Raw genomic sequence first — 121,896 nt, forward strand, 5'->3', positions numbered from 1 at the left:
TCCAGCAGAAACCTAGTTTTCCCAGGAGGTCTCCCATTCAAGTACAGACCAGGCTCAACCCTGCTTAGCTTCAGTGAGAAATCATTCTTGGGCTACAGGGTGATATCGTGCGACCATAGTCGGCTAACAATGCTTTTGGTAAACACACCCCTGGTTGGCTGGTCATAACTGATGTTCAGCATGGTTTCCCAGCCTGACCAGCTAAGACTCTCTGAACCAACTAAAGAAATTGCCAAAACCCCTCTAAAACCAGCCTGCTAAACCAGGTATAACCAGGAGACAAGCTCACCAGCTTAGGCTGGTTTTAGTTTTTTAGTTTTTTTGTTGTTGTTTTATTTATCCCTTTGAAGAAGGCTGGACTGAAAGTGGAATTTTAAAACTTGCATTTTATCACATAGGTTGTTAAAAATTAAGAAAATGTCATTGTTATTCTGCAGACAGTCTCTTTAAACGCACAGTATATAAGTTTCACTGCTAGAGGTCGCAAATTTAAAACAATGGATAGACTTAGCTTGATGACGCAGTGATGGAGTGTGGAATCATAGGAGTTGTTGTGTTCACACCCATGGAAGTTCTTTGGCGACAGAAACTTTAGCAAGCGATAATGAATAATTTTGGTCCATCACGAATACAAAAACAACCAAAAACAAACAACTGTTGCTTGACCCTACCAGAGATCGTCAAGTTTGACGCTACGACTACTACTTTCGCATTTTTTCAGGAAGCGGACTGTGTTTCCATGGTTTCTACCATATGACCATACAACATAATGACACAGGACATGTCACTGGTTAAAATTGTGGATTTCTCTGGATTTAAACATTGTTGAAAACATTTGGGATAGTGTAAGTATAGAAGTCAACAAAATATATAACAATGTTCTTGTGGTTTTTGGATATTTTTGATAGCACTTTATTTTACAGTCCTGTTCCCCATGTACATGCTATGTACATATTGTAGTTATTGCAATAACTGGGAAATAAGAAGGTACTAACCCTGAACCTAAACCTACCCTTAACCCATGTAGTCACCTTATATTAATCAGTACTTTCTTAAGTACACTACAAGTAAACGTAAGTGCACGTACTGTAAAATAAATAGCAACTGGATATTTTAATGCAAAAATATCACACATATTGTACCTTTAACCCAAGGGCACAGTGATCGAATCCAACCGACTAGCAAATCTCTGAGATGATATCTCTATATCACACTTCTAAACATTTACGACTAGGCCTCAGCATTTTGAAAAAGTGCTCATCATAAATGTCCTCGTTGTATATAACCGATGCCTGGTGTCTCCCGTGTGTTTGTGCACCCTGCCCCATATGTCATTTTGATCAAAGGGAAAGTGTGTGTCAGAGAGGGTAGCTGGATCAATCTGAGTGTTTCACTCAGAGCTTTCTTCAACCCTGACCTCTGTAATCACCTGCTTTAATGATGCCCGAGAGTCGCCATCATGCAGCCTTGACTCCGTCCTGGCACTTGGCAAGTCAGCAGCTGTGTCCTTACTGCTCCATGAGCAATCATGTCCATGAAACTCTCACCTTGTGTTGCTCGTTCCTGCATAGGGAATTGAAGTGTTCTATATGCAAGAATACACAATTAAAGGTATGCTTAAATGGATAGTTCACACAAAAATGAAAATTCTGTCATTAATTATACTCACCTTCATGTTGTCCCAAACCTGTCAGACTTTCGTTCATTTTTGAAACACAAATGAAGATCTTTTTGATGAAATCTGAGAGATTTCTGTCCCTACATTGACAGCTTCGCAACTAACACTTTGACATTTCAAAACATTCATTAAAGCTGCAGTAGGGAGTTTTGAGAAAATGTTGACTTAGCCTGAAAATTTGAACAAGCACAACTTCCAGGTCCAACCCCCTTGCTCTCTGCTACGCTACATCCCTCCCTCCACAGCTCCTCCCCCACAGCGGAGCCTGCCGTGAACGCGCAGACTAGTAAGCAGGACCACCGATGACGGCGGATTATAAACAGTAATGGAACATTCACTAATAGGGACAAAACATCAACAATATGCTTTACATTGACTATGGCCTGCCCATACTTTGACTACAAACTTGGTCCTCAAATCATTATGTATTTTGCAATACATGTAACTTTATAAGGTTGCACTCTTTCTATAAGTTATAGCTAAGATAACGTTAAAGGATTAGTTCACTTTAAAAAAAAACTTTTGCTGATAATTTACTCACACCCATGTCATCCAAGATGTCCATGTCTTTCTGTCTTCAGTCGAAAAGAAATTAAGGTTTTTGATGAAAACATTCCAGGCTTTTTCTCCATATAATGGACTTCAATAGGACACAAACGTTTCGAGGACCAAATGACAGTTTCAGCGCAGCTTCAAAGGGTTTTAAACGATACCAGACGATGAATAAGGGTCTTATCTAGCGAAACGATCGGTCATTTCAAAAATAAATAAAAAACTTTAAGTTTTATAAGCACAAATGCACGCCTTGCTCTGTTCTGTGATGCACGTTCGTGATCCTGTTCGAACTCGTTCATCCGAACGAACAAATCTTTTTTCGAGTCATTAGTTCGTTAAATGAACGAAATGACTCCGAAAAAGACTCGTTCAAAATGAACAAATCTTTTTTTGAGTCATTTCGTTCGTTGAATGAAGTTCGAACAGGAGAGTCACGAACGACGGTACGCGCTCGCGCTGTGCAAGAGAGGTGTGATCAGCGCGTACACGAGCGTGATTGACACTGCTAAGACATTCCTCCTGGCTCTGATTGGTTGTTTCTGACCGGGAGCGGTGTATTTCTGCAAATGGCAGTAGGACCACAGGGAGGAGCCAGAGGAGCTTGATTTTTTAAAAAAGCTACCTACTGGAGCTTTAAGAGATATGAATTGAGCAGTTTAGTTTAAATATTCCGAAGAGACTCGATCTCTTTATATAATGAACAGATTGAATTTAGGCTTTTATTCACATATAAACATTGATCTGCGAACATAACAGAAGCTCAACCTAACCTGCTTGATGGTTGAGAACGAACCTCATTGGTTCTTGCTGAAGCTCAAACGTGCTGCGTAACACAAGAACGAACCTCATTGGTTCTTGCATAAGCTCAAACGTGCTGCGTAACACAAGAATGAACCTCATTGGTTCTTGAGGAAGCTCAAATGTGCTGCGTAACACAAGAACGAACCTCATTGGTTGTTGCAAAAGCTCAAAAGTGCTGCGTAACACAAGAATGAACCTCATTGGTTCTTGAAGAAGCTCAAAAGTGCTGCATAACACAAGAATGAACCTCATTGGTTCTTGCACGTCAAGCGAACATGCTTGAGCTTCTGTTTATCATAACTGAGTTGATGAAAGTTATATAAAAGCCTACATTAAACCTGTTCATCATGAACTATGCCTTTAAGTAAACTTTTAAAAGTGCACTGTAAAAATGTCAAATTAAATGTTTTACTATAAAGTATTTTAAATCAAATTAAGTTGTTTTAATAATATTTTGTTGTGATTTAACTGTGTGTGTTATTTGAGAAATGACATCAAAGTATAATATAAGTATAGAACAGTAGAAGTAGGCTAATTATGAAATTACATATAAAGATGTAATTCTATAATAACTAATGGCGCTTTTCCACTGCATGGTACGGTATGGTTCGGTTCGGTACGGCACGCTTTGGCGCTTTTCCACTGCATGGTACGGTACAGCTCGGCTCGGTACGGCTCACTTTAAATGGTACCGCCTCTGTTGAGGTTCCAAGCGTACCGTACCGATACTAAAATGTGACGTGGAAGCATTGTAGATCACTGATTGGTCAGACAGACAGAATCGTCACTACCAGCGTCATTGTATTTGCGAGACATCAAACCCGCTAGATTTAAATAGCCAACCACCGCTGTAGCACCTGTTTTAAAACTACTTGACTTGCTTGAAGAAAAAAAACTTCCAAAAAAGAAATGGCTGAATCGTGGTCAGTGGACGAGAAGCGCAGATGTTCCTCTTGTTGGTTGCCGAGGAGCGGATAAACTATAACGATCAGTCATAATCCCACCCACTTTGAAGCGGTACTAACTGCAGTGGAAAAGCAACCGAGCTAAAGCGAACCGAGCCGCGCCGAGCCGAGCCGAGTCGTAACATGCAGTGGAAAAGCGAAGCGGGCCGAACCGTGCTGCGCCGAGCCGAACCGTACTGAGCCGTACCGAGCCGTATCATGCAGTGGAAAAGCGCCATTAGTCCTACTTAAACTTCAAAAGTTCAACTTGCATCTTAATTGCATTTCATGTAAATTTAAACTAGAATAAATATCCGTTTAACCCATTTGTGCCCAAATCTTTCAGAATGGTTTCATGCTTATAGTTGTGTTAATAGTGTCCTCTGTGAACATGTTCTGCATTTATTTTCCCCAGGTGTTTTTTTTTCTTTTCTTTTAAATCGTATTTGAATGTGCAGCAACTATAGTTGCCGGTAGGCAAATACGTTGTATGCACCCCTTCAATGTCAAATTTGAATAGGAGGAGAACATTTGGCATCTAACTCAAAATAACTGCTTTCAACAGATCAATCTTTATTCATAAACACATTTATTATGTATAACAGTCAAAGAACATTCGATGCGAACCCAAAAAATGCTGCATCTATCTTATAATCTCTTGTGTGTGATAAACAAAACAAACAACAAATACATTTGTTTTAAAGTGGTGGAAAATAGTTCAGAACAAAGTGCAGCCATTAAGTTGCCCCAACAGGGCATCGTGTATCAAAAATAAAAAATAAAAAAGTCAATGAAAAAAACATGAAAATAAATCAATAAAAATAATTAGAATGAAGAAAAAATTACTTCTATACGTATAACAAAAAACAAATAACAAAATACCAAACAACAAAAATATTTTTTTTTCAAATTCTACTGAACAGTAGAGATGTTAGTTAAAGGGTTTTAGGTAGGATATTATGAAAGCAAAAAGCACTTAACAAGACTAATAACCTTGATTTATTAACCTATTAACACACACAGTATACCCCATTTCCCCATGACAAGGCATTTGCCCACTGGCAACTATAGTTACCACTTGGACATTTGCCTAAGTATACAAAAAACTATAGATCTCTTGTAAGATTTGTTTTGTTTGGATGGACCTTCATGATTATATATATGTCAACCAAAAATACTTATTAGTAAAATGAAAATTATCTTTCTATGGGAGGGTTTTCTCGCCATGTTTCTTGAAAGAAGAGGTAAGACAGACTCATGTGACAGGAAGGAAATAAATACCTTTTTTATCCTTTATTTGGTTGTTTGATTGCATGTCATTGAAGAAATAAAACATGGATAACATCTAAAAAAAATCTTAAAAAAGGAAAATGACAACTATACACTGCAAGTTGCCGATGGGCTTTTAATCGTGAAAAAAACATCTGAAAACATTAGGCTACATTCAGTTTGTACTTAGTTAGCATGAAACGGAAGTTGCAATAGTCTTTTCGTCCCTATTGTGACGTATATCCAAGTGAAACAGCTTCCCGAACAAGAAAAAACAGAGGCCCGGGACTTGATTTTGAATGGTGTACTATTGCTGCGATGAACGATGCACACTCTAAAAAATGCTGGGTTGTTTCAACCCAAGTTTGGGTCAAATATGGACAAACCCAGCCGTGGGGGTTACATTTTTTTGTTACATTTTAATCCAATGTTTGGGTTTGTTCATGTTTGACCCACAATTGGGTTAAAACAGCCCAGCATTTTTTAGCGTGTAAGGGATTAAATACACAGCGATTGATTAACAGAACTAAGAACAGGTGTGTGTATCATAATCAGTGATCGTGGAAACTAACTAGCAAACAGAACTCAGACAAACCAGAACATGGCAAAGAATAAAAAAACAAAACAGAAATAAAAAAGTAAGAGCAATATTCCATAAAAAAATAGGATTATCAATTTTGATTTCTTGTTGAACTTTAATTATTTAAGTATTGTTTGAGTAGCCTATATTATTCCCATAAGAATTACTCTTTTTAAAAGTATGCTAAAGTGTACTTCTTTTTCACAAGGGTACAGCAGTCAGTGTAAAGTCTGTTCCAAAAGACAGGCACATTATGTTACCTTCTAAAATATCTTATTTTGGTCGAATCTCATATATTCTCCTTGGAGAGTGCAATCCCATAATGGATTGTGCACAGTGAAAAAATGTGTTCAAGATGGCAGCCAGGCGAGAGACATGTTGATTTTACATTTATTTCATTTAATATTCAAAAGAAAAGTGTCAATTAAAACAAATCCATGTATTCATTTGCTTGCAGTATAGCATTGCTAGCTTAGCAACATGTTAACTTCAAACTCTTCAAAAACTTAATTGAAATCAATTGTGAGTTGAGTCTCCCATGCAAGTGTTACTTGTGTGGCAGACAAATTAGGGCCTATTCATAGGTGTCTACTCAGTAATGAACACCTTAGAATACTAATAAGATTTGAAAGTGGTGGTCTAGATAACAAGGCAGCTCGCTTGGTTTTGGAACCGAGAAATAATGTAATGTAATTTAAAGACAAGAAAATGAGAATCTGAATGAGAATAGAATTTTATTGGCAAGTAAAATTGGTCTTATAATCTGACTTGTCAGTCACTGACATGGGACATGGCATTTAATAAGAAATGGTCTGCAGTCTTCATATTTAAATACAAGTGAAATAAAATTCCATTAGAATCTTCTCAGAACCTGATAACTAAAAACAAATTCTCTGGAAGTTATATTGATTAACATTCATACCATATAGCGTACCAAGTGTTGCTCAGTTTTAAGACCGTTTAAAAAAAACATAACTTAAAAAAAAGAAGAGGAGGAGAAGAAAAAAGCAATAAATTAATTTATCCTATTGGGCCTAAGAGCAAATAGCATCAGTTCCTTATGATCCCATTGCCACCTCTCAAAGTTGTGAGAAATTTTCAAAGCGATTATGATTTTAGTCATTGTGAAGGAACACCTGCAGAGAGCAACTCCCTTGGGACAGTGGGAAATGTCAGCACTGAAATTAATTAAGTAAAAGCTTTTTTCCAATTATTCATGAACAGACTGCAGTGAATCCGTGTGCTTAAGTGATGATGGTATCGTCGCATTAGGGTGAGAATTTTAAGGCTCTCGAGACAGCACTCTCAAATTACTCAAGGCCATCATCTTTTGTTTTTGCCATCAGTTTTTTCACTGTTCTTGTAAAACTAAGCCTGTGTTGATTTAAAGAAAACCTTGAAGATTCAAACCCCACACTGTAAAAAATGATTTTTTGGTAAGGTAAATACTACTGAAAAAAAAAACAATGTAATTTACGAGAAAAAGTTAGCTCAGGCAAGAAATTAAAAAAACTAAGTAAATTCCATATTAGTACCTAATTCAAGCTAGTAGAAATGAATGCGTAAATATCAACTCAATAAAATTAAGTAAAAATTACTCAACTTTTCTGATACTGGGGTTCCCATCATGCACTGGACCTTGCATAATTAATGAGGTTCATTTTTCACTGGTTTCTAGCTGTATTTACACTGTTTTATCATTGCTTTTGTTGTCAGGATTAGTAACTTGCCATTTTGTGACATTTCGAGTAAATTTTCTGCTCAAAATGACACATTCAAACACAAAAACGATCCATCAAATGTTACCGTCATTGTGTATTGTCTACCAAGTATTGAGCTCTTTGCATTCACATCATGTTTGACATCTGACATGATGAAGTATAAATTACTTAGATACTCTAAGTAAAATGCATACTATAAATGACTAGTATAATTCAATAAAATTGTGTGAGTGAAATGTAATGCAAAGGAAATTTCAATTAAATCGATATTAATCAACCTTTTATTAGCCAAGTTAAAATTACTTATTTTCTTTGTTACTTTCACTTAACTAGGTTAAGTAAAGTTTACTTAATTCAATATTCCAAGTAAATATTAACTTAAAGATTTCTAATTAACGCTACTGATAGATATGTTTAGGTTTTTACTTGGCAAATCTTTGTAAATTTACTAGCATTTTCTGAGTGGAAAAAGTTGCCTAGCTTTTTTCAAGTAAATCCTACTCCAAATTTTTTTCAGTGCTCAAGAAGTTCAATTAAATAGTGAATTGCTTAAAAGTATCTGTGGACAAAACTGTCTTAACTAATATGCGTGTAGTGCGTTATATGACAATATTGTATATGATTTGCATATTAAACATTCCTAACATATGTTGTAATCTACCAGAAAACATATATAAAAACAGTTTTTGTAATATAAAATAATTAAAAATAATTTCATGTTCAGTAGTTAACATTTAAGGTGGATCAAAACCTTTCATCAAACTTATACATGAATTTTGAACAATACCCATTCTTGTCTTAGAACAACTTTGATCCACTTCGAATGTTGACTACTGTATTTTATGCTTATTGCAATTATGCATTGTTAGGTTAGCAACATGTTAATGTAAAACTATTCAATGAACATATCTGCTAACTGTATATATGTAAACATAGCTTTACATTTTGCATATTAAACTTAAATTCGAACTCTAACATAACATCATCTAAAACTTTTAAAGTGTCACTTAAGCTAAAACATCAAACTTACATTATCAATAATGAATCTTTTGAATTGCCTTCTTGTGTTCTGCAAATAGCTTGAGGTTTTGCTAATTATTGTACAATAGCCCTAAAATACCTCCAGCCCGAGGAACATTATCACTCACAGAAGAACGCAATAGAGGATCAAAATGGCTCCCGGCTAAAGCACTAACCGCTTTAAAAACGTCCATGGCTTACAATACATTCTCAAATCAATATTTCATTAACTGGATAGAGTCGAAATGTTAATATTAAAAGAACTTTTGCAGCACTTACACTGAAAGTTTAGCTGAAATGAAACATTGAGGGTGATGAAATGTTCATACTTTGTTTCAATACTGCAACACACAGGACAGTAAGACGCACTGAGGTAACAGTTACATTATCAAATAAGCCTTTTGTTAAAAATGTTTTATATGGAAGAAATTGGAAAATTTCAGCCATTCCACATAGAGGTAATGCTAAAACTGTAATGTCCTAAGCAGTAAAAACATGGTCTTTAAAAAGTAATGAAATGGGGCTCCGAGTAAAAAAAAAAAAAGTCAATTGATTTAAGACAAGTGAGTGACAAGATAAATATATTGGTTAATGAAACAAAATCAACCTTATTCAAAACCTAAAAATCTGAAACTGATAGCATATTTTACCAACTAAATAGCCAGTCTTCTATTCACCTTTTTCAACGTGACATTGCAGTGACATTTATTGAAACATATATGCTATTAGTGTTATTAGTGTACTAAATTACGGAATAGAAAAGATTTTCTTATTTGCTAATGGATGTTGTTGAGAGAATTTTATCGAATTCCAACAGCGCCACCTAGAGACTGGTATGAGGAGGAAGTGTGTCACAGTCAGACCGTTGCTCTGCATGTTTTATTCCTCTAATTAGAGTCTGAGAGAGAGAACGGAGTTTTAAAATTTAACAAATGAAAACCGCGAATAGAATCAAGAACCCTGAAATGCAATAATAGCACCTTGTTCACACTGGTTATTATCTGAATAAATTGCTTTTCTTCTCATACACATTTTTAAGCTCGTAGTGACTAAACTGATTGCAATTTTATCTTTGGGTTTGATGCAAATTCTTATTCCTTTTCATAATTGGAATGAAACAAAAACAAAAGCTAACAGAAACTATAACAAGAGATAGTTCAACTCGAATTTCTGTCATCATTTACTCACCCCTTTGTTGTTCCAACCTTGTATGACTTTCGTTCTCCTTTCAAAAAGAAGATATAAATAGATATTTAGACATCTATGGGCACCAAAACCGTTTGGTTACCAACAGTATTCAAAATATCTTATTTTGTCTTCTCAGAAGAAAGACAGTAGCCTATAATATGGTACATGTTTGGAACAACATGAGAAGAGTAAATTATGAATTTATTTTTATTTTTGAGTTAACTATTTCTTTAAAGTATATGGTTAAAATGTTTGATGGTTTAAACTTCTACATCTCAAAGTAATGTTGGAACAAGAAGATAAATAAAGGTAAAAAAAAAACTGAAAGATGTTAGTTGCGATTTACTAGAAAGTTTGGTGGACGGTCAAAGCACGAAGACTTAGGTGGAAAAAAGTGAAACAGTGGTGTGGCTTTTACTTTGGGCCTCAAGGGCAAAATATCCCATAGTGCCTTGTGGTTTGGGCCAAGTGGTTTCTGCCACAGATTTTATTAGTAAGCCGAAATCATTTGTTACCCCCACAGGCTGATAAATGAACTTCTCTAGGCACTCCCTGCAAACAGTGGACAGCTCAAAAGTGTTTTTCTTAGCAAAGTGTTTCTATTTTCCAGCGTCAACCTTAAATCTGTACATTACAAAGAATTTTAAAAAAAATTCAAAGAAGTTATGGCGGGTTATTTTTTTTTTTAATACCCAGTAGGCTTTAGTTTACACCAAAGCCATAATTTTACTTGCTGTTGCTAGTCAGGCAGTTGGCCTGAAGCAACAGGGGGCATGCTAGTTCTAGAGAGGTTTTCATTGGACAAAATATCTGTATATGTAAGGTAAGTCATCAATATTTTTGCTGCAAGACAAATATATGTTTTGATTTTTTAGTTTATAGATGACCTGAAAGCTAACATAAATGGACTGAAAGCCACTGAAATGCCTCAGATGCACATTTCACATTGAACCACATGCTATATGAAATGTGCTTAGGTGAAATGCTATGCACATGGCAACTAAATTGCTTAAATATTGGTTTTGGGTCTAACAAAATGTCTCAGCTGAGTGCCATTTGCTCATCTTTTCGCATGTCTTATTTATCATAATTTCTCATGCAGAAAAAAGTTTAGAGATGGATCAGGCTCTTGCCCTGTCTTGACATTCAAATTTCATGTTTTGTGATGGCTTAGGCAAGTCTCTAGCACCAATGACGAAATCCCTGCGAACCAACTGTATTTTTTTAGTTTCAACAAGCAGAAACACTGAGTCCATGATATTTAGTTTTCCAAGAAAGCTGTTTACAGATTAACAATTTTTTATAGACTTTTAGAAATTAACTCTAGGTCAACACAACATTAATCTATGTTTTCTACATTTTCCCCTCTTTCATTTGTGATTATGTATAGGTTAAGTGAGTGTTTATGTATATGCTAAGTGATTGCTTATGCTAAACCTGTAGCTATGATGCTACGGTACTCTGAGTGGCGGTCAGCGCACAAAATGCATTTGCTAGTTGGTTACTTAAACAGATATTTTATGGTATGGACTTGTGTCTATCCTGTAGTGTAAGGTTTTTAGATTTATTTATGTTTATCATCCGCCATAAAAATTGTGTTTCAGGAACACTTAGAAAGTAATAGCACACCTCTCCTCGTAAATAGCCACATAACACAGTGCAGCAGTCAGCTTCCAGAAGTAAAAACCTCATTGATTTTCTACAAAGCGGAAAAGAGTGCTACAGGGATAGACCACACCAATATAGACCGATTAGTGATGCTAACATACTAGTCAATTATTATTTGAAACAACACGCATCAAAGTTGCATACTCAGGTTAAATACAGGATACAAAAAGCAATATGTATTTTGAAAGGGTTTCCAATACTCAGAGAAATGTGAAGATATATAACCAGTAATGAAGTGAAATGAAGGTGTAGACCAGGGCTCCAACCTGAAATTGAGGGCACTTGTCCGCTGAAATTGGGGCCAGGAGATAGCATTTCATTTGAGACCACACCGCAGGCCTCAGGAGCAGAGCTATCTAACAAGAGCCACATGGAACTATGGAGACATTAGCGACAACACTGAGCGCCTCAGCACTGAAAACCTGCTCTTACACTGATGCAGGTTTGGGTTCCTCTAGTGATGGCTGGGGCTTTAATGGATTAATATCAAGCCTGATACCAGACCAGTGTAAATGGGCATGGTATGCCTGCAGCCTCAAACCCCAAAGTTCCAGTGGTGGAAATTGAACAACATTTGCAGTAAACAGTTTACAGCCCGGATACAGCGCGACTAGTCTCAGCCTTAGACGTCACACCCACAGACCGTTGGCTGAATGTCTCATGCATAAGGCAATGGTTCCCAACTCTGGTCCTAGAGTACTCGCAGCAATGCACAGGGTGCTTCTCAATATCCCTCCTCGTCTCCTCACTCCTCTGTCCTCCATCCTATGACCCGGAAAAAAATCAAGCACAGCCATCTTGAAGGACATCTCAATTCTCTAATTGCACCGCGAGGAGTCGAGGATCGAGGAGTGAGGAGGCTTCCAGAGGAGTTATGAGCGAGGATACAGAGGTTTATCCTATGCGGAAGTGTTTTATTGACTAAAAACGTGACGCACGTATACATTCTCCTCCCCCTTTACATCGGTCACAATAATTTGAATTTACACTTTACCCTTGCAGTTTATATTTAACCACACATCTCACATATTTCAACAGGGTATCTTGCTTTATTATTATTCATTATGAATTTGTTAAATAAACAAACTTCAACAACATAAGGGCAGATGCTTTGAGCGCTGCTGATGACGCTGTGAAGCGACGCTCGAGTGATCAAGTATTCCAATGTATAAAAAAGCTTTCATTCGATTCCTCCATCCTCACTTTCTTTCCTTGCGTCCTTCCCTCACATCCTACAGGGGGAGGAGCTGAGGCGCTAGGAAAGGAAGCGAGGAAAGGAAACGAGGATGCACAACTAAGAAATGAGAAGCACCCCCGTTTAGATGTCTACCTAATCAAACACACCTGATTCAACTCGTCAGCTCATTAGTAAAGACTCCAAGATGTGTGAGTCAGATAAGAGAGACATAAAAAAAATGCAGTCTTGGAGGTCCTCCAGGACCAGGATTGGAATGGGAAATGCTTCTGGAGTTTCGGAGTCGTTGTCTGATTGGTTGAATTCTATGTGATTTCCCTGGAGACGTGTGTGTCGCATTATATAACAATCAGCCTGGAAACAAAGCCAAACCCCCTCATGGAAGAAGAAAACTTAGGGGTGGTTTAAACAAAAAACTTTTTATGCAGTTTGGTCATTCATTTACACAACAACAATGTTTTGGGGGCCTGGAAATGCATAAGTTTTGGAAAACAATATCGTTATTGTCTCTGTGTAAATTACAAAAACACAAATTTGTGAATCTTTTCTTTTCCTTTAATCCTCCCTTGTCAGGCTTATGCTACTCTAACCAATGCCTAAACTTTGTATTCTGAGTACTTGTTATTTTTACCTCTTCATGCTGACTCGCTTGCTGTATTCCTCATGTGTAAGTTGCTTTGGACAAAAGTGTCTGCTAAATGACTAAATGTAAATGTATAACAAACAGTGAACTTTAAAGACGAAGCAGAGTAGGATCCAATTGCCTTACACAAGGCAACAACGAAACAAACTATAAACAAAAGAATATACTTAAAGGAGCTGTATGTAAGAAATTTATTTCAATTAATCATAAAATGGCCCTGATATGTCACTAGACATTAAGAAATCATGTTCATTTGAAATACTTATATCCCTGACAACAGTAGTCCGGCCAGGATATTGTCATTTAAAAAGTGAAGTTGCAGCCCTCAACGGATGTTGATATTGTCATGTTGTGTTTTGGTCCGATGCGCCACCCTCCACCTATCTACCAATCACAAAGTCAGTAGTGTTGCGGCATTCGGGTTGCCAGCTCTGCTCTAGTTACCACAGCTGCAGCTACAATCGTGTCGGAATCAGATAAAACGTTGCAAAACCAAAATAACCTCATTATGAATCCGAAATACTTCGTGACAAAGTCCGAAATAAAACAAGGCTCTGTATAGGAGATGCCTTTGAAAGATGGAGACGGCTGAAAACGGAGAAGAATTTGATGCCAACGTTGCTAATTTTCTCCTGGACAGGTAAGATTCATTATGTTTGGCTAACTTGTACTTGATGTAAATGGACATTTCAAATATTCATGACAGTCGAACAAAGTTATGCATGTTCGTGCAAAGTAACGTTACGTTAGCTCATATTGAGGAGGTGGGTCATCGAATTGAGAAGGTAAGGAATTGTTTGGGTAATAAAAACGGCGAGTCGTCATTGCTAACATTAGCAATGCATTATCAGAGCCCGTTTCTCTGTCATTATGCTGAGACGCTGAGGAAAACAACATTAGCACGCCCATTATTGTTTATCATGCAAGTTCCACAGCCAAAAATAATAGTATGACATGTAACGTTAATCTTTCACATCACATATTTTAGCGTTATGGACGTGTTCTGCTGGTAGGGTTGCCACCCGTCCTAGTTTTTCAGGGATTGTCCCTTTTTTTAACAACCTGTCCTGGGACACTGAATGTCCCGCGGTTTTCAATGTGAATATATCCAGGTTTTCTGAAGACTACGATGAATATGTCCCGGTTTTCGCAAGTCTACGTGAATATGTATGTTCAAACAGCGCGAGCATGACAGAGAGGTAGAGAGCGAGAGACCTTGCGTGTGTGTGCTAGTCTGCGTGTGTGCCTCATGAAGCGCATGTAAGCTAAATGAATAGCTGTATCTTTGATATCGGTTACACAGTGACAGAGGCAATTGTACTTACGTTAATGACAGATACCTACCGTTACAAGTTAGACTAACAGCTACTGTTCTAACAATGTACTGTCATTTGAAAGTGATTGCAGAACCAGTTTTGGCCACAATCTTACATACGGCTCCTTTAAGTGTGAAATGAATGTAGTTTCCAAACACTTACATGTTACTTACAATTAAATGAAAAAGTATACAAGTTTAAACTTATATTAACTGCAATTGAATTTAATTGTGCTGCTGCTGTACAATGTAGCATACATGAATTACCCGTAGCAGAACTATACAGGTGGAGCTGGGGAAGGTGGGGAGTTTCTGAAAGCGTGCTGCAATTGCTGACCAGTATTTGAAGGTTGAGCACCGAGCTCATTGGCTACTGACACAGCAGGAACCAATCAGCTGTGCACTATAGAGAATGATGTGATTGCAAGCAGATTAAGTTAAAGTTCTATAAGTCTGCGCTACCTAGAGTTTCACGACAGTTTCTATTGAAACTTGCATGTCATGTATTAAAATATATTTGTAATTGCAATTTAGTATAAGTAAAATATATTAACTTTAAATGTAATATCAAAAGCACTGCCGTTAAAATTATAATCAAGTACTTTAGACAACACATCGAAAGCCTGACAAAAGATGATTAAAACATGATTTCAAATTTATTTCAAAGTAAAACTTTTAATTTGTGTAACTTAAGTGTGTTAAGAAACATTATGAATATTACCTGCTAGTATAGTTTTTTAACATTTACATTTAAGCATTTGGCAGACGCTTTCATCCAAAGCGACTAACATTGCAAGGTAAACATTTGATCAGTTCTTTCAGTGGGAAGCAACCCCATGACTTGGCATTGCTAGTGCCATGGTTTACTCTGTTTGTGATACACTGGAAATTACTGTATTTTAACAGTATATTTTAAATACTTTTATTATTTGAAGTATACACTATGTGCATATTCAATCCAAGGCACATTTCTTTTTCACAAGGGATACTTTTCAAACTGTTCATATGTTATTAGTTAATACATTGTCTGTCAAACATTGCCTTGCTGGTTTTGGAGGGCTTTTACGATCAGATTCAAGGTTTGCAAGGTCTCAGTTGATAGATGAGGGAAATGCACAAAGCAACACTATTCCCTCAAATTATATGCCATTAAGAAGCTGCTTCAATTTCACCCTCCTAATTTAATGAGGGGGACTAATGACACTACATAATAGGATAGAGGACCGTGCCTGTTTCAGATAGAACAACCAGAGCTGGAAGGGTTTCAGGTAATTTGGCATTGAAAATTTTTGGGTGAATTAAATCCACTTTCTACAAATAAAAAATTCATTGCATTCCTCCCTGTGCACATGAAACAGTTTTATATATTCAAATAATTTATAGGCCTACCTGATATGCAGCAGAACCCAAGCATCTGGGACCACTAGTGAAAAGGCTTTCTTTTTTTTTACATTCTTTTCTGGTTTAGTAAAACAGTTTCTTTACAATCTGAGTTGAATTGAAAAATCTGAATTACAAAATGTCTTAGTATTTGGTTTATTGTTTTAGCTGAAATGATAGCAGCACTTGAGCTGCTCTTGAAGCTTGTGTAAAACATGATAATCATGTTCACCAGCATGATTTGATCTGTGTATGGTCTACATTGTGGCTAATTGATTTTTATTTGATAAAATTGAAACACCATTCATTTGAATGGAAATCTTCAAGTACAGGTGTGCGTGTGTGTGTGTGTGTGTTTATTTATTTGTGTGTTTCTGAGGATGTTATATACTATAGTCTCATGCCTTCATTTGTGTGTGTGTGTGTGCTCTGGACTGTGCCAGGTTTTGTTTTATTAATGAAAGAAAAAAAAAACCATTGCGCCATTTCCCATTCATTTCAATGACGGGTCAAATTGACCCGCGGGGACAAGGGATTAGGGAGTTTTTTTTCTTCAACCACAAAAACACCTTGACTTTAATTTGTTTGAGCATGTTCCCCAATTTCAAGTGGATGAAAATTAAGCAAGGTCTTGTCCCATCCGATTGAGCACTCATTTTTTGAGAAAGAAGAAATCTATTTAAAGCCATTTTGGGTCAAAATGACCCAGATATTTTTTTTCTTGAGAAAATCTGCCATGTTCTGTACCTGATTTATTTGCAAATTAATCGATATTGAATTGAATCACAAGCTTGTGAATCACAATCGAATCGTTAAATTCGACCCCAACATATGCATACTGTATATATATATATATATATATTCATACACATTGAACCACAAGCTTAAACAAAAGCTGTGCTTGGCATGATTTCTTTATTCTTCAATTATTATTTACATGAACACAATAACAAAAAAAAATCAATGTTAATTTTACACTACAGTGAGTGAATAATTGTTCGGTTCCTCAGTTGCTCCACATACTCCTTGGCCTGGTCGAATCCGGTCTTCTGCTCGACGCTGGGCGGCACCCCCTCTACAAGCTTTACGAAGTAGTGGCAGTGCACTTTATCCATGATGCCGAACATGCCACGTCCATGATAACGAATGCGCTTCAAGTATTTCCCTTTGCCAGAGAACGACTCAGCTGTAGAAGTCAGACCGAAGAAAATAAAATTCAACAGTTAGAATGACTGGTTTACTTTGAAATCCTACAGCCATGTTTACAGATATATTACTCAAAATCGATTACAAAAGTCCAAAGCATATATAACAGATAAAACATAAAATATTGGAATTAAACTGAACTAATAATGTTATTTATTTTGTCTTTATCCAACAAAACATTGGTAACACTTTAATTGGTAATTGCATAAGTTAACATGAACTAATAATGAATATTACTTGTACAGCATTTAATAACCTTAGTTAACGTAAATCTCAAAATTTACTAAAACATATTGAAGGTGTACAAAGATCGAAAGCTGTATCTGTTATCATTAGTTAATGCACTGAGAACTGACATGAACATAAACAACGATTAATAATTGCTTTCAAATATTTAGCATTTAGTTCATGTTAGTTAATGCATTAACTAATGTTAACAAAGGTGACCTTATTGTAAAGTGTTACCAAAACATTTTGCAAGAAAAAACATCTATTATTTTTCCTCAAAACGATTTTCACCAATATTTTTTTCTTTTTGGTTGAGACACATATTTATTCTTAAAACTATGAGTATCACATAAAACTGATTAGCTCGAAACCATTTTTTTGCTAGCGTGCCAAGACATCTGCTTGCGAATTATTTTTTGCTTTAATGAAAAGTTTACGATCTATGGATTGGATCGCTGATTGATGACAAATGCTTATGAAAGCAGAGTAATGTTTACAGAATATTTAAGATAAACTTGTACTTGTGTACATTTAAAAGTATACAAAAAATTTAAAATGGATGCAAAAAAATAACTCCATAGTAAAAAAAAAAAAGTGCTAATAACTTTGATGTTAATGTTTGCGACTTACCAATATATAGATTTGATTTGTATTCCACATTGTGATTCTTGACCGCCATGTCCTGAGCTTCCAAAAGAACCTTTAACACAAACATTTAAAACATTGTAGCTTCTGAAACGGATTTCGAAGTGTGACATTGTATGATCACATTCTTTACATAGCAAAAACACATTTTAATCAATATTATTTGAGCAGTTCAATAGATATTTTCAAGTCATACCACTGTATTTTTACCTCTTTGATTATTTTAGCTCCCTTCTTGTCGTTGAACTCGAGCTGAGATAAAGCCTGATCAATGGTCATACCTCTGAGCTGTAAAACACATTCATCTCTAAAATATTGTAACAAACTTCATACCATTATCATTACTCTATATGCCGTACTATATAATTATCAACATTAGGAGTATAACAGTTCTCGGTAAAAAAAAAGAAAAAAAAAAGAGTAATCGTACCGTTCTCCACCCACGGTTCGGCACGCACTTGCATCGCGGTTCATCTAAAATCTGATGACGCATCTATATATGGTTTGTTGAAAAAAACAACGTAAAACAGACAGATTAGGCTAACGCATGTTTCTGTCGATGGCTTCTGACATTCTGGCTTCCCCTAAACTTTGTCGATTGTGTGTGACGTATGCTTGAACACGACCAGTCATTTACGCCCTCATCACCCGGGTCTTAAACATTTAAGCGCAAGACGACACGAAAGATAACTCGCTCGCGCTGCAAGAAGACTTGTGTGTGCACTCAGCCGAAGCGCGCACATGGAAAGTCGTCTCAGGCAACGTGCAAATATTGAGTTCCCTTTCAAGTCTTGCGCTTGAATGGACAAATTCACAAAAAAATTGTAAAGTATATCACAAAGTTTTGGATCAGTGCATTATGTCTTAAAGTGACAGAAGCCTAAATATTCCTGTTAATCAAACAACAAAAGACGAGGAAATCACTTACTGCTCTTGACTGATTAGCTTTTGTATCTCTATAAATTATTGATTAATCTTTATTTAATATATACAGTGAAGATTATATGCTGCTATTTTACATTTGATAACTGTTGAAAACTGTTAGATGCTTCAAAAACCTGAAAAGCAGTGCTTATTTTATTTGTATCTTTGCTCTATTGTATTTATTTGTGCTGTTACTTGTAATTTGATTATTTGTTACTATTTTCTTAAATTTTTTGACAGTAGTCCTATTTTCCGTGAACATAGCACATACCGATCCTTAAACCGTGAGCCTAAAACCTGGATAAAAACCGAACTGTGAGCTATTTGAACCGTTACACCCCTAATCAACATATATCACTCACTCACCAATTTAGCCAAGTACCACATCTTGTCTTTGCTGTATTTAATCTGACGTCTGCAGTGATGGATCTCCTGTTTCACAGACACACACACACACACACACACACACACACACACACACACACACACACACACACACACACACACACAGCATAATTTAATGAACTTCATTCATTCACATATTGTAAAAGTGAATTAAATGTATTACTAACAGCTGGTCTGCGTGGTTCATCTTTCTGTTGTGGTGGATACACAGTCAGATTTCTCCTTTCCCAGTGTTTGCTGTTTAACTCTGGGCTTGTGTGAAGACATGACACTTGTGATAATGTAGAGGAAGATCCAAGCAACCTGATGAAAAGAGCAAGACAGAACGAAAAATATGAGAGAATACATAGCGATGTCTCAAAACCTAGCGATCTATTTTGATGGCCAGAAATACTATTTATCTAGATAGCTATAGAACACAATCTGTGTCCTGTTCTTAGCACAGCAACTGCATGGGATTTTCTTACCTAGAGCGAATATGTCCACAAGCACGACCAATGGAGGCTAAACCTGTCGATAATATTCATATAATCCCCAGTTAAACCAAAAGCTACTGAAATGTTTATATAAATATAAATACGACTTAAGAATATTTGATTTGACTTACCAGCCGATGTCACTGTGGAGGCCGCCATATTGATTGTTAGAGATGTCCGATTCGTGAGGGAATCGTCCTTTTGATTCGGATCTTTTAGATGAGTCGGTTGAATACAGTCAGTCAAAAAATAATATTTTAAAAATAATTTTTGTATTTTTTGAGTTATCAAGGTCACGTAGTTACTTTTTACTTACGTAAATAAGTAATGAGTAATATTAATTAAGCGCTTGGGGTTAGTTACTTATTAGGGTTTGGCTTAGGGTTAGTTACTTGCATAATTTAGTCAAGTCAAGTCAAGTCAAGTTTTATTTAAAGAGCACAAGTTTAACACAACCGTAATTGATCCAAAGTGATTTACAGTACAATAAAATAAATAAATAAAATTAAATAAATAAGATAAAATAAAATAAACATTCACTGTTATTATGTAGTAACGTGTAACTACGTCACCTTAAAATAAAGTGTTACAAGTAATATTAAATTACAGCATACTCCAAATGTAATAGAAAAAAAAACGCCAGTAAATACCTACATGCTAGCTTTACTGTGCCGTTTTAGAGTAGGTTACTATTATGTCACGGACCGACTCGTGTAACAGAATCACGAGAGTCTGTTTCGAACCGATTCTTTGAAACGAACTATCCGAAATAACCGATTCTCGGATAATATGTTACGACGCTGCGCTTTGCGGCAAGTGTCACTGCAAATTAGTTTAAAGTTATACTTTTTTTTTAATTAATGGAAGGATTGTTTCCTACTAACATATTAAAATGACAAAGAAGGCCCACTAAAATATTTTCCGGCCAACATGTTTATTGAATGTTTGTCTTAAAAAAGATTTGACTTCTCTCTGTGGTCCCTTCTGGTCCCTTCTCGCGTTCCGTATAATCTTTTACAACACATGGTGTCGTTATTCGGCAGCTGGTGTGTTTTCGGCAGCATGAGTACATGTGAAAAGTGGAATTCACTGTCTGTCACCATCCGTAGAGTTGTTTTCTGATCTTAATGCAGCGATCACTTGCTCTTTATAATGCACCAACGACATCTGCCAGCCTCTCCAAACTGGTACTGTTCACGTTGCAGTGACATAAATGGAAACGGAGTGCTGGGTTTTGGAGCAAAGAATACAATCTATCTGGTAAATGTGACCGCAGCATCTCCAGCAGTCACAGGTAAGAGCCCAGTGCTTTCATTCAGTGCTTTGCGTTTGCCAAATCACATCGATCTGATCTGATCAGTCCTTCTTTCTGCAGGTGAACTCAGTGGGCACACGGAACGAGTTTCTGGTTTTGCATTTTGCTCCTACGATGGACAAGAACACATTTGTGCCAGCACTTCAGACGATAAGACCGTCAAAATCTGGGATTCTGAGCAGAAAATTCTGCTGAAAGAGCATAATGTCCACCAAGTGAGTGAATATTTTACCTTCCGTGATTTATAGAGTTGTGACTGGCTCACAAGTTGTTCTAGATTTGTACTACATTGCAGCTTTCTATCTGCACTTTTTCACTTTTACAATAACTTTTGCAAAAGTATAACGATTTTTAATTGCCTTACCTAACGTTACATTTATATGCCTCCACATCTAACTAAATAAATACGTTATTTTTATGAGTATATTTTAAATGTGTAAATATAAATAATTATTATATATATACAATATAGAGTAACTATAACAGTTACTCTTTAAATATTTATTTATATTTTTCATTAAACAATTTTTATTTACAAAAGTTTGCAATTTTAGTTTTTTTTAATAGATTTAGATTTTTATTTTGCAGTAACATCAAGTAATTGTACATCTATAATTTAATTAATATAATTTTGCCCATAGGGAATTGATTGGATCATTGTCTTTTGTTAATTGTTAATAGTTACTCCATAACTATTAAATAGTATAAAACTAGTTATTGTTTAAATATTTAGGCTACTTATATTTATCATTAAACATTGTTTATAAAGTTATTTTTAGTTTGCAGTAAGCTTACAGTAGCTTTTGCTTTAAATTTTACATCTATAATGTAAAAAGTACGCCATGACAACCACAATATCATAACTACTTTTAATGAAAAATGTTCTACCCATTTTAAGACTGTAACAAATACAAAGTTCTGGCATGAAGGATGGCGCAGGCTACAAACAATTACCATGCCAATCACTCCGAGAGTTGTCATGACAGAAGTACTTTTGCGACCATATCTGTCAGTCAGCTGGAAGATTTCGACATGAAGCGCAATTGCAGGAGCTTTAGGGCTTTATTTTTGTTTAAATTTATATTTTTAATTTGCAGTAACACTAATACATCTATACTCCATGACAACCATAAAATCATAACTACCGTTGCTACATATTTAAATAAGCAAAATATGTGTGAAGTTACATTTCTTTGACGTATATCCAGGTGAAACGATTTCTCGAACGAGAAGTCGAGAAAGTAATTTAGGTATCTTTGCATTCTAGGTACTTTATGATCAAATACTTTTGATTACATATTATGAGGACACATGGATTAAAAAAATAATGTGCGTTGAATAATGTTTCTAAATAAACACTGCAATATTTTATAAAAATACGAATTATCAATTCAGATTCATGGTGACAAAATACCAACTTTTTAAGTTTGCACTGCATAAAACACATGTACACAGGTCCTAGAATTAACACTTGCTAAGCGCCAAATGCAAGTAAAAATCGGCGTTGGCGAGTATATGTAATGGTGTCAATCGCCAGTTGGCCGGTAATATTTTTATGAATTCTAGCAATGCAATGTTGTGAGAACATGAACAAACGCGAACGACGCTCGGTACAGTTGGCGGGCCACTACTGCATCATCACGAAAGTTTAAGTCTTGCCAATTGAAATATTCAACCGCAAACAGACGCGAAAGGGAGCTCAATTAGTTACTCGCTGTGTGGGAAATTTGTGGGAAACATCGGCACGCACAGAGATCCACATCTCATACAGCACGCGAATACCGAATTGAACTCTTTCACGTCGTCTTGCGCTTAAATGCCCGTATTGGCGAATATCCTCATAAACATAGTCAGATATGTCTTAAGTGAACATAAACAGTTGAGAAAGAAAATGCATGTGTATCAGTACATGCATCCATGCATTAGCTCTTAAAGTGACAGCAGCCAAATATACAAACTACCTGCTGCTGTCTGTGTCCTTAAATGTTAATCAAACAAGAAAAGACAAAGACAAATCACTCACTGCCCTTGACTAAATAACTTTTGTAACTTTAATAATAAGGATTGAATCTATGTTTAATTTATACAGTGAAAACTGTTATTTTACATTTGATTACTTTATTAATTTCTACACCTGCAAATATGGTGAACTTTCACTGGTATCTCTAACATTTTGGTGTCATAACTGCCCGTTTTTGCAAAAAAATTCATGGCTGCTAAAAAGTAGTTATGGACGGTAAATTTTGAAATTTCGACAATTCGGAGTCACCGGTCATTGGCAGGTGTGGCAACAAGTTGGTTTTAGGCCCTGCATGTACATGATCAACAAATGTAAACGGTGGTGACTGTGTTCGTGTTTGTGTTTGAACAGAATACCATCACTGCGGTCCACTGGTCTCCAGTGCAGAAACTTCTGCTGGTCACAGGAGATGAGAAGGGCATCGTGGTCTGCTATTGGTTCAGCAGTAATGACACCCAGAGCTTCTTCCCTGAACCTCGAACAATCTTCTGCGTGTCCTGCTCTCCACATGAAGAAAACTACATCGCAGTGGGGTAGAGGCTTGTTATATTATTATTTAACGTGCGTTCACAGGGATCTTAGAGAGACCCTGACTCATAAGCGATGCTTGCTAATTGTATATGCTTCTTCCTAAAGGTACAAGGATGGAATGATAGTAGTAATAGACATCAGTAAGAAAGGGGAGGTGATTCATCGACTGAGGGGCCATGATGATGAGATTCATGCGTTGGCATGGTGCCCTCGTCCCACAGAAGAACCTCTATACGGACGATCAGAAGAAAACGCAGGTAAGCAACTTTAAGATCCGTCTTTCCTCAGTCAGTAAGTTAAGTTATTACTATTAAAGGTAGGGTCGGCTATTTCAGAGTGGCTAGCAATAGCAACCGAATGCAGTGATTGGACGAACATTTTCCTGAGACTTCCACAGAAGTTATATGTAAATATAATACATAATAAAAGTTAAAATTAAAAATTTTAACGTCTTTTTAAATAAATGAATAAAGGTTTTCTCAAATGGAGGGAACTGCAGGGGGTTTGTGATTTGAATGAAAAGCTAGTTAATCAAATCTAATGTAACATTAAAATGAACAAATGGGGCTGCACAATTAATCCAAAAAAAACATTAGTGATAAAATCGTAATGACAAAAACAGACAACAAAATTGCTAAAACATCAAAACAGAAAATATGAAAATAAAAATGTTCAAAATATTAAAAACTAAAATAGTATCTCAATGAAACTAAAATATCACCTCGTTCATTTACGTGCGAGCAGCTTATAATGGCGTGTTTCAGAGCTACTCTGTTCACAGTAAATGCTGCTAATTTCTACTTTGCGGTGCGAGTTTAATGTGCATTTGGGAACAAAATGTGCACTAGGTTCACATAATTTCCAACATTTTTGTGGAAATACAGTAAGGTAGGGTTGGGCGATATGGCCTAAAAAAAAATCCCAGATTTTTTCACAAAAAATCCGATTTACTATTTAAATCGATTTTTTTCTCTCCCTACTAGAGCTCGACCGATATATCGGCGGGCCGATATTATCGGCCGATTTTAGGCATTTTCCTAACTATCGGTATCGGCATTTATAATGGCCGATAAATGAATATTTTAAAAAATGCGGGTACGGTGATTCATGTAAGGGTGGCGCTGCCCTAAAAAGCACCTAAAAGCTGTCACAAGAACTGGCAAAAATAATGATTATGAATACAAAAAATATAGCAAGGAGACATTTTAATTGTTTATTAATAAACAAGTGTTTTCAGTCAGTGTCAGCCAAAGATGAAGTTGACGATGCTGACTCGCGATCTTCAGTGAGCGCGCACCAGAGAGAAATGCACATTTCATACGATTACATGAGTCTGTCTTTCGTTTTGAATTGTTCTGTTTAAAAGTAGACATTTCAATATAGATATATTTCAATTCTCAGGTCTATACGCTGAGTTTCGGTTCATGAGACGAGCTCCAGTTCACCCGCAGGCGCCTCTGTGTCGAGATTATCTATCGTCTGCTAAATTTACTTCTTATAAATTAAATCCAGGCAAATGGCTGATGAAACATTGATTAAAATTAAGATACAATTAATACAAAACGAAATTCACTTTGAAACGAAAGGTTTTGTGCTTTCTGTTTGATGTCTATGTGACAGTTTCAAAGCATTAGTGCCGATTTCAGAGCGCTCACGTCCGTAGTGCTGAACTGTCGCGTCTGTAACATTGTTTTTCCTCATAAATGCAAACACGAAAAATAAAATAAAATAAAATAAAATGAATATTTTATGTAGCCTGTGGAGACTGAGAGCCAACCCTTCTTCATCCGGTGGGTAGTAGCCTACTTGTGATTTGCGCAGTGTAATTCACAGAATTGATTTCTCTGCTACAAGCCTCTGTCACGTATTGTGTGAGCTTGTGACTATTGCAAGCGCGCAGCTGAGAAGTCCTGATTATATTGTCTGCTATATTTAGGTCTTCTTCTTATTTATTAAGGCAATTGGTTGATGAAACATTGATTAAAATGCGTGGCGCGAGCGATCTCCTACAGTAAACTGATTCTGCTTTGTCTAGGGTAAACAGCTGTTGCGACGCGAGCAGTAACGGCCGCGTCCGGTGTAGACACAGTGTTAAAGCTCATTCTGCCTGATAACGCTACGTTACAACATCAAGCAATATTCCAAAAATGTATATAATTATAACACTTTATATAGGGCCATTTTGCATTAAGAGTAGCCTAGTTTCACGTTTAGTACATTTTGCTTACTAATTATTTAAAATAGTATAAAAGTACTGTACATATGTAATTAAAAACGTTTTAATTATGATATTATTCATTTTACTTTAGTAAAAAGATCTGAGTTCTTCCTCCACTGGTAGAGATTAGAGGAATTAAGAGTAAAAATAGAAGATAATAAGGTTTTGTCAGTGACACTTTTTATATATTTATTGATACAAGTTATGACTAAATTAAAAGACAAAGTCGTCGTTAGTGAAGATTATGCAACAGTATTTAGAATATAATATAATATAATATAACATGCAATGCAAACTAGTTTGGTTACAGCTCAGCTGTATAATTCTCATTCTATCATTCCCCCTGCCTCCATTACATATCTGTGTCACACAAGTGTTTGATTACCACATTTGAGTGATCATTGCAAAACGTGCTTATAAAATATATTTATTCTGTTTATAGCTACTGTGTAAAGTACCCATCAAAAGTTTGTACACACCAATAGGAAAGTGTCAAAACTTTTGACTGGTATACTGTACTATAGTACACATAAATAATATTGCTACTGTATTATAATATACACATAAATAATATCGGCCGATATATCGGTATCGGGCTTTTTTTACTCCCTAATATCGGTATCGGCCCCCAAAAATCCATATCGGTCGGGCTCTACTCCCTACTTAAAATCAATCTGCAGATGACAAAGAAATTGTTTAAAACAAGTTTTAACTTTTTGTTTTAATATTCCCTTCTGGGATTTGATCTCGATTAAAGCCGAGAAACAACAAGCCAAAAACAACAAGCCAAAAAGACAAGAGGACAGGCCCTGTCTGTGAAAACAATGAAAATGTAACATAAAATAAAATGGGTGGATTGGGATTGGGGGGATGTGTAAAAAAACAAAAAACTTGGTGATGGTGATTGTCAAATTATTTGGTAACTAAACCTAATTTTATTAAGTTTACTGGTATGCTACTGTTTTTATTATTGCTTAACACAAATTTCACAATTTCAATTCTTGTGATTTGATTCTGATCTTGATTCAATATAAATTCCTTTGGATAAATAGGTATAGTAGATACGTTAATGTGTTAATTGTTCTACCAAAAAAAGTAATAAAAAAATCACTTAATGCTGTAAACATACAGAAAGCCCTGTCAGCTGGTATTATTAAAAGGTTAAAACTAACTCAAATTAAATATAATAAGTTTTTTATTTTATAATGCGTCTAACTAACATGCGTGCTATGGGTCATTAAAAGCCATCCTGAGGTAAATGTAGCGTTACGTGACATATGTTGTTCTCCAGCTTTTTTATGGACATCTTTCCGCGGTTGAAAAACACTGATCGATCGATTTTATTACATCTCGCTAAGTTGGTAGTAAAGATTAACAGATGTTCGGTTCACGTGCCGCTTGAACTGAGATCTGCCAGCGTTCTCTCACGTCACATTTACAAGCGCCAAAACTGTGTTTATTGTTTGAATTTTGTAATAAAATTGACAGAATCTGAGAGCTGAGAATCTGTTTCATATCGATAGTAACCTGCTCTGTCTTGTCTGTCGGTGTCAGTGTCCTCGTTGCTTCGCGAATGTTTGTCTGCGTGAGAAAATGGATATGGCGTGTAAAAAGTGTGTCTCACACAGTGAACTCGTGAGAGTTGGCGGCCCTGCAGATTCAGCTTGTAAATGTTTTCGGTGGCTGAGCTTCTGCTGCCGCGGTCTTGTTCATTTGCCATGTTGTTTGTGTATCTCTATCATGGCAAGCGCTGAGCCCGGTCGGAACTACGGGAGCCCAGATGGGAGCGTCGGCAGTTGTTAAAGGGTCACTCCACCCATTTGCATTAAGAGGTCCATTGTTAGACAACCAGTCATACTATTGAATGGTCGTGCAACATTCTTTCATTTTCCCCTGAGACGAGAGAAATCTACTATTTACCTTTTTCACTTCCTCCTACAATGACGCAAAAATCGTCATTTGACGTCATTGTAGGAGGAAGTGTAAAAAGGGGGGATTTCTGTATAGACTACAAGCACAAATTCCCACCCTTTCAAACCCGCCCATAGGGGGTTGTGCCTAATGCGCTAACAGAGCTATCACAGATCAGTGGGTGGGACTTCACTTGCAGATACTGAAAGCAATATCAGCCATATTGTTTATAAGCTAAGCTAACAAGCGCTGTGGATATAGGAAGTTACGACAATGACGGAAGAAACTAAACATGATATGGAATAGAGGATTTTGAAATTCTGCTGCTCGAATCCGCTGTTCGTGGCTATCTTTACGAGCCGCAATATAGTGAAGAGCAGCTGAGGCTGATGGAGGATCAGGAGGCGGCTGCCTGTCGCGGACGAGGAGCCCGGACTGGGTCGAGCTGAGGCGGGCTGCTGGTGCGTGTGCTCTCGCTGTGCGCTACGGACACAGATAGAGTCCGTCTGCTGCAGAGAATTTCAACGATCGCAATTTCTCCTGGACGAAATCTCTGAATCAGACGACCACACGGACGTTTGTGTTGTGATGTGAACCATCCTAGTTTCGCCTGACTGAACATCCAGGTATCATGCAATAATTCACCATATAGAAAGAAATACAAACGAGTAATTCACTAATGAGTTTGCCAATGTAACGGGGTTTGTTGTTGTGGGAAGAAGGAGGCTGGAACCGGCGAACATTTGAACGTTTTAATAGTAAAATAAACAAATACAAAACAAAAGTATAAGCCAGCTGGCCACACACAACAGAAACAAAACATAAAATCAGGCCTGTTCCTTTTGTGCTTCCGCTCCTCCGTGAGAGATGAGACCGCTGCACAGGTGTCATTCATTATCACTCGCGTCGTCCTCTCACGTCCCTCGCCCTCGTCCTGCTCGCCACAGCCAACTAACTAGACATTTTTTTGTGAAATGAATTTCAAGCTCATTTGGCAGCTAGCCGCCTTGTAGACGGAAGAGTGATTTCTCTGATGTTTGCGCTGTTCTGGATTAGTGGGAGTGGCTTGCGGAGCTGTGGCTTGCGGAGCTGCATTGTGGGAGTTGTTGTCTTACATACAAATGCGCCCCAAAGTTATTTTCTGTCTTTTCTCGGTCAAGAGGGCACCAAATTCAAAATTTCTTTTACATTTCGACTACATATATAACCCACTTTCAATAAAGATTAATGTTGAAATGGGTGGAGTGACCCTTTAAAGAGAAAACCGATTTTCATTCAAAAAAATCGGCGTAAACTACACATTCGAGTTAATCGATAAAATCGATTTATCGCCCAGCCCTACGGTAAGGGTGTGTTCACACTTGGCAGATTTGGTTAAAATTAAAATGAACTCTGCCATCCGAGCCCTGGTGCGCACCAAACAGTTCATATTTTATTGGAACCGCACTTTAGTTCCTTTGGAAGCGGACCGAGTCCCATCTTTTCAGCGGTCTCATTCCGCTTCCTAATTAACTCTGGTACGGTTCGAATGAAATCTGAACGCAACACTGACAAAAAAATGTAAACAAACCAAAAATGGGACAAGATGCCACCCTAAAAAGGACAGAATGCTCAAGTATACCTGTTTTTTTTTATCGTCAAAGACGCGCTTGTTGCCCATCACAGTTCGATTCAGGCATCAGAAACGCCATCTTCTTGCAGTAGATCTTTGTTTGTGTGTGATGGAGGGATTCATGACACTCTTTTGACTCCTTTACACATTTTATAAGCTCTTCACGCGTTCTCAGCTGCTCAAAATACCATCATATTGAGCTACGCACATACAACGAGCGCATTTATCCCAGCACACAGCAGTGTTTTAGATGTTCGGCGGCGAAATATGCGTAATAAAATCCGACAAATAAGGTTGTGAACATATAGCTATGCCTTTAGGTTTGGTATCTTTAGGTTTGGTGTTAAAATGCCAATGTGAACGCTAAACAAACCAGGGCTAAATGTTTGTTTTGGTCCGGATCAAACGAACCAAGCAAAACGAATTACAAGTGATATCGTCCATCGGCCCAACCCTAGTAACTAGTGTCAGTTGGTTCTTGTAAATAGTGAACCCAAGTATGAACTGTGACCATTACCTGACATCGGAGAACCATGAACATGCGAATGTGTCGTTGACCTATTGAAAAATGTACTTAAAATCTCAGAGGGTACTTATGTTTGGCTGTCAAAAAAGTTTTGGACAAAATAATAAATGACATGTCCTTGACTCTTTCTGTAGATGGAAGCAATTTGGCGACAGAAGGAGCAGAAGTGGGGTGTTACCTGGCGTCGGGCAGTCGAGATCAGACTGTGCGGTTATGGAGCACAGCCAGAGGCAAAGGTGACAAAGAGAGATTCATTACCCAAAGATTGCACAGACATAACTGGTTTATAGTAGCTTTCAGGTGCAGTGTCATTGAGGTCACCGTGTGTCTCTTCTCAGGTGTAATGACTCTGAAACTTCCCTTCCTGAAAAGACGAGGAGTGGGAGTTGATCCAGCGTTGAAGGAAAGACTTTGGCTGACAGTCCACTGGCCTAAAGGGAGACCTTCACAGATTGTGTCCAGCTGTTTTGGGTATGTTGTGTTTGGTTATCGTGTGTTGGAGGATGTTTTGTAGTAAACGAACGCGAGTCAACTCACTGTGAATGTTGTCGTGCAGCGGTGAGATCGTAATGTGGGATCTCATGAAGTCAGGCAAGCAGAAGTGGAGTCTGTTGGGCAGTTCCCCAGATGGAGAGAATCACAGCCGTATCGTCTTCAACATGAGCTCGTTTCGCTCAGGGGACAGAGAACTTCTGCTCAGCACCTCAATGGACCGAGAGGTGAGATCTTCCTCCATTCGTATGTGCTTGGAAACCATTTTCAGCAAACTCTGCTTGCACAATACAGAATAAATAACCTTTATTTCTCAATTTTCTAAAACTGAGTTATGATATTACCATGGAATTGAAATGTGATAATCTTTCGATATCATGGTTTACGAGTATCATCATCAGGGTATTGTGATGCCACCACAATACTTTTTGTAAGTAACATTCTCCACAAATGTGTGAGAAGTAAATATATAATGCATAATTATTTGGGTTGCACTTTATTTTACAGTACATTCAATTATGTTTACTTACAGTGTACTTGCCTAAGAAAGTACTGGTTAATGTAAGGTAACTACATGAGGTTTAGGAGAAGGTTCAGGGTTAGTATCTAGTTATAACCTAGCTATTGTAATTACTATAATAAGTACATAATATGTACAAGGGGAACAGAACTATAAAATAAAGTGCTAACATTATTTGTCTATTTGTTAAAAAAAAATTGCTATTACAATAATAAGGTGAAATAAGTTGTGGGTGAATTTACGGTATTTTCACCCCAAATTCAGAAATAAATACTGAATTACTATATTAAATAAAAATATGAAATTATATTTTGCATGAAGAAAATGTATTCGTTGTACAATTGATACATTTACCATAAAAGAAAGTTTATATACATATTTCAGTCATGAAACACTTCAGATCAACTGATTGGTTCTCCTAAAGCCGTCTGCATGGCCAATCGTTCTAACGTAAAATATTTATTTCCAACAACGAGCTGGCTCAACACCATGAGAATTTTCCTAGCCCTCCACCTTCCCCAGCACCACCTGCCTAGTTCTGCCAAGGGGTTCTCCCTACTTTATAGCAGCTTCTATCCTATTCCCTATATGTGCATGTGGCAGTAGTCTCAGCGGTGTAGCAGATCTAGTTTGCCAAGGCAAAGCCTGTGTACATTCCATTCTTATCAATGCTAAAAATTATGTTTAATTCTATTCCGAGATTTTTGATGATTTTTATTTATATATTTATTGTGCATGGATGTGTCACTTCAGATTAAGTGTTGGGACCTGGCGTCTCTGGAGTGCTGTTGGACTCTGCCCACTCTGGGTGGGTTTGTGTACTGCCTCAGCTTCTCTCCGGTGGGCACCGGCTGTCTGGCTCTAGGGGTCGGAGACAGCATGATTCGGGTCTGGAACACCATGTCTATTCAGAACCAATATGACATCAAGACATTCTGGCAAGGGATCAAATCTAAAGTCACAGCTGTGAGTCAGATGGTTTAATTCACAGTTATATTTCCCACAGTGTCATTCAGTTAGTTTAGTTTAAAATCAAGCCCACCTTTCCCCCCCCCACTTCTTTTACAGTTGGCATGGCATCCACTAAAAGAGGGCTCTCTGGCGTTTGGTACCGATGATGGTAAAGTGGGCATATATGAAGTTTACTCTAACAAGTAAGAGCAACAGTCGTGCGTCATGATTTTTGAACTGTATTTATGCATATGAAATATTAATTATATGATTCCTTAGGTTTGTTTGGATGCTAGATTCAATCATAGAAAAAAAATACTTTAAGAGTTATGGCAGCATAATTCAATCAAACTTTCAAATACATTCAATAAAATGGAAAATTACACTTCATTATTTTTCTCGCACAGACCTCCTCAAATCTCAAGCACTTACCACCGCAGAACCATCTACTCTCTTTCATGGGGTCCTCCTGTGCCGCCCATGTCATTCGGTAAGTCGATTCATTAAACACACCCGCATGACCCAGTAAACATTGAACTTGAAGTGGCGCCAAGAACAATCCATCAGCAATAAGTGATGCCCAGCTCCTCTTTAAAGCGCTCTGTAATTGAGCGAGCGTGAACAAAATGCTTGCTTTCCCTCCGTAGAGTTTGTTGGGTAATCAAGGAATGAAAACATGATTTCACCCTGCTGCTGACAAATGACACGTTCATCACCGTATCAATCTCTGATGCTCGAGGGGCTGGAGATAATTGCTTTTGTTTGTTCAGAAGGGTTTGTCGAAGGGATGAGCATTAGTAATAGTGATGTTCCCGCTAATAATTGTGTACGTGTGTGGCTCAGGGGGATCAGGAGACAAGCCGTCCTACAGCTTATACAGCTGTGCTGGAGAGGGGGTCATCTTCCAGCACGACCCCTGGAAACTCTCAGGGGAGGCCAGTAACATTGACAAACTCATCCGAGACACTAACAGCATCAAAGTAAGATGAGAAATCGCTCGTTCATATTTGTTCCTTATTAAATTTGTTCATATTGATAAAGTTATTCTGTTCTTCAGCACAAGATCCCCCCACACACAGACCTCAGCTGGAAGCCGGATGGCAGCGCTTTAGCCATTGGAAATGAAGATGGGTAATAATGTTAATGAGGTTACCTTAATTGGTAACCCTTTATAAGTTTTAATTTGTTAACATTATTAATAAATTCATATTAATGGTATTATTCTATTAATCATTTTTTTTTATTAATATACTATTTGTTCTTTATGTATTTTTGTTTTATTTATAATACATTGATGTTAATTTATAAAACATGAAATCTTTCAAATATAGTACTATATACTACCATTTAAAAATATGAGGTCATATTTCTTTTTGACAGAAATGAATACAATTAAGCAGGAATGTGTTAAATTGGTATGTAAATTAGTTTCAGTAAATACATTTATACAAAAGATTTATATTTCAAATAAATGTTGTTCTTTTGAGCTTGCTATTCATCAAAGAATCCTGAAAGAAATCATCACTTTTCACAAAAATACAAAGTATCACAACGGACATTCAAAATTGATCATGATAAAAAATGTTTCTTGAGCAGCAAATTAGCATGTTAGAATGATTTCTGAAGGATCATGTGACACTGAAGACTGGAGTAATGATGCTGAAAATTTAGCTTTGCATCACACGAATAAATTACATTTTAAAATATATTAAAATTAAAAAGCTATTTTAAATTGTGATAATATTTCACAATGTTACTGTTTTACTGTATTTTTATTTATTAATTTTGCAGACGCTTTTATTCAAAGCAATTTACAAATGAGGAATACAGCAAGCGATTCATCGTGAAGAGGCAAACGAATGCAAGAAGTGCTCCAAATACAAAGTTTCAGACATTGCTTAGAGTTGCATAAGCAAGAATAGGGAGGAAAGTAAAATTATAGAATTATTTGTAATACATTTTTTATTTAAATTTTTTTAAATACAGCCTTGTTGAGCATAAGATACTAAACAAAAAAACAAAAAAATCTTACCAACCCCAAACTTTTGAACGGTAGTGCTGTTTTTACGAATTGTATTTACTTTTAAGCTAGAATAATCAATGCTGTAAATGTATTGTTTATTTTTTAGGTCATGCAATCTTACACATTAACTAATATTAACAAATTGAACCTACTTATAAAGTGTTGTTTTGGTTCATTTTCGAATAAGGAGACTAGGAAATGATGTAGGACGGGGCTTGAGTGTATCCATCTGGATTTAATTGGGTCATGAGGCTGAGATCTTTCTTGTTAAGATCCTTTTTCTCATTAGACACAAGGATTTAGTTACAACATCAGAAAACATCAGAGGCGGAGAAATTTAAGCTTAAAAATAATACATGAATTGTGCACAACAAGACCAGACTCTATTTTGATTTCATTTAGTCTTTAAATATGAAATGTATCAAATGCAACAATATTTTAGAGTATTATGCATCAAAATAAAGCTCATTATCGGAGGTTATATTGTCTCACTCCATAAGGGTTTTTGTTGTAGGTCTATAGAGGTGTTGAAGGCTCCCATGCTGAAGCTCTTGTGCACAGTGCAGCAGCATCATAAGATCATAAATTCACTGCGCTGGCACCATGAACACTCATCTCAGAAGGAGCTGCAGTATCTGCTGGCGTCCGGCTCCAGTAATGCCACAGTCTACGTCCATGACCTCAGGAGCGCCATAGGTGAGAATCGGCTCTTAATTGTTGGATTTTTTTTGTATATATTCTTGTTAGCTGTTCTATGCATACCAAAAAAAAAAAACATACTGTGCACAGTATACATACATATGTACTACTGGCTGTGTTGGGCAAAGTTACTTTTAAAAGTAATACGCATTATGTACTATATTGCCTTGCTCCCTAAAAAGTGACTAGTTGTATTACTTAGTTACTTTTTATGGAAGGTAATGTAAATTAAGTTTTTTATTCTATTTTTGGCAAATGTGAAGGTCCTTTCACACCAAGAGTGAAATGAAAAAGCCTCAGGTTTTCAAAGCCACGCCTCAGGCGTTCAACACTTAAAAAATTAAATAAATAAAAAAGAAACACAGATGTAAAGTCATTTTTGTTAATTAGTATGGTTAAATTACCAACATTAGGGTAGCAATGTACAAGTGCCGTGACCTGAGTCCTAGTTATTCCAGCAAAGTACACATAGCAAGGTTTTTTTGTTATTTTTTATAATAGATATAGAATAGTAAGTGTTGGTATTAATGGGTCAAGTGTTGACAAAAATGATCTTTAAAAAGTCTTTAGCAGTTTCTTGGAAATGGCATTTCCAATAAAATTGCAACCAGTGCAATTTTACGAGGAGAGGTGTGACGTGTGCTCTCTTTGGCTTGTTAAAGACACTCTAGCTGCAGCATCCTGGATCAGTTGCAGAGGTTTGACAGTTGATGCTGGATGGCCTGCCAAGAGAGCATTACAATAGTCCAGTCTGGATAGAAGAAGAGCTTGGACAAGGATTTGTGTAGCATGCTCCGATAGGCTCCTAATGTTGTATAAGGCAAATCTGCAGGACCGGGCAGTTCTAGCAATGTGGTCTGTGAAGTTTAACTGATCTTCAATCACAACCCCAAGGTTCCTGGCTAACCTGGATGGCGTTTGGTTGACAAACTTGAGTTGAAGGGTGGTGGTCCTTAATCCAGCAAGAACTGTCTGTCAGCTGTGAGCTGCTACTGTCGGACTCTCTGATTGGAATGAGAGAGTGTTTTGTGTCATCAGAACAGCAGTTATAGGAAAAACCATGTTGCTGAATGACAGATCCTAGTGATGACATGTAGATGAAGAGAAGAGAAGTGGTCCAAGCACTGAGCCCTGAGGCACTCCAGTAGCTAGATGTTGCGACTTAGACACCTCACCCCTCCACGACATCCTGAAGGACCTACTTGAGGTTAAGACTTAAACCATTGGAGTGAATGGGGAGTGAGACAAATCAAATTTGCCAGTTTACTGCTTGCTATATATTACTAAATATGCTATATATTCTGGTTACAGATGCAGCTGTAACCTAAATATTTTATTTGGTATTTAACCTTTTTAAATGGCCAATGTTAGCTTAACTGATGCTTTTTTTTAATTCTCACAACAATTTTACAATTCGTTTAGAGCTTTTGGGGTTTAAACCACTTTATTTCCCTATTTTTTTTTAGATAAAGTTATATTACATATTAATAAATAGTAATCAATATTAACAATTGACATGTTTGTGAGTTTTATTTATAATGTAGCCTAGGAAAGCTGCTTACCATGAAATCAAACTTGTGATTTTATGACACATTAATTAGTGATTTATTCATTTATATACAGAAGTAACATTAATACTAACACTTTATCTTCTATTCAATATTTATTATCTGAAAGGGAAAAAAAGTGCATGTACTGCATTAGATTAAACTGGGAAGGGTCATAGCACTTATTGTTGCATATTGTTAAGTTTCACTGCCTCTATTGTTCTCATTTGTAAGTCGCTTTGGATAAAGGTAAATGTAACTTGTTACTTGTGTATTTTACTTTTTGGATTGGAACTGCCTTAATTTAACGAGCTGGAGAGATTTTCAAGATGCTATATTTTCCTCATCCCAAAACTGTATTATACATTGTTAAACTATATACAAAAACTTTATTAAAAAGTGTCATGGGTTTCTTTGTACTTCAATATAAAAAAATATAATGTAATATAAAAAAAAGTAATATAAACCTCTATTTGATTAATTTTATTGGCCTGTTAGATTGTAGATTGAAAAGAATGCTTGGTAATAGGACTTTTATTTTTTTAAATGGGAGGAACAATTACCTATTTTTAATTTATTCAATATAAAAAATTATTGATGATAAATGACATTGATAAATGGCATTACTATCAGCTATATCGGTAACCATTTTAAAGCGTTAAACCTTTTTTCGAAGAAACCTGGATAGTGTTGCTTTCAATTAGAATTACAAATTCAATTTCTATTGTAAAGTAGCTCTCCAGTGTGTTCACATTTACTCGCGTCTGACCTCGATGGACTGAACAGAATAAATGAACCGAAGAAGGCAGAGCCTTAGAGGCACACCCATCCATTACGTAATCGCCATAGACCAATTGTAGTTTGAGATGTTTCTGGAAAGTTCGCTTTGAGAAGCTGTTTCGAACTCTATAACAAACTCCAAGCACATTTCGTTTTGGCCTGATTTTGTTCAAAGTGACATCACAATAGTTCGTTCTTCAATTTTGCTTGAAGTATATCAGGGATTTGGATGTGCTTGTTTTTCTTACGTTTTTTTTTTGTTACAGAAACTCCGTCAGAGAGTCCAGTGATGGTGACTGAACCTTTCAGAACTCTCTCTGGTCACACCAACAAAATCACCGGCCTAGCCTGGAGTCCCCATCACGATGGGCGTCTGGTGACAGCATGTTATGACGGAACCTCTCAGGCAAGTTACACTTTTATTTATTATGTCATTTTTTTCTTCTAACAAATAAAGGTTTAAAAACATTTTATCTTGCATTTAAAGGAACAGACACAAAAACTGTGTGTTTTTGTTCACCCTCAAAAAGTGACAATTTTAACATGATATATAAAAATATATATGTGGTGTATTTTGAGTAATACTTCACATTCACACTCTGGAGACATCAGGAACTTATTTTACATGTGAACAGGACATTATACCACCCCTTAAGGATAAGCACACTTTACAAGATACCTAGTTTAATGTGAGTTAATTCCGTTTTTCCATGTTAAAATTTTTCTGGATTCTGTTTTTTTTTCTTTTCTTTTTTTTCTTTTTTTCTGGATTCTATTAACTAAAAAGCATGTGTAATTAATTTAAATCATCAAACTTGTTCAATTTAACAGCAATTTATTAACAGTTTAACAAAAATTACATTCTTAATGTTTTTTTTATTCCATTTTATTTTCACCCAGTTTTGTGCTTTCCGTTTTATTTTGTCTATAATTCCATTTTAATGGTGCAATCAAAAACATATCTAATTATGGTAATTGAATTCATAAAACAACTTAATTTATTAATTTGTATACAATAATAGGGCCCTATATTTTTTTTTTGTGTGTGTTGTGCTGTGTATTTAATTTATTTATTTTTCTGGTAATCAAATTAAGCCATAAAACAATTTTTTATTACAATGAAATTAAACAAGCCTTATATTTTTTTGGCAAACAAGTGCTACACAACTTAGGTTTACTGTTAAAATTATAACATGGACAATTTTTTTTTAATAATTATTGAATTTGTAGTAGTAGTGGCAGTATTACATTAAGATGAACATTATACTGATTCAAGATTAATATATTTCTATCGCAGTTTCTTTAAGTTAAAGCAAACGTTTATTTTGACGGGTTGCCGAGTATACCTCCTTCTGTGATGTGATGATAGTTTCTCTTAAATTAAATGTTGTCAAAGTGAGAATATTTAAACGCAAAGGGACTATTTAAATATGATTCCAGCATGTTCTGCGCTATGGTTCTGCCACAATGAATGGCGCAGACGCGCAGTTTCTTTTACTTCACAGCACGCGCGATGCACGCAGTACTTGCCTGGGTTATTCATTACATCGCGCGCTGTTGCCTTCAAGCTGACGTAAACTACTGTTTTTCCTTGTGCCTCGTCACAGCCAATCACCAGCCCTTGATTTAGGCACATTATACATGCTGCATGCTTAGTGTTTCACTGACATTGACCAGGTCTAGAATTTATTCACACCTCTACTATTGAATCCAACATATCATCAGCGCTCAGATTCTCTTCCATGGTGCTGTCAAGTACGACTTGCACTCTTAAAGGTAAACTAAACGCTATTGGCTATTTGAAAAGGGGGAGGACCCATTCAATATGTCCCGCTTTAGCTTCCTGTTTCAGTGGAAATTACATCAACGCATGATACAAAGCTGCGCGTTCCAAGGCACTTCAGTGGGCCTTTAAGCGACTAAATACCAGTGGACGGGTGATGATGTATAACTATTTGTTGATGTCTTGCTCTGGCATATGCAGTCATATTTGCCCGTGTGACGTCACAGGTCCCGCAATATCAAAACGAGCCGATTTTTGGAGCTTAATTAAATAAGTGGTTTGTTTGTAATGATGATGTTTAAAGCTATGAAACTTGCAGAATGTACAAAGACCACTTATATGTAAAAAGGCAAATTTGGTTTGTCAAATTTCTTTAAATAGTCATGCGTTTTTGATAATCCATCGTCCAGAACAATACGAATGAAATTGTATTAGTGTGTAATAGCTCATTGTTGACAGGTGTGGGATGTGCTGAAAGAGCAGCCGGTGTGTAACTACAGGGGTCACTCAGGCCGGCTGATGTGCGTCCAGTGGTCTGCTGTTCACCCAGATCTGATCTGGACCGGTGGAGATGACTTCACCCTCCAAGAATGGGCCATATCCAAGCAGGAACACGTCACACCTCCCAAGAGTATGTATATCGTTGTATTCAAACATATTCAACTGAAACAAATTTTTGGTTTTGTCCGAAACCAGCCAAAATCAATGACTGAAACGTTGGTTTAAAATAACACTTCTCTAATGGCACATTGTGACTGTGTCAGTGTCTATTTTGTGCTCAAAACATGGATAAGCTACAACAGGTAAACATGTCCGCTATGTCCGAGTTGACAATATCGATTTCTCATTTAAATCTTTATTTTGATGAACCAATATCTTTTAGTCCATGCTGTTTTCAGTTGATCCAGGTAAAAAAAACTTCACTAAACTTTATTTATAGCACGTATACCATACAATAAATATGGAAGCTTGTTTACGCCACAGAATAAAGCATTTTAAAAGATAATTGTGACTTTCTCACTCAGAATTGCGTGATATAAAGTCACAATTGCATGTTATAAAGTCAAAATTGCGAGATATAAACTCGCAACTGCGTGTTATAAAGTCCCAATTCTACGGAAAAAAAGACTTTTCCTCAGAATTGCACTTAATTATATGACAATTCTCACAATTCTGACTTTATAACACGCAATTGCAATTTTATATCCAGCAATTTTGAGATAAAAAGTTGCAATTCCCTTTTTTTTTAATTATTATTCTTTGGCGGAAACAGGCTTCGTTAAATATTTTCAGTAAGCTTTGTCACTTTTGAAATGAAAGTCTGAGCTTTCAAATTCTGTCAGGTTTAATCACAAAATTCAAACAATGAATGTCATTTTGTCACTCTTTAATGTGGCATCACTGTAGTGCCTAATTTCAAGCGGCGTGTGAACCAATCATTTCTTCCACTTTACTACTAGACCATGACATAATGGACATGAATAAACATTAAAATACGCATACTTTGATGTTTTCATCAACAGGTAAAAAACGTGTTGAGATCGAGAAAAAGAGAGGACCACAGAAAAAGCCCAAGAAGAAAAAGAAGGCACCAGGAAAAGGAGGGATGAAGGTGGACGAAAGTGAATTAGCTTTAGGTGAAGAAATGAAAGGGGCAGCAGGCAGCGGAGCAGAAGAGGGCCAGTCAGACAATGAGGAGGAGGAAGAGAAGGAGAACACAGACGCTCCTTCCGTCACGGGTAATGGCCCATCTTTCTCTCTTTCATCTCTCGCAGTCTCTTCCGCTTCCTCACGCTTTTGTGCTTCCAGTGCCGTCTTTGAAATGTCACTCCGGCTGTCTGGATGTTGTGTGATGAATAACCTTTATCATTGGGGTCACAGGCTGGTCCAGAGAGAGCAGTGTGGACACACGTGGCACTGAGAGGGTTCAGAATGGAGAAAAGTTCATCCATGCAGTTAAAAGGGAGGTCAAAGAGGAGAAGAAAAGAGAGAAATCAGGTCGGTCTCTGCCTTAACGTGTGCAGTGAATATATTCTTCCTTAAAAAAAAAAACGATTGTTAGGTACAATGTCCTAATAGTTTTGCTGTTACTGATGTGGTATAAGGATTATTTTTGAACGTATCATGCAAAAAAAAAAAAAGATTGACCTCTCATTCCATAATTGCGGCTGGTTGCTCTATTGCTTGGCAACTGTTATAGCAATTATTATTAACAGTAAAAAGTAAACAACAAAGTAAATATCAACAAATGAATCAATTAATACGTTTAAATGAACAAATAATTAATTAACTTGGGTCTTTAAAAAACTATGGTGTTTGTTTGTCGTCATCGACATCAAACCTGCTTTAAGAAAACGGGAACATTGTAAAAGCTCTTATGTTCTATCATTTGTTGTTCATTTTAGATCTGTCTTTGAAAAAGAGAAAGCCTCGCTCCATTCTCCCGCTCAGTACTTCTATGGATCACCGACCCAAAGAGGAACTTCAACAAGACTGTCTGACGCTCGCTGCTGTGAGACACTCGGATGGTAAGTCAGGAGCCCAACATCAGGCTTAAAAACATGTAGAAACATTAAAGGCCCATTCAGAACAAGAGCGATAACGGTCAAGATAACTGCGAACAAATAGTCAAATATGGGACCTTTTTTCTTGCTGTGTGCCTAAATTTTGTTAGAGTTTGGACTGGTGCGACCACCACGATGCCCAACTGATAAGAGCTGCCATTTCTGTTGCATATGAGCAAAATCTAACGTAAATTGAAAGCATAAAGAAATTGTGCTTCTTGTTTTGAGCTGCGCAGCGCGGACAATTTGTCAGCTTTTTGCAGTTTATAGACAGCGCATCGTAAGCTCACAACAGTTTTACTCGTGGACCGATCTCAATCATGTGACACTGTTACTACACAGCGCTGGGTGATCCGGTGAGAAAGTGTTTGGATTCACAGCAGTATTAATAACATTACTGCAAGATCTAATGAGAAACATTCAAATTCAGTGCAGAATTCTCTATTATTTAACATATCAGATCAAATAGCGTTGACCTGGAAACCAGGAGAAACATTGTACCATGAACGTATGAGATATGAAAGGCTTTTCAGCCCGTAAATCACCAACATTTACCATGGATTTAATGTAGTAATGCTAACTGTAACCATGGTATTGTGGCAGAAATAGTCTAATGTTTTTACTGTATTCATTCAGGGTTTGTACAACCTTTTGAGAGTAACATTCACACACTTTTCAGGGACTTTCAAGTGCTTCACAATTTTTCCAGCACTTCGGGGCTCTAAATATTATCCAATTTAAGTGAAGTGACTAAAAATAATAAAAATAATTATCTATAAAAAATCTGTTTTTTACATGTTACTTTTGTTAATAAAAGTTAATTTGATCTGCATTTCAGCTCAAGCTCAGTGCTTTACTGTCAAATGTGGATTTCTGAGAAATAGACATGGAATAGTATTAGTTACTGCACTTATAAATGCAAAACAATAGTAATTTTATGATTAATTACCTTTATGATTAAAAATCCTCCAGCACTACCAAATCAGGTAGAAAGAACTTAGTGGCACCGGTGCTACTGCTCTCGAATGTTAGTCTGGAGCCCTGAACTATAACTATATTAGCATCCACACCAGCGGATCAAATTGTTCGTTTCATTATAAACGTGCTGCACTTATGTCTTTTTGCCTCTTTAAATGCTCCAGCTCTTAAAGGTGCAGTGTGTGACTTTTAGCGACATCTAGCGGTTCGGTTGCGAGTTTACACTAAGGGCTCAGCCCACCGCTCACCCCTCCCTTTCGAAGAAGCTACCGTGGCGAAAACGGGACAAACATCGTCGTCTGAGACGGCAGAGAATAGCCAGAGTAAACCAAGTTTCTATACTGGATGCGTCCGCATGAGCCCAAAGCTGCCTGCGGCAAAAATAACGTGATTGTAACAGCAAGCGCCTCCGCATCCCCTAGACACCATTTACTACACACAATAGGCTTTTTTTCTCTGATTTTGGAAACTCGATCGACTTAAAATGCTTCCAAGATCGACGGGTTGGTGATTCCTGTAACTGTTTTACGGTCAATGACAAGAGTGTTAATCAGCTGTCTCACGAACGTAACCAGCACATTTATCCCCACATAGCAAAGCCATAACACAGCGAGGGAGAAGAATTAAGTTACATGAAACAATCCAACTACATATTTTACACCACTGACAAGGGAAAAGTCACTACTCACGGTGTTTATGGCTAGCTTCTAGCTTTCTGCGGCTTCTCTTTCAAGGTAGTGACGAAACGCGCTCTGTAACGCTGTTTGTTCGCTGTCGGCTACGGTAGAAACATGACGTCACAATATGTCGACCTTCATAGAAGGGGATTCCCGCGCCTATGTAGATATAAATGCCTCATTCTAAGGTAGTAAAAACATTACGGTTTATTAAGTAAGTTCTTTATAGACCACTGAACACATAGTTATGGATGTCATATTGCATTTCTGTTAATAGATACTCAAAATTTTTACACATTGCACCTTTAAAGCAGGATGGATTCTGGATTTTTTCAGTCTGTTAATGTTCATCAGCTGAAAAAAATCATTCTGAAAGTGATTCCAACGGTATTGTTCCTCTTTGCTGTTATTGATATAACTGTGGTGTGGACTGCTATTCTTTTATATTTAGAATGATGTTTACTATGGTATAATAATGCATTTGTCCTGCTGAGACGCTTTCTGACGCAGAAAAGGCTTGCGACAAGGCAGATGAAATGGAACAAGATTAATTGAATGATATTTGTGAACTTTCTGAAACATCATTAACAAAAAAAATTAAATGTTGTTTTGGTCATTCACCCAAATAATATCATGGAATTGTATTATTTACTTGGACTTTCATGTTCACTACCGTTCAAATAATTTGGGGTCTGTTTAAAAAAAAAAAAAAAAAAAGTCTTTCTTACCCCAAACATTTGAATGGTAGTCTGGTAGAATGGTAGGTTTATGAATATGGAAATCATTCTTTTCCATATACCAAGTAACATTTATGGTATTATCGATGTAGTACAAGCTTTTCTTATCATGTAGATCAATTAGGAATTTAAAGATTTAAACTTCTGCAATGACCAAATGAGAGTAAATATGTGGTTATCATGTGTATAGTGCATTTCCTTTCCCTTCTGCTCCTCAGGGCAAAGCGGAGCTTGTGTTCCAGGATCTGGAGATTATATTCAGCTCGGCCTGTTCACAGACAGGGATGCCCTCTACAGGATGTTTCAAGAGGAAGGTGAGTCAAGCCCAGTGCAGGGTCAATATCTGCTTGGATACTGAAGATCTGAGATGAATCGGGCATCATTGATTTGGAAGCGGTGTTATGTTCATTGTGGTGTTTTGAACAGAGGAGAGCCACATGGAGGCTGGTCATTATGACTCAATGGTGTATCTGAGGCTGTGGAAAGGAGACGTGATCGGAGCAATAAATGTCGCTGTGGAGAAAGGAGAGCTGACTGACCACCTCCTCAGTTTAGCTCCAATGGGTGAGACGTTTTGTGGTATTATGACTGCTGAACAAATTTTTTGTTCCAAATTTTATCATTTAATTTATACAATTATTATTATATTTGTATATTATTGTTTTACTTTTTACTTCAATACTTACTAAGAAAAATTTACATTTTATTATGAAATTATTTTTATAATTATATTAAAAAATATATTATTTTATTATATTTATATAAATGTTTATTTTTTAATTATTTTTTAAACATCATGCTGAAAATGTTGTGGGGTAAAACAAATATCACAAGAAAACTGTCCAGAGATTGTAAACATATTTTCTTGTAAAAATGCGTAAAGTGTGTTGTGAAAGTCCAGCTTTTACTGTTGTTTATATGTCTTTGTGGTGTTTTTAATATGACAACACCATTGCCGAGTATTTTCTCCAAAGACAGTCTTTAAAAACGCGGTTTGAAATCGCAGGTGTTTCTGACGTCACAAACTATCTTGTAACCAATCAGGTCGACGTGTGATCAACAACGAATGAATCTATTAGCTGGTGTGAGTGAGTGGAGGCGGGGCTCGTTTGCATATTCATAGAACCGCGTATACTAAATGAGGCAAGAGTGTAGTTACATTCAAGCTATTTTAAGGCATGAAGAAATTTTTTTCAAAGAAAAAACGCTTAAATATGTAATTTTGGTGATCAAATATGAGTTTTAGGGCATAAAATTATTGACTACAGGGGGACTTTAATCTTAAATCATTTCTTTTTAAAAATGCAGTGAAGCAATTTTCAGAATATTGGCCAGTCAGTGTGGTGTAACCAGCATGCATGAAACACTGTTGTTTTGCATGTGACTGGAAAATCATAGAAAAACAAGTTTTGTGTAGCTTTTTAAATTTCCAAAATAATAACCCCAAAAAGATTTCTCCTTTTCTCCTGGACATCTTTATTTGTCATTGACCCTCTCTCAGCGGGCTACCAGGTGTGGGCCAGGACTGTAGAGGCGTATGTGAAGCAGCTCTGCCACCAAGAGCAGTTCCTCAAAGCAGCGTCACATCTCGTCTCCATCCATAAACTCTATGAGGCCATCAACCTTCTTAAGGGCCACCAGTTCTACCGGTTGGAAACATCACAATATAAGCAATTGTTTGTCATGTTAATGGTGTTTGGCCTGAGTAGAAGGTTCACATTTGTTTTTTGCAATAAATCTTCAGCGAGGCCATCGCTTTAGCCAGAGCCAGACTCCAGCCAGAAGACCCTGTGCTGAAGGATCTCTACATGAGCTGGGCCGCAGTGCTGGAGAAGGATGGCCATTATGCTACTGCGGCAAAATGGTGAGTGAAAACACATTAGCATATATACAGTATATAGTGTATATGTATACTGTGACCTCTTACATGTCAAAAGATCAAGGAAAATTTGATTTCTCAATTCATGATGCCTTTAAATGGTCTGTTTTTTTAATAGGGTGAAATGAATTATGAATGCAAAGTGTTGGGCTGCTACATATTACATTTTTGGTAATAAAGTTAATAATTTAAAATGTACTTTCTATAATTAAAGGGATAGTTCACCCAAAAATTTAAATTCTGTCAACCTTTACTCATGTCATTCCAAACATGTATGCATATCTTTCTTCTAACCACAAAAGAAGATATTTTGACTAATGTTAATAACTAATGCCGAGTTCACACTGCACGATTTTCAAAGTAGTCCGGTCACTGTTCTTTTCACACTGCACGACTATCTGGGGTAACATTCAGCTCACACTGAGCGATGGATTGGCGCCAGGAGAATTCACACTGCATAACTTTGCAAAAGAAAGAATCGCAGACAACTCCAGCAAACTACGCTTCACAACCAAACACACGCGAGAAGTGACAAGGAATTATTGCTAAATCACACGTGCGTGAGACCGAAACTGTTATTAAAAATGATAGCCTGCAAGAAGATTGCGATCCAAATTGTCTGTGCATGGATTTGCAGCGAAAAGGTGAGAAAAAAAAGAGATTATGCAGCATGAAATGGTTGGGGAGACGAGGGGAGCAAGGATTGTGTGTATTGCAAAGAGAGTTGGGGGTAAATAAATAATTTTGCAATGTGCTGCTGTTGCTGCTGGTCAAGCAAATGTTTGTGCTTTTGTTTCTGTTTGATATAATTGTAAATATATCTATTAAAATAGTGATATTGTGGTCTATAACTCCTGCCCAAACTTCTTGCTGTCCTGTATCTTGCTCTCTCATTGGCTGTAGGTCATCGTCGTCGTAGTTTTCAGTCAGAGAACACATTCACACCGCAGGATTTTGATTCTCTCAGATCACGTCCTCTCTCAAATCACTCGCTTTGAACGAGCACCGATTTGGCCCTTTGATTTCGGGCATTTGTCAGTGATCTCACAAATCTTGTCGGCTAGTGAAAATCGGCATAAACGGGTTTGGTTCCCATTGACTTCCACTGTATGCACAAAAAAAATCTAACTAACATTCTTCAAAATATATTCTTTTGTGTTCAGCAGAAGAAAAAAATGCATATGGTTTGGAATGACATGAGGGTGAGAAAATTATGATAGAAAATGTATTTTTGGCTGAACTATCCCTTGAACTGGATCTCAGTCAACATGTGTACCATATCACTTTATTGTATGTATGATATTGTGGTTTGATTTAAATTGCTGTATACAGTCAATGGGGTAATATAAGTGAAACAGACTTTTTTTTTTGACTGACCAAAGTATTTTCTTCCTTCACCTGTCAGTTACCTCGCCGGAGACTCGAGCTTTGATGCAGCTAAAGTCATTGCCAAGAAAGGGGATGTGATGTCGTTGAAGACAGCGGCTAATCTGGCGTGGGTATCAGGAGAAAGTGAGCTCGCACATTCTCTCTCTCTGAGGTGCGCCAAAGACTTGATGCTTTCCCAGGACTGGGCCGCAGCACAGGAAGTCCTGAGGACGCAAGACTCGCTTTTGGTTTGTTTCAGCTGTTGGTTATTAGATATATATTCAATAAATTAGTAAGCTAAACTGGGACTGATATAAATTAATTTACGGTTTTATAAGGGAAGAAAAATATATTTTCAAGTGTTGTCTTTTAGTGGATTTCTTCTTTTTTTTTGACAAAAGCAATATAAAAGTCAATAAAACATCTAATATATGATGAATAATTGATATTATTACTATAAATAGTGTGTTTGTCTAACCAACAATTAGCCATTATGATGAAATAAACTGTATTCTAAGGTAAATATGGCCTTTTTCTCCCTATAGCTTATTCATGGTAACTATTGAAACATTATCAATGTTCAGTGTACCTAAAGCATCTTTCTCTCCTCTTCTTCACAGGGTCACAGACTGATGTTCTGTGTTAATGAGATCCTCACCCAAAGACTGGCAGATACAGATGTGGTCACCTGGGCCGTGGCCTCTTCACACACCTGGTCTAAGCCCTGTGAGGAGAACATTCTCTCCGCGGTGCACAGAGTGTGGCAGAGCGAGTTTGGAGTGGCGGCTGTTGACCCCGTCAAAGTGAAAACGCTTCATCAACAGCTGAAAGCCGTCGAGAATCCTCCTGCCACCACTAGTGTTCCCATGAAGCAAGTATGTGTGAATTGAAGATGCCAACGGATCTACTTGACACTGTTGACAGATTAATATAATACATTTAATGAAATTCATAGACAGAATGGATGAAAATATTGAGCTGAGCAACATCTGTGTATAATACAGATGTGCCATATCATACGTGCGATATGGTTCTATATAAACACTGTTGTGATTTATGGCCCTATTTAAGCACTGCTGTGATTTATTGCTCTATATAAGCACAGCTGTGATGTATGGCTCTATATAAGCACTGCTGTGATTTATGGCTCTATATCACCACTGCTGTAATTTATGGCTCTATATAAGCACTGCTGTGATTTATAGCTCTATATAAGCACTGCTGTGTTTTATGTCTCTATATAAGCACTGCTGTGTTTTATGTCTCTATATAAGCACTGCTGTGATTTATGGCTCTATGTAAGCACTGCTGTGATTTTATGCCTCTATATAAGCACTGCTGTGATTAATGGCTCTATATAAGCACTGCTGTGATTAATGGCTCTATATAAGCACGTCTTTGATTAATGGCTTTATACAAGCACGTCTGTGATTTATGGCTCTATATAAGCACTGCTGTGATTTATGGTTCTATATCAGCACTGCTGTGATTTATGGTTCTATATCAGCACTGCTGTAAATTATGACTTTATATCAGCACTGCTGTGATTTATGGTTCTATATAAGCACTGCTGTGATTTATGGCTCTATATATAAGCACTGCTGTGTTTTATGGCTCTATATAAGCACTGCTGTGTTTTATGGCTCTATATAAGCACTGCTGTGTTTTATGGCTCTATATAAGCACTGCTGTGTTTTATGGCTCTATATAAGCACTGCTGTGATTTTATGGCTACAAAATAAGCACTGCTGTGATTAATGACTATATAAGCACTGCTGTGATTAATGGCTCTATATAAGCATGTCTGTGATTAATGGCTCTATATAAGCATGTCGGTGATTTATGGCTCTATATAAGCACTGCTGTAAATTATGGCTTTATATAAGCACTGCTGTGATTTATGGCTCTATATAAGCACTGCTGTAAATTATGGCTTTATATAAGCAGTGCTGTGATTTATGGCACTATGTCAGCACTGCTGTGATTTATGGCTCTATATAAGCACTGCTGTGATTAATGGCTCTATATAAGCACTGCTGTAAATTATGGCTATATATAAGCACTGCTGTGATTTATGGCACTATATCAGCACTGCTGTGATTTGTGGCTCTATCTAAGCACTGCTGTGTTTTATGGCTCTATATAACCACTTCTGTGTTTTATGGCTCTATATAAGCACTGCTGTGATTTTATGGCTCTATATAAGCACTGCTGTGATTTTATGGCTACAAAATAAGCACTGCTGTGATTAATGACTCTATATAAGCACTGCTGTGATTAATGACTCTATATAAGCACTGCTGTGATTAATGGCTCTATATAAGCATGTCTGTGATTAATGGCTCTATATAAGCATGTCTGTGATTTATGGCTCTATATAAGCACTGCTGTAAATTATGGCTTTATATAAGCACTGCTGTGATTTATGGCTCTATATAAGCACTGCTGTAAATTATGGCTTTATATAAGCAGTGCTGTGATTTATGGCACTATGTCAGCACTGCTGTGATTTATGGCTCTATATAAGCACTGCTGTGATTTATGGCTCTATATAAGCACTGCTGTGATTAATGGCTCTATATAAGCACTGCTGTAAATTATGGCTATATATAAGCACTGCTGTGATTTATGGCACTATATCAGCACTGCTGTGATTTATGGCTCTATATCAGCACTGTTGTGATTTATGGCTTTATATAAGCACTGTTGTGATTTATGGCTTTATATAAGCACTAGGGGTGTTGAAATTATAAGATGTATTATAGATCATTTCTGACCAAAAATTTGTTTTTTACTGACAATAAAACCTATTATAAGAATTCTATTGGATGTCATCGTCAAATTCTTTAATTTTCCGCTATTTTTTTATTCCTCAGCTCTTATCTCACATTTCATTGGACGTGACACTGTGTGCTTTGAGTCAGCTGTTGTGTGATTGGCCGTCTACTCTAGAGGAGCTACTGCCAGCTCTGACTCGAGGTTCAGAGGCGGGACACTTCACGCTGATGGCAGAGATGTGCCAGCTGCTTTTACCACAAGGTGAGGTACACAAACACATATACGTGCACTGAACAACAAAATAAAATCAATCCAAGTGAAATTTAAAGTCGGGATGTATCCCAGTGAAAAGGTTTCTCAAACAAAAAAGGATGTAGGGCAGGACTTGATTTTGGCCATTGCGAAGTGATTGGATGGTTGTGGTTCGTTATGAGTTGATCTCATGTGAGTGACAGGTTGTCCCGCCCTCGCACCAGTAAACACATCATCAGAGAAGAAAAGAGATAGGAATTTATTTTGATTAAATATTACAAGGGCACATGATGTGCATAGACAAATTTATAATAAATGCTGCAATATTCCATAAAAAACAAGAATGTTCTTTATTGTGTCCATGAAGACTTTAAAGTTAACGATTCAAATTAGTAATGCATCGAAATGAAAATTCTGGGCCGAAACCTAAAATCTTGGATGCACTTGTCCGAAAACCGAAACCAAAACTGCTTTTTAAAAATGATTTATTTCTTATTTTAAATTAGCTTTTTTGTAAAATTGTATTAATATTACTTTTTAATGACATTCAATCATTTTAATGAAAATAAATACATGCTAATAAAATAAAATAACCAAACTTCTATTAAAAAAGTAACGCCTAAATTGGACAGAAAATATATTAATATTAAATATCAGTATATTATAACTTAATTAAGTTCTAAACAACAGAATCCGATTTAACAGATTCATTTTTTAACCAATTATCCAAATAATGTATAGTCCTACGGCGGCCCGAAATTTTGGTACATCCCTAATTCAAATCTCATTGTCCTTTTTGTTGCAGGTTTGGAGTCAGTGGCACTTTACAAACAGAAACTAGACCCAAGTGATGAGAGAAGCTCGATGATTTCTCAAATCGTGGAGGCTTTTGTCTGTTATCAGCTCATGTATAAGAAATGGTGGAACTACAGTGATGAAACTTCAGCTTTGACCAATAACACCATCAGCAACGGTCACCCTTTAACAGAGAACAACCACAAAGAAGATGAAGCAGACTGTAACAGAGAAGCTCAATCTGAAGGCACTTTCTCTGAGGGCTTCTGGAACATTCTTCTCTCTGAACCTCATGCCAGTCTTCAGGCCGCCCAGAGAGCCATAGCAGAGATTCAGAAGAGAGTGACGAGCCTGATTCAGCGGCACAGCCAGTGTGAAGAGACTCACGTGAGCCCTGAAGCTCTTAGCACTTCTCAATCTGAAACTTCAGAGGAACATGGAGGATCTACAAGTGGAAGCAGGTATTTCTGATGCTGTATCTTATGTGCTTTGATTCAGGTGCTTCAAAGAAATGTCTAACGGCTCTTTTTTTGTCTCTCTTTAGTAGTGAATCGCTCTCTACACTGACTGCCCAGGTTGCTGAACACCATAAAGTGCTCACTGCCCTTCCTGAGCTGCTTAGAGTAAGATACTCAGTTTTCTTAAAGGGACAGTTCACCCAAAAATGACTGTTCTGTCATCATTTACTCAATCTCATACAGGTTTGGAACGACTTGATTTTCTTTCTTCTGCTGAACACAAAAGATTATATTTTGAAGACTATAGGTAACCAGACAGTTGATGGACCCCATTGACTTCCATGTTATGGAAAAAATGCTATACTCGATGGGGAGCATCAACCGTTTGGTTACTGATGTTCTTTTGTGTTCAACAGAAGAAAGAAAATAACAGGTTTAGAACGACTTGAGGGTGAGTAAATGATGACAGAATTTTCATTTTTGGGTGAACTGTCCCTTTAACCCCGTAATGCCTGATATATAAAATGATCATATTTGATACATCAGGCTTTTATGGCTCATTAAGTGTGATATAGGAGAAAATTGAGATCATACGTGTAGAAAAACACCTCAAATGTATTACACTGAGCAAAATATGCAATTTGGAGCAGTTGCTGATATACAGTAGCCAACATTTGAAGTGGGTCAAAACCTTTACATGAATTTTGATTAATACCTGGTCTTGTCTTGGGACAACTTTGATGAACTTTTTTTTGATCCACTTCAAATGTAGACTACTGTATATGTCCAAAAAGTAAGTAAGATGAAAGTCTGATAGCTTGAAATGTAAATCTGAGAGATGCACAAATAAACATTCCTCAAAAGCCTGAAGTATCATATATAATACTCGTATATGATGAATAATAAAGTAAACCTAAGTTGCTGCAGTGTAACTGTTCATCTTAAAAAATATTACTTACAATATAAAAAAACATTCTTTTACTTTATAAAAATCGGTTAGGATTTCACAACAAAATACTAAAAGACCTTCTACTTGAATTATAAACTATCAATCAGATGATAGAAGGTATAGTAAATTGCGTACAACAGGTTTTTTCTGCAATGTTTGAAACATTTTGACAATTTGGAGGCCTTAGCCTCCATCATATTTGAGACACATTTCTAAGTTTCTTATTGTTCAGACAGCTGGTTCAGAGTTTGTCTGCTTAGCTTAAATTATGGGGGCAAAAAGGAGCTTTCTCTATTGACAGCCATTCAAGAGTAGCCATGTATTCTGACCGAAGTGATTTCATTTCATGATAGATTTTTTTCTTTCTCTCTCTCTCTCTCTCTCTTATTTTAGCAATATCCATTTCCGGATGTCATGGAATGTTGTATCGTCTTTCTGCACATGGAAAAACAGTTTACCCTGTTTCCACGGCACATCTGTGCCGAAGCCACAACTTTATTGCGCAAATACGGAACTACAGAATCGCTCTGTAAAGCCTGGCAGAGACTGACACTGTCCAAATAGCACTTATTGTTTTTGATATGCAATTATTGTTGTTTGATATGTAAAATTCACTTGACTTATGTCTGTAATAAAACAAATTCTCCCACAGTTAACTTTTTTTTATTGAAGCAATCGATTGTATTTGACCAAACTTTTGTCAGCCGAACCCCATTGCATTAAAATGTTTATTTGAAGCACCCCCTAATATTTTAAAATTCATATTTCAATAATTTAACACATTTGCATGTTCACAGATCTTTGATGTCAGTTGTCACATGACATGCAGATAAACAAATTCTTTTTTTGTGTGGTTTTTCATTTTAAAATTCTTTTAGCACTTTTGTGATACATTTATATATAAAATATATTTATATTTTAATCAATATGAAGTCAAGTTTAAAAGTGTAAATGTTAAATCATAACGAAACAATTAGCGGCAAACCTTTTTTTCTCCGTATTGTGACGGAGATGAAACATCAAAAAAGGAAAAAATACTAGTGTGGGAGTTTGTTTTATCTTTCAGTTGTTGATTGGCTGTGAACTTGTAAGAAAGAGGCGGGGTTTAATTAGACTAAAGGATTGTAAAAGTTTAGCATACATACATATGCCCAATCATAGAGAAGCCTTATGTAAAACAAAGAAATGCATGGATGAATCATAAAAAAAAAGATGCATGTAGGGCTATTTTATCAATAATCGCCTTAAGAATATCACAATATCTGAGCAACGTTAACTTAGGAATAAAGAAAACATCAAATAAAGATGTGTAATCAAGAAAAAATATTTGGCAAAATTACAAAAAGGATAAATGATGTTTGATAGGTAACACATTGCCGAACAGGCAATTAAAACAGATTAGGCTAATTAAAGTTACAAAAGTTATTCCATCAAGTTCAGTGAGTGATTTTCTTAGTGGCAGCAGGTACAGTAGGTGTCAATGTACGGATCCAAGTTCTCAAAAGTTTACATTCACTTAAGACAAAACTGTTGATGAGGATATTTTGACACAATTGTGTATATTTGTCTGTGTGCACTATATAAGAGGCGACTGAGTCCCCAGAACAGAAAACAGCTCGCATGCAGAAGAGTTCTCTTTGCACTCAATATCAAGATTTGGAATTCATTTTCTATTCCTAGTCCTACTAACGAAGTACTTACAGGCCTGTGGGATTGTGGGAAAACACCCACCAAAACTAAAGCCTTCCAACTTTAAAGGAATGTTTCCCCCAAAAATGATAAGGTTATTTACTCACCCCAAGACCATGCATGACTTTCTTTTCTTAGCCGAAGAGAAATTAAGGTTTTGGAGGGAGAAATATCCTGTTGTTTTCATGTAATGCAAGTGAATGGTGCTGAACATGGACCATTTTTGACGGTCCAACATTTAATATTTATACAGCTTCAAAGGGCTCCACCTGACCAATACAGGTCTTTAACGCAACCATCAGTCATTAAAAAATATATATATATAAAGTACATGAATAATGCAGTGCTATTTGATGATCAAGAACTTGCTTCACAGAGCTGGAACAAGGTGAGCACTTGTAGAATACATATTTTTCTTAAAATGACTGCTCGTTTTGCTAGATTACACTCTTATTTGTCAGTTGGGGTAGTGTGGAGCCCTTTGAATCTGCCGAAATATGGATTTTGGTCTGTCAAAAACAGTCTACGTTGGGCACCATTCACCTGCATTACATGGAGAAAAAATCCTCCAAAGTTTTCCTCTAAGACCATAATTTCTCTTCAGCTGAAGAAAGAAATCTTAAATCAAGAAATTAACATTTTGGGGTGAACCATTCCTTTAAAGGCTGTAAACAAAGGTTCAGTTTTCAGTACACATGCCTTGTAATTGGACATGACACCACTGTGGCGATAGAAAACATTTTAATACACAACTGTCTCGAACAACAGATACAATAAAAACACGTACCACAAACAGTCGAGATCGTGTGACGAACAATTTTAAAACGGTTACATAGGACCAGTGGACTCGTGTTCTCAGATATGCCCCAAACCTCAATCTAAAATGTATTTATTACAGGAAAAATGCTTAAAGATAGCAATTTCTTTTGAAAGTTTCAATTTTAATATACATACATGCTGGCTTATTTTAAAAACACAACCCCAAAGTCACGTGTTCCAACGTTGAGAAGGCATTTCCTCTTATCTCAGTGATGATTAAATCTCAAGCCTTTCCAGAAAATATCAAAACATTTCTAAAAAGGACTGAGCATATTAAAATGCCTGGAGTCTCGTAAGCAGTAAGATACGCAAGCACTGGTCCCATGCTTAAAACGATGGTGTTTTTAATACTGTAAAACAAAAGATAAAATTTTCAAAAAAGCAGCCGATGGGAAGAACAGGAGCACATCTAGAGTCCTGGAACGTCGTGGTGTGATGGACTAAAGAGCAGAACAGAATCGGAGATTAGCTTGTTTGCATTTCCCAATGTCCCTTTAGAATGCATGAATCATTTGAAATCATCTTTGTAAAGAACAATGCTGAGTGGGATTAAAACAAGTGCGTCATGCACTTGATTTTAGTCAGTGCTTGTTGTTGGCTTCCTCCTGCGAGGAATTGGAGATTCCATTCTGACTTTGAGAGGAACCCGATCCCAGGCCATAGAGTCGCCCACAGTACTTGGCATCGTCGATGTTGTCTTCAAAAAACAGCTGAAGAAATAAAACATGACAGCAGAATTAATGAACAGCTAAGATCCCAGCGTCAGCTATGGCCTCATTTACAAAATATGAACCTCTTTCATGCGGAAGAAAGCCATTCCAGTGAGCAGCGAGTCTGAGCCGGCCTGATGCTGCCTGCCGATCCTTTTGAGCTCCAGCTGGTCCGCAACCTCCTGAAGTCCACCCTGAACAGAGCACGACTCACTGATCATCTTTATCAATGACAATCACAACACGGGTTACAGTACTTGACGTACCTTAAGGTTTTTGCAGCTCTTCATGAGATATTTGACGTCGTAAATGGCTGGGAAGAAAAGGTTTAAGATCTGAAAGAACTCGTGCTCCTCTTCTGGCAGCCGGGTGTCTGTGAGGAGCTTCACCAGGTATCCGAAATCATAGCCACTGGTGAGGACAGAGGAGAAACAAAACAAAAACCTTTAGATCTCACTAGGGGCCTGATTTACTAACAGGGCACATTCGCGTGAGAACGAAATCCCAAAAAAAGCACAGATGTCTACTGATCTGCCGGATCATTTCCATAATGACCGACGCAATCTAACAAGAGCAGTGCAAATTAGCGTCTGGTTTAAGACATGCTTAAATAATGGCGCAAATACCTGTAAATTGACTATCCTAAATCACAGTGCGTGATTCATTTAAATACTCTCCTCCCATTAACGTTGCGTCTGAAAGGGAAACTCCTATAAACACATATGCAATAAGGTCAGCTGCAAAAATAACCCTATTCACCCCTTTGTGTGTCTTTAGTGTCGGGACAGTAGTTTAATGCCAAAAGAAGGTTTGCGCTGGAAAGCTGTTAGTAAATCTGTCCCTAGATGTGCCATTCAACAAAGTCATGCTGTGATGCATTCCAAAGCTATTTGTATAATGCAATTAATGTCAAGTATGCAAAATTTGATCAAAGTGCACATTTGGATTTGCTGAATGAGCAGTTTATTTTATAGCACATTTTCAACACGCCGGTAGTTTTGGTTTAAATTAATTTAGACTTGGTGTTTTTAATATACGTTTATGATGAATGTCACTAATTTGTTTTGCACTTGTATTTCTGTTCTGAACACCATTCAATTTTAAGGATTTGTTTTAGTGTGAGGGAATGTAAAATACATGTTCGTTTTATTTACTGGCATTTTACATTATTTCTGAATGTAATAAAAAAAGTGTCACTTGTACACCGTACACTTATTTTTCGTAAGTCTTCGGATCTCACCCTGACTGATTTAGCCAGAATAAGCTGCAAAATGGCTCTAAAATCATCATGTGTAAAAAGTGACTCCTACTAACAGGTGTATGCATAAATGTTTCACACTGTTGGCAAATGTTTCAACTATGTAACAAGATATTTTTCAACATCAAACACGTGTAATGGCAGGGACCTTGAAAATTATTTCTAATATGCAAACCTGTTACCCAATCATAGCAGTGAGCATTTACTTCCAAGTATTGAATGTGTCAAAATCAGGATAGAAAATAGCTTATTCTAAATTAGGATGTTTTTTGATGTAAAAATCTTGATCACATAAGTGGAGTAGGGCGGCAAACTAACAGTTATTTTGATAACCGGCTAATCTGTCGATTAATTTCCCAATTAATTGGATGAAAAAATATATTATACATTTAAATTCATTTTAATCCCTTATTTTAAACAATATTTTTCCACATACTGCCCAATGCTGTTCTCCAAACAATGTGTAATATAAAATGAAAAGTGCCAGTGGCCAAAATGTTCCTATATAAGCCTAAATATATATGTTTATATAAAAGTATATAAGCAAAAAAGGTTAAAATATAAAAATTGCATTCCAAACCCAAAAACAGCATTGCTTAATATTTTCAAGCAGATATTAAAGCGACTAAATTAAAAATGACAATAAACAAACAAAATGTTAACTTCTATGAGGCACGAAGAACGCACACATTCACTCGTCTGAACAGTTATATTACATTAATGTGTCATTCCAAAAAAGTGCCTTTACTGTTACTGCTCTCATAAATATATCTTGCGTTACATGTAGAATTTTAAAACTACACTTAATTTAAAAAAAAAAAAATTTATTTTATTTTAGCCAGAGTTATTGCGCTCCTGGTTTACTGCACTCCGTCTGTTTGACGAAACTAATCGATAATCAAATTCGTTGACGATTATTTTCATTACCTATAACAACCGATTTTATCGATTAGTTGTTTCAGCCCTGAGTGGACCCCAGAGAACATAAAACAAAACAAAAAGAAATGCAGTTTATTATACCCCTTTAACTTTTGTGATGGCAAAGAACTTCAATCTCACACGTGTTACTAAAATAAACATGTGATGTGAATGTTGGACAGTATGTTGGGCTGGCGGCGCCAGAACTGCAACTGACAGAATGTGTGCTGTAGCACGATAGCTACAGTATTGACAACTGACTTTTTTGCACCTCAAATTGAACCCAAAAAAGCAGTGAAGCATTTTTGTTAAGAAATAATAATTTTCATATGTATAAATCGCATGTTTAATAAATCAATAGATTAAAAAAAAACAGTGATTGGAGTATACCATTTTTTGAGCTTCAAAGCTTCCGTAGTAATCAACATCGAATATTTGAAGCGTCGCAGGCAAATTAAAAATAATAATAAACAAGGCTCAAACATCCATTTCGTAACAGACATGTGTGTTCATTTGAGCACATCCGCCAATGAAACAATACACTAATGCCTGTAAAGTGTTGAAATAAATCAGTAAATAATGGTTACTTAAATAATATAATAAAGTTATTTTTTTTTAATTCGTTTTATATTTCCACACAAAGACGCATGATATAGCCTAAGCCTACCGCTCTGTGCTTTGAGAGGGATCAGGGATGTGAGACCATCTCTTTTCTAATATCTTCATGTTTTCTACTTGTAAAATAGTGAATTTTATCTTCCTCCGTGTCAAGACATTTAGACTTTTTTTGATTGTGCGCTGCCAGAGAAATCAAAACTAAAATCACACGTGTGCGTGTGAGAGAAACGCACTTTACAAATAAATATGACGTGGTGGATTTGAAGTCTGATAACAAACACAAGCTGTGTTAAAAAGAATTTGACATGCAAGTTAAAACGTTAGGCTACCTGTCCTACGGCGTTTTTTCTACTTTAGGCTACCACAGTAAAGAATGCGAATATAATAGGCCTAATTAAAAGCGAAACAAAGGAAGAAACATTTATAATCCTCTGCAAAAATGGGTGAGACGTGAGTGCAGATTTGGGAAAAGAAACGAGAGATTCCATGTCCAGTGGAATAACTAATCGAATATGGTTAAATACTAATAATCGGGAGACCAGACCGCAAACCACAATACAAAGCCGACAAAGCTTACATTTTTATGGGCTCACGCACAACTCACTCATTCGTCATGAATCCAAATGTTTCCATGGCTGCGATGTAACATTTAATTGTTAACCTATTGTTTATTTTGTAAACAATGCTTTGTGCTTCACCCGTGTCACAATATTCATGAAAAACAGTTTTCACATACAAAACAAAATTGTTTTTGCGGACCACCGCTGGTGCTACTCAGCCGCAGTGGGGCGTTGTCAAGTTTACCAGCACAAACGAGTAAAAAAGCTAATACATTTTGTTTCTATTATTCTGTTTTCCACATTCTATTTTCCACAATGTCAAAGCAACGCAGCTTAACCCAAAAAACAAGGGTGCGCTTTAGACCGAGAATACTCCAGGTGCGGGGAACATAACAAGGTTGGGTTCCTTCAACTGTCCATCCTAATAAACACGGCTAAGCTAAGATAATTTTATAGTGTAAACATTTTCAAGCGCACATGAGAACCGCTTCGAGGGGGATGCCAGGTGCGCGTAAAAATAAATTAATAACTCCCCCGAATATTCGAATCCAAAAATTGAAAATGAATGAATATTCGGGTCCAGCCCTAGATTGGAGTCCGGCAGATTGATGGATTTTTCTATTACCTGTGAAAGGAGAGCCACTTGACATTTTCACACAGCACCAGGCCTGACGTCATCAGGAGCTCTGCGAAGTAGAGTGTGTCGATGCCCTCCTCCTCGTGCTTCTTAAACTGCAGCCCAGAGTTCTGGAGGAGATCTATGGAGTCCTGGGAGTACATGTCCTCTCTGCAAAACACAGGGTCAAACAACACCAACATTACCATTACTGGCTCAGGCTAAATCTGTAAAACACTCTGGCCTTGTTTTCACCTGGTATTAAGATGCGTTTTGGCCGTTCTTATCACAACCAGACGAGGGAGACACATTACGGTTTTACACCTGTTTTTATCCGTATCTTTTATCCACTTTCAACCACTTCTGTCCTCATTTATTCAAAGGGAGCGTTTATGAGTGAGAAATGTGGTTTTTCAGATCTTTTGATCAAATAAAATTGCGCAACTTATGTGAACACGACTGATCGACCAAAGTGCATCTTAATACCAGGTGTAAACGGGGCTTCTCACACAAATATCAACATAAGAGATGAGAAGGGTTAAGCAAGTAACGCTGGACACCTACGTCAAATTGAACTTGAAGTTGAACTGCCATGTTGTGGTTCCAGGCGGGTAGTCTCCCTCTTCATTCATAAACGTCAAACCCAGCTGGATGATTTTTAAAAGGTCCACGTTACACCTCAGGAGCTGGTACTGGTAGTCAACAGTACTGCGAAACTCTCCAATGGGACGAACCACAACACCAGGAAACTCTGTGTCCTGAGGATCCAAAGCACAAATATTCAGCTCATATTTCTGTTAAAGCACTTACACTACTGTCAAACATTTGGAACAATTAAGATGCATGTATTTGAAAGAAGTCTCTTATGACAAGGCATTGTTGATCAATACAGAAAAACAGTAATATTGTGAGATATTATTATAATTTAAAATAAATATTTAAATGTAAGTTATTCCTGTGATGGCAAAGCTGAATTTTCAGCATCATTACTCCAGTCTTCAGAAATTCTAATATGCTGATTTGCTGCTCAAGAAACATTTCCGTTTTTGCTGCTTCACATTTTTTGTTGTAACTTTGATGCAAAGCTACTATTCAAAAATGTGTGGTACTTTTTTTTTCTTTTAAGAAAATGCTTTTATCAAGGTTGCATTAAATTAATCAAAAGTGAAAATAAAGGCATTTATAATGTTAAAAAATATTTCTATTGCAAATACATGCTGTTCTTTTGAACTTTCTCTTCATCAAAGAATCCTGAAGAAAAAAAAAATCATCATGGTTTCCACAAAAATATTAAGCATGACAAATGGTTTTCAAATCTGAAAATAAGAACTATTATCAATAACTGAGCACCAATAATAATAATTGAGCATCAACTCAGCATATTAGAATGATTTCACACACACACCATGGCGATATAGTTGTAGTTTTGAATGATCTGTCGGATCTTCCTCATCTCCTCCTCCACATTGCTGGCCCAGACCTCACAGATAATTTGACTGGTATCTGCAAGTGCGGCTGGCATGATGATGATGGTGATGATGAAGGCCGAGGAACTGATAGAGGATCCCAGCGATCCTGAAGCTCTCACACGCAAAAGAAACTGCCAGGAAGAGCAAATTAAGTTATCATGGCATTTATTCTAATTCATCTCTCATTAGCATGGAAATATTTTAAAAAAAGTACAAGAATAATAATGAAAGACTGATAATAATAATGTAAGACACTTATTAAAAAGTGTTTGCCAACTCAACCAGATGAATACTCTAGCAACTACCATCTTACATTTTAATCTTATCAGGGAATGTATAACGTTATTTAATTCACTTTCATAGTGGACATACGAATGAAGTAGGTGAATATTAAATGAACAATTAGTGAATATTAACATGCACAACGTTTCCACACCCAAACAAACAACTAGCAAACTCGGTTATCATTTATTCAAAATGTAACGCTCAAGTGGGTGGAAATACTAAAATGCTCATATATAACGTTATATTAATTAATGTTCACTAACATTAACGTCTTAAGAATACTCTAGATAACTCTAACCATTCACAGGCTAGTATCTAGAAGCGAATTTCTAAAAATCAATGTGATTATACATCTTAATTGTTCATTAAAGAAGTAAAAAAAATTAAATGAACCATGATTTGGTGCAAGGGTTTGATATTAGCTTAAAGCGCTAGCTTCTGTTAGTCTGCTGCCGCCAAACACGCTGACAAACAACATTTCCATTCCAGCCAGAGTATGTAACGCTACTAAACAAATATCATACGGAGTAACACAAAGTTTCAGGCGACTATTCACCTGGCAGGTTGTTAGGTGTTCTTCGGCGTAGATGTAGAAGCCGCTGTGCAGCTAGCAGTAGCAGCGACTCTAAACACACAGCGCGCTGCTTCCGGTCCCGCGGGATTGTGGGAAAATACCCGCCAAAACTACAGCCTTTCAATAGTTGGCAGTGAGAGAGAAAAAAAAAAAGAGTCACGACACAAATTGATTTATATTAAATATTTTGTATATCCTAAATACACATACGCACGATAGATATAAATTTTAGATTTTTTTTACATTGTAATATTGTATTCTTTTCATTTACATAGTTTAAATGTTTTAAAGCGATAGTTCACCTAAAACCGAAAATTCTATCGTTTACTCGCGCTCAAGTTTTCAAACCTGTACGAGTTTCTTTCTTCTGTTGAACACAAAATATATTTTAAAGAATGCGGGTAACCAGACATTTGACGGCAGTGGCAACCATTGACTTCCATGGTATTTGTCTGGTTACCAACATTCTTTAATATCTACTTAGTTTTATGTTCAACAGAAGAAACTCAAACAGGTCTGGAACGACATGAGTGAGAGTAAATGACGACCGAATTGTAATTTTTGGGTGAACTGTCTCTTTAAATTAAAATTTGAACTTGAATAATGGCCAAGAGGTTGTGTGAATGTTTGTCATACATCTATGAGCAAGTTGGACCAACTATTATGTTTATATATACAGGTCCTTCTCAAAAAAATTGCATATTGTGATAAAGTTCATTATTTTCCATAATGTAATGATAAAAATTAAACTTTCATATATTTTAGATTCATTGCACACCAACTGAAATATTTCAGGTCTTTTATTGTTTTAATACTGATGATTTTGGCATACAGCTCATGAAAACCCAAAATTCCTATCTCAAAAAATTAGCATATCATGAAAAGGGTCTCTAAACGAGCTATTAACCTAATCATCTGAATCAACTAATTTACTCTAAACAGCTGCAAAAGATTCCTGAGGCTTTTAAAAACTCCCAGCCTGTTTCATTACTCAAAACCGCAATCATGGGTAAGACTGCCGACCTGACTGCTGTCCAGAAGGCCATCATTGACACCCTCAAGCAAGAGGGTAAGACACAGAAAGAAATTTCTGAACAAATAGGCTGTTCCCAGAGTGCTGTATCAAGGCACCTCAGTGGGAAGTCTGTGGGAAGGAAAAAGTGTGTCAAAAAATGCTGCACAACAAGAAGAGGTGACGGGACCCTGAGGAAGATTGTGGAGAAGGACCGATTCCAGACCTTGGGGGACCTGCGGAAGCAGTGGACTGAGTCTGGAGTAGAAACATCCAGAGCCACCGTGCACAGGCGTGTGCAGGAAATGGGCTACAGGTGCCGCATTCCCCAGGTCAAGCCACTTTTGAACCAGAAACAGCGGCAGAAGCGCCTGACCTGGGCTACAGAGAAGCAGCACTGGACTGTTGCTCAGTGGTCCAAAGTACTTTTTTTCGGATGAAAGCAAATTTTGCATGTCATTTGGAAATCAAGGTGCCAGAGTCTGGAGGAAGACTGGGGAGAAGGAAATGCCAAAATGCCTGAAGTCCATTGTCAAGTACCCACAGCCAGTGATGGTCTGCGGTGCCATGTCAGCTGCTGGTGTTAGTCCACTGTGTTTTATCAAGGGCAGGGTCAATGCAGCTAGCTATCAGGAAATTTTGGAGCACTTCATGCTTCCATCTGCTGAAAAGCTTTATGGAGATGATTTCATTTTTCAGCACGACCTGGCACCTGCTCACAGTGCCAAAACCACTGGTAAATGGTTTACTGACTATGGTATTACTGTGCTCAATTGGCCTGCCAACTCTCCTGACCTGAACCCCATAGAGAATCTGTGGGATATTGTGACAGACGCAAGACCCAACACTCTGGATGAGCTTAAGGCCGCTATCGAAGCATCCTGGGCCTCCATAACACCTCAGCAGTGCCACAGGCTGATTGCCTCCATGCCACGCCGCATTGAAGCAGTCATTTCTGCAAAAGGATTCCCGACCAAGTATTGAGTGCATAACTGAACATAATTATTTGAAGGTTGACTTTTTTTGTATTAAAAACACTTCTTTTATTGGTCGGATGAAATATGCTAATTTTTTGAGATAGGAATTTTGGGTTTTCATGAGCTGTATGCCAAAATCATCAGTATTAAAACAATAAAAGACCTGAAATATTTCAGTTGGTGTGCAATGAATCTAACATATAAGAAAGTTTAATTTTTATCATTACATTATGGAAAATAATGAACTTTATCACAATGTGTTAATTTTTTTAGAAGGACCTGTGTATGTATATATATATTTTAGGCCATTCTTGAGAATCAGTGTCATTTGTGTACTGTGTTTTTATAGCATAAAATGAATCATTTGCTGAAAATGCCCCATATTTAGTCTTCTTTCTGATATTTTACTGTTAGCAACTGCACATAATAGTTGGAATGAGAAGAAAACTGATTGATATCAATACAGATAAATCTATTAGGAATGTGAGAGTAAAAACACAAACACACACAAAACATTATAAAGATTAGAAGAAAGGAACTTTTTATATTTGTTGTGAAACTACAAAATACTCTTGTGCTGGTGATATATTTACAATTCTGGTTGACAGTACAGTGTCGATGATAAAATTCACAGCTTTCAAAAGTCTCACAAGAAAAAGAAAGACAGCACACCCAAATCACAAAAGTGCAATAAATACAAGCTGTACTTCTCCAACCATCGCTGTGATCAGATCAGGTTTTTTCATCATTAATACAAGAAAACAAAAAAAAATTAAATGCACTGGAGTTTTCAGAATAAAAGTCCTACTGTGTACAATAAACAAATGAATCATTCAAGACTACCAGCATACTGACAGCATTTTTTTTTCTCTTTTGATTATTTTAAGCAAGTATTACATGATTTAGGCATGATTGGACCAAGCGTCCAAATAAAAAATAAAAAAGCCAAATATTATGTCCTTATGAACCTCAGACTTGATAGCCGAAGAGCACCTAATCAATCAAGACAATTCTCTCCAACACATACTGTGAACGGTAAGCATACTGTACGACCAGTGAGAACATAAGAATTTCTCTTGTTCGACAACTCTCAGAATCAGCTCAGCTGTAGTGTTTCCAGGTAAACAGTACACATTTAAAGGGGATATATTGTTTCCCTCACATTCAAATAATCATCAATTGGTAAAAATTGTAAATCTGAAAAACTCTGGTAAAAATAATGATAAAAAAGTACCTTGATTAAAAATGCCAATGTGAGAAATATACATCACGCAGCAGCGTATTAAACTGAGCTGGGATGTATACGTTTGGCAGTGTACTGTCTTAAATGGGTCAAAATAATAACATTAAAGAGCTGAAAAAAAGGAATGGTTGTACTCTAATAAACTAGGTTTAACTACAGGATCTAAGAGAAAACGGCGCTGCAGAAGACAAAACAACCGAGTACAATGGCTTTAAGGTGAAAGCTATATGATGCTTTTATTCGAATTGGATATGTGGCTAAAAGCTTTCGGGGCAGCACTTCAGTTGGGTTTGTCTGGTGTCAAAATAAATATGGGAACTCCATCTCCTAAACCAATTTTATGGGAAATTACAATGGAGAGGAAATTACGGTTTCAGAACGAGTTCTACAAGTAAATGCAAGTTCAGTTCTGTCTGTACGCCGCTTGGAGGAGCAAGAGGCTAGGCCACATGCACATGAGCATTGCAGATAAAGGAAGGCTTCTGGATCATCCGTAACAGATTCCACACTAGTTTCGGACAATTGTGGTATCATTTCGCCGCATATCATAGCCTATACGTGTTATGAATGCTACTACAATTCAAACGACATTATTAGTTGATGGTCTGGATGGATGGATTCAATGTTTCCTTGAGAAACAAAGGCATAATGAAGCACGGGAAGATCTACATGGAAAATATGAGGCGTCAATGGAACAAAATCAATGGAATTGGGCTGGTAATGCCATCCATAACTGGTTAAATTAAGACAAAATTATGCTAAAATACTTTAAATCAGTATCAAATAAGGGGTCACATGATTTTTTTTTTAAAGTGCTACATTGATTCAGACTAACATCTTGGCCTGTGATGCAAAGCTATCGTTACATTGAAAAGGGTTTTTTAGGACATGGCAGTAACATGCAGTCACATACTATCAAGATACTGTAGATGAAGTGTTTAGTGAAAATCAATATTAGATTAACATAGAGGGAGCTCATTTACATAACGCAAATCACCAGTGACTCCCTACGTCTGCAGTGGCGTGCGATACATTATTAAGTATAGGGAGTATAAGTATACAGGGAGAGCTGGGAATTATCAACTGTGTGCCTTCACAGCTTTCAGTGCCCTAGATGTGTTCCTGTTTCTATGCCTCGGTAAAGATACGGTTCCAGATTTAAATCATTTTCTTCATAAACGTGTGAATCACACAAAAATTGTCCAGGTCATATTTTTGGAAATCATAATAAATAAATAAATAAAATAGAGATTACAGAAATTTGTAATTTTATTTTTGGATTTTGACTGGATTTTCATGACAATTCTCCCCAAATCGAATGTGCCGTATTGCAAAAAAAAGAAAAAAAAAAAAAGAAAAGATCGTTCTCATCACATAAGTGTACAAAAATAAACTGATCATTTTTGTCAATAAGGAAAAAAATATATAATAATAATAATAATAAAATAAATTACATTATTTCCATTACATTAGAGTCAAGAATTTGGGGGAAAGTGCAAGTAATTTTAATGGTTTTATGTAAATCCTATGCAAAAAATAATTCTTTGTTTTTTTCTTTCATTTATGGTGTGAAATATGATACATTTTTGTGAGATTCAACACACTTAAGGCTCCTCTACTGGTATTTAGCAATAAAATAATTTTATTTTGGGATTTTTACCAGATTGTCATGACAATTCTCCCCATATCTAGTGTACTGTAATGAAAAAAATTAAATGAGATATATATATATATACACATTGTTCTCATAACATAATAGTATATATATAATATAATAATTATATATATATAATTACATTTATTTCCTTCACATTACAGTTACAAAAGAATTTGGGGGAAAATGCACTTTAACGGTTTTATGTAAATCTTATGCAAAATATAATTCCTTTTCTTTTTTATTATTTTTATGGAGTGTCGATAAAAATATATTTGGTATATCAATAAAAATATATCTGGGTTAGACGTCAATGAAATGATGCTACCATTTTTGTTGTGAAGCTTATTCACATACAAAGCAAACGGTTTTAGATTAGAAGAGTCCGAATCAATAGAAATTATATACTATTACAACAGGCAACTGTAGAAACTAGCATGGGAAATTGATAAAACCGAAGAAGTCGCTTGAAAGTTTCCAAAGATGTAACAAGAGCTGGGAGAACAGGGTTTCACTTCAATGGGATAGTACGATCTTTCGTTCACATAATGTGCTTATTTGCTTTATTCTCTATATCGATGCCTTTTTCTATTAAAGTGCATGAACTATCTGATATTCTACCTGAGAGTCTGTGGAACTAAGTGCAGTTTCTACATCATTTTACGAGCATTTGCACTAAACGCGTCTTTGTTTGCATGTGCAATTAACAAAACGAACACCGAGCGCAGTTAGCAATCGATTTAGTCTACTAACCAGTCTAGTTAAATCGTCATGCTTTAGTTTCATGCTTTCTAACATCTGTGACCATTTACACAATTGCAAAAATCTTGAGACTGTCGAACATAAATGTGGACAAATGTGCTTGTTTCTAAATGGACGTGACTGAAATAGCAGGATTTATGCCCATTCATTTTGTCGTAAAGTTTGAGTCCTGAACCCTTGTGCTATGAACAGTAGTAACGTAAGTATCTGTAATCACATCTTCAAAAGTTACAGTAAGCGGTCCTGCCCAATAGCAGAGCAGCATGTTTCACACTCGTTTCGTTGTTTTTGAATGACCACTGAAATACCTAGAACAGATACTGACATACTCTTATTAGTAACAGAACATGGTGAAATTTAAAAAAGAAATCTATCTAAAAAAAAACACGGATCTATACATTTTCAGTTTTGAGAGTTACAACCCAGTGTTTTAAAATGACATTTTTCCTGCCCAACATACATTTTCCTGTCACACCATTCTTCATTATTCATAATACTGCCAGATGTCAGTTTCGTCTCCATGGAAACAAAAGCAGTTGAGAAGAATATCTTCTACACGTCGTCGGCTGGTAGGTCAGGAACGTTTATCTTCGCTCTGGTGAAGAAGGCCATCTTTTCTCTAAGAGAGGTTACAGCAGACAATAAGCAGAGCTTGAAACGGGACGGTGCCACATATAAAACAATGGAAGTTATTGACATTAGCTACGTTCCAAATCCTACTGAGCTGCCTAAGAAAGAATTTTAAAGATGTGCTCCAAATGTGTTCCAAGACACCTAATTCTGGCAAATTTTAAGGTAGCATCACATATATCCTTCAAAGGGAAGGCATTTCCATAATGCATTGCAATGAAGTCGGTGAAGTAAATCATAAATAATTGAAAAATGGTTCAACGTCTTTGAAAACTACGATCTCTTTGTGAACTTTTTGAAGCTTTAAAATGGTAGTTGGACTGTCAATGGAGGGACAGAAATCTCTCAGATTTTGTTTCAAATATCTAAATTCGTGTTTCGAAGCTGAACGAAAGTGTTATGGGTGAACTAACCCTTTAATAACTGTGGAAATGCATCATCACAGTCTGTGAAAATCGTTCATCAGCACCTTCAGACTATTGGGATCAACTGTGAGTTGATACTCCTGTGAAGGTCAGGTGAAGAGGGCTATTTGAGTGTCACATGGGGTTGCTCCAGATCAGTCAATTATGGACTTTCATTTCAGTTTATCATGCTGACTTAGAAGGCAGTGTTCCCACACCTTGGTTAACTTCAAATTCAAGGACTTTCCAGGTCCAATATCCTCAAATTCAAGGACTTAATGTGGGGACACATTTCACTGAGAGCAAGGTTACATCAAGTTACCTAGTAAGATACATTGTTACAGTTTTGCGTGTGTGAACGTTATGGCAACGTACAACACAAAGTAGGCTAGCTCGCGCGGAAAACACTTAACGTAACGTGTAAATGAGTGTAACTAACGTAAATCAAGCAAGCTAGTATGCATATTGCATAGGCCACGAAGTGTTGACGAAATAACACATTAGCTGACCGGAGGGAATAATATGGAATTTTTTACAGAAAACTTCTTGCACAAAATAAATTCAAGTACTTTCAAGGACCTGTATCTATGCATTTTTATTTTCAAAAACTTTCCAGGGCCTTGAAATCTTTTTTTCATATCCACAAACTTTCAAGTATTTCAAGGACCCGTGGGAACCCTGGAAGGTAGCTGCCTATGTAGGCAGTTAGACAACAAGGCAGCTCACTAGGTTTTGGAACAGAAACAGTGGCTTGGATGCATACAGAGAAGTTCTGCACACGCAGTGGTTAAAAGATCACTGTATTTGTTCTGTACACGTGCATAATGAACCAAAAGATCTGTACTGGAAATTTGTTGTGAACCGTTACACCCCTATTAGTAACAGATGCCCACCTAAAGGACTGGACTCCAGGGACCTCCTTGAGGCTCTGTCCACGGATCTTGTGCACATCCTTGGCCGCCGCTCGCATCATCTTCTCTACCCTCTGTTCCTGAAGCTGCTCTTCCTGGGTCTGAGGAGAGAACGGCGAATCAAAATTAGAGGCTGGACCGGATGACGTGCCGTTTGTAGATTTGTTGGTTCTGGAAATCTACTGGGACTGACCTGTCTCTCTGCATGTTTGAGCAGCAGACGAAAGCGCTCGTCCTCCTGCACCCATGTGGGGAGGACGTGCTGGCCCTGCAGACGGGCGTTCTCCAACTGCTCCTTTAGCTCCCGCAGCACACGCAGTTCCTCGTTCAGTCGGCTTTGCCGTGTGCGAGTCACCTGCAGGTCTAGCTCCAGATCCAGAGAGGTGCGCAGAAGCCCGTCCAGACCTTTGACCTGCATCAGTGGCTATGTGTGTGTGTGTGTGTGAGAGAGAGAGAGAGAGAGAGAGAGAGAGAGAGAGAGCGAGAGAGAGAGAGAACAAAGGGGTGAAAACTCATTCAATAGCTCTGTTGTGTCATCAAGGGCCAGTTCCTTTATGTGTCAGCAATCAGACTTTACTTTTCTGATTCAAATTAAAACAGTCTACCTTTTTATGTAACTGACTTTAAAAAGTTAGGATCAGTCTTGGATAAAAAATGGGATGACTAACTTTTAAGACTAGTCTTAAAAGCAGTTTATGCAACCAATCAGAAGTCAAAAATCACTGATCATACACAGCATTTTAACATGCTTCGAAATGTTTTAGTAAAACATACATGTAGATAAACATTGTTTGTTTGTACTAATGCAAATGCAAATTCTTCTTTAAAATCGTACAGTTTTTTCTCAATCGCTTGGGCTTAATTCACAAGTTTTTTCTCTTGAGTTCAGATCTCTGATCAGTTAGTTTCTTGTTCACATCAGATTTGAATTCCTTACTGATTTAAGCGATAACTAAATGAACATGGTTTGTTGATCAAAACTGATGAGTTGATTCTCAGTGAAATTATCAAACTCCACAACTTCTAAATGTTCTTTCCTCGTGTGAGCCTTCACATGCAAAATGCTATTCAATTATTAAATCTGCCAGACATGCATGTATATTCCATAAATATCCATGACATTGAATGTTTGTGACGTCTACTAAATTGGCAAATGGCCTGCCATTGTAATGAAGTAGGAATCAAAATCTTACCAATCAAACAATCAAATTAGGAGACATAATAGAGTGGGTAAAAATGAACTGAATCTTCAATTAATATGAAGCACATTTATATAAAAATAAGTGTACAGTATAAATATAAATGATAATTTTTTTTTGTCTGTAGTACAGTATTGACTTTTCCCAGTAGATTTTTACCTACTGTATCTAAAAAGCTCAGTGTGAGACACAAGAGCATTCAGCTACACAAAACTGATATTATTGTATAGATATAGAAAGCAAGCAATCAGTGTCAACAAAAAAGCATAACAAACATGATATTTGTGAACAAATATTTCCTGCATGGTTTGAAAAACCATCTACACGTTCTGACCAGTGTGGCTCACATGATGAAAAAAAATGGCAATGGTCAATTTACTGATACAATAACGAGGTTTTGAAGCATGAATTGTTGAATGTTTTGAGTGAGTTATTACATTTTGCAGACATGCAATAGAGTTGTGATGTTCCATTATGATAATTGCACATTAAAAACAAAACAGCAGACAAATATATATATATATATATATATATAGGGCTCACCAGCCACTGTGGCTAGAGGTTTTTCAAAGTTACTACTAGCCACCCGCCATTTTCACTGGCCACGCTTTTGACATCGATACCATGGGGGAAAAACTGCCATATAGATATTTTCCATATTATCTCATAATTTGGCAGAAGGTAAATTAGGCTGCTGTCACTTTAAGACCTAACTACTACTACATTGCACATAGTTTATTATTTCAGATTAAAAGACTAATTATAGAGATAAAAATACATATTATATATAAAATTCAAATGATATGTAATATATATAAAAAAATGTATTGAAGATTCTGTGGAACTAAAAGCAGTGTGTACTTAACTCGTCATGCTTTAGTTTCATGCTTGCTAACATCTGTAATCTTTTACACATTTGCAAAAAAAAATAAAACTCCAACTTAACCACAACACCACACCATCATTTACCTCACATTTGTAGGATGGGATATGTGATATTTTTATATTACTGCTTTAAAGGGAGGTGGTACTTTATCCCCTTTTAGGAGTCTTTAAAAGCCTGTATTATAAATCATTAAAGCTCTCTGTACAGTCCTCATTAAGCAAATCAATTCAAAATAACATTCTCACTATGACACTGCTTTAAAAGACTCAATGTAATGTGTCTCCTAAGGGACAGTGAGAACAAACCTGACCTTTCTAGACTATTTAAGGTCCTCTGGAGGGGCTCATCAAACCCATTTCCTCACTCTGAGACTGTGCTTCATTAACACTGACCTCAGGTCAGCACAGAAATGTCGGTATTAAATATTAAACTGCTGCTAATAAGCTTAAACTCCCCTTTCTAAGGGAAGTGTTTAACTTTGGGGTAAGTAAAATGCATGAAGTTTCCTAAGAAAAATCCAATGGGATCCCTAAATGGAATTTAATTCTATTTCTGATGTTCTTTTGAGATTAACTGCACGATTTATATGTTTGGAGCCCTATTTGAGATGGTTGAAGCGTGTTTATCAATTTGAATTTTTAAATTCAATAGGATTTAATAGGATTATTATTTCATTAGGACAATTCTCATAGGATTAGCAGAACAAATGAAGCATCAACCTGAATGTAAATACATTTTTTTTTTAGCTATTAAAGGACAATGGGGTCTCTGAACTGGTTTTAAAATAATAAGAATCGTGAGATTTTTACCCAAACGAGTGGATGTAAACGTGTAATATTTTCATATGTTACCTTCTTCATTCGAACACTGCGTCTCTCAGAAGCGTTCCGGACGAATGGAGATTTCTTAGAAAGGGTGGAGCTGTCACTGTCGCTACGGTTGATCTGGTGATTTGATGAATGTGGGCATAGGTAACAAAATAAATAAACATTGAGCTCTAATAATATTTTCAATATCTAAATACATTTGTGTGTGAATCTATGTTCTCACCCTGCAGATATACTGGCTCTGAGGTCCAGGTGAAAATGTCTTGGACCGGATGATGGTGTTTCCTCGCATGAAAGGGTTTTGCTGATGAACATCGTGTCGTCGCTCCTTGGGCCGAACAACAGAAGCAGAATGGGGGAGTCCGTCCACACTTGTCTCCTTATTCACCTTATGAGGCAAAGAGAGGATGTCAGAAAGTTTCATTGGAAAGGTATAACAAAAACTTCTATAAAAGCAATGAGAAAGTAGTTGCTGTGTAAATGAATCATGGCTGTCACCTTTTCCGTTAAGACTGCTGTTGGTCCAAGTTTAACCGGCTCGTCCTCCTGTTCCCATGGGCATTCATCGGGGTAGTACTCCTCACCCTCCTCAACATCACTACCTTCTCCATCCACAAACACGTCACCATCTAATGCCTCTGTGGCCCTATAAGATCACAAATATGCCATTTGACACCAGGGTTATTATGGCTCAGACATTATCATTTTTATTTAATCTATACAATTTTCCTTTTAGTTTTGTTTTAATGTGCATAAATAGATTTTATTTTGCTTAATTACAAGGAAAGAATTACAAAAAAACAGCATATTCTGCAAACGCCCCTTTTGTGCGCCATGCCTGCCCTATCTCAAACATCTAAAACACAGGTCTTAGGGGAGCTTGTGAAGGCTTGTCTCAACCGGTACATATAAAGGAATACTTTTAGCTGTGTTGCTATGTTCCATGAGTAAACAACTGAGTAGGCGAACACTTTCTCTAGAGCGAACGCGAGCATCTCGCTTATAATAAATCCATCCGGTGTATATCTGCATGTTGCGCCACAACTATTTAAGACTGCATACACTGGACAAATCAAAATTAAAAAAATATAAACAGGAACAATTGTCTTTCTGAACGTGCACATGATGATGTTGTATTGAAACGTCCATTGTTGTTTAATCTTTAAAGGTTTGAAATTTGGCTTGCACTCCAGTACCCAAAGCTGAATGATTTTGCTGTGTAACGTGTCAGTCATGGTCCCACGCGGCTAAACAAACACTCTCAGGCTGCGCTTGCTACAGCAGCCACACCCCAAACTCTCCCTATTGGTTGAGCTGGAAAGAAATTGACAGATCTGAGCAGACCGCTCAATCTTTTCTCAATGTTTACTTTTGGGAGAGATAAACCCATGAATGTCATACTAATAACAGTCAATGAACAATAAACTGGGTTAAGAGAATGTATTACATAAACATAAAACATACGTTTTTAAGTAACATAAAAAAATCTTACATACTTCACCTTTAAGTAATTCCTTTTTATCTTCCGAAAATGACTACTTTTAGTTTTGCTTTCCTTTAATTTCAGCGTTACTTTTAGTTTCCATCTCTTTTAGTACCCACAAATTGCTTATTATTTTTTGCTATGTACTTTATCTCTGAAATAAATAGAAAGTTATTGTTGTGTTAAACCGTAATGATCCTAAAAGAGTCTGCAACCTTCCAGAAGCGAGTGAGGGTGGAAAATGCTCTCCAAAAAATGCTGCCATGCCAGATTCCTGTCTTTGTTTTTAATTTCCATGACAGGTGATTGTGGTTGTATCATCGTCTAAAACAAACAGGCTTTGTAAAGTGCAGTTTTGGTTAAAATCATGAGACTGCCCTTCAGCCAATCCAAAAGAGGCAATGTGATCTAATATCGATACACATGTGTATCGAAAGAGTCCAGGAAATGTCATGAGAGAGGAATGCTGCTCAGTATTGCTCATGCACTGCCCTTGGATCAGTTGTTCATTCTGTTAATGTAACTCATGTAATTTTGGGGGAGCAGATCAAACACCAGGGAAAGTGAGTCATCGTGTGCTGTCACACTGTGATGAATTCCCACGAGACAGCAGAAAGGAGGTCAGTCAATAGAAAATAGCATTGGAAAAGAAAGAGAAGGAATATGAGATTCAAACGGCTTGTTAATTGCTTGTGTTAATCCTGGGTGGGATACTGGATATGATATGAAACCCAGACTCACACTGACACATTGTTAAGCTGACAGCTGTGCTGAAATGTATTAACGCTTATTATATTTGTGCTATGTCACAAGTAGTGGCAGGTAACGTACCAGTCCTCCACAGGAACGTTCTCCAGGTGTGCAGTGGCGGTCTCTGAGGTGCTGGGAGCTGAAGCCTAAAAATAAATAAAAGGATAACGATTATTATTATGTATTTAAAAAAACATCCTTGATTAAGGCTTTTCTGCAATATATTACTTTAAATTTGTTTTAGGTATCAGATGCATGCTAATTGCGTCTAATACTTTCTAAATGTAATACTTTGGCCAATTATTTAAAAATTATTCTAAAAAGGCACTTTTTTTATGAATAGGGTAACATTTTGGGTCCTGTTATTGTTTTAGATGCACATGATTTTGTTGGAAGAAATGGATAAACTATTATTTAACATAAAATTAACCTAGAATTCAAAGGTAGATATTTTTAAATATATAAAAAATTCCTTGTAAAATGGTGATTTTGTCTGATTTTGTCCCAACTTTAGAGGTTTTGATCTTTTCCACTGCATTCAATAATTCATCAAAACAAACTACATAAGAATTGGCCAATCATAGATCAGTGGTTCTCATCTGGGGAGTTTCAACTAAAAAAATTGAGGTGGAAAAATCTATTTTGGGTTGAGGCATCAAATGATTAAATAAAATGTCAATTCAAGGAGTCGCGTTCCAAAATGAAAGCTCTTTCTTTAAATGATCTAATTGCAAGGAATTTTGGAAAACGCTCTGCTACATGTTTAAACGATAAACTTAAATGCAATAAGGCACTTATTTTATGAATAGGGTACAATTTTGACTCCTGTTATTGTCTTAAAAGCATTAGATGTACATGATTTTGTTGCAAGAAATGGATAAATTAACCTGGATAAAATTAACCTAGAATGCAAGGTAGATATTTTTAATATATAAAAAATTCCTCGTAAAATGTTGATTTTGGTCTGTCCCAACTTAGAGGTTTTGATCATCTCCACTTTATTCAACAACTCATCAAAACAAACTACATGATAATTTTCACCATGTCAAAACTACAAATTTTAAACTATCAATTATAATATCCCCATATCAAATTTTCACATTTTTATTATTGTTTTCATTTCATATTTTATCTATTTAATGTTGATGTTTAATTGCTAGAAAGTAACAAAAATCATCTCACAAGATAAAAGAGCCTCAGGTCTTATTTGCGCCTTATTCGTGGAAAGTACCAGTAAAATCTAGATATAATAACCATCATAACAAAACAGGCTGTTTGCAAATTCAAAACTGCTGATAGCAACTAATTCAATGTAATTTGATCATCAACAGTATTAGAAAGCAGAAAGGACTTTTTGGGCAAGAAAGAATCAATTTCTTCATTTGAATGACGCAAGAACTGGATATAATATTCATGAATACTCCATGATCCTTGATGAGCTTAGCAGTTTGGCAAGACCGTTTCCAAGAAATGTTAGTAAAGCACTTAGCTGTGGTGAGGTAAAATGAGTTAAGCATTGTGTGTGTGTGTTTTACCAGCTCCTGCTGAGTGGAGACCTCTGCTTCCTTGTGCTTTCTATCCATTTCTGGCATGTATGTGCAGTTGAGGAGGTTGTACCACTTGGTGCACCACTCCTCTGAATACTCCTCATCAGCCAAACTGATCTGAGCACCAGCCTTTCAAGACAAAAAAAAATACACTTTAGACACTTTATTGATGTTTAGCCATCATGCTGTTTGCTCAATCTCAGATCAGACACTCACTAGACAGTCTTCTCGGCCAGATTTGCTGGTGGTACAGACATCAATGCGTAGGGTCTTCTGTCTGAGAGCAGTGGAGGACATCTGCAGGCTAAATGCTTCCTTGAGCTCTAAGGGTTCCTGCAGAAGAGTGCCGTGGGTGCGGAACAAACAGCGAACGGGCTCGGAGCACGGCAGCACTACCACACGAACATATCTGCAACAGATTAAACCTAACAGTTAAAATCTAATCAGAGATGGGGCCCTATTTTAAGGATCTAAGCACATGGTCTAAAGCGCATGGCGCAAGTGCACTTAGGGCGTGTCCGAATCCACTTTCGCTAGTTTTTTTTCGCTAGTCACTTTCGCGGGAAAAAGGTTGGTCTAAAAGGGTTGTTTGAGCAATGGGTGTGTTTTGAGCGTAACGTGCAATAAACCAATCAGAGTTTAATTTCCTATTCCTTTTAAAAGCCAGTTGCGCTCGAGCCATCGCAGATTCGCTTTTTACATGCTGGACTTTGCAAGCAGATAGACTCCAAAGAGCAAACGGATCTGCCCGTGCGCGAGGTTAAAGAGCGCAAGCAACCCATCTACGGGACAAGCAGGATTTCACCGTATCTTTATATACACAATAATAATATTTTACATTGTAATCCTTTTATTTTTAATATTTGGCATGTTTGTGTGCTGCTGCGTGTGTAATAAGCAGAGTGTTCGCGTTGTAGACCCGCCTATAGGCTCACATTACTAACGCGCTCTATAAATAACAAAAAATAAATAAATACTGCACCATTGACCATTTAGACCAGGTTTTTGTTGGTCAATGGCCCAGTCTATTTCAGTTGCCTCAAATAGCAACACACCAACAATTTGCCTGAACACGCCTCATTTTCAGACCAGCACGCCCATGGGCGCAGAAATAGTCGCAAATGCATTTGCTATTTAAACAACCTGGCGCAGGACGAGACAATGATAACTGCATAGGGCTGAAAATAGCACAAAAGACTTGCGTCGCGCCTGGAACCACATTGCACCGAGTGTATGATAGGGCCCATGGTCTTTAACGTAAGAGATGGGCATGTACATGCCAAAATAAAACAAGAATTGGCCATTCATAGATCAGTGGTTCTCAACTAGTGGGTTTCAATTTAAAAAATGGAGGTGACATTTTTTTTTGGGGGTTAAGGCATGAAATGATTAAATAAAATGTCAATTCAAGGAGTAGCGTTCCAAAATGATTCTCAATGCATTTCAATTCCCCAAGCAAAAAAGCAGGGGTTTTATGATGGCCTGCTGCAACATTTTTTGTAAATATGCATAAAAGCCATAATAAAAATGCCTGTTCTGACTTTCAAGCACTGTCAGGTTTAATTATTTTTTGTAAATTGATCCACATTCATTTGAGAAGGAATCGCAAAGTATCTGTGAATCGATTCCTCCACTTTATATTACCATTTTACAACTATTGAACAGGTTAATTCCATTTGTAAAACCCTGCACATTTCCCTTGCAGAGGTGCTTCATCAAAATTACAACCTGCTGATTAAAATTAATGTCTCTCCATCAACTTTAAATGAAGCTGGCTGAGAGAGCGCAATCCTTACATGTTCTGGTTGGCTGGCAGGGAGAGTGCGCTACAGTTGGACAGCTGCATTACGAACACTGTGAACCTCTTCTCTTTCACTTCATACTTCAGACCGAGTTGGATCTGAGCGCTGCTCGCCGAGCTCACGTCATCATAACCCAGCAGCTGCTCGACAGGAAGCCCAGGCCTGAGGGAATGAACAGCACCGTTTTATTATCCAAATCAGGGTCTGTGAGAAAAACATCACTTAAAATAAATCTCTAGTGGCCTACCTTTTCTCTGAGGGCTCGTACACCCCACTGTCGCCTGCAACCGATTCGTCAGAAACTGCCGATGTTACTCCCGCCTTCTTCGATCCAGGCGCGGACACCCTCGTTTGCGTAACAGAATCTTCAAGCACAGAAAAAGGGCGAGTAGAAATGTGAGAATGTGTCACTCTGGAAAGGTTTTAGGTTCCTGAGATCGAGTGAGTTCACCTGCTGGACGAGTTGGGAGTGAGCTGAAAATCTACCCTAACGTACCAGACGTTCAGAGGGTTTCTCTAGTTTCAGATGGAATTCTGGGTGGCCAGTGACAAATGAAGTGTGTGTCCATGATGAAGGAAAAGGAAAAATCTTGCAGTTCTACTTAGACATACTCTTTGTATTCGTGTTGGTTTCTTGTGGTTTTAGAAAAAAAATTATACCATTTTCAAGAAAAGTATAAATTTGCAACTTACCATTATTTTAATACGGATTAATCTAGCAATCCCCCCTATAGTTAGTCGATTCATCTAACAATGACTTTTAACAAGTAATCTATTGATTATTTCTGATTTGTCGATTGATCCTTTAGTTATCTTACCAATAAACAATAACCAGAACCATTAATCTTTCAATGTTATATTCAAATATTAATAAACAATGAATCTATCAATTTTTCCAGATTAGCCGATAGATCTAACGATTATTTGATAAATTAGCTGTTGTCGGTATTTAGGTGTGGGTCTTAAAAAGTTTTGTTCATTCAGCAGTTTAAAATAGCTGCTTGAATACATTTAAACGAACAGCTGAAATAACAACCGTATTCGAACTCCGGTAATCAATGACGGTATCAAATCTGACGATGTCCATAACACAGAGAAGTTTTAGAAATGTGACACTGCGTCACTCTGGACAAAGTCTATTAAAGGGTGAGTTCACCCAAAAATGTAAATGATCTCATAATTTACTCATCCTCAAGCCATATGTGTATATGACTTTCTTCTTTCATCCAAACACAATCGGAGTTAAATGAAAAAATATCCTGGCTCTTCCAAGTTTTATAATGGGAGTGAATAATAACTCAGATTTTGAAGCCCAAAAAAGCGCATCCATCCATCATAAAAGTAATCCATACGACTTCAGGGGGTTAATAAAGGCCTTCTGAAGCGAAGTGATGCAGTTTTGTAAGAAAAATCCGTATTTATAACTTTATAAACAATAATCACTGGCTTTCGGTAACGGCCGTACGTGAGTCTGGTACTGGCCGAAGAGTGACCTCTGACCTGACGCATGCCATATTGACGAACGCGGAAGCGCAGAGGATCGAGCAAAACAAAACACCGGTCAAGAATTAGAAGTCGAAAACGAGAGTTTTTAAAAAGAAATGTGGGAAGAGCTCGAGTTTGTTGCCCAGCCCCATTTGTTTGAACCGCGAGATGCGTCAAAGCTTACGCTACTCCTACATCCTGCGTCGGGTCAGAGGTCACTCTTCCACCAGAACTAGACTCACATACGGCCTCTACCGGAAGCCAGTGATTACAGTTGATAAAATTGTAAACATGGATATTTTTCTTACAAAAATGCATCGCTCCGCTTCACATTTTACAACCTGAACGAACCTTGCCTTTTCATAAAAAGGTCAAATGATCTGATATTTTAAGACTTATTCACCTTGACACACAGTCATGAGGGTCTGCAGGCTGTTGTTCGCACCACATGACTTTGATTTGGTAGATCACATGACACATGATTTTGATAAGCAATAAAACATTTTGAGCAATGTACCTTTCGAAGACTCTACTGGGGCCATAACGCTGTCTTGTTTGTTATCACGGTAAGCCAGCTGCCCCTGCTGCTGGTCCTCTTCTAGCCGGAGCTCCATCAGCCTTGTTTGCAGGTCTAAATCCAACTGTGAGGTCGGGCCAGAAAAGGCCTCTCCTGACAGGAAGGAAGCATCAGTAACAAGGGGCGAGCAAGGAGGAGAGAGGGAAGACAGCGATGAACGCGGGGACAGGGAGCTCATGGAGTGAGGGGTCTCCGAAAGCCTCAGCACTTGTGTTCTCTGGGCCACCCCCGGCCCACCGCCCACCTGCCCGGAGGAGGATGAGACCTCATTCTCATGGATGGTGGTGATTGAACTGGAAGGCCTGTAACCAGAGGCGCTTCCCTCCTGCAAAATAGAGTCCAGTTTGTTCTGGAAGTCAGGGTCGCCCAGTTCGGGCTGCTCCAGGTAGATGTCTGTAAAGCTGAGAGAGGACGTGGAGCCCAAGCTGGAGGTGGCCAGGGATCCTCGGCTGGAAGTCAGCGATCCACGGCTGCTGCCTGAGGAACATGACAGCGTGCTGGCAGACAGACTGGAGTTTTGACGTCAAAGGAAAGAGACAGAAGGAGAGAAGGAAAGTTAATCGGAAAGCAGCTCAGGTTCAGGCTTCTTCCCCCTCCCCCCAATATCGTCTCACTCTACTCCATTTCAAAATCTTGACATCAAATGCATTCTGCTTTAAAGCAAACATGCTAATTAAGGTGTAGCAAGCTCACTAGTGAAACAAACAAGGGACTGTTCCTTCATTCAACATGCCTTTGATGTGCCTCAACTAGAAGCAGAGGATGAATAAGGCATTAGTCATAATAAAAAGTAAGGGCAAAGCTATTGTTAAAGTTAACAAGAGTGCTTGGTTGCATAGTTTTATAACTTCAAAAGTATATTCTCTGATATTCTGAGCATTCTTATTGCAAAGTCATTACATCATAATATAGTATTGCAAAGTCATTACATCATATACAGTGACGAAAAGTTCTTATGATATGCAGGTTCCTCTTACTGCTAATATCCAAAACTGCCTAATAAATGAGTTACATTTACAAGTTAAATTTTTGCCTTTTATTATAACTTTCCCACCAATAAAATGTGTTTTAAATTGTCTAGGGATGCACAATATATCAGTATCATATTTGTTATTGGTCAATTTATTGTATTTTTACATTAAGATATTCTTTGGGGAATATTTAATCCACACTAAAAAAGATATTTCAACCAAAAATAAAAATTCTGTCACCATCAACCTTGCATGCTTTATGTGCGATAAGAAACCTCATTGGTCAAACTGAATTGGTTTTAATTTCTACGTTTGAGCTTGTTTATCATATTTGATGTGATACATGTGCGGAGATTAAAATAGCCTAAATTAAAAGCCTGCTTCATCATATAAAGCGACTTGATACCTATGGATTATTTTTACAATGTGTTTTAGTACTTTTGGAAGCTTGAAAAATGGACTTCTGATGGATAGAAAAAAATTACTTGTTTGTAAATAATAATAATATAAATAATAATTTGACGAGAATATGAAACATTTCTTCATTCATGTTCCAAAGATGAACAAAAGTCTCTGGGTTTAGAAAGACATGAAAGTAGGTCAATTTATTTCATTTTTGATTGAACTCAACCTTTAAAGTTATCCTTAAAAGAACTAATAATTTCATAACACTTAAATGTTTGACATATCTTAAAATAAATATAGATTTTTCATATTGTACATTATAAATATGTCATTTTATATATAGAATTATAATTTCACTTGTGGCATGTAAAATGATTGATGTGACTTTTTATAGTATATACTATAGACTTTTAATACTTTTTCAATTTAATGTTAATAACCAACATTTATGGGTTATTGGCATTAACAGTAATGTGACTATAATTATCAGTTTATCAGTATAGGCCACAATCGATTACCATAGGTGAATCCAAATTAGACAACAGGGAGAAAAAGTAAATATTATATGTTGTCCATATTATGAGTGTTATTTGCATTGTCCATTTTATATAAATGTGAGGCTTGGACGATACCTTTTCAGCTGGGTGTGCAGGGAAGATGCCAACCTGACTGTCTCCTCCAGCTCCTTCACTAGTTTGTTTCTCCTATAGTGCAGCCTCAACCTGAGCAAAGCAACACAGAGAACTTGGTGACTCAGTACTATAGTGTGTGTATATATATTAATAATTTAGAAAATAAGAAGAAATGTAAGACAATTTTAAATCAACCCCATTCATTTTCTTAATGTATAAATAGTCTTTCTGTGGTTCTTTTGATAAAATGATGTTGGTCTGTTATTCAACAGCAGCGCATGAAGAAGGCATCTATTGTGTATAACCTAGATCCAGCGTTTGTGCAGCTCAGGTTACAAGAAGAGTGCAGACGCCAAACTAAACGAGGATACAGTATCTAGAGTAGAGAACAAGGACCCTGTTCAAATAACTGAGAGAACGAGTGAAAATAAGACCAACAGAAAGAGAGAATGAAAGATAGTGAGTGAATCACGCAAAAAATCGATTCTCACCTAAGCAACTTGATCTGAAAATGCAGGTGGTTCTTCTAAGGCCCTGTTTAAACCTGGTGTTAAGATGCATTTTGGTGGATCTTATCACTAGTGGGCGTTACTAAATACAAGTGTAAACGGGGTCTTAAGCCTGGGACACACCAAGCCGATGTCAAAGAACTAGCGCCGACGAAAGCTCACTGTGTTTTTGACTCGGCCAAAAAAAACTGCGCTTGAACAAACCAAAAGGGCTAAAGGCGACTGTCAACTAGCATGTGCAACTAGCATCTACTCCTGCGTCAAAGTAAATATCTGTCTATCAGCAAGTATCAATATTCTGTTTTCGTCATTCAAAAAGGGAAAGCGAAACTAGGTCTGCTGACATACAAACCATAAACAAAGCAGCCAAGTTGGCTTATGTTATTATGAAAGTATTTGTGCATTCGAATGCTCAGCTAAGATGACGTGAAATTATAACAGCCTTCTGTCTGTACCGTCTTGACTTCTTAAACGTCTTAATACCAGGTGTAAACAGGGCACAGTGCAAGAGTTGCTACAAACCACAAGCAGTAAACTAATAGACTTTTATGAACCATTTGCATAAATGACGTTCAATTTCTGCCATTTTAGGCCTTGATTTACAAAACCAAAGTGCGCCATTATAATGAATGGGACATGCAGCGAATTAAATGGACAAAGTGACTGCTGTGCTGCTCGTTTTGCTTAATGCCAAATATCTTTGCGAGTGAGGCGTCTGTAAATCAAACTTTCAGTCAACATTTTTAAGTCTAAAAGAGGCTTTCAGAGTTGGTTTTGTGTGTTTCCACAATAATGAAGCCTTTATCATTCACGCTAGAATAGATTTTTGAGGTGAACTGCTCTAACATGCTGTCAGGGAAAGGGAAAAACCTTGGGTCAGATGTGCATTCCTGCAGTATATTAAGTGGATTGTGTAGCCTAGTGATTAAAGAACTAAAGATCAGGCACAAAAATTTTCGAATTCTGCAAAGGTCGATCCTCATTAGGGCAGGGGCAGTATGGATTTTTTCTAACCTCGGTTGAAAAACAAGATATTCCCGCGGAATAGCGGTAAACTGCTTTAAATACAAATAAAAAAATACGCTTTAAATACAACCCCCCCCCCCCACACACACACACGCACTTCCGCGCACACACCAGAAGTCGTTTTTGCTAGAGAGACTTTGTTAATTATTGTCACCTACATCCGAAAAAACGAGCACAATTTGAAATAGTCAAATTTTCATCAAGCAGTAATTTGGCATGAACCAATCACGAAATAGATTTCCTTATTTAAGAATATTCTCAGATACATTGGCATTGAATTAATCATTTTCAGGAGAATACATTGTGATGTTCACATTGGAAATGAAAGATGAACACCTTTTCCAACATGTCTTAATTACAAAAATTATATTCCATATTTATGTTTAGATAATATAATGTTATTTTTCATTTGATTTATGTCGATTATATGAAAAGTGAACAGCATGAGTGAGATAGGATCATAAGATGGGTCAGACATGATTTTGACCACTTTATTAAGTATTGTTTTGTAGAAAGCCTTTCTTTAAATTAAATTTCATTTTGTATAAATTGTATCTTAATTTTAATCACTGTTTCATTAACTAATTACCTTGAATTAATAAATAAGAAGCAAATATAGCAATCAGGAGGACGTGGAGGCGCGGGCGCGATCTCTTGCGCGTGAACTGGAGCTCCTCTCATAAATGAACTTGCCTCACAGGCATGAGAAATAAATAGGAAGCTTAATGTCAACTTTTAAACAAAATTCAAAACGAAATGATTACATTTTAGGCTACAGTAGCCTAGTCAGGTAAGGTAAGGTTTGCTGATGTGCGTTATAGGCTATTTATTTATTTATTTTTATCCCTGTGCGCCGAACAGAGAATGAGTTCACTGCTGATATTCTGGGGATACAACATAGTCAATAGACTACACTAGGGACTTGAGCCTTTAAATATCTTTGCTGCATTGGATCAGTCTGCTTTCTAGAACAGCCAAGAGCTTTCTAGTCTCACGGCAGCAGCGCCTTGCATCGCTAATAGACCTTAAAACAGTCAGCGCCGTGGATCCGGTTTCGAAAATTGATCAAAAAACGTTGGTGCGGACAGATGATGAGTTTTGTGATGTGGTTGCGGATGAAATAATAGCCCATCCACGCATCTCTAATACAAATGGAATGTTATTGTGTCATGGAACATCGCGAAAGATCGGATTTGCTCCATCTTTTGATAAGTTTTGTTTAGAAAACCTTAAATCCACGCAAGACACAATGGCCCTCATTTATCATTCTTGCGTAGAAACGGGCGTATATGTTGGCGTAAGATTATGCTTACACTCCTCTCACCGCCTGATTTATGAAGCTGTGCGTACCTTTGAAATCCGGGTGTACGCAATACCTGCCCTTGATAAATGCCACGGCTGAAAACGATCGTCATTAGAATAACACGCCCCTATATATTCAAGTATCCGCCTCCCCCACACCCTCATTTTACGCCACGGACATACGGAAGACGGCCATCACCATCATGAAAAATTATTATTAAATCAAACAACAATATTGTTGATGATAAATTCAAAGTTAATTGTATTTTTTTTTCAAAACGCTATAAATCCATCCATTTTTTGTCTTAAAAAACAACAACAAAAACAGCAAGAAGAGAACATGCAACATATAATCAGGGACTCATACTATAAATGAATATAAATTAAATAAGTGCAACTGCATGAAATAAATAAAAGCCAAACAAAATAAATAGTAAAATAAATAAAATAGTAAAAATAAAATAAATATTTCCAATGTCACGTTCCAATATTGTCCACCACATAAAACAAATAATTTAAAAATAACACACAAATACAGTCCTTAAATACAACAATGTTAAAAATACATTCAAATCATTTAGTAACACATTTAGGCTAATAGTAATTCGTGCCGAACTTGAAAAAAGTAATGATAACAATATTCAGGCCTACTATTAGGCTACGTGTTGTAGCCATTAACTAAGTGCATTTAGTTTCATATTTGTTAAAACATAATAATGTTATTTTTCCCCCATCTATGTTGATTATGAAAATTGAACATAGGCTAAGAAGAAATAGGCTACTCTCTCTATGGCGCGTTCACTACGGAGATGGTGATCATCAATTTCATCTTTGCAGACACAACACTAGTTTATTAATAGAAATAAAATACAAATTTATTTTTAAAAATGGCGTTTATCGCATTTTGGAAAAGAGCTCCTCATATCTTTTAGTTTGTCAGTGCGTTTTGTGGTGTTAGGAATTGTTTTTCTGCGCATTTCCGCACTAACTCAAAACGTGCGTACATGTACACCACCTCCTGACCTGGCGTAGGATTTGAGCGTGCCTTACGCCAACGTCCATATTGATAAATATCAAAGTCACCGTGGTTTTGGGTGTAGGCCAAGTGTACGCTGGAAATTTGGTGTACGCACTTTTGATAAATGAGGGCCAATGTCATTAGAATCAATGAATCCATGTCATTAGACACAACGTGCAGATGTGCAGACCAATGTTTTTTGTTTTGTTTTTTGCGGTGATGACGGTGACGAGCTCAGACCCGCGGTTGGAGTCACGTGACCACGGTAATGCGGTAACCGTCCCAGCCTTAATCCTCATACCCACACTTTCTGACCAATAATTTCCATGATTTTTCAAGGAATTTTCCATGACAGTTACAATCATTTGCAATGGCTGGATAAGGATTTTATTTATTTATAACCGAAAAAATGAGGCATAAAGAGAAAAAAATATAGATTTCTTTTCAATAGAAAATAGAGAATCAATTTCCAGGACTTTCTAGATAGTAGGAAGGCCTTCATTCCTGCATGAACTTAAAATGTTCTCAGTCTGTGGTGCCGTCGTGTAACCAAAGAAATACACCACCGGAACCAAATACACGGAGCTCTACTGGCCCAGTTAACCATCTCACCTCTCGGTCAGTGCTTTGCTCTGGTTGTCCCGTGCAGCTTGCAAGTCCTTCTCGAGTCGTTTCTTTTCAGATTCGATCTTCTCTGCCTCGCTGGGCGCGCGCTTGCGCGGCGTTACATACTGCAGTTCCTTTAGCAGCTCTTCCTTCTCGTTGATGAGGATTAAGCGGTCTCTCTCCGGGTCCAGCAGGCCCGGCCATGCCTCGCTATCCAGTTTAGCAATCTGGACCTCAATATTTGCAATCCTTAGCAGCAAAGTAAGGAAAGAATGTAAAGAAAGTTAAACATGCAACTATAGAGAGAAATCAGACAGGCTGATTTCAAAATCCATTTACAGCCTTATTAATAGACGAAATTTTGTTTTCAAAAATAGTAAAAAAAGAATTCAGTGTGCATTTCGTTTGCTATACAATGGGGCCAAAAGTCTGAAACCACTACTAATATTACAACAACAACAAAAAAAACACAAAAAAAAAAAATATATATATATATATATATGTATATATATATAAATACTGTATATAAGTTTGTATATATATATATATATATATATATATAAATACTGTATATAAGTTTGTGTGTATATATATATATATATATATATATATATATATATTATATTTTTATAATTGACGTGTCTAAGAAATTACATTTTTGTATATATTTATGTCATTATTGTTTCTTTGTTTTAAAATTTTCTAAAACGTACAGTTTATTTCCAGACTTAAATTACATTTAGGATCACAGATTTTCAGTGTGGAAACAACTTCTTTTCTTAAAAGAGACTTCTTTTAAAAGCATTTAAAAAACAGTACCAATCCAAAGTTTTTGAACAACAGTATATATATATATATATATATATATATATAGTATCATATAAACAAACACACACATGCATACATAGTCATTTAAATATTGGCATTACTGATTAAAAAAACTGTATTGACCACTTGCTACAAACTAATAGTTTAGAAGAAGATTTTGAAGAAAAACAGATACCTTCTTTTCGCCTCCTCATATTTCAGGCTCAGTCGTACCTTTTCAGCCAGTTTATTTGAACTTGATACAAACTAATTAAAAAAAGAGTCACAATAAAACATAAAAAAAAAACTTCTCTGCTAATATACAAAACATTTTATTCTACAAATGACTTACACATTGTGAAACCACTAAGACACCAAAATGATTCATCATTCACAAGCATGCAAAACCCAGCACTGAAGGCCGTCTCTCACCTCAGCAGGGATGTCTGTTTGAGACTCGGCGTCCGAGTAGACACGGGGCAGAGAGAGGTTTGAGTTGGCCAGGGACGGATTGCTGGCCCACAGGTCAGACTGAGAGCCATAATCTAACTGGAAATCATCCTTCAGCACAGCCAGTTTCTAAAAGAAAAACACAATTACCAGATGTCAGCGTGTGATTTTGTCCCTTTGAGCAACATTGTGAGGTCAGAAACTCTTTGACCTCCATTTACCGTTCTCTCACATATATTCATTGCAGACAGAACATTTAGAACATTTCTGAGATGCCAACTGCCGAAATGGGCTTAAGCAGAACTGAAGTTACCTGTGTGATTATTAAGTGACGAGTAAAGAGGCAGTCAGTCTACAGGGAGGAGAGGTTATTTGCAAGAAAGAAACACAAAGCTATGTGTGAGTATGTTACGGGCGAACACACTCATGACGGAAGAGGTCTGCCAGCTGCAGTGGGGGGTATGCATTATTTAGCATTGCCCGCCTCTCCATATGCTTGTCGAACAGTGTGAGGAATAGCTGGACATATATAAATAAAAAATGACTAAACAAGAGGGAATAATACTCAAGGAAAAAGGGGTCACCTTGGGCTCACTGACAGCAGAAAAGCTGTTTAAACACTTCATATTCTACTGTGACGTTTGGGAAGACACCATCTGCCAAACGCACTCTACCATTGAAAAGTGTGGGGTCATTTTTAAGAAATTAATACCTTCATTGTTCCCAATAACTCTATTTCAAATAAATGCTGTTCTTTTGAACTTTCTAATCATCAAAGAATCCTGAAAAAAAAAAAACTGTGTTACGCTTTTCACACAAATGTAAAGAAGAACATGTGACACTTCTGAAGAATCATGTGACACTGAAGACTGGAGTAATGATGCTGAAATTTCAGCTTTGAAATCCCAGGAATAAATTACATTTTAAAATATATTAATATAGAAAAGAGTTTGTGGCGAACAGGACGGCCGAGGGACGTGAGAGAACGGCGCGAGGCCGGTTGTGCGATTGCTAATGATCTCTCACGGAGGAGCGGAAGCATAAAGGAGGAGCGACGACGTTGATGATCGAGAGAGGAACAGGCCGGTATTTTAGTTGAGTTTTGTTTTTTGTATTTGTGTTTTATTTTAGCCAGCAGTCGTCCACGAGCGGCTGCTGGCCGTTATGTTTATTTTAGGTAAGCCAGCAGTCGTCCGCGAGGGGCTGCTGGCGGTATTTTAGTTTGGTTTGTTTTATTTTAATAAAGTTTATTTGAATGTTCGCCGGTTCCCGCCTCCTTCTTCCCTGAACATTGCTACACTGGTTTCGAAACCCGGGAAGAGGGAGGAACGCGCTGTCAGAGAGTCCCCGCCGCTGTGGGGAATCCGCGGTGCCATCGAGCATGGTGTGCGAGTCGCCGCCGCTCACCGTGGGCCGGAGCCTGCTGCCATCCGCCAGAAGGGGAGGAGCAGGGAGCGGGGGACTCGCGGCCATGGACGCTCGAGGCGGTGCGCTGGAGTGAGTTTCCGGTGGGACGGTCGAGCTCGCTGCCAGCAGCCTGGGTATTGGAGGGGTGGCTGCCATCCAGGAGGGAGAGGAGGAGTCCCCGCCGCTCGCCGTGGGCCGGAGCCTGCTGCCGTCCACCAATGAAGGGGAGGAGCAGGGAGCGGGGGACTCCTACCGTCTGCCCAAGGCACCCGAGGAGCCGTCGCTGTCCACCGGGCGGCGGAGGAGCGTCGAGCCGTCCACCGAGGGCTACCCAGCGTCACCGCCAGGCACCGCGGAGAAGATCGCCCAGCTGGTGGAGGACCAGATGGCAGCGCGTTGTGGGAACCGGACCAATTTTTTTTCCCTCTCTCGATTTGTCGCTCCTCATGCTTCCGTCTCCGTTTCCCTCGGCTTGTCGGTCCATACCCCCCAGGGATCGCCGCCGCCGGGGGGGGAGTAGGCACAGGCTCGTGGGTACCCCCCGGCCTGTGAGGGGCGATGGGGGTAAGTGGCGAACAGGACGGCCGAGGGACGTGAGAGAACGGCGCGAGGCCGGTGGTGCGATTGCTAAAGAGCAACACCTGTGTAGCACACCGGTCTCGCATCTCTCACGGAGGAGCGGAAGCATAAAGGAGGAGCGACGACGTTGATGATCGAGAGAGGAACAGAACAGTATTTTATTTGAGTTTTGTTTTTTGTATTTGTGTTTTATTTTAGCCAGCAGTCGTCCATGAGCGGCTGCTGGCCGTTATGTTTATCTTAGGTAAGCCAGTAGTCGTCCGCGAAGGGCTGCTGGCGGTATTTTATTTTGGTTTGTTTTATTTTAATAAAGAATGTTCGCCAGTTCCCGCCTCCTTCTTCCCTGAACATTGCTACACAGTTCACTTAAATTATAATTGTATTTCACAATATTACTGTTTTTACTGTATCTTGATCAAATAAATGCTGGCTTCGTGACCATAAGAGACTTCTTTCAAAAACATTAAAAAATCTTAATTATTAAAAAAAAAAAAAAAAAAATATATATATATATATATATATATATATATATATATATTATAAAACTGTATTTAATCGTATACAATGGGGCCCAAAAGTCTGGGACAGACCACCTACTAAAAATGTTTCTATTTAACATTTTGTGCATTTTCTGACTTTTATATATATATATAAATCAGAAAATGCACAAAATGTTAAATAGAAACATTTTTAGTAGGTGGTCTGTCCCAGACTTTTGGGCCCCATAGTATATGATTAAATACAGTTTTATAATAGCAAATTAAATGTACACTGAAATAAATTGTATTTAGTTCAAGTTTGAAAACATAAACTATTTATTATCTACTGAACAGGCTTTAAAATGATTTACAATATATAAAAATATAAAATAGTTCATTTAAATTGTATTAATATTTCATATTTATGCAGCCTTGGTGAGACTTCATGTAAAAAAATTTTTTAAATCCAGCGCCAAACTTTAGTGTGAATTTTACAATTAAAAAGATGTTTAGAAGAAATTTCAACATCTATGCTGTAAAAAAAAAAGATACAATTAGGGTCTATGGACCAAAGGGTGATGTACAAAATAGGAAGTCTATAATTTTTAACGCACTGCCAATGGGAGGCAAAACCTATTGTCTTCACTGGCTTCTTTAAATTTGTGTTGCTACAATTAACAAGTCCAAAAATGTATAAACAACACGGGGCAAACTCGATGAAATTTAAGCCTCCAGTTAAACAAGATTTGTACATTACGGTAAGTGGATGCAAACCAAATATATAACCAAATATTTTCTTTAGGCCTACATTCAAAAGCAGTGGGTTCTCAAAACATTATGCAAACACGGAAACTTCACACTCTGCAATGCTAGTGCAAATACTCAGCGTGAAAACAAACGGGCCCTAACATTCACCCATATCGCATTACATGAATTAACATTATAACCAAATAATCCACACGCTCATTTTTTCTCTAAACCCCATTTACTTGTATAGACAAGCTCACCTTCTATACTCTATTTAAATAACATTTAGCTAATTATTATGAATAGTTTTTAGGAACTCATAGACTACATGGAAAATTTTTACTTTTTAAAAGAAAATGACAAACCACAGGACCAATAAAATGAACTAGTGAAGGCAAAAAAGCCTTTAAAAAGTGGTCAATAAATTATAATAAATTCACATACATCTAAATTCTTGACATATGTTCATGTTTTGTTTTTGATGATCTGACATACATTTTTTATTTCATGAAGTGGACTGTTGTGATTGCCATGTGAAAACAAAGACAAAAATGCAGTAACAAGTTATATTTTAAAGATAGTATGGTAGTATACAACATTCAAAAGTTTGGGCTAGGTATGATTTTTTAGATGTTTTTGAAAGAAGTATCTTATACTCACCGAGGCTGCAATTATTTGATCAAAACTACAGTAAAAACTGTAATATTATAAAATAGGATTACAATTTAAAATAACCGTTTTATATTTGAATATATTTTAAAATGTAATTTATTCCTGTGATGGTGAAGCTAAATTTCAAATCAGCAGCCATTAGTGCAATCTTCACTGTCAAATGATCCGTGATACTTTTTTATCCAGGAATAGTTGATGAATGGAAAGTTCAAAAGAACAACATTTATAAAAAAATAAAAATGAAATAAAAAGGTTTTTGTAACAAAGTATTTTAAATCACTTTTGCCATTGAAAGTAATTCTTTTGTGAAAAGCGTGAAAAAGTGGCATGGTTCACAAAGTTTGAGTGTCCAGCTTCTATATGCCAGTACACAACTGTATTTTGTCAAATATTTAAATACATTTTTTGTGCGAGTACGAGGCAAATAATGGCTGTAAAATAATTTGTTTGTGATTGTCGTCTTCAGTGAAAAGCCCCACCACACTTATCCACTACTTTCTGCTTAAACACATTAGCTTATGACAATAAGATAAGCAATAATATTGCAGCAAGTAGAGCACTTCACGGCAGTTTTTATTTGAATAGATTGGTATGCCTCCTTCTCTAGTGTGTACTTAGCCATTATGAAATCCCGTTGGCTTGACTATTTGTAAATGTACACCTGGAACTGAGACAAAAACAGTTCTCTGCAATGTCCTAATGATGAAAGTATGTAGGAATGTGTTCCCAGAACATTCTCAAGGTGTAACGATTTGTCCTTTCGTGACCTGGGCTACGTTTAAATTAGGGCTGCAACTAACGATTATTTTGATAATCGATTAATCGGACGATTATTTTTTCGATTAATCGATTAATCGGATAGAAATTAAATTAGATTTTTTTTTTTATTATTACTAAATAAAACCGTAAATCAGGGTATTTATGTGTAAAAGTGTACTTTAAAAAGTGCAAAAGCCACACATTGAGTTTTACTAATATCAATATTTGCATTGTTTTTAATGATAATTGCTGATGGCAAGTTGACAAACATGATTATTTTTAAAAAAATGATATCCAACATATTATGTTTTAACACAATTTTTGTTAAAACAAATTTACACAGACATGTTGTTCAGATGTGAATATCTGAACTAAAAACAAACTAAAAACATCTAAAATATATAATTCATTTAATTTTTATTTAAAATTAATTATATACAAGGAATATAAGGATAAAGAATATAATATATATTATATATATAATATATAAAAGAATATAATATAAGGATAAATTGATTAAATAAATATAGAAAGACTGAAAACAATTGTGTGAATGTAGAGCCGCAGTAGATCGCGTTTGAAAAACAATTAAAACTTAGTAGACAAATGCTATAAAAAGAGAACGGAATGGAGGTAACGTTAACCAGCAAGCTAACAGGCTTGAGTAAAGGACAGGAGAAATTATGCATTAGTGCACAAGCATTCGCTGAAAACCACTGAGTACAGTGACTAAAAAACAATATTTTACTGCTGCTGTTATTAACTGCCTTTATATTTAGTGCTTCGCTTTGTAAAGACCGTTTTAATTTAACCTATTTCTGCGGTAGCGCTATTTTAATCCATCACTTACGTTGCGAGCGAACTGATTGCACAACCTGATGCTCGAGACAAAATACAGACATCCCGGAAGTCCCGGGAGTCTCCCGCATATTGATTGCGGCTCCCTGATGCCCGCGAATTAGTTCAAACTCCCGAAATCTAGAGCGCGCAAGCAAGAGCGCGCATGCAGACAGAAGAGACTGCTCCAAACCGTGTAGCTAGCGCGCGCGCTCGGCAGAGCGCCTGAGGGAGAGAGACCTTGCGTGTGTGTGCGTACCAGTAAACGCTCCCCGTGACGTAAGCAGACCAACTAATCGATAATGACATTCGTTGACAACGATTTTCATAATCGATTATAATCGATTTTATCGATTAGTTGTTGCAGCCCTAGTTTAAATGCTTCTTTCAGGGTGTCAATGCTCAGGGAACGCACTGAGAACTCAGTTAAGGTTGAAAGAGATTTGTACCCGCATGAGCTCCTGTTTCTCCTTCTCCCCGGAGCTGATGGCATCTTTAATGGTCTTCACCTCCTTCAGGATGGCCTGGGCTTCATGCAGTTTGTAGCCATGCGAGGCACTGGACACTTTGTGATCAATTCTGGTGAAAGACAAAGAAAAAACATTCAATTAGAAATAATTTTAAATCATCCAAATTATGACTTAGTTGAATCATCACACTCGGAATAGAGCTGTGAAAGAATCAAATGTATCAGTGAAACATTTTTTGGAATCGGTAAAGGCCAGCTAGATTTGTGGAAAAGTCTAATTGCAATTTTTCTGAATTTTTTTTTAAAATGCTATTTGTCAAATGTTTGCTGTGCTTGTTTGAAAGGTTTCACATTTTTGCCAAATAATTTTGTGATTATATATCAAAGTGACTAAAAAATTATTATAATAAGAACTGTAGAATAAAATTATTATTATTATTAATAATATTATTCTTATTACTACTACTACTAAATAAAAACATTACAGAAAATAATAAATATTAATATTGTAATATTCCACTGTAAAATTAAAATATTCAAGTACTTAAAATATAAGAAGAAGAAGAATTATAATATTTATGGCTGTCTTAATTTCTTTATTTTTAAATGTTAAACCATCAAGCCTATATTTTACTGGGAACCACAGGTTATTAGTATTTCTCATTGCACATTTTGGAAGATGGTTGGCATATGTTTTGTTCCCAAATGTATGTTATGAGGATGTGATGGTATGAGTTCTCGTAGACCGCACTAATGGCGAAATACTCATATACGACTCTGTTGAATGTTTTGCTTGCGATTTCCTGGAATGTCAAGCTCCAGTAGAGCCAAGAATACGGAGGTGGGGGGGGGGGGGGGGATGGTTCTGTTTAGCAGAAGAGGGCATGTAAAGCAAGTCATCAGTAAGTCATGTGCGGGCCTGAGTAACAGGTTAGTCCACATTCCTTTGGGCAAGAGAGCTAGAGGGAAGCAGTCAACAGGAATCAAGCCCAGCATCTCAACGCCCTTTTACATACAAAACCAGCTCAATCCATAGCTTTATGTCAGTGTCTTCCTAAAAAAGCCCTGAGGGAAAAATATCTTTCAGCGGAATGTTAAAAGTCTCCTTTCGGGGTCTACTACAATAGGTTTTCATGCTTGAATGTTCAAAAAAACACACTATTTTTCACATATTTTACATTGTTTTAGCACCTCTCTTCCCAGTCTGTCTGTACCACTCAGTTTAGTTCCAGTCTCACTGAAGCCCCTCCTTCTGAAATGTGCAATGTGCTCCGATTGGTTGGCTGTTTACAACTATAAACGAGGACAGCCTTCTTTTTTTTTTTGCATAAGCCTTGGGTGGGAATTATTTAAATGAGGAATATTGTATATTGACGTATTCATACCCGGAATAAAACAAAAGTTGAAAATATAAACAAGGATCATAGGACTCTAACCAATTAAACGTGGAAAAGGTGTGCTTTACTATGCTTAAGATACAGTCACATTTACCACGGTTCAATTAATTTTCAGGGGCAAAATCTAACTAACGCTTAAATAGGAATCCATGCGATCTGGAATTTCATGTGAAGTCAAAAGATTTCCCAACATAGATTTCGCAATCGTTTCCAGTTGGCCACACATCATCAATGTGTAGACTAACTTATAAAGCTGCTTGGTTTGAAAGTGACTTCTGTGTAAGCCGTGCAAATTTGACCGAAATCTCGCTAATGTAACAGCACCTGAGTAACAATAAAGGCACTGATATACTTTAAGCGAAATCCAAGAACGAACTTATATGACTTCGTTTCAAATGAAATCTGGTAAAAACCTTTGTACTACCATTGGTCCGTGGCGATTACGTAATAGGTAGGTGTGCGCGGAGGCTCACGTCGAAATCTTTTCTGGTTAATTTCTTCTGTTCAGTCAGTTGAGGTCAGACGTTCATGAGTGAAAACATGAACACGAACATGAAAATAAAGTTGTACTTCTGATGAAACGGGACACTGCCACAGTTTTTAATGTTTAATACGGTAAAGCTGCTTGATTTTAAAAAATCTATTGTATAAAGTGCAATAAATAAACGTGACGTGACTACTAGAGTGACAAATTGCAGAACTCGTGCTAACATATCCACGTTGCTATGATCAGAGGCTTTTCTCGTGCTTTACTTTAAAAAATGCTTGCTGTTTTCTCAATTTTGTTATGTTTATTTTTGTTATTGAGAGGAAAGCATATGTTTACATATTCATCTAAACGCCACTCTCAGCAGTGTGGTTGGCGTCAGATGTTCACTAACATTATATCGCTAGTCACAGTGACTAGCGATATAATGTTAGTGAACATCCGCCGTGACACGCGTTTCGAACTTCGTTTTATTCCTAAACGAAAAAGAACTTTCCTGTGAGTATATCGGGGCCTTAAGTGCTGGACTGGACTGTCAGCATGGTAAAACGGTCACAATACTTTTGAGCCACGACAGTTTCATGGGCAGCCTTTGACATCAACAATCAAAGATATTAATCAAAAGCTGAAAAAAAATAATAATAATTGACCACAAGGTGGCATAGTCTTGAAACGTTTTGAGTACCTTCAGGGCATGGTGCCGATGGCACATACGATATGTCAATTCGTTTGTAAGATATAGCATTTTACAGATGTGAAAAATGGCCGATATGGGAAAATTGGTTATCCTTCGACTCGTTATGTCACACTGAATCTAAAGAGACCACTCTTGAGATTATTTTTAGGCTAAACCCCTCAGAAGCTATAAGCAAATATAGCCATTTTTTATATCTCCTGACCACTAGGTGGCACTGTGCCAAAACTGTGCACATACCCTCAGGTTATGGTTGTCATAACACACACCAGGTTTATAGATACAGCCTCATATTCATTTTGGCATGCTCTTTGTCGAATTCTTTCAAGCATTATTCGAGAACGGTTTAACGAATGAACTGTAATTCTGTAACTTTTCGTCAGTATGGTCTGAAGATGTTGTTTACATTTTTGTGAAAATCAGAGCGACGGAAGAGTTTGAAAAAGTAGGGTTTTTTTTATTCTAAATGGCTAAATGACTTCATATGGTGCAATCGAATCGGCTTGAGCCAAGGAATTAGAGGGGAAACTAATTTTGTTTCTAATCCTTACGGTTCAAAAGTTATTTGCATAAATATGAGTGCAACTTTGGACAGTTGGTGGCACTAGAGGGATTGATAAAAACTCAAAAATTCAGACTGTCCTCTATCTGTGTGCCAAATTTCACAACTTTTTACCACACAGTTCTATGGGCTGCCATAGACTTCCAGAGAGGAATAATAATAATATCACTAACTATTACAATAGGTGCCTACGGCAACTTCGGTACTTGGCTCCTAATTAATGATGATCTTCATTCAAATGACCCCAATATCAATTCTTAAAACCTCAAGACAGTGTATCAGTAGATATACACTAGATAGTGTTTTACTCCAAGGCAAGGTAAGTCTTTCAATTGAAATGTCCTCGAGGACTGCACGCAAGAATAAATATACAATGCAAACTGTGTAGTCCGTTTCAAAAACTCACAAATTCACATGAGCCGGTTCGTTTTAGTGAACCAAAAGCAAAAGCAAGTCTAATGTGAATCACGAACAAATGAATCAAAACATACGGCATGTGGTCCGATTCCCAAAATGAATGACGCAAATGGAATTTTAACAAAAAGTTTTTTTTTTGTAGTTTAATTAAGAGTTTGATTATTTTTAATATTTTATTTATTGAATTACATTTAAGTCATCCTGTTGCCACCTTGGAGGTTTGCTAAGCCCCCCAGGTTGTGAACCACTGGTCTACGACACTGCACTATATATTTTACAGCATTAGCTGATAGGGCTATTTCTTTTATATTTAATCAAATAGACATTCTAACCTGAATATATTCAAATTAATCAAAATTGAATTGAATTGAATCAGGAAAACCTGTATTTATACCCAGCTCTTTCAATCCATCAATTACTAGTAGTGCAGAGAAAATCAAGTGGATTTTGAAAATAACAAAATGAAATATGAATAGCTTCACACTGACGGTTTGAGGTGCATGATGTTTTGAAGAACAATAAAAATAATATCATATCAACTTTTACAACAACAGAGAAGACAAAAAGTGAGCTCACTCCATCACAATAAAGTGCCAAAGCACTCATAAAGTGGCAAAAGATAAGATGATACATTTTTGTCTTGAACAAAGACGAGGTGTTTTCAGACTAGACTGCTTTTAAACAAGAAAGCGATCAGTTGTTGGAACGTGATCGTGCAATGAGGTCAGGTTACACTTACTCTTTCAACGTCTCAAAGCCTTGCTCCTTATAAAGCAGTTCTTGCCTCATAAAGGCCAAATCTCTCTTCAGCTTATTTACCTGAACAAAAGACAGCAACAGAGAGAAAGTGAGCAGGAGAATGAATGAGATACTTGTGTAATTACAAGACGTCTTACATTTGGCTTTAAATATAATCTCACTGCCGGTCATTACATCTGAAATCCATGATGTACAGAGTGCTGCAAATATTACACCCAATTCATGTCTTGCATAAACAAGATAACATTCACAGCTAAAAAAAAATGCCATGTTAAGTGGAAGAGCTTCTTACCCGGCTTTTTGCTGTAACAATCTCCGCTTTGAGGATTTCAGGGTCATATTTACTGCTTGATGAGGATCTGGAATTTACTGTAGGAAAGATAAGAGTTCAAAGGCTTTATCTTATCTGGAAAACCACTCGACACAGCTCTGGAATTCCATAGTGATTTATAATATTGCTACAGACTGTCATAAATCTGCATCCATTTTGTATATTAAAAAAATAAAGAATTTGCTTGCAAAAGATGTTTGAAGAGTGAAGGCATTGCAGGTTGGGCTGCACAAATATTTTAAAGTTTATTCAAGATCGTAACCTCATCAACTAAGCATGCAGCTCTCGCCGTCTTATCTCAACAGATGATGCACGGTTTTAATTATGACAGTTTACTGATTCTTGACACGTGGGACAAAACAAGTCCCCCAACTAGAATGATCTCAATCTTAACTCTTGATTATCTCTTTATACTATCAAAATTATGGCATTATTCCCTAAAACCACCTGTCCTCAGACTATAACTTAGTACTGTATTTAGATTTATAAATATTAGGGTTGCACGATATATATTGATTTTTTATGTTATGGTTATCGGCCCGATATGAAAATTTACCAGATAAATAATGGATAGTTTCCTTCAGCTGAGAGACTTCAGATGCGCACTGTTCGCCATGCTGTTTTTGAATTGCTTGAAATATAATTGGAATCACTCCAAAAAAGGGAAATACAATCAAGTGCAACACGTGCAGCGCAAATCTATCATATCGGCTACATAACATTATAATGAGAACATTATATTTGTTTGCTTGGGACATGGCTTTTAATGATGAGACATCATGAGGCTCTCAAAAAATATATAAAAATTTGGATTTAGATTTATCGGCCAATTTATCGGTCATCGGCTTTCAAATGTAAAGAATTATCGGTATCGGGCAAACTTTTTATATCGGTGTATCCCTCATAAATATACACGTTAATATAAAAAAGAAATTATCTTTTACATAGGGCTGTCAACATTAACACATGCGATTCATTCAAAATCCTTAACAAAATAAAATAATTTAACGGATTATTTAACGAAATTAGTGAAGCATTACATAGTTTATGTCACGCAGTTAGATGATCTTGGAAGTCGGGAGTTTATCACACTGAGCATCTACAATGGTGCAAGCACCTGTAACCCTGGTATGCAGAAATTTAGATTCTAACCTTTTACCCAATAGTGCATTCAGGACAAAAAAGCATTAATTTAAAGAAAACCAGGCTGATGACATCAGAGATGGCAGAGAGAACTGTGACTCTCGACCAGTTTTCAGTGTGTCTCGCTTTAAAACATGAGCTCTGTCATACTCTGTGATTGTTTCTGAACAGCGCGAGATGCTAGTATAGTTTTGATGGATTTGGATTGTAATCAAGTAAAAGACAATTAAGGTGACGAACAGGAGTTGTAGAGCAACCACGCATTAGTCCGTCATATTGATGCGCAAACAAATCGTGTATGTGCGCTCGTGATGCAATGATCACACATTGTATTTATTCACACACACATTTCAGCACATTCACGTTGTTTCCACTCCCATTCAGGATATTTTTTTCGATTTGTCACGTGTGTGAATAAATATGTTTACTGTAGTAGGTATATACAGTCAGGTTAAGGTGGTTGGTTTAAGTTTTTTTTTGGGGGGGCATCTCAATGTATTCCTGTTTGGTAACGCAACTTGACAATATAAACAAGCTCTTTGCTGTTGTACCGTACACATACCCTACACTGTGAATTCTGAAAACTTTTTTTCCCTGTAATGTTGTTTGTGCTTTGGTTTGCATAAATGTATGAGTTATTTGGCCGTTATTTAGCCATCCTTTTAAATAACCTCTATACAGCCCTACTTTATATATATAAAAAAAAACACTACTATGTACAAAGCCCCTAAAGGGACATGCTGATGAAAAAAAGGTTAAAGGTTAAACTTCCCTAAAGTTTTGCGTTCCCCCAAGAAAAACCACATTCAATTTAGTCTGATGGTGATTAAAATAAAACAGATAGACCTGAAAGTCAGTATGAAACTGCCCTGAAGATGTCAATATTTACATTTTATGTTTATATCTAGCATTGTTGACCTACAGTGAGTGACGAATTTCATGAGGTAGTGAAAGGAGAATAATTCGAAACATGTTGCACTTGTGTCAAGAATCACTGTCAAGTGGCTCATAAGAACAGTATTTGACAGACTGTTAAAGTGACAGACACATGTATAGAGGCACAAGTCTTACGGCTGATCTGCGAGGACGCCTTGTCCCTCCAAGCATCATTTAGCTGCCGATATTCCTGCTGGGCCAGGTGAAGTCGCTGTTCTTTCACCTGGTAGATCTCCTTTTGAGCGCTCAACGCATCCTGAACCACGCTCAGATAATCCCGCAACATGAGCTCCTGCTCCCGCTGCCACTGGGCCCGTGGATCCTCCAACTGGGTGCTCTCTGAGGGAAGCAGAGAGAAGATAGAAAGATCTTGAAAATTAATGGAAAAATACACAACTTTTTTTTTTTGTTGTTGTTGTTCTGGAAAGAAGTCTCTTCTTCTCACCAAGGGTGCATTTATTTGATCAAAAACGCTGTAAAAAATTCATTTTATGAAATATTATTACAAATCAAAAGAACTTTGTTCTATTTTAATATACTTTAAAATGTAATTTATTCCTTTGATGGCAAAGCTGAATTTTCAGCATCATTTTTCAAGTCTTCAGTCAGTGTCACATGATCCTTCAGAAATCATTCTAATATGCTGATTTGCTGCTCATGAAACATTTCTTCTTATTTTGAAAAAAAATTTTTTTTTGCTGCTTACATTTTGTTGCTATCTTTGTTAATACTGGTTAATACTTTTAATCAGCAGGGATGCATTGAATTTATCAAAATTGACAGTAAAGACAATTATACTGTTAACTTACAAACGATTTCTATTTCAAAGTTCTGTTGAACTTTCTATTCATCAAAGAATAATGAAAAAAAGAAAATGTACCATGGTTTTCACAAAAGCAAAAACTGTTCATCAGTGCTGTTATTGTTAATTAACATTAAAACTGTGACAAAAAAAATTCTGTTAATTGAAGTAAAGCTAAAATAAAAATAAATATTGGATGAAAAACCGTAAAAAAATTTTAATTGAGGTACTAAAACTGAAATAATAAATTAATGCTCTAAAGAAATATAAAAAAATGACAAAAGCACATCAAATGACTAAATCTTCAATTGAAAACTGAAAATATAAAATAATAAATATTTATCAAATTAATTTAAATTATATTAAAACAACACTTTTATTTATTACAAATATTTCTAAAACGCAAAAAATAAAGAATTAACGAGTAGGTGTGTCCAAATGTTTCGACAAATTATCTGCACAAAAATGTGTTAAATAAATGAGGCCCACTGAATCAAGAGTTTCAACCCTCAAAGCCATGTTTTCATTTAGCCTACGTCCAATTAAATATGCCATTTCCTCTGTCTAAAACCCACAAAATCACACAACAGACACTCTTTACTCCTATGTATGCATAAGGTGGGCTGCAATTTGTTCAACTTACTGGTATTGTGGTCGACATAATAGGCTCCAACGAGGGGGTCGTGGGCCTCCTCCCATCCCACAGGCAGCTCATCTCCAATACAGTCAGCAAAAGTCAGAGGCTTGGTCTGCCTGCAAAATCAAACAGAGAATCCATCTGTCAGTCAACAGCCAATCAGAGACAAGACAGCGGGATGTTGGACCTCCACCCTTCGTGCTTATTTTCCATGGGATGTCACTCACTGAGAGTTTGAGCGTGGCGTGAGCATGTGTGTGGGGGGGAGGGGGGCATCAGAGGAATGTCGGGCTATTCACCTCCAGTGTGCTGGTCGAGCACAATAGCCGGAAACCTAAGCCGGGCATTCCACAGGCCCTGCTGACCCATCGCCTGGAGGTTTCTGAGGCAACACGCTGTGGCTCTCCAAGCCCAGTGCTTTGGATCACTGCAGAGCAACAGGGACACTCACTTGGCCGAAAAGAGCGACGCTAAAACTTTTATTAGCAGGCGCACGCTAATCCTAACAAAGTAGTCTGGCTGAACTTCAGTGGAGAGTAATGCTGGCACTCGCTATCTAGACTAATCAATTAAAAAGCAAGAGCTTGTTGCGGTTTAAGAGTAAATTCGAAGAGCCTAGGGCAGGAGGTTTATCACTAACCTGATATAAGAATACCAACCAAAGGCATTAGGTAACAATAATCAATTATTTTTATTAAATCATTTATTTATATATATTTTTTCCAAAGAGGATCTATATAAACAATTGAAAGCTTACCAAACCAAAACAGTAGCAGTGTGTAAAAATATATGGAATAATCAGGATTTTTTGAAAGAGGTCTCTTATGCTCACCAAGCCTGCATGCATTTCATCAAAGTACAGTAAAAACAGTTATTTTGTGAAATAGTACTACAGTTTTAAAGAACTGTTTTCTATTATACTTTAAGATGTTATTTATTCCTTTGACTGGCAAGGCTGAATTAATCTAGTCTTCAGTGTCACGTGATCCTTCAAAAATCATTCTAATCAACATTTCTTATTATTATCAAAGTGAAATGTTTTTTGCAAACCACCTGATTAAAGCCTGAACAACGGGTCAACGCAACACCATGGGTCAACCAAATGTGGTTTAATCATTTATCATAAATGTAGCTTGTGTAATATTTTGTTAACAAAAAAAACAAAAAAAGACTTATTGTGTGGACAAATGAAGTGTTTTCCCAACCACTGCAAAAGATTTAAGTTTGTGTTCAGGCCAGGCATTGTTTTCATGCATTAAAGGAATGTCATATTTCCCCATTTCTAATACTTCCACTTTCAGACTTTGAGAGGAGTGTTTTCTAAAGCCGTTATGTCCAGCAGCAGGGTTACGCAATAAACTCTGTCTGCTCCTCAGATTATCAGGAACATTCCACATTAAATCTGATTTGTGCACCATTTTAAAAGGATTAAACCGTTTCCACAAAAAAAGTCACATTAAGCTACACACAATGTATAAATGTATTGCATAAGAAACTAAATGTCAAACCAAATGGCATCTGCAAGCAAATGGTGCACAACAATTTCTCACAACTTTAAATTTGGATGGATGGATGGATGGATGGATGGATGGATGGAATTATAGACATCTCTAGCCATTTATTATTTCATATATAGGCAAGCAGGGTTTCGTTCAAATCATCTTACAGTCGTCTGCAGTAAATGAGAGCAAGCTGTTGTCTTCCCCTGTCGATTCAAGACTTTCAAAGAGGGTGAAACTGAACTAGCTCCTTTTTCATGTTATGAATAATGAAACTGTGCTGAGAGACCCCCACCGGCCTGTTCTAAATTTAACTCGGAGAAAAGAAACTTCTGCAACGTAACAAAGACCACGGCTGCAGTGAGAAACGCTCATCTTTTTCTCACCCCTTTATTCTCCAATCTCCAGACTCATTTATGGCTCGCCTGAATGGATGTCATCAAACTCTAGGCTTAACCCTGCATATCTGAGATCTTCAAATACGAGAGATCTAAGGAAACTCAGAAGCTTAAACTCCCAATCCCAAAGCATGCTGTTGAGATTCCCACATTAGAATGATTAGGAATGAGCAGACTGAATAATGGCGCAATCACCTGCTTTTGTGATGTAAAACAACAAGAACCGCAGAAAGGTTCTCTCTTGAAGCTCTAGCGAACCTATGAAGTCAAAGACTCAGAACCCATGGTCTAATGCGAAATGACAAAGCGCACAGCCGAGTGCAAACACAGGACATAGCTCAACGATGAGTCAGACACTTTCATTCAGCGCACTCCATAAATTCCCCGAGTCATTTACGAGGCTCCAACTAGCAGCGCGCCGCGCTCAAGGTCCGACAATAAAAGTGCGCTGCTACACCCCGACGACGGTCTCCTATCAGAGAGAGCCAGATAACATTCCATTTACCTGAGCGCATGTTTTCAGCATGTCACGCTGAGGCAAAACAAAACAGTTACGCCCAGTGTGGGACATGTGGACAGTCCACAGGAATGCTTTCTCCGCATTTATGCGGTTGGACCTTCGTCGAGTTTGCAAAGAAAACTAATTATGAGGCATTTGATCCTTGTTTAGCATCAGCAGTGGATCCAAAAGTCTGAGAGCACTACTGAACATCCTCTGATTTTGCATTTTTCCTATTTAATCTATTTTTTGTTGCAAGTTATATCATCAGCAAAAATTTGAGTGAAAAGTTAAAAATGTACATGAAATTCAAAAAGTCTAAGACCCTGTTTATACCTAAGATGCGTTTTGGTCGATCGGATCACAAGTGGAAGTGAATAAATGCAGGTGTCTGAAACGTATTGAGCTTGTTCACTTTTAACCACTTCCAGAGGGAGTTGAAAACGCATTCGACCGGATTGCTTTTACAGTGTAAAACGCTCATGTGTTCCAACATTCACAAAAAGACCGTCTCCTCTCCGCTACTGACCTGATGTGTAAACATTATTGGAAGCGCACTAGCCAGATGGGATTTGAAGACGAAAAATGTACCAAGCACAATGTTCTCTCACTATTCATGATTTCTAACACACAATCGCTGCGATCCACGAAAGCACATCTTAACACCAGGTTTAAACAGGGCCATGGTATTTGGTTTGCCCTCCTTTCGCTTTGATGACACTAACAATTGAGCTTACGTAAATTGCAAAACCTGATGATCCATGTTGTCTGACCTTCGGTCAATAATACAAATGTGATTGCATTTGATTAATGACCTAGACATGTAAAATCTGATATATATATGTATATATATGCCTTTATTTTTTGAAACATATTATTAAGGCATACACGTATATCCGTTCTTCTAATATGCTGTTTTACATTTTTTCTAAAATTTGTTTATTTCCAGGCTCAAGTTAAAAAAAAAATCAATATGACCTCACATTTTTGTACGGAGCCCGTAAGTGGACATGTAAAAAAATGCCCACCATATTTATTTCAAAAATATTTTTTTTAATATATAATTTCACTTTTATCACCTTGTCCCTTTAGGCTCCATACTTTTGTACTCCGTTGTATCATTTTGCTTTGTTGCTTTTCTGACTTATTATTATTATAAAAGCATGAAAATAATACATTTTGCTATAATATTATTAGTACACAGATGTGATAAACAGGAAAGTGTAGAGGTGAGAGAGAAAAGTGGGATCAGGGTTCAGGACGTGACCCGGGTCATACTCAAACACTTCCCCTGAGCATGATGTCACCACAGAAAATTAGATTTCAATTACTGATACTTCAATTTTTACTTATGGATCTCTGTAATCTTGAATATTTGGATCCATTCTCATGCAGAAAAAAAAGATGACATACAGCGGCCAGCTGTGAATAGAAGCCCTGAAAATTAAGAACCAATTTAATACGTAAACAAACGACATAATCTCAATTTGGCAAAACACAAAACTGATTTAGCCTGCAAGTACTAAAAAAAGAATTAACAAATAGGGATGTGATGTAACTACAACCAAAAAGCCAAACAGCAAGACAAACAGTAACTAAATGAAGATCATTACTAATACCAACACTTTGAATGCATGCAAATTACTCAACCAAAACCTCAGATTTTTTTAACAATCTCAAGCAGCACATTATTATTATTATTATTATTATTATTTAATGACTGGAGGGCAGGCAACACGTCAGCGGCTCTGTGCATTTGCCTCAAGAACGCTGTCAAATGGGAGCTCATTACCAAGAAGAGCGTCTAACATCAGAACTCCCTCAACTAACTGTTGCTCAGCAGCCGTCTGAGAGATGGGGGAGGAGGGTCTGCTGACAGTTTTGGGTCAGGATTTGAAATATTTGTCATTTTTAATCAGCGCCTTTGATGCACCACACTGTGCGATAACAGACCAGCCGACCAGGCATGAGCGCGGAAACGTCTGTTGTGCCTCAGCTTTTGTTTCCATGCAGTTGCTCAACTCAGTGCCATTTCAGTACAGACAAAATTAAATTGGAATAAGAGTGAGGTCCGAAATTCTGTCATCGTTTATTGATTTATCTTAAATATTTCTTATTCGTCATACATCAAAATTTCACATACATACATACACAACCGGTCAAACGTTTAGAATAATTAGGATTTTAATTTATTTTTTTGAAAGAAGTTTCTTATATTCACCAAGGCTGCATTTATTTGATCAAATAAAAAAAGAGTTACATTGTGAAATATAACTATATGACTTGAAATATATGTGAGAAATCTATTTTAAAATGTAATTTTTTCCTGTGACAGGCAAAGCTGAATTTTCAGCATCATTACTCTAGTCTTCATGATAATGAAAACAGTTGTGCGACCTAATTTTTTATGGAAAAGTGATACACTACAATTCAAAAGTTCGGGTAAATCATTTTTATTAAATTAGTAATAATACTTTAATTTAACAGGGATGCATTAAATCGATCAAAAGTGACAATAAAGACATTTATAATATTAAAATATTATTTCAAATAAATGCTGTTCATTTAACTTTTTTTAAAATTTTCAATGAACCCCCAAAAAATTATTAAAGTTCCCACAAAAATATGAAGCAGAAAAAACTGTATACAACAATGATAATAATCAGAAATATTTCTTAATAGAGCATAATAGAATGATTTCTGAAGTATCATGTGACACTGAAGACTGGAGTAATTATACTGAAAATTCAGCTTTAATCACAGAAATAAATTAGTTTATTAAAATAAAAATATTAAGTTATTTAAAAAAATTTTTTAAACAGTATATTATATTATTTTTACATTTTATTTTATACTACATTCAATATTTTACAATATTAGGATATATATATATATATATATGTGTGTGTGTGTGTGTGTGTGTGTGTGTGTGTGTGTGTGTGTGTGTGTGTGTGTGTGTGTGTGTGTGTGTGTGTGTGTGTGTGCATGTATGTATTTCTGCCTTTATTAATAACCCCATTTATTTATACACAAAAAAAAAATTCTAATGTCATTCCAAACATGTATGACATACTTTCTTCTGTGAAACACAAGTGAAGATATTTTTTAAAATATTTCAACTGTTTTTGTCGATACGATGAATGTCTGTGGTGTCCATAGCAGCATTGCATACTTTCAATGAAGTGTTTAAAAAAAAATTTTTAAAAAGTGTTTTTTGTTTGTTTGTTACCACACACAGATATCATTTTTTTCAAAATATCTTCATTTGTATTCCAGAAGAAAGTCGTTCTGGTTTGGAATGACATGAGGGTGAGTAAAAGATGACAGAATTTTGTTTTTATCTTTGGGTGAACTATTTCAAAACTTAGACAAAAACGTAGCTCTTATACCAAAGCAAACAATTGTGGAATGCATCAAAAACTATTTGACCATTCTTGTTAAAGTTTGCACAGCTCGGGTGCACTTTGATCCCGTCCTGCACCTTGACTCGCAGTGAAAGGGATTTAAGGGAATCAGCTGTGGGCTTCACTCATGCTAAGGAATGTGTCCCAGGTACTTGTTTACAACTTTCTGCCATCTTGGTTTCCTGGCTACAGGCAAACCAGTTACACCACACAAAGAGGAAAAATATGCAGTCTGTTTGCTATCATCTTTCCATTTCTGTGCACGCTGTAAATAACTGAAACTCCAAAGGAGGGAAGGAAAACACCCCAGTGCACATACCAAAAACATACCAAACCTCGAATATAATCTTAAGAATTCCTGCACAGATTTTGTGTTAAACTCCAGGGAGACTTAAGTGGTAAAGCTGGCACTGATCATGGGTTCCCGGATGAAACAAAGCAGTAGTTCAACACTGAAATGCAGCCCACTTGTGATGCTTCGACATGTGCATTATTGCGAATTGAGGATTTAAAGAACACATTCACTGAACTACAGCTGTACACATGAGTAATGGACTCGGCATGCATCTGTATACTGAGTATTAAGCAAGTATGCATTCCCAGAACGTGCAGTACTCAACACATACCTATCCCTTGGGTCAATCCAACTGGTGGCTTGATTTATATGGTCTATATAATAGACCTTCCCGTCAAAATCTCGGGCCTCTTCCCAACCCTCTGGCAATGGTAACTCCTTCCTTGGCATGACCAACTAGTCTCCATGTAATTTTCTCTGTAAGTCTTCTAAGTTGATTTGAAAGCAAACCATGTGTTGCTTTGCGTGGACTAGTCCAAAAAAGTTAAACCCCACGCATAAAGAAAGTGCCATTAATTAACCACTGACAGAAGTATTCCATATGATACGTTTTCCAGTATTCCAGTTCAGTTCATCCAGGCTATACTGAGCATTGTTTCCACGAGCAAACGCTGTTAAATGAATGGACGAGGGTGTGATGCTCTGAATCGCGTAACTTTGCGGCAGGAGTTGCGCTTTTGTGTTCAGAAACTCCTCGTTTCTTGTGCATTCTCGGTCGAGTACGCACTACATCAAACAGTCAATCATCTTTTCTCGCGGAGATTGATGGATGGTTAACTTGCGCGAGACGTCAAAAAACTTTCAAAGGTCGTGCGCGAGAGTTGTCCTCCAAGAAAAAGAAGCATCAAAAGTCGGTTTTAAAGATCACACATTTCCACCCCGAGCAGAAAATATAGCTAATTTTCCAGCATTATCCACATATGAGCGAGTCTATGGTGGGGTTTTTTTTTCGCTCAGTGTCTGCCCACCATGTTTTAGCGACAACTGTGCTAGCCTGTTAGCCCAAAAGCTCGTTGTATAGGCAACGCAAACAGTTAGTTACTCCACACAAACGTATTCCGTATCTACGTGTTTTGCCGATGCATTCCTATCACCTCCGATGCATTTCGGCAATTTCTTTGGAAAAGTAGCGCATTTCTTTCTCATTTGTTTCCAAATGTTGTGTTTTCCTTTAAGTGGCTGTGTGCGGTTCTCCCCCGTAGTCAAGCTCGGTCGCTATGCTGCGGTCGGAATGGATTACGTCATACAGGTGATGGCCGTAGTCCTTCTAGTAGCAGAGTACACTCGGATTAACCATTATCCTCATGACAGCCGAAGAATTTATTTTATTTTATTTTTCTTCTTCATATCATTACACGGTTTAGAGCATAAGAAACAAATGGTTAAAAAAAGAAAGAAAAAATATTGCCTATTTTATGTTACGCTATTTCATCTGTATCGGACACCAGGACTCAATGGTTTAAAAAAATAAAAAGACATGAAATGGGATTTTGTTTTCATTCACCAATCATTCTTTAGGTTTCAGGATTTATTTATTTTTTAACCAAACTTTGTATAAAGATGATTCTCAACTATGTTATGAAATATATAACGGAATAAATTGATATACCATTTTACTTTATGCAATATGTGGGTAAAATGGCCATAAATGTGTAGTGCCATTCAATACAATGTATATATACACACTGTATCTAATCTGCATATTATTGTGTTCTTGGAGCAACGTGTAATGAAGAAATAAGTCTAATAATATGAGAAATTATTGGCAACATTTCCATAATGTATAATATTTCATAAGAATATTGATATATAATTGATTTCCCTATTCCCTTGTGTCTCCCAAAATGCCTGATAGGTGGTGTCCTCTACAGTGGACATGTATGAAATCAATGCCATGTTTTGTAACAGAAAGAACTGTTTGGTTTCCGACGTTCTTCAAAATATCTTCTTCAGCAGAAGAAAGAAAATCATACAGGTTTGGAACACATTGAGGGTGAGTAAATTATGACACAATTTTCATTTTAGGATGAACTACCACCTTTAAGTTAATGGCCTCTTTTGGAGACATTTATCACAGGTCCTGGAATTAAGGATCTGATCAATCTTCAAGTGGATTTTTGATGTGGACAATGAGTGTAATGATAATCAGAGTTGGCGGTAATGCATTACAAGTAACGCAAGTTATGTAATCATATTACTTTTTTCAAGTAACTAATAAAGTAATGCATTACTTTTACATTTAAAACAAAATATATGAGTTATTTTTTAAACACGTAACGCGAGTTACTGTGTTTTCCCATTTATTGACTGACAGCTGAGAGAAATCAGGAGAAAGTGCATGGGTTGTGTTTACCAAACACTGATGATAATGATGTGTGACTGTAACATTTTATCATTTTCATGGGGGTTAGATAAGCCCTGGACTAGTTGACACAAGTAAGCTAGCAGTTAATTAACTTCAAATATATATATATGAAGTTAATTAACTGATAGCTTACTTGTCATAGAATATTATTCAATTCACTTAATAAAGATACTCACAACCCATTATGTAAATTTCTTAAAATGTTGTAATTAATTAATCAAAATATTAAAAGAAATAAAAACATGAAATATTTTAATAAATATACAATTATAATGAAATATAAAATAATTTATTTTTTACTCAAAATTTTCTCTAAAATGATTGTTGGGAATCTAATGATGGCAGTATTGGGAACAGTGATTATTTGTCATAAATTCTACACATGCATACCAAACTAATAGAAAATGTGACTTTTTTTAAAGTTCTTAAAAAATGCCAAGTATAAATTTTCCCTTAGTTTGACACTTTTTATTATATATATATATATATATATATATATATATATATATATATATATATATATATATATATAGAAAGAAAGATGGAGTAAAGAAAATAGCACAGTATAAAAGTTGTAATAATTTATCATTTGATACTAGGATGATTGTTTTTAATCTTTTTTTAAACTGCCTTGAAACAGAAAAGTTCACTTAACTAAAGAATCAATGCAAAACAAAGGAACCAAAGTTAATCCAGAAGTGTGCAAAAATTCAGCGGTATTAGCAGTCGTAAACTGTGTGTGCGTGCATGTGAATCTCTACCAAGAATAATTCATGTCAACACATAATATTGTAAACACAAGTTCCCCAAAATTCAACTAAACAACGCCCTCCAACGGCAAGTGGGACATAATGCATTACGGTTATTTTAAACTAATTTTCTTCTCACGTTTTTTTTCCTGTCTCTTGGTTAGTTTTGTAATTTGTTTTTGAACCAAACATGTGTTTCAATATACACCATAGTTCAAGTGACACACACACACACACACACACACACACACACACACGCACACACACACACACACACACACACGCACACACACACAGCACATTCCAACATAATTTATGGACAGCAGATATGTTAAATTGACCTGAATTTTTTTTTAATTACTTATAAAACATGTAACCACCCCACATTTTTAATACCAAGAAGTGAAGGTACTCCGCCCCTCAACTGTCACCCGCTGGGGTGAAACTGGGCGCGTGCTTTTCAAAACAATCAAGGGCGGATCACGTGTTTGCACACTGGAGAGCAAAAGCAGCAGCTCGCGCTCTGCTCAGTCACACACACTTCTCTTCAGGTTTAGTTTCAGGTGCGCTCATGGTTGTACTGCGTCATATCTCCGTGGCGTTCAGCGCTGCGATGGCTGCGGTCGGGACCGCGCTGTTTATCGCACTCAATGTATTTTATAAAAGACGGGTATGGACACCAGAGTCAGACTACTGCACGTTTCGAGAGGTTAGTATGAAACGAAAGAAATAGTTCCTCTTTTTATGATACCGCTTGTCGCGCGTGACTGATGGAGACAATCATCAAGGGAACTTTCAGTTATAGAACTGTACATACTACGCAGCGACTGTGTGTCTGTGATTTTGGATTCTGTGTGCAAATGGATTCTATTTTGAGAAGTCACAGTATCTAGATATAAAAGTAATTCTGTTGTTTTCTATTTATTTGTAATGCTTTTTGATACTTATCTCTGATAGTGCAATACCAATACCCAGCTGCACCCGAGAACAAAACAACTGTTTCAAACGAATTATTGTTATATAGCCTACATAGTTCCCAAGTTCATGAACAACTTGAAAATATCAGAATTTACGTATCGTGATGTACAATTATGTATGGAATAAAAGTCAAGGAAATGAATAAATATGGACATTTCTATACTAAATAGTAACATTCAGTAATGCTCAGATGTATGATATTTCAGTCAACAGCTAGATATTGATCTTGGAAGAGTAAATCTTGCTTGCAGGTGATGTTCAGTTGTTCTTTTGAGTGGGTTTATTTCAATGAATGAGTTAAACCAGTAACCGAAATGACTTCTGATGAAAAGATCATGAAAGTTCATGTTAGTGGGTAAAGTATATTGATTATTCATCATGAATATAGTGCCACAAAAACAGTTTGACAACATTTGATGTAGAGTGCTTCTTGAAGATGAAAGGGAAAATTATATTATTATTATTGGTAAAAACAATAAATCAGGCATAAACCGGTTTTTGTTCTCTGCAACAGAATAGCCAAAGTAACAGAAACAGGGTCGGTCTGGCTGTTATTACACAACTAATAATACCCTAATTAATGATGGCAAAGGCTTTGACTATTTGCAGAAATTGCAAAATTAATCCCTGCTTTATGTGCTAAAATCCCAGGAAAAACAGACTCTAAATCCAGTCCTGCTGTATTGCTCATTCCCCTGCCTTCTCTTCCATGAATGTGTGCATGTTTAGGAGGAGGAGGAGGAGCGCAGTGAGAAGCAGGTGCTTGTTCTTGGGTTGGACGGCGCTGGTAAGAGCAGTTTTCTGCAGGGTCTGAGTGGAGCGGGCCACAGGACGGGCAGCCGAAAACCCACACGCGGCTTCAACTTCATCAGCCTACACACACCTGCGTGCCAGCTGGACTTCCTGGAAAGTACGAACTGGTGCCAGATCACCCTTTCCTCATATCCACCTGCAAACCTTTGTGAAAATCAAGTACACTTTAGTATACTTTAGAGTACTTAAATAATCTGTGTTCAAACTAGTGCTGTCAAATCGATTAATCGAGATTAATCGCATCTAACATAAAAGTTTTTGTTTACATAATAAATGTGTGTATGTATATTTTATATATATATATATATATATATATGATTGTGTATATACTATATATATATATATATATATATATAACACATAAATAGAATAATATATACACAAACATATATTATGTAAACAAAAACTTGTTAGATACGATTAATCTCGGTTAATCGATTTGACAGTACTAGTTTGAACTGAATGTAATGTTTTCAAGACACTAAAATTTATATTGCAATTAATTGAACTTGAACGTGCTTTTTGACCCACTTAAGTTGGACTTAAGTACATTTTTCATGTAATTTTATAATTACTTCTACTGTCTTTGAAATATGGTTAAAGTGTACTGACAAGCATTTATGGTAAACTAAAATATCATTTAATGTAATTTCTGTTGAAACATTTATGTAATGCCTTTAAATATATTTGTAATTACACATTTATAATGATATACTTCCTATTTAGTACATTTAAATTACTTTAAACGTAATGTCACATAACACAGTGCAGTTAAATTATGCTGCCATATGAAATGTCCACACTTCCCACATCTGAAGATGTGTTTACGAGCTCGTCGCATTCAAGGGCATTTTTGTAGTAAAGAACAGGAATCATGGAAGAAACAACGTTTATTTTTGCCTATTTATTGGTAAAATCTTCTTAAAGCCAAAATTATGTTTAGCGTCCCATACATTGACAACCATATAAACATTCACCACTCTATCTAGTTAGTCAGCTTGTGGAACTATGTTCAAATACAGGCTATTTTTACTATATATTAAGCGTACAATACGTTTAAAATGATTGTTCATATGTAAATATGCACTACTTGCAGCAATCGTTCTCCCCTCCACCATGTTTAAAGTTTATGTCACGCACAACTCGGAAACTTGGGTATCAAAATGATCCCCAAGTTTCTCAGTGGTATATACGACTTCATGTCCAATTTTTAACAAGGATAATTATACGATACTCAATACGATACTACCGAGTTTCCTGGTTACGAACTATGATAATTCCGAAAGCACACGAAAGCAGCATTAATATCAAGTACGTTACATCAAAATTAGTATACTTCTTTAAAGCTCAACAAAAGATTATTAAAATTATTACAAAGTGCACTTTTTAAAAGTGTACTTAAATGTCAAGAAACGCAGTCTTAAACACTTTTTTAATAACATTTACTGTATATTTGCATGTACAGTTTTTGAAGTACACATTCAATACAATTAAGCACAGTTCTTTTTCAGAAGAGTATGTTCACTACTCATGTGGGATACTTAAGTTCTTGCTCTCAAATTTATAATGGCTCAGTACCAGCTATTTCTTATTTCCTTGAAGCCTGTTAATCGGTTTCTGGCAGTAATAACACATTACAGTTAATTTGATCACCTTGTCCCATCAGTTGGAGGTGGTGAAGACTTGCGAATGTACTGGGTGGATTACCTAAGGAAAACACACATCTTAGTGTACGTGGTGGACTCCTCTGATCGAGGCCGGCTCCCTGAGGCCAAAGTCGAGCTCCATCGGTTACTGAAAGCAGACACTGATCTTCCAGTGGTGGTCTTGGGAAACAAGCAGGTGACCAAAAGCCTCAGTTCGTAGTTGAATTTTAACCCTGTTTAGTTTGGGAAAGGCTTCATATTGATTTCCACTGTTGTTTTTTTCCCCCTCTAGTTAAAGGGATAGTTCACCCTATTCTGAAGAAATTGTTTTTGCCCATCCAAAGCAACATCGGACCAAAGTATTTTTTTTTTGTTTTCCGCAAAACATACGGGATTTTCACTTTTGGGTGAACTATACCTTTAATAAAGTAGTAGGCTCCCTGGTTTTTGTTTCACTGTGAATCTAAAAAGACTTTTTATACCCTCATTCAGGATAAGCCCGATGCTGTTGGCGTCCCGGAGCTGCGCGAGGCTCTTTCCCTGAGCTCTGTGGCGGATCAGAGGAAGCTCTTCCTGCTGGAGGCTGAGTCGGGATCTGACGGATTAAGCAGAACCTGCGGCCTACAAAAGTTCCAGGACCTGCTTCTGACACTGGTGTGACTGGTTGGCACTGCAGTGCCACAAAAGACTGGCAAAGGGATGTTTTGCAACGCGGGAGCATTCCATGTATGGGTTTCTTCCTCGAATGGTGCGAGAAGTAAGGAACGTTTCCGTCTGGATAATGCTACTTAAGGAGATGAACAAACACTATTTTTTTCAAAATGACTACTGTGCTGATGTGGGCATTATTGCTGCTAGTTACAGTGCACGATATCTTACTTTTCATGAATATGATTATATGCAGTATTACAAAGAGCGTATTATATATTATGTTTCATCTCTGCATGTGGAGTCATATTTCCAATTACAAACTTATGTATTGCTGACAGGTTCTGCTTGCAACAGGTAGTATTTAGCTTGGAAATGGTATATATACATACAGTACCGGTCAAAACTAAGTTCGGAAACATTACTATTTTTAATGTTTTTGAAAGAAGTCTCCTTTGCTCATCAAGCCTGCATTTATATTTGATCAAAAATACTGAAAAAACTGTAATATTGTGAAATATTATTAGAATTTAAAATAATGGTTTATATATTTTAAAATAATGGTTAAATAATGTTTAATATAAAATAATCATTTACTCCTGTGATGCAAAGCTGAATTTTCAGCATCATTACTCCAGTCTTCAGTGTCACATGATCCTTCAGATATCATTCTAATATGCTGATTTGCTGCTTAGTTTTATTAATGTTGGAAACAGGAAATTAGTGGAAATCACTGCAATAATTATCCAATCATTGACTCTTAAGTATTTGCCTATGGAAATCCAAACAGCGACCTTTTTTTTGTTTGGCCTGGCAGTGTATATATGTATATAAATATGTGTGTGTGTGTGTGTGTGCATATATGTATATATATATATATATATAATTGTCTGATTTAAATACAAATTAATTTAAAAATATGTTTATACTTCAGGACAATTTATTATTTATTTTATTGATATGAGAATTTAGGGCATGTCCGTAATTATCATGACAATAATGCCATAATGGAAAAATATTCAATATTTATTTTCTTTATGAGAAATATAATCTTTTTTTTCTGAAATAGTGACATTCCGTGAGTGAGTGATTAACCCAACTAATCCTTGAATGCTTTTTGCCTCCAGCATGTCAGCTTGTGCTGTTGATAGTGGATACCTCAGATAATTCTCTTTTCATAACTGTGATTCCGGCTTCAAACTGAGATGTTGTTGAATTTGCACAGCTGTTCAAAAATAAGGCCTCTTCACTGTGAAATCAATACAGTCCGGTTATGCAAGTGGTTTAAATTAGCATCAACAAGAGCTAGTGGTATGAAAGAAGGACTATATGAAAATTCTCTTGAAATACAGCTTTTTACCCCATATTAATTGCAAATACATTGGCTACAGATACTCCTACCCTGGAGATACAAAGATAAATTAAATGCCCCTATGAATGTAATAAATGTCAGTTTTGTAATGCAAATGCAGTGCTTTTATAGTCTTGTGAGGATTTCGCAACGCTGAGGAGTTGCTGTCAAGATTTTTTATTTTAACTCATTCACAACCATGCGACAATATAAAGTGATATTTACAATGTCTACAGGAGCACTACAGCACTGAAAACATGTACAAACTTCTGGAATGATTCTGTATTAAAGGTGTTTAAAATGTAACACTCAATGTCATTTTGGCACAATGTTGAATACTGCAGAAAATACTTGACATGTCAGATAAAAAAGACCATTAAAAAAATGGTGTGATTATATTTTTAAAACATTATCTACTATTTATCCTAATGTAGGTGTAATTTATTTTGCGGTCACATTTGCCATTTTTCTGTGAAATCAATTGAGGTATTTTGCACAAGGACGAAACATTTCCCCACGCGGATTTCACATTTCCAGGTTTCTCAGAAGCGGAAGTCGTCATAGTTGGGTAAACTTCTATAGCGGTGAATGTGAGACTACATTAAATATGTTTTCCACAATAGTGTTTTCACAACTTTCAAAAAGAGGGGGAAAAATATACAGTCAAATTTTACCGTCACTTCCATAGCTGATGTATTAGAAACACCCTTACAGCACTGGTATATCTAGTTTTTGTGGTAACTTGATGCAAAGGTAATACAATACAAAGTATTGTGTTATAAATGTAGGCCTACATACATTTTATGAATATATATATATATTTTTTAAACTTTTTACGATGCTGGTGACCGTTAAACCGCGTCATCAGTCTGTGAGAATCCGAACGCAACTTTTATTTTTTATCACAGATATTGTGAGCCGATTTCTGTGATGAGTTTGTTTAAAAAGGAAGTTTGTTCTCTTAAACATATGGAAACTCTACTTTATTCCCAAAATGTTACATGGGTCATTCCCAATTTTGTACACAAGATAAATCCATAGTTACTGAAGTAACTATGTCATAGTAACTATGAAAATTCAGCTTTGTTCAAAAGAATAAAATACATTGTACAATATATTAAATTAGGAAACAGTTATTTTAAAATGTAATAATTTTCCATATTGCTATTTTTTTTACTGTATTATTTTCAACCAGATAATTGCAGTCTTGGTGTGCAAACATTTAAGGACATTAAAAATACTATCCCCAAACTTTATGAACACAATAAAGCTCTTTAAAAAACACCTCTAAAGCCTGGTTCACACGGGACGATTTTAAAATTGTCGGCAGATTTTCCAAACCTGAGAGCGATAAAAAATCACGGGTCTAACCGTTTTGGTCATACAGTGTTTTGTGCGCAGCCACACGGCAAAATCAACACATCACACACGAACCGATTTGACTCCCGAGCATTCCCAGGTCAGACGGAAAATCTCGCAAAATCCCTCGAGATCAAACGTGACTTCAGAGTAAATAATCATGGCGGACGAAGAGGATGCAGTGGCGATAGTTTGTAGTTTGTTTTTAACCGAATCCATCTCCGACGTCCACCGGACTTTCTGGTGCGCCATGCCGCCGGCTTTTTTGACTTTGTTTCCCGGTGCTTACTCTGCGTATTGTCACCTCGCTTTCTGATTGGCTTCACGCCACAGTCCATCGGCTGTGTGCTCGTTTGTCCCCGGGGGACACCACACACGAGGAGAAATCGGGCCAAAAAAATCCAACATGTTGGATATCCCCGATTTGAGATCGGAGCGGTCCCGACGTCCTTCCGAGCAGACGAGAGCACTCTTAACACACGGCAGGAATATCTGATCAGATTATTTTACAATAATCCGAGCATCCTTAAGATTGTCGGAAGGGGTAAATCGGGGCTAAAATCGGCCTAATTATCCTGCCGTGTGAACCAGGCTTAAATTATTTCGATATGGCTGAACATATCGCAGATTTTTCCTTCATGTCGCACTGTATCAGATTGTTTTCAATCCTATGTATTCATTTTATTTGCCAAAACACACTAGACCAATCCATTAAAAAGTCAGAATTAATCAATTGTAATTTATGATTTTATATATGTCTGCATTTCACACAACATACAATTACAAATGCAACGCTTATATACATCTACAAATACTCAATTTGCTCACTCGATTCCTATAAACACTTAAAAGTTAACATGTTCTTGAAGATGCCATGGTAGAGAGGAACTGTTGGAAATCCTCTCATCCTGAAGACTCCATAGTTTAGAAATCACATGCAGGTTGGATATAAACTTTGCAGGACAGTGTGTCTCCAGGAGCAGGATCGAAGAGGTGATACTCTCACCGTGACATCACGTAGACTTCTGAGATTGCAGAGACGCGATGAACGCGGCATATTCCTCAGGATGACAGCGTTTGAATAACTCCACCTTCCGCTTGATCTGCTTCGGCGTGTCCTGGTAGTAATTCTTCTCGTCCCTTGCCATTGCCTGAAATGTCAATAAAGCATAATCACTTATGTGAACTATCTAAAGAGTGTTATTTGTGTAGAAGTTGACACTCTGTGCTCTCTTTGACCTTGTAATCCTCATTGTGTTCCTTCACCATGTGTTGAACATATTCAATCATGTCGGCGGAGCATGTGGTTTTGTCTTTCCCACGGAGACTGGCCTCTGCCTCCATTTCTGCAGAAACCAAATCATATTGGCAGTGCATGAAAATATGACTACATCTCAATAAGAACAGATTTCATAAGCACTGGTTTCAAAATGTACCTTTAATGACATAGGGTTTCAACACAATTGTCTCCATTGGTTCACTTTTCGTGTCCTGAAACATCAGATTAAAGCAATTGGTTGTCACGATCAGGCAGTATTTGTAGAAACACACTGTAACGGTGATTCAAGCTTGACACTTGCCTTTTTAGGTTTAATAGGAAGCATGCCCTTGGTGCCAGGTGACAGCCCCATGTCTTGTAGATTCTGCTTCACTGTTTTGTGTTCATCCCAAGCTTTACGTATCTGGGGACTTGTTAGATAACCCGTTTCATGACAAACTTCATAATCCATAACATTGTAGAGTAAAGGTCAACAACAGATGTTTCAAATGACAGCACCCTTGTGAAAATACACTTGAGCACACTTTTAAAAAGACTAACCCTGGGGCATCCTTAAGGACGTTTTTGTCTTTTTATTGGAATTTTACTTTCACCCTCCTTTAATAAATCTATTTTACACTAGATACACAAAATAGTTGCACTCAGAACCTTAAGAAACAAAATGTCCCCATTGAAACCCATCAAAACTGCAAGTTTTAATCCCAGAACCATTTAACTATACAATTATGCAGTCTGATAATAGGCTTTCATTCTGTTGGCCAGGCTTCACAATTAAAACGGGTTCTATTTTTTTTTTTTTACCAGATGGATCCTATTAAGCAAACACTTGCTTTCATGTTTTCTGCTTCGGTGTATTTATAGTCAATTTGATAAATTATGCAGCAATAATTGTGTGGGTTTGTTGGTGTGAATGTCAGAGAGTGGTTTGTATATGTACTAAACAAAATTGTGTGTGTGTGTGTGTGTGTGTGTGTGTGTGTGTGTGTGTGTGTGTGTGTGTGTGTGTGTGTGTGTGAATCTTTGCGTTATCAACCTCAAATTTAGAAACGCAAGTTTTGTATATTTTTTTTTTATGGCTTTGATTTTCTAACAGTTTAACATGTTATGAAATATATATTTTATATAAAATTCAACAATATGCCACAGTTTTTCTTTAAAATGAGACCAAACTTAAGTCTGTGCTCCAACGTTTACATTTTTTATGACCACTTTTTTGAGGTGCTTAGAGTAACTGTTTTAAATTGACGCACAATGGGTTCAAAAATAAAATACTTATAATTAATTCAGCAAAATGAATGCAATGTTTTCAGACACTTAATCTCAAGTTGATTGTAATTCAATTAAAAAGTATTGAAGATTACATTTAAATTAAATGCAACAAAAATGCTTTTTTGACACACTTAAGTACATCCTTATATGTAATTGCATAATTACTTAGAATGAAATATGGCTAAAGTGTACAGCCATATGTACTGGCAAGCATTAATGGTTAACTACAATATGTTTTAGTTCAATGTCGTTTCTATTGAAACTTTTGTGTCATGCATTTAAATATATTTGTTTATTTGTTAATTATCCTTTTGTAATGATGAAGTTGTAATTTAGCACATAACATAGAATAAGACTAAATGCAAAATAGAATAACACACTACAATTAAAATTATAATCTAATACTTTACAGGTGCTTTAATATGATAGTCAACGCATCAAAATAAGTGTACTTTAAAGCAAGACAAAAGATTATGAAAACGTGATGATTTAAACAAGTAACGTTACACTTTTTAAAAGTGGAATTGTATTTAGTTCATACTGTATATTATCTGCAGGTACAGTTGTTTTGAAAATATATATACTATCAAGATTTGAAGTACACTAAATGCACATTCAATTACACGCATTTCTTTTTAGGCTAGTCTTAATTATTAAATTATTCCCCCGGTTTCACAGACAAGGTTTAAGTCTAGTCCCAGACTAAAATACATGTTTGAGCAACTTGCACTGATATATCTTAAAATATGTCAGTGCCATTGTTTTGTCTCAAGATGTACACCAGTAATGTTTTTTTTTCTAAGGCATGTTAATAAAAGCTACTTAAATGTCCTAAATGTAAGGCCTAATCTAAGCCCTAATGTGAAACCAGGTCGATAACTTAAAATAAAAATGTGAGCAAGATAGCCTTTTCTAGATGGCATTTAGCACGTCCCTGAACTTACCATTCAATGTGCGGTTTCTCCTTTCTTCTTAGCTTCCTTTTCAGGTTCTTCTTGTTTTTATTGTAATCAAACGTGTTACGTTTACTATGTTTCTTGAGTTTACCCATAACTGTAAATTAAAACACCAGTCAACAACTGTCTTTACACTGTAACACGCGTGTTTGAGGAACGCGGAAGTAACGACTTCTTCTCCAAAGGCAAAAACACATCGACATGGTTTTCCATATCGCCACCTGCCGTCAAACATGGAGAGGCGAGCTTTGCCTAGTAGTGATTGTGAAATATCATGTGTTATCAAATTGTTCAGCGTTATCGCGAATAGAGAAGAGTGTGGAATGTGGATAGAGAAGACTCTAGGTTTCATTCATGCTACCTTTATCAAGTGGAGGCACGAGGAGGACGCAGCAGTTCGTGATAGCACGTTTTGATATAATTTAAAAACATTCACTTCACAGCGTTATTTTTAGTTGTAGCTAAATTGTATCATTATTATTTATTGTTATTATAATCATCATTATTATATATATATATATATATATATATATATATATATATATATATATATATATATATATATATATTAAAAAAAAGGCTTTTAAATAATTAGGTATATTATAACCGTTTTACCTCT

At 36.7% G+C, this 121,896-nt stretch overlaps 6 protein-coding genes across 7 annotated transcripts; 2 read left to right on the top strand and 4 right to left on the bottom strand.

The window, feature by feature from the left end:
- Positions 1-16,853: 16,853 nt before the first annotated feature.
- On the bottom strand, positions 16,854-20,044 carry mrpl22 (mitochondrial ribosomal protein L22). Its single transcript, XM_077248530.1, has 7 exons — positions 19,973-20,044; positions 19,833-19,875; positions 19,533-19,668; positions 19,327-19,392; positions 18,247-18,324; positions 18,022-18,091; positions 16,854-17,143 (listed from the first exon to the last, which is right to left on the bottom strand). Exons 1-7 carry the CDS (start codon positions 19,998-20,000, stop codon positions 16,935-16,937), a joined length of 630 nt encoding a protein of 209 aa, XP_077104645.1. The 5' UTR covers positions 20,001-20,044; the 3' UTR covers positions 16,854-16,934.
- An 812-nt stretch (positions 20,045-20,856) lies between these two features.
- gemin5 (gem (nuclear organelle) associated protein 5) lies at positions 20,857-52,855 on the top strand. Of its 2 annotated transcripts, none has more exons than XM_077196714.1 (28): positions 20,857-21,135; positions 21,217-21,371; positions 23,528-23,709; positions 23,813-23,964; positions 30,109-30,210; positions 30,313-30,445; positions 30,531-30,693; positions 31,740-31,952; positions 32,055-32,140; positions 32,345-32,427; positions 32,781-32,917; positions 32,995-33,068; positions 34,475-34,656; positions 37,253-37,392; positions 39,229-39,400; positions 40,293-40,508; positions 40,651-40,767; positions 41,175-41,297; positions 43,944-44,039; positions 44,152-44,289; positions 45,227-45,374; positions 45,470-45,589; positions 47,010-47,220; positions 47,593-47,847; positions 49,849-50,011; positions 50,808-51,258; positions 51,342-51,420; positions 52,598-52,855. In XM_077196714.1, exons 1-28 carry the CDS (start codon positions 20,994-20,996, stop codon positions 52,766-52,768), a joined length of 4,404 nt encoding a protein of 1,467 aa, XP_077052829.1. In that variant the 5' UTR covers positions 20,857-20,993; the 3' UTR covers positions 52,769-52,855. The 2 variants fall into 2 exon arrangements, with proteins under 2 accessions (XP_077052829.1, XP_077052830.1); XM_077196715.1 differs by having other exon boundaries at positions 20,858-21,135; positions 51,345-51,420.
- A 1,762-nt stretch (positions 52,856-54,617) lies between these two features.
- Positions 54,618-61,829, bottom strand: cnot8 (CCR4-NOT transcription complex, subunit 8). The gene is made up of 7 exons (XM_077196716.1): positions 61,703-61,829; positions 60,798-60,992; positions 59,957-60,150; positions 59,402-59,563; positions 55,689-55,833; positions 55,506-55,616; positions 54,618-55,422 (listed from the first exon to the last, which is right to left on the bottom strand). The coding sequence occupies exons 2-7, from the start codon at positions 60,912-60,914 to the stop codon at positions 55,294-55,296; spliced, it is 858 nt and encodes a 285-aa protein (XP_077052831.1). The 5' UTR covers positions 60,915-60,992; positions 61,703-61,829; the 3' UTR covers positions 54,618-55,293.
- A 5,009-nt stretch (positions 61,830-66,838) lies between these two features.
- Positions 66,839-109,097, bottom strand: wwc1 (WW and C2 domain containing 1). Its single transcript, XM_077196717.1, has 22 exons — positions 108,136-109,097; positions 101,716-101,825; positions 100,406-100,609; positions 98,153-98,229; positions 97,841-97,920; positions 93,525-93,654; positions 87,578-87,724; positions 87,342-87,412; positions 86,345-86,587; positions 81,878-81,967; positions 79,810-80,378; positions 78,055-78,172; positions 77,802-77,969; positions 76,222-76,414; positions 75,994-76,134; positions 74,540-74,604; positions 72,724-72,871; positions 72,449-72,613; positions 72,250-72,342; positions 69,507-69,737; positions 69,296-69,414; positions 66,839-67,987 (listed from the first exon to the last, which is right to left on the bottom strand). The coding sequence occupies exons 1-22, from the start codon at positions 108,252-108,254 to the stop codon at positions 67,921-67,923; spliced, it is 3,348 nt and encodes a 1,115-aa protein (XP_077052832.1). The 5' UTR covers positions 108,255-109,097; the 3' UTR covers positions 66,839-67,920.
- Positions 109,098-111,477: 2,380 nt separating this feature from the next.
- On the top strand, positions 111,478-115,554 carry arl10 (ADP-ribosylation factor-like 10). The gene is made up of 4 exons (XM_077248535.1): positions 111,478-111,687; positions 112,686-112,866; positions 114,436-114,611; positions 114,908-115,554. Exons 1-4 carry the CDS (start codon positions 111,550-111,552, stop codon positions 115,073-115,075), a joined length of 663 nt encoding a protein of 220 aa, XP_077104650.1. The 5' UTR covers positions 111,478-111,549; the 3' UTR covers positions 115,076-115,554.
- A 1,021-nt stretch (positions 115,555-116,575) lies between these two features.
- nop16 (NOP16 nucleolar protein homolog (yeast)) lies at positions 116,576-121,461 on the bottom strand. The gene is made up of 5 exons (XM_077196942.1): positions 121,266-121,461; positions 119,354-119,462; positions 119,210-119,264; positions 119,013-119,119; positions 116,576-118,924 (listed from the first exon to the last, which is right to left on the bottom strand). Exons 1-5 carry the CDS (start codon positions 121,370-121,372, stop codon positions 118,787-118,789), a joined length of 516 nt encoding a protein of 171 aa, XP_077053057.1. The 5' UTR covers positions 121,373-121,461; the 3' UTR covers positions 116,576-118,786.
- Between the last annotated feature and the right edge of the window lie 435 nt (positions 121,462-121,896).

Source organism: Siphateles boraxobius, unplaced genomic scaffold (assembly GCF_051911475.1).
Source record: "Siphateles boraxobius isolate OS27281-9 unplaced genomic scaffold, OSU_SipBor_1 11, whole genome shotgun sequence".
NCBI lineage: Eukaryota > Metazoa > Chordata > Actinopteri > Cypriniformes > Leuciscidae > Siphateles > Siphateles boraxobius.

Excerpts from the sequence above, each read along its gene's own strand:
- mrpl22 (XM_077248530.1), bottom strand. The coding sequence starts at position 20,000 with ATGGCGGCCTCCACAGTGACATCGGCTG. Across the intron at positions 19,876-19,972 it reads CTCCACAGTGACATCGGCTG|GTTTAGCCTCCATTGGTCGT; the intron begins GTAAGTCAAATC and ends TATTATCGACAG. Across the intron at positions 18,325-19,326 it reads TGTGGTACTTGGCTAAATTG|CTCAGAGGTATGACCATTGA; the intron begins GTGAGTGAGTGA and ends TGTGTTTTACAG.
- gemin5 (XM_077196714.1), top strand. The coding sequence starts at position 20,994 with ATGCACCAACGACATCTGCCAGCCTCTCCAAACTGGTACTGTTCACGT. Across the intron at positions 32,918-32,994 it reads GAGACACTAACAGCATCAAA|CACAAGATCCCCCCACACAC; the intron begins GTAAGATGAGAA and ends TCTGTTCTTCAG. Across the intron at positions 39,401-40,292 it reads ACACGTCACACCTCCCAAGA|GTAAAAAACGTGTTGAGATC; the intron begins GTATGTATATCG and ends TTTCATCAACAG.
- cnot8 (XM_077196716.1), bottom strand. The coding sequence starts at position 60,914 with ATGCCAGCCGCACTTGCAGATACCAGTCAAATTATCTGTGAGGTCTGG. Across the intron at positions 59,564-59,956 it reads AACTTCAAGTTCAATTTGAC|AGAGGACATGTACTCCCAGG; the intron begins GTAGGTGTCCAG and ends TGTGTTTTGCAG. Across the intron at positions 55,617-55,688 it reads AGAGCTGCAAAAACCTTAAG|GGTGGACTTCAGGAGGTTGC; the intron begins GTACGTCAAGTA and ends TGCTCTGTTCAG.
- wwc1 (XM_077196717.1), bottom strand. The coding sequence starts at position 108,254 with ATGCCAAGGAAGGAGTTACCATTGCCAGAGGGTTGGGAAGAGGCCCGA. Across the intron at positions 74,605-75,993 it reads TCTCCACTCAGCAGGAGCTG|GCTTCAGCTCCCAGCACCTC; the intron begins GTAAAACACACA and ends ATTTATTTTTAG. Across the intron at positions 72,343-72,448 it reads AGAGCCAGTATATCTGCAGG|ATCAACCGTAGCGACAGTGA; the intron begins GTGAGAACATAG and ends TCAAATCACCAG.
- arl10 (XM_077248535.1), top strand. The coding sequence starts at position 111,550 with ATGGTTGTACTGCGTCATATCTCCGTGGCGTTCAGCGCTGCGATGGCT. Across the intron at positions 111,688-112,685 it reads ACTACTGCACGTTTCGAGAG|GAGGAGGAGGAGGAGCGCAG; the intron begins GTTAGTATGAAA and ends GTGCATGTTTAG. Across the intron at positions 114,612-114,907 it reads TGGTCTTGGGAAACAAGCAG|GATAAGCCCGATGCTGTTGG; the intron begins GTGACCAAAAGC and ends ACCCTCATTCAG.
- nop16 (XM_077196942.1), bottom strand. The coding sequence starts at position 121,372 with ATGGGTAAACTCAAGAAACATAGTAAACGTAACACGTTTGATTACAAT. Across the intron at positions 119,265-119,353 it reads TTCCTATTAAACCTAAAAAG|GACACGAAAAGTGAACCAAT; the intron begins GCAAGTGTCAAG and ends CTGATGTTTCAG. Across the intron at positions 118,925-119,012 it reads AACACAATGAGGATTACAAG|GCAATGGCAAGGGACGAGAA; the intron begins GTCAAAGAGAGC and ends TTGACATTTCAG.